Source organism: Pelophylax lessonae (genome assembly GCF_965119305.1).
Source record: "Pelophylax lessonae genome assembly, chromosome: 11".
Classification (NCBI taxonomy): Eukaryota; Metazoa; Chordata; class Amphibia; order Anura; family Ranidae; genus Pelophylax; species Pelophylax lessonae.
In genome coordinates this window covers 173,718,502-173,862,680 of record NC_138778.1, presented here as the reverse complement: position 1 = coordinate 173,862,680, position 144,179 = coordinate 173,718,502, and the positions used below count along the sequence as shown (strand labels likewise).

The window sequence follows — 144,179 nt, the reverse complement described above, 5'->3', positions numbered from 1 at the left end:
AATACACTTATTGCGATTTTTTTTTTTTTTTTTTTTTTTACCAAAAATATGTAGCAGAAAACAAATTGGCCTAAAAATGTGAAAAAATTTTGATTTTCTTAAATTTTTTTTTGGAATGTTATATAGCAGAATGTGAAAAATATAGTTTTTTTTTTTCACAATTGTCGATTTTTTTGTTTATAGCGCAAAAATGAAAAATCGCACAGGTAATCAAATACCACCAAAAGAAAGCTCTATTTATGGGAAAAAAAGGACGTACATTTCGTTTGGGTACAGCGTCGCACGACCGCGCAATTGTCCGTTAAGGTAACGCAGTGCCGAATCGCAAAATAGGGCCTGGTCAGGAAGGGGGTAAAATCTTCTGGGGCTGAAGTGGTCAATGAGAGATCTGGGGTCAAAAAGACCTCAGATCTCTTGCATTTCAAAGCAAAAAAAAAAAATGTAATTTTACTTTTCTTATAAAAAAAAATTGGCCCTTTAAGGCCATTGGGCAGAAGTGACGATTGATGTCGCTCTGGTCCTTCATGGGCATAAAGTCGAGTGGGGGGACCCTCTTGCCCTAACTCGACTTCCTGCCCATCCCTTCACAAGGCCGGATCGTTCTCACCACTACTGACTGCTTTGGTAAGTGTGGAAAATGACCGGAAAGCAGCGGCACCTCTCCTGCTGCCCATAAAAGCAATCCCGTGGCGAATCTACAGCTGGGACCACTTTTATCAGATTCCGGATTGCCAAGTGTATAAAAAAATACCGGTGTTATGGCAGCTAGCTGCTGCCATAACCCCAGTATTTAACGTCAAAGTACCGATGTAAATACATGGTGGGTGGTCCGGAAGTGGTTAAAAGCTTTTACAGATTACCACATTAGATGGACAGAGGAGGTCTAGTACTAGAATTACTGCCCATGATCTGACATTCACGGTGACACCTTACATGTGTGGAATGATCGTGGTTTGCGTGCGTGCGTTCGGGACCAGCGCACACGTTCGCCTTTACGTGATGTCATGATCACTTCCAACTTACAATATACAAAACGCGATCAAAGTTGATTCCAGCTTTCTTTGGGTCTCTGGCCAGCTGGTCGCTTGGATCTCCCATGGGGCAGGAGAGTACAGGCGAGTGGTGGAAATCAGCGGGAAGGGGGGGGGGGGTCCCCCTCCTGCTGCTTGTAATAACAATCGAGTGGCTGCCTAGTCGCATTGGTTATTACAAGAGAGCTGACTGTCAGCTCTAAAAAATGGTACCAGGGTTATGCCTGCAGCTGCATATCACTCCGGTACAACCACTTGAAGCAGAAGGACATACAGGTATGTGATTTGGCGTCAAGTTGTCTATCATTATGGTGTACCCCAGTAGATGCATATGGCTTTATTTTGTTAGAATGGATTGAAATATGTGGGGGGGGGAGGGGGAGGGGGCAGTCTCTACCCTTGGAGAGAATAATTGACTCCCACTTTTGACAAGAAGCCACGTCACCACACTATCGAACCACTTACTGTCTGGAATATTTACCCCCCTTCATGACCACGCCCTTTTTTGCGATACGGTTACTTTAACTGACAATTGCGCGGTCATGCGACAATGTACCTAAATAAAATGTATGTCCTTTTTTTTCTCAAAAATAGAGATTTCTTTTGGTGGTATTTGATCCACTCTAGGAATGTTATTTTTTGTGCTATAAACAAAAAAAGATTGACAGTTATGAAAAACAGACAATATTTGTTACTTTCTGCTATAGAATATATCCAACAAAAAAATGTAAAATAATCTAATTTCTTCATCAATTTAGTCCAATATGTATTCTGCTACATATTTTTGGTAAAAAAATCCCAATAGGTGTATATTGATTGGTTTGCACAAAAGTTACAGCATCTACAAACTTTGGGATATTCTTATTTCTTTTCTACTTGTAATGGTGACGAACCTATAGCGGGACTGCAATAGTGCGGCGGACAAATCAGACACTAACTGTATTAGTGTCACTGGTTCCCCAAAAGTGTCAGTGATAAGTGCTAAAAAATAGGCACTGTCACTGTACTGACACTGGCTGGGAAGAGGTTAGCTACAGGGGCGATCAAAGGGTTGACTGGGTGCCTAGCTGGTGTTTTCTTACTGTGGGGGAGGTTCTTGTACTAGGGGAAGGCATGGATCCATGTCCCTGCTTTGCAGAGACAAGATCCATGCCTTCCCTACTGACAGAACAGCGACCTGCCTTGTTTACATGGGCAGACCGCTGTTCTCCCTCTGTAATGAAGAATCAGCGGGTGTGGGCGGAAATTGGGTCCAGGGTACCCGACGGTCAGCTCCCACTGTGCATAAATATAGCAGAAGTGGGCCGTTGGCAGCGCACATGCGTGCCCGAAACCGGGGAGTGCATCCGTGCCACTTTGCTGCCATATATCCCCTGGTCCTCTAAGGAATTTCTGATGCTGGGAGGCAGGGTTTATGGTTATGTGACGGCCATGATTGGCTGTCACATGATTGGAAAGCTCCTGGGTGCAAGGAGTGATAAGGAGCTCTTTCCGTTAGCCGCCGGTGACTGTGCCACGTGCAATTTCAGACTAATGTTCCTCAATGTAAAATTGCAAAGAATTAAAATTTTTCACTACCTACAGTATATAACATCAAAAGATCTGGAGAAATCTCTGTGGGGAGGGACAAGGCTAAAATGCAATATTGGATGCCCGTGATCTTAGGGCCCTCAGACAGTACTACACTAAAAGCAGGCATGAGTCTGTGATGGACATTGCTGCATGGACTCAGGAATACTTCCAAAATATCACTGCCTGTTCATGTGCCATCCAATAATGCAAGGTAGAGCTCTATAATGCAAAGAAGCCACCATATCTGAACACGATCCAAAAAATGCTGACTTCTTCTCTGGGACCAAGCTCATTTATTCACTTGCCTACTGGGCAATTTTTCCCCCTTCCTGCCCAGGCCAATTTTCAGCTTTCAGCGTGGTCGCACTTTGAACGAAAATTGTACAGTCATGCAACACTGTACCCAAATGAAATTTTAATAATCCTTTTTTCACACAAATAGAGCTTTCTTTTGGTGGCATTTAATTACTTCTGGATTTTTTATTTTTTTGCAAGAAAAATTTTCATTTCTCAGTAAATTTTGTAAATATACTGAACAAAATTATAAATGTAACACTTGTTTTTTCCCCCCATTTTTCATGAGTTGAACTGAAAGATCCAAGAAAACTGGGATTCATCCATGAAGAGAACAACTCTCCAAAGTGCCAGACGCCATCGAATGTGAGCATTTGCCCTCTCAAGTCGGTTACGACAAGGAACTGCAGTCGGGTTGAGGCCCCCGATGAGGACGACAAGCATGCAGATGAGCTTCCCTGAGACGGTTTCTGACAGTTTGTGCAGAAATTATTTGGTTATGCAAATCTATTGTTGCAGCAGCTGTCCGGGTGGCTGGTCTCAGAAGATCTTGGAGGTCAAGATGCTGGATGTGGAGGTTCTGGGCTGGTGTGGTTACACGTGGTCTGCGTTTGTGAGGCTGGTTCGATGTACTGCCAAATTCTCTGAAACGCCTTTGGAGACGGCTTATGTTAGAGAAATGAACATTCAATTCATGGGCAACAGCTCTGGTGGACATTCCTGCAGTCAGCATGCCAATTGCACGCTCCCTCAAAACTTGCGACATCTGTGGCATTGTGCTGTGTGATAAAACTGCACATTTTAGAGTGGCCTTTTATTGTGGCCAGCCTAAGACACACCTGTGCAATAATCATGCTGTCTAATCAGCATCTTGATATGCCACACCTGTGAGGTGGATGGATTATCTCGGCAAAGGAGAAGTGCTCACTAACACACATTTAGACTGATTTGTGAACAATATTTGAGAGAAAACTGGATTTTTGACTTACCGTAAAATTCTTTTCTCAAGTTCATTGACGGACGCAGTTCTCTCTGATTCATATCAGTAGGGTTATACTGCCCCCTACAGGAGTAGGACACTAGGCAGGAAAAAGTTCTGGCTACACCTATGGGCAGTCCCAAAGGGTACACCCTCTCTTCCTGCATAGGATATCAGTTTTATATCAAAGCAGTGTCAGAAAGTAACACCAACCCAACTCAAAATAGAGGGGCGGGTACTGCGTCCGTCCATGAACTTAAGAGAAAAGGATTTTATGGTAAGTCAAAAATCCATTTTTCAGCAGAAAAGAACAAGTCCCCAAAGCCAAACACAGCCAACCAGGCACCATAGGACCCATCAGAACAAAAGATGAGGCCCACCTGAAAACAAACAGTAAACACCCTCAAGGAAGGCCAAAAGCCCTCCAAACAGCAGCTAGCAAAAAACCTTGCGGCCAAAAGGAGGCATCTGCAGATGGCAGCACATCCACCTCAGAAAACGTAGCAAAGGTGTGAACAAACGACCAGGTAGTCATCTTATAACCTGAAGCACCGATGCCTGTATGGCAAAAAGCCCAGGAAGTACTAGGCACCCAAGTAGAAAGTGCAGAAACAGGAAAAGGTAGGACCTGACCCATAAATGAAGAAGCCTGCACCACCGACTGTCCGATTCACCTGGAAACAGTCGCAGCAGACACAGGCAGCCCTGTCCTTGGGCCATCCGTGAGCACAGAGAGCGAACCTGACTACGGGAAGACTCAGTGGTCGCCAAGTACCCCTCGAGTGCCCGAACTCCATCCAGAGTATGCAGTGCACATTCCGTAGGATGAGGGAGCTCAGGACACAAGATGGCAACATAAAGGCCCCGTGCAAGTGAACACTAGAAACCACCTTCGGAGGAAAGGATGGATCCGGACGAAGTACCACCTGGCCCCATGAACTAACGGATAGGAAGAATGACAGGACAATGTCGCCAGTGCCGACATCCCGTGTGCAGAGAAACAGCAACCAAGGCCACCTTCTGCAATAAGGTAAGCAGGGGATACCCATGATACTCGCAAAGGAGGGTCTGGAAGAACCGACTGCACCAACGAAGGTCCCCAGTTGGCGACGGAGGTCGCACCGGAAGAACCAAGTGTCGCACCCCCTGGAAAAGTTACGCACCAGGGAACGGGCGGCCAATGGCCTGTGGAATAAAAATGATCAAAGCCGAACCTGCCCCTTGACAGTACTCAAGGCCAACTGTTGATCAACCCCGCCGTTGAAGGAAGCCAAGATCCGGCCAGTGAGCCAGAGGGGGAGTCCAAGAAGACTCACACCATGCGACTTTCTCATATGATGAAAAAAATCATCTTAGAAGATGCTTCCCACGCTTTACGCAGGGTGGGAATCACTGAAGCAGACAACCCCCCGTCCTTTGACACCTGGCTTACAACAGCCAAGCCGTCAAACGTAAAGCCGGAGGGGAGATCGGCCCCGGAGAGAAGAAACCCAAGGAGCGTCAACGGCAAGCCTGACCAGGTCGGCGTACCAAGCTCGGCTCGGCGAGGCCAGAGCCACGAGAATGACCGAAGTCCCTGCCGCCTCGATCCTGCAAAGGATTCTTGGCAGCAACAGGAGAGGAGGAAAGGCAGACAGCAGCCGACACTGACCTCGGCCCATCCACGAGCACTCTCGCACAATCATGCCGGCGTCAGCCTTGCACAGGTGACCACGCCAAACATCTCAGCATCGAACATGTTGAACCTAGCGAATGCTCTTGCCCATGACAGAACCCATGAGGCCACAATTGCACCCACCAGAGGGTCCCGGGAGAGCGGGCCACGACCTCTGCACTATCCTGTAGATGCGATGCCAACAGGCCCATGTCCGGAGTGCCCTCAAACGAAGGCACAACTGCTGGAACGACTCCGGATAAAGGGACCATTGCCCTGCATCCAGGGCCTGTCGACTGAGGCAATCCGCCTACCAATCATGTTGTTTCTCCCCTGGAAAGGGAACAGCGGATAGAGCCGGAACAAGGCGCTCTGCCCAAGGAAGGAACATCACCTCAAGGCAGAAAGGACACTTCTCTGGGACCAAGCTCATTTATTCACTTGCCTACTGGGCAATTTTTCCCCCTTCCTGCCCAGGCCAATTTTCAGCTTTCAGCGTGGTCGCACTTTGAACGACAATTGTACAGTCATGCGACACTGTACCCAAATGAAATTTTAATAATCCTTTTTTCACACAAATAGAGCTTTCTTTTGGTGGCATTTAATTACTTCTGGATTTTTTATTTTTTTGCAAGAAAAATTTTCATTTCTCAGTAAATTTTGTAAATATACTGAACAAAATTATAAATGCAACACTTGTTTTTTCCCCCCATTTTTCATGAGTTGAACTGAAAGATCCAAGAAAACTGGGATTCATCCGTGAAGAGAACAACTCTCCAAAGTGCCAGACGCTATCGAATGTGAGCATTTGCCCTCTCAAGTCGGTTACGACAAGGAACTGCAGTCGGGTTGAGGCCCCCGATGAGGACGACAAGCATGCAGATGAGCTTCCCTGAGACGGTTTCTGACAGTTTGTGCAGAAATTATTTGGTTATGCAAATCTATTGTTGCAGCAGCTGTCCGGGTGGCTGGTCTCAGAAGATCTTGGAGGTCAAGATGCTGGATGTGGAGGTTCTGGGCTGGTGTGGTTACACGTGGTCTGCGTTTGTGAGGCTGGTTCGATGTACTGCCAAATTCTCTGAAACGCCTTTGGAGACGGCTTATGTTAGAGAAATGAACATTCAATTCATGGGCAACAGCTCTGGTGGACATTCCTGCAGTCAGCATGCCAATTGCACGCTCCCTCAAAACTTGCGACATCTGTGGCATTGTGCTGTGTGATAAAACTGCACATTTTAGAGTGGCCTTTTATTGTGGCCAGCCTAAGACACACCTGTGCAATAATCATGCTGTCTAATCAGCATCTTGATATGCCACACCTGTGAGGTGGATGGATTATCTCGGCAAAGGAGAAGTGCTCACTAACACACATTTAGACTGATTTGTGAACAATATTTGAGAGAAAACTGGATTTTTGACTTACCGTAAAATTCTTTTCTCAAGTTCATTGACGGACGCAGTTCTCTCTGATTCATATCAGTAGGGTTATACTGCCCCCTACAGGAGTAGGACACTAGGCAGGAAAAAGTTCTGGCTACACCTATGGGCAGTCCCAAAGGGTACACCCTCTCTTCCTGCATAGGATATCAGTTTTGTATCAAAGCAGTGTCAGAAAGTAACACCAACCCAACTCAAAATAGAGGGGCGGGTACTGCGTCCGTCCATGAACTTAAGAGAAAAGGATTTTATGGTAAGTCAAAAATCCATTTTTCAGCAGAAAAGAACAAGTCCCCAAAGCCAAACACAGCCAACCAGGCACCATAGGACCCATCAGAACAAAAGATGAGGCCCACCTGAAAACAAACAGTAAACACCCTCAAGGAAGGCCAAAAGCCCTCCAAACAGCAGCTAGCAAAAAACCTTGCGGCCAAAAGGAGGCATCTGCAGATGGCAGCACATCCACCTCAGAAAACGTAGCAAAGGTGTGAACAAACGACCAGGTAGTCATCTTATAACCTGAAGCACCGATGCCTGTATGGCAAAAAGCCCAGGAAGTACTAGGCACCCAAGTAGAAAGTGCAGAAACAGGAAAAGGTAGGACCTGACCCATAAATGAAGAAGCCTGCACCACCGACTGTCCGATTCACCTGGAAACAGTCGCAGCAGACACAGGCAGCCCTGTCCTTGGGCCATCCGTGAGCACAGAGAGCGAACCTGACTACGGGAAGACTCAGTGGTCGCCAAGTACCCCTCGAGTGCCCGAACTCCATCCAGAGTATGCAGTGCACATTCCGTAGGATGAGGGAGCTCAGGACACAAGATGGCAACAAAAAGGCCCCGTGCAAGTGAACACTAGAAACCACCTTCGGAGGAAAGGATGGATCCGGACGAAGTACCACCTGGCCCCATGAACCAACGGATAGGAAGAATGACAGGACAATGTCGCCAGTGCCGACATCCCGTGTGCAGAGAAACAGCAACCAAGGCCACCTTCTGCAATAAGGTAAGCAGGGGATACCCATGATACTCGCAAAGGAGGGTCTGGAAGAACCGACTGCACCAACCAAGGTCCCCAGTTGGCGACGGAGGTCGCACCGGAAGAACCAAGTGTCGCACCCCCTGGAAAAGTTACGCACCAGGGAACGGGCGGCCAATGGCCTGTGGAATAAAAATGATCAAAGCCGAACCTGCCCCTTGACAGTACTCAAGGCCAACTGTTGATCAACCCCGCCGTTGAAGGAAGCCAAGATCCGGCCAGTGAGTCAGAGGGGGAGTCCAAGAAGACTCACACCATGCGACTTTCTCATATGATGAAAACAATCATCATAGAAGATGCTTCCCACGCTTTACGCAGGGTGGGAATCACTGAAGCAGACAACCCCCCCGTCCTTTGACACCTGGCTTACAACAGCCAAGCCGTCGAACGTAAAGCCGGAGGGGAGATCGGCCCCGGAGAGAAGAAACCCAAGGAGCGTCAACAGCAAGCCTGACCAGGTCGGCGTACCAAGCTCGGCTCGGCGAGGCCAGAGCCACGAGAATGACCGAAGTCCCTGCCGCCTCGATCCTGCGAAGGATTCTTGGCAGCAACAGGAGAGGAGGAAAGGCAGACAGCAGCCGACACTGACCTCGGCCCATCCACGAGCACTCTCGCACAATCATGCCGGCGTCAGCCTTGCACAGGTGACCACGCCAAACATCTTAGCATCGAACATGTTGAACCTAGCGAATGCTCTTGCCCATGACAGAACCCATGAGGCCACAATTGCACCCACCAGAGGGTCCCGGGAGAGCGGGCCACAACCTCTGCACTATCCTGTAGATGCGATGCCAACAAGCCCATGTCCGGAGTGCCCCCAAACAAAGGCACAACTGCTGGAACGACTCCGGATAAAGGGACCATTGCCCTGCATCCAGGGCCTGTCGACTGAGGCAATCCGCCTACCAATCATGTTGTTTCTCCCCTGGAAAGGGAACAGCGGATAGAGCCGGGAACAAGGCGCTCTGCCCAAGGAAGAAACATCACTTCCAAGGCAGAAAGGACACTTTTGGTGCCCCCATGGTGAATGACACAAGCCACGGTCGCGGCGTAGTCAATTGAAAGTGCACCGTGCCCATAGAGTAGAGCGGGCTGTGTCCATGTCTGCTCTGCATATGCTGAGTGGACACGGATCTGTCACCTTCCCGCTCCACTCATTGTGGCTCGTGACTAGTTACCAAGTCGCTAAAGTGGCCCTCGCTCCTCAAAAGGTTGGGCGCCCCTGCTGTATGGGCATGAGCCTCGGATGGAGAGATGCACTGTGCTGTAGCGCATCAGGAGACACACGGGGAAATCATAAAGATCTCCCATGAACTTGATAATAGTGTTAGGTCTGCCGCCACTGTTGCGGCTAGCCTTAACACTTTTATCACTGTGTTCGGCAGGTCTCCCTATTCTTCCCTACCTCCTCCATGCTGAGAGCATGGCATCAATGCTAGCCTTTATTACTGCATAAACTGGCAACCATAATAGGCTTTATTACTGCATAAACTGGCACCAATACTAGGCTTTATTCTTGTGTAATCTGGCACCAATACTAGGCTTTATTACTGCTTAAACTGGCACCAATACTAGGCTTTATTACTACACAAACTGGCACCACTAATAGGGATTAATACTGCATAAACTTTCACCAATACTAGGGGTTTTTACTGTGTAAAACTGCACAAATACTAGGGGTTATTACTGTGTATTCTGGCACCAATACTAGGGGCTATCACTGCATAAACTGGCACCAATACTGCATAAACTGTTTGCTGAAACTCAGTGGCGGCTTGTGCTCAAAATCTTTGGGGGGGGGGGGGGTGGTGGGAGCAAACAGAAACATGTAATAGGTATTGCTTCGTGGCAAAAAACTAGGTAAAAAATTGCGTGACTTTGAGGTCACACAAGTGTGAAAGGGGCCTTCAGTAAACAAGGTACAGTGCCTTGAAAAAGTATTCATAGTCACCCCTATGTACGTAAATGTATTTTATGTATTCAATATTAGGTTGGTCCACCCTTTGTAGCTACACCAGCATCAACTCTTCTGGGAATGCTGTCCACAAGATTTAGGACAGTGTCTATGGGAATGTTTGACCATTCTTCCCGAAGTGTATCAGTGAGGTCAGGCACTTGATGTTGGACGAGAAGGCCTGGCTCGGAGTCTTCGCTCTAATTCATCCCAAAGGGGTTCTATCGGGATGAGGTCAGGACTCTCTGCAGGCCAGTCAAGTTCCTCTACCTCAAACTCGCTCATCCATGTCTTTATGGTCCTTGCTTTGTGCACTGGTCCAAATCATTTGGTGGAGGGGGAATTATAGTGTGGGGTGTTTTTCAGGGGTTGGGCTTGGCCCCTTAGTTCCAATGAAGGGAACTCTTAGGGAGTTTATGTCTTGTTTTCAGTTTGATGTGTGTTTTATGTGCAGTTACATATTACAGAGACAGGCATTGTGGTAATATTTAACTTTATTAAGATTTCCATACATTAGAGGGTTCCACCATTAGTGAGTTAGCGCTGCACATTTTTTTTGTTTTGTGGTGTGGGAACACCTAACAGTGCTTAGCAGAAAGCCTTTTACTGACACTTTTTATTTTACCAATAGTTTATTGTAAATAGTAGTGTGGTGATTACCTATTATACTAAAGATCAGCACGTGGCATTAATAAACATCAACAGATTTCAGTTGTGCCCAACCAGGCCAGCCCCCCATGGACAATGTGCCTGGTTACTAAGTTCATCTCCTCATCCCTGCACTCAGTGCACTCATGGGCATTGATAGGCAGCACTGTTGGGCACTGAGTGGCAGCACTGATAGGTGGCACTGATAGGGACTGATAGCCAGCACTGATGGGCACTGGTTGGCAGCACTGATTGGCATCACTGATAGGTGGCACTTATTGGCAGCACTGATGAGTACTGATAGGCGGCACCGATAGGCAGCACTGATTGGCAGCACCGCTGGGCACTGATTGGCAGCCCTCCTGGGCACTAGTAGGCAGCATTGTTGGGCACTGATTGGTGGCACTGATAGGCAGCACTGATAGGTGTCACTGATGGGCACTGATGAGGCGGCACTGGTGGGCACTGATAGGCGGCACTGGTGGGCACTGATGAGGTGGCACTGGTGGGCACTGATGAGGCACCACTGGTGGGCACTAATAGGTGGCACAGATGGGCACTGGTGGGCACTAATAGGTGGTACTGATGGGCACTCAAAAACAACTTTTTGTGCTCTAGCCTAAAGTGCTAGTGCAATTATTAAACAACTATTGTAACCAATCACTCTCATATAAACGTGATGAATCAGTGCCACAAGAATGCATGTAAAAAATACAGTCATGAAACTTCACATTCATAAAGTGCATAACAAACATATACAGTGAATCCAAAATCAATTATGATATTAAAGCAATCCAAAAAATCAAAAACCAAAAAATTGGTTAGATCGGTGGAAGGATTGCACAGGGTGTTTGCACAGATTTGATTTTGAAGATTTTTCACATTACTGCATGCACATAATTTTTTTACTCTTTTTCTGAAACTTTATGAAATATGGGGCAATATTTTGGTTTTTGGAAAAGTGTTGGGAAGGATCCGCAAAAGTCAAATTGGTCAAAAGTAGTCAGTGAAGCTTAGAAATGTCACACTCCAGCTCTCCAATCATATGACGTAAATGGTCTCTAGTATGCCGGCACGCTCCACCATATATAGACTAAACAGAAGCAATAAAATCACATGTAAATCCTCATAGTATAGAAAATGTTTCCAACAGAAAGTATGCATACCTCCCAACTGTCCCGGATTCTGCAGGACCGTCCCGAGATTTAAATTAAGTCCCGGCGTCCCGCAGATGTCTGCTGGTGTACCGGATTTTCGGCATTGGGCTTCACAAAGTGGAGGTATAGCCAATGGGCGCAATCTGTGCTCTCACACACTGCACCCAGTGACAATTGCTGTCAGCAGGACACCCCTGCTTCTACCTCCCCCTCAGACTTCTTTGAAGTCACTGGTTGCCAGGACCGCCCACGTCAGTGGCAACCGATGACGCGCTTTGCGGGTGCGCACTGTGGAACAAACAACCTCTGTGCACAGAGGCTCCACCTCCCAGCTCCGCCCCCCGACTCCTTGGTCCAAGTTGCTCCTTCAAAGTACGGTAAGTGCGAGCGGGAAAAGGGGTACAGATTTATCACAGGCCGTGGAGCTGGCTCCCCTCCCATCACTCAGCACTGTGGGTGGCGATCGGGTGATGGAGGTCCCTGCATGCAGCCCAGTGAGAAGATTCTGACAACTGTCCCCATTCCTGCTCCTGCCTTCTTTCACTTTGCAGCGCCTCTGTGATCCTCTCCTGTCTCTGTAAAGTCTAAACTACACTGCCTCTGTACCAACACTGCATACATGATAACTCCCCACGCCCGTTCCTTCTGTCCAGCTGCTCACTGTCTTCTCTCTCCCAACTGCTTGTTTGGTTCTCACTACACCCCCAGCAACCCCTCTCCCCCTTCATCCTCAGCATTTCCCAGTCCGCAATTGTTTTATCACTTTTTAACCCTGTATGCCAAGCAATCCTCTCACCAGTGGTCCATCCCATCTGCCAATCCTGACAGCATTCCATTCATACCTCATTGCTCCTTCATCCTGCCAGAACTTTTATTTTCCTCCACTTCAGGGGTGTAACTACAGGGGTCGCCATTGCGACCCGACCTGATGCTTCAAGGGGCCCATGTGGCTCCCTTTTAAACCAGGAGAGGAGGGGTAACATATAGACTATAGAGGGACCGATGCCCTCCATGTTCTTCCTGCAGCTGCTAAATGCTTGCAGGAGGGAGAGGAGGAAAAGTAGGCATTTAGTGACTGCAGGAAGAACATGGAGGGCATCGGTCCCTCTATATGTTGCCCCTCCTCTCCAGCTTCCTTCTGTTGCCCGCAGGCCCCTCAGTGATCTTACCTAGTAACTTCTCTGCTCTCTCCCACCCCACCCCCTTCTCCGACCCTCTGCTGTTCTCTGCCTCCCCGTGCTCTTCTCAGGTACTCGTGCTTTTCTCTAGTCCCTATGCTGTTCTCTGGTCCTCTGTTTTTCTCTGGTCCCCCCTGTGCTCTTCTCCAGTCCCTGTGCTCTTCTCTGTTCCCCCCTGTGCTCTTCTAAAGGTTCATGTGCTCTTCTCTGCCCCCCTGCTGTTCTCTGGTCCCCCCTGTTCTCTTCTCCAGTCCCTGTGCTCTTCTCTGGTCCCCCCTGTGCTCTTCTCCAGTCCCTGTGCTCTTCTCTGGTCCCCCCTGTGCTCTTCTCCAGTCCCTGTGCTCTTCTCCAGTCCCTGCTGTTCTCTGATTCCCCCCTGTGCTCTTCTCCAGTCCTTCTGCTGTTCAATCAGGTTCAATCAGCTGTGCTCTGCAATCCAGTTGGGTGCTCACCTCGGCTCACCACCGTGAAAGTATTTGTAGAAAAAGAAATAGGTCGCACTCCGCCATGGAATGAAGTTGCTTGAATTTATTGAAGTATCGTCATGCCAAACATCCAAACAGACAGGAACTATTAACGTATCACACGGGTCTCCGTGCTTGTTCACAACCGGAAATAGAAACAAAAACAAAAACACCATTAGAAAACCGGAAGGAGACCGACAGGAATGTATCGAAAGTGACGCGGCTGCGTTCCGGAAGGCGGACATGACACATCGCCTTACCAGAAATGATGCAGATGTGTTCAGGACAGAGAATACTAACAACATCAGGCAAACAACCAGATATCGTTAGGAGAGATAATAAATCTCACATCATCGAGTCTAAATAGTAAATAAGAAAAAAAATATATAAAGTGATTAAATACTACCATAAGAAAGCTCTTTTGGTGTAAAAAAATGATAAAAATGTAATATGGATAGTGTTGCAGAATTGCAGTGTCTCTTTCCAGGGATGTATGCATGAGGGCACTACTATGATTCCCCAAATGGTTAAAAGGCAACCCATACTGAGAGAAATATGTAGGCTGCCATTGCTCACGGCCTTCTGAAAATGCTAGATTGCTGGCTGTCTCTGGCTTCCATGCTTTCTGCATCACTGCATTCCATGCTTTCTGCATCACTGTTCATTTAGAACTTCTGTGCTGACTTGTTCCCAATTAGTGATGGAGAATGAACAGAAACCAATTGATGAGACTAACAGCCAGGCAACTAGTATATTCAGAAGGAGACGTCAGCAGTCACAGTGTCTGTATTCTCCCAGTACAGGTTTCCCATAATAAACAATCCAGGGACATTACAAGATCCCCCCACTACCCTCATAGCAAACAAACACTGCCATTTATTCACACTGCACATAAAAACAAAACCTCTGATTGGTTGCTATTGGAAACATGTATGTATACTTGTTCTAGAGAACATAGGGCCCTATACATGAGATGTCAGCTAAAAAGGTAAACAACCTTCATGCCATAGCAACCATTTTGTTTACTTGTTTACAAATGTAAGCTATAAAAAAGAGCCTCCGTGCCGGTTCACAATGGGGCAACTTGTCAGGGGACTAAAGGGCCATACACACTAAGATTTTCTGAAGAATTTTTCCTTTAGACTTACCAAAACCATATAATATGAGGTCAAACCTAAACACTTTCAATTTGTATGCAATCTAGCAGGCCCTTCCACTACATAGAAAAGGTAAATCTGTAGGAAATCTAACCACAAAAGTTGGATAGTGTGTATCCAGCTTTAGCCGTTTGACAAGTCACGCTCCATTCAGTGCAATGGAACCGTTCCAATTGGAGCAACTCAAGTCGCTCCGACTTAGAAAAAGGTTCCTGCACTACTTTGGGGGCGACCTGCATTGACTTCTATTAGAGAAAAGGTTTGCAAGCCACGCTGAGGTCGCGCTGCACGGGGCGGCTTCAGAGTCGGGTGACTTTGAAGTCGCCCAGTGAACCCAGCCTCCCGCTGTTAATTTTACCGTTCAGGTTTGTAAACAAGTAAACAAGCTGGTTGCTGTAGCAACCAGGTTGTTTACCTTTTTAGCAGATATCTCATACAGTATATAGGGCTATGGTCGCTATGGGCAACAGGAAATTTTTAAAATTGTATTTTCTTTACCAAGAAAACACTTCATTAAACAAGCCTATGAAGTAAAATAATTCAAAGCGCTTTAAACCCTGCATGCTAGTAAAATGACCCTCTGGTTGCTATTGGCAACATGTTTGTACATTTGTCCTTTACACTTGGAAGGTAATATAGGGTCTAATAACATGAAATGTCTGATAATGATAAACGGCCCTGTTTACTATGGAAACCAATCAGCTTCCTTATGTATTTTCAATCCCGGCTGTAAAATAGACAGCTGGAGGATCAGTCGTTGCTCTGGGCAACTAAAAATTGTGCCATCAACACGATTTAGGTGACAAGCCCATTAAGTGGAATGCATTGATCAGACTTCAGATTAGTGATAGAGCAGAACAGAGCTTTGAGGGAAGAGGTTGAAGTACTTCCATGTAACCAGCAAGTCAAGCAGCTTCCTAGAAAACATAATACCCCCCCCCCCCCAAACCCCACCAGCACCAAATATGTAAAGCAGAACTCCAAAATAATAAAAAGCCCATTGAAATATATTTGTCAGAACTATCTTGCCTGTCAAAAGATTTGGAATTCGGTTCAGCCAGTTTTCTGATCCAGACACCACCACAGATGGCACGACAAGCTCCTGGATGTCCATGGCAGTTGTATGACACAGCCAGGGGAGGGCACATGTCCAGCCTGTGCTGATGAGGTCATTCCTGTGTTCTCCCCTCCTGTAAGAATATTCAGTGTTAGGAAGAAAGTTCTGTGCAAGTTAACAGAGCCAACTCTTTGCAGTGATTACAGAAAGATGACATAATGTTACAAGGCTTAAATAACTAAGACTATTTTTTCTCATATTAAAAAAGGAGAAAAAAAACAAACAAAAAAACTGTTATTTTAGTCATGTGACTTTAATCATGTTTTAAAGTAGCGCAGTGCTGAACATCAAAAAATATCCTGGTCATGAAGGGGTTTAAAAAAAAAACAGAATTTTAGTCATTTGATTACAAGATAAAGTTACAAGGCTCAAATCATAAGGTTATACTTTTTTTTTTTTTTTAAATTAAAGTCAACCCTAAAAAAAACAGTTTTCTAGTCATGTGACTTCAAACCTTTTTGAAATTGAAAACAAAAAAAAAAATAACTGTCACTTTGGTCATGTGACTTCAAAACTCAAACCTCATTGGACACTGGAAACTTTGACATGACAGGTCAGATGCTGTAAGTAGCCAAATAACTGTCACTGTGGTCATGTGACCTTAAAACTCAAATCTCATTGGACACTGGGAATGTTGACATGACAGGTCACAGACTTAGAGCCAATAAATAGCCAAGAGCGGAGCGGGAAAACTCACTCAAGCTGTGAGAGGTGTAGAGGAAGGTTCTCCTTTTTTTTGCTCCTTCTTTCGCTTGAGTATCTGCTATTTTCCACAATGGGGAATTGCTTCACACATTGTGTACGCAGAAATGATGATGATGATGATGACTATTACCACCAGTCATCTCCAAAATCTTCAGGGCGTCATAGCTCTCCCTGTCCCACCTTGGCTAAGGCTGGGACTATCATCACCTCCAACCTGATGGAGGTTTCTTCATCATCTTTAGGGCATTCCAGCCCTTCACATCCAGCGGATGCTGGAACCAATGACACCAACCTAAACATCAGTGTCATTTCAGGGCCTCGTAGCCCTTCCTGTATCACCTCGGCTGAGGTGACTGTCACCACCAATTCAATGTCTGGAGATGAGGACCACTACCAGTCATCTCCAGATTCCTCAGGGCATCGTAGCCCTGCCTGTCCCACCTTGGCTAAGGCTGGGACTATCATCACCTCCAACCTGATGGAGGTTTCCTCAACATTTTTAGGGCATTCCAGCCCTTCACATCCAGCGGATGCTGGAACCAATGACACCAACCTAAACATCAGTGTCATTTCAGGGCCTCGTAGCCCTTCCTGTATCACCTCGGCTGAGGTGACTGTCACCACCAATTCAATGTCTGGAGATGAGGACCACTACCAGTCATCTCCAGAATCCTCAGGGCATCGTAGCCCTGCCTGTCCCACCTTGGCTAAGGCTGGGACTATCATCACCTCCAACCTGATGGAGGTTTCCGCAACATCTTTAGGGCATTCCAGCCCTGTACATCCAGCGGATGCTGGAACCAATGACACCAACCTAAACACCAGTGTCATTTCAGGACCTCACAGCCCTGCACATCCTGCCTTGGCTGAAACTCCTGACACCAACCTAAGCATGGTGAGTGTCCTTCCAGAACCTTCAGGATGTTTAAACTCAGAGACTGAAACCACTGGATATGACTCCGCCTCACCCAGCGATGACATGATAATAATGCTGTCAAGCTTCACATTGCACTATGTGCTCGGAGAAGGAAGCTATGGAAGGGTAAGTATTCATTTACTCCCCTGTTACTAAAAATACTGGCTCCACCCACACAACACATCCCTCTTTGGTAATCAGACATTATGTACAAACCACCAAAAATGGCTTCAGCTGTGGATAGACCAAATTTTGTCCCACTGCCTTCCTCTGAAATCCACCTCCATGAGTTCTGCTGCCATAATGTGGTCTCACTTTTTCTGCTGCATTCTTTATCACACTGAGGAATAGAAGAAAACACCAAAAACAACATTGGAAGGAGATGTGAACATTAAAAGCAGATAGGTCTAACTACCAGAGACAGAAGACAATCTGTCATAGAACCAAACAGCCTTCACCTAAAACTAATTCTGATTCATAATCAATACTAGATACCCCCTTGCCCCAGTCCTTTCAATACCGACGACCCCACTCATTTTTATATTCTCTCTCATTCAGGTTGTTCTGGCTACCCACCGAAAGAGCCAGCAGAAGGTGGCCATTAAGTCTGTCATTAAGACTAGAAATACAGAAGACCTTGATATAGAACGCTATGCCCTAGAAAAGTCGGAAGGGTGTCCCTTTCTAATTCAGCTATATGCCGCCTTTCAAACCCCCCTCACCGCCTGTTTTGTGATGGAATATGTCTGCGGAGGGAGTTTAGGTGACTTCATCTGGAACTATTCTACAATCGACAGTGACACCATCAAGTAAGTATCATCACTAAGTTTACAATAGAAAAGAAAGCAAGCTTTATAAGATATTTAATTCTAAAGTCCAACTAAAGCCTTTGTATTTATTACTATAATGCAGTCAGGTTGTACATAAGAGTAATATATATGTTATTCTTTCTATTTTATTTTTACATACTAAGTGCTGCGGCAATAGTTTAAATACCCCATGCTGGCAGCATACTGGAAAGCCTGACCACTGCTCTCAAACGCAGTTTTTCCCATAGCGGGCAGTGATTGCACATGTGAAAGGTGATGGAGACTGTACATATAGTTACCTAGTAATGAGTCGCAGTGCACATGTGCTTTGAGACACAAGATTAACGGGGAGTGTTGGAGGTGCCTATTCTTTACAATGGGGCAGATTGGATCCTATAGGTGGGATCTCCCAGTAGACTTTAGAATTTTGGATTTTGGTAAGAACTGCACCAAAAATTGCACCTGTCTCAGGTGGCCCTGTTAATCAGATATGACCAGCACCTTCCTGCCCCTGCCTTCCTCTGCCCATGGGTTATGCTTTTATTTGAATTTCATTTCATTTATATGTCATTTTGTTTTAATCTAAATTTTTTTTCTCTTTCCTAGGTTCATTGTGGCGGAAATATCATGTGGACTGGAGTTCCTTCACAGTAATGGCATCCTCCATAGGTAACTAATTCTTTCCTATTCAATTGTATACCATATACCTGTGTAAAATGTGTGCTGAGGTGAGATTGAGGAGAGGCACATATATATACATGGGTACCTAATGTCTTCTCACTTTTCCAATCAACTGATATAAGAAGCTAATAGAAAACTTTTGTCACTAGCAGCCACCTATAATTAAAATATCAGTTGGTGGTAAAGTGTTTTAGATGACCCGAACCAGAAGATGACACTTACAGTCTTTCTCTTTACAGGGACCTCAAGCCTGATAACATTCTAATGGATGAAAAAGGACATGTCCGCATTGCCGATTATGGACTGGCAGTAGGCGGTCTATGGGACGATAAAAGAACCACTGGCGTGGCTGGAACCAGAGGATTCATGGCTCCAGAGGTATGTATTTTTCTCCAGACTCATAATTTATCTGTTCAGTATTTCAGAATTCATCAAATACCACTCTGATTTTTCTTACACCCATTCATTTTATTATTGCTCGAAGCCCTGAGAAGCCAATGTAGTGCCATGCACCTTTGTAAAGCACACCACTCTGCTTTAGAATGGTTTATTTTTGTAAAGCAGCAGTATGCTCTTTTAAAGGACACACCACAGCTTTATAAATACTTCCCTTAACATATGTGTTTGATGAATATACATTATAAAAGGGATTATATATAAAAGACTATAAGTTAGGGGGGTTTGTGCCTCCTTTAGGATATTGGGGTCAGCCTATGTGGCCCCTTCATGGGCTTCTTTGATGTATTCTGGTTTTCTGTACTGACCAATATACTAATTGATGTATTTTTCCATTAATATACAAAGGACAAAACCAGAAACATAAACAAAACATAACAATCAGCACATCTAACTAACCAAAAAAAAAAAAAAAAAAAAGTTAGATGTGCTGATTGTTATGTTTTGTTTATGTTTCTGGTTTTGTCATTTGTGTATCAATGGAAAAATCAATAAAAAGTTATTAAACAAAAAAACTAATTGATGTCTTTTCTTTGGATTGGCAGGTTGTCAACAATGACTTTTACCAGTTCGAACCTGACTGGTTTTCTCTAGGAGTTATTACTTACATCTTGGCCACAAAGCGTATGCCATTTGGGAGCAGGACCTTTGATCAATACAGGAGAGAGGTGAACTTCTGCCATCCCTATTACCCCCGTGACATGGACCCGGACCTGGCGGACTTCATAAAAGGAGTAAGTAGAAGACATTTTTTAACTCTAAATAGCAACGGGAAAGGCTTCTGGGCCTACTGCTGCTCTAGGGGTATAATGTAGATTTGTTAACAAGTCTGGTCATTGGCTTGACTGTTGGGTAGTTTGGCTTCTTTGTCCCATGGTAAAGTCTCAGTTACACAACTATGGTAACACTTTATCATGGGACTGAGGGGGCCGAAGATACCACATGGGGTAAATCGCTGATATGCACATTTTATAATTTTATCAACACAGAACTCAAACTCATTTATTTTTGCATCCAGCACCTGTACTAGGCTTTGTGTGTGTTTTCACAATAGGGATCGACCGATTATCGGCAAAGCCGATGAATCGAGGGTTGATCTGCACTTTCCCCGATATAGGTGACCGATATTTTGGGAAAGTGCTTGTACCGGAGTGATGCCTGCAGCTAGAGCCATCACCCTCATACCGGCATCCATAGCCTACGGTCGGCTGTTTTGAAATGACAACCGATGCAGCTATCATTATAAGGAGCGGACATTTCCCCCCCTCCATGGCTCGCCCAGGTCTCCCGTCCCACAGGGAGACCCGGGCAACCAGCCTGCACGGCCGCCGAAGGCCCGATTAAAGCCACATTCGGCTCTGAATCGGATCGCCATACAAAAACCCGGAAGTGATGTCATGACATTTCTTCCGGGTACTGGCGCCAGATTAAAAAAATGACAGCATTCAAAACAGCCAAACTTGGTGTTTTGAACGCTTTTAAATGCAGAGGAGGGGTTTGGGGTCTTTTAGACCCCCAGGTCCCACCACAAGAGTACCTGTCAAAGAAAAAAAATATATATATATATATATTTTTTTTTTTAAATGTATGAAAATATCTGCCGATGCCGATATGCATTGACCAATATATCGGTATCGGCAACAAAAAAACGATATCGGTCCACCACTACTTCACACACTTAGATGCTCTATTGGGAGGAGATGCAAAGTAGTCAGAGTTCTTTCCTAATCTATACAGAGCCAAGTGATGTAACTTTTATTACTCATGTATACAAGTCCTCATTGATAACTGTTCATTATTTTATAGCTGCTTTGCAAATATCCGGAGGAGAGACTGGGTATCAGTGAAGACATCAGAACCCACATCTTCATGGAATCCATCGACTGGGAAGAACTAGAGGAAGGGAAAGCATCGCCCCCTTTCCAAGTGGACATGGTAAGTACCCAAACCCTAATGGGATGATATTACTACGTATCTAAAAGATTGGAGCAATGCTGTGTCCTTACAGATAATGTAGGGAACATAAACATATTCCAGCCTGCAGGAAAACCTCACAGGCTAACCAGTCAATTGTTCCTTTTTCCATGAGAGGAGAAGATAAGAATGTAACTTTCTAGGCACCAGACACAATGGTGCACAGTGGAAGTGAGATGGTACAATGGTACATGATACAATCTCTATGGGGTCTATGAGATGTGACATCAGCCATCACCATGTGATGGAAGTGATGGCCATAGACACATTTGTGTCCTATCTGTTCTCCCACTACATGGAAATGAGGAAGAAGAGATCGGATCTAATTTGTATCGAGAGAGCTGGTAATTAACCCCTTGCCGACCGCCCTATGCAGATTTACTGCGACAGGGTGGCTCGGGTGTGCATAATCACATAAATCTACGTGATTATGTGCACGCTGTATCAACGGCGCTTGGAAGGAGCGGGCTCCATCGCCAACACACTCCCATGATTTTCGGGGAAACTGACAGGAGAGACTTCTGCCTATGTACACAAAGCAGGTGGCTCTCCTGTCAGACAGGCACAGTGAGATTGTGTGTTTCAGCTAAGTTTAAACACCGATCTCTGTGTGCCTTTCACAGAGCCCCCACAGTTAGCGTGCCTTCTACAGAGCCCCCCCCCCCACAATTAGCAAGCACATTTAGGCTTACATTTAACCCCTTGATCACCCCCAGTATGAACCCCTTACCTGCCAGTGTAATTTATACAGTAACAGTGCATATTATTTAGCACTGATTACTGTAATAATCTCACTGGTCCCCAAAAAGTGTCAGAAATGTCAGTTAGGGGCCTGATCTGTCCGTCGCAGTCCCGCTAAAAATCGCTGATTGCTGCCATAACTAAAACAAAACAAAAAAAAAGTCCAAAAATCTATCCCATAGTTTGTAAACGCTATAACGCAAACCAATAAAATACGCTTTTTGGGTTTTTTTTTTTTTTACCAAAAATATATAGCATAATACAAATTGGCCTAAACTGATAAAAAATTTAACGCAGTGCCGAATCGCAAAAAAATGGCCTGGTGATTAAGGGGGTAAAACCTTCCAGAGCTGAAGTGGTTAATAAACAATAAGACCAGAGATCTATAAACATTGAAAATGACGCATGTGTTTTCTTTTTACAGCCCATGGACGTGGAAATGGACAGCCGACTTTCTCCATCGGATATAATGCCAAAACCATCAAAGAATCCAGGAGTGGAGATAGACTTACCCATGTTCACATACATCAACAGAATGTGGGCACCCATGCAAGTCTGCATTAGACAATGATATCATCCTGCGAAGATTCAGAAAAAAACGATTTTATGGATATTTGACAATTTGTTAACATCACAGAAATTTTACCACCATTGTTTACACCACAGATGGTTGATCCAGGGAGTAATCCGATCGCCTTCGGGGGTCAGGGAGGAATTTTTTTGCCTGTTGGAGCGAATTATACAATGCTTCACAAGGGTTTTTTTGCCTTCCTCTGGATCAACAGGTGAGTTCCATACTGTACCATCACCTGTGAAGGATCAAATCCTGTACATACAGAAGATTGCACATTGTACATCTTCAGCTGTACTTACCTCCCAGGTAGCTGAACTGTCAGTGCCCATGGAGCCTGTGTAGTAGTTCCGGGGATTTGAAATCCTTGCTCTTCTCTGTCTTCTATATTCAGGGCTTGATGTTCTGTGTCAGAATATCACAGATCTGTCCTGCAAGTGCCCTAGAGAGTAGAAGAGTGGGGATTTCAAAGCTACTGCACAGGCCACATGCCCACTGACAGCTCACCAGTTATGGAATTCACCTGTTAAACATACCATCATCATTTCCTATACATACAGAAGAAACCGCCAAGAACTTGTGTGCTGCACCTACAGCGTTTCTCTTTTGATAGAAACCGTCAAGCTTTGTACCCTGTGTCAAAAGACACAGTGAAACCTCCAGGAATTTCTTCCCTGTAGGTGCAGTGATTTTATACTGAAACCACCAAGCTATGCTCTGTATATATAGGAAACAAAAAAAAAAAAAAAAAAACTGGCCAGGGAGGGATTACTTTGACGCAGTTGGCCAGCTTAAACATGTATTGCGATACATGTGGACCAAAAATCCCTCTTTTTATGCAAAGTTAGTTAGAAATGGAAAGGGTGTATAGTAATGTCCACAGTATTGATTTATAGATTATTTTCTCCCAAAACAGCGCACGGCAACGCAAAGTCACTTGTTGTGGTGCATTGTACATTCTGCTGTGCAGATTTGGGGAAAATTCTGGAACAAGATGGATCAAGCTTGTGTCAGAAGAGGGGAGAAGGTGATCTTTGTTTATATTGGTCACATTGTTTCCTAGGAGCAATGCCATTTTATTCAGATTTAACGTGAGTCTCTCAATAAAGATATATCCTTTAGTACACTTTCAAACAATTGGAAAAAAATAAAAATTAAGAGGGTCCCCTCAAAGGGCTTGAGAAGAAAAATGAGGTGTGTGAAGCGTGCTGCCAAGAAGGCATAGGGGTACATCATTGGGGTCAGTGAGAAGAAAATAAATCCCATCATTCGTGTCAGTAGAAGAAAATAAGTCCTATCATTGGTGTCAATGGGCACAAAACAAAGCCCATCATTGGTGTCAATTAGAATAAAGTAAATTCCGTCATTGGTGTAGTGAGAATATAAATCCCATCATTGGTGTTAATGATAATAAAATAAGTCTCATCATTGATGTCAGTGGGATAAAGTACACGTCATCATTGATATCAATGGGATAAAGTACACGCCATCATTGATGTCAATGGGATAAAGTGCACGCCATCATTGATGTCAATGGGATAAAGTGCACGCCATCATTGATGTCAAAGGCAAAATCATAAATCCCACCATTAGTGTCAGTTGAAATTAAATAATTCCCATCATTGGTGTCACCGGGATAAGTCCCATTGTTGTGTTACAGGGAATAAAACAAGTCCCATCATTGGAGAGAGAGCAGGGGGGGAGGTCCCCAGAAGACGACAAGCTATAATTGGGGTAGGAATGTAAAGATCAGCCCACACATACCCTCTAATGCCATGACTTCTGGGATGGGGACTATTGATCCAACTGTTCAAATGCAAAAAGCACCGTGTGCTAGTCACAGACGCATTGTTTTGCTGGTGTCAAGCTCACCTCCTCCTGCATGATATAGAGCGGCGGCAGGCAACTGGGTCCCTTGGCTCTTCCGCTTCATCCAACGTGACAGTTTGGGAAGAGGGGCCGTTTCCAGGGCAACTTGCAGCATGTTATTGGCTGAGGAAGGAGGTGGAGCAGATGCAGTAGCTCCTCCTCTGTGCTTGAACACAGGTATAGGCTGCACTGCACTGTGAATGTATTGGTGTTTGGATACCCAGGCAGATATCCGATGGATGGGGGTGCCTAAAGACATTTTTGAAGGCGATATAGAACCCCCCTCATCCTGGTGCCTCCACTGAATAGAACACAAGTGTGGGACGTCACCACACCCATAGTCCATTGATCACTTTCTCCAGCCCTGTGACTGAATGTCTGTATATCTGTATAGTCCTGCAGCTGGAAGAATAGTCTGCAGGAGCCTGAGCATTGCACCCTCCATTCACTGATCGTGCCTGCAATGCTTTTCAGGCTCAAATGCAAAAAATAAATAAATGCACATTTCTTTTATCTGTGTTGGTGTGTTTAATCATTTTTTTCAAAAGGTAGAATTAACAAACTGTTGGTGTAAGTGGGCTAATAAAGATACGAACAAATACATTTTGGGGGGGGGTACAACAATATAGTATAATCCGAGTATAAGTAGATTCTCTTAAAGTCACCACTACAATGGCACAGCTGATAGGATCGTATTGTAGATAATCATAACATTCATTGCCTTATCATGTTCTTCCACTTCCACATCTACTACCGCCATTTGTACAGATTCTCTGACATCCATATTCAGTAAGAAGTGAAGATTGTACAGAGAGAAATATGGAGGCTGCCATTGCTGAGATCTCCTTCTGGATATACTAATGTCCTGGCTATCGTGATGACCCAAAGCTTACAGTATTTTCCGAGTCACTGACATGGAACAAGTGCAAGTATTAGAGGATCTGACTTTTCCCTGACTTCACTAGCTACATGCTTGTTACAGGTCTGTGATTAAGAAAGCATTAAAGCCACAGACAGCCAAGCACCTGGCATTTTTAAGAGGAGGAGGTTAGCAATGGCAGTCCTGTGTTTTTGTCAGAACAGGCCTTCTTTAACCACTTGCCGACCACCCGCCGTAATATTACTACAGATCGCAGAGGTGAAAGCCAAACCAAAAAAACACCTTCTGGGACAGCAAAAGCTCCCGAATATTTTCAAAGGGAGGCTTCTGTAGAGCTGAAAGCACCAAATTCGGATCCTAGGGCGGCAACCAAGCCTGCACTGAAGAAACCAAATGTCGGACAGCCTGAAGAAAAAAGGTATGCACCAAGGAGTGTGTAGCCACGGGTTGTTGGGAAAAAAAAAAAAAAAAACCCACCAAAACAGATTCCTGGCTCATGATGGTACTAAAGGCCTATTGCTGTTTAACCCCGTTGACGGAATATTAAAGAAATAATCCACTGAGAAATGAGAAGGAGCTAGGATGAACCCCAAGAGGCTCACACCATGCAATGTACGTCTTCCACATACAACAGTAGATCTTCCTAGAAGTAGATTTCCTAGCTTTCAACAGCATGGGAATCACTGACTTTGACAAATCTCTATCCTTCAGCACCTTGCACTCAGCCAAGCTGTCAAAGCCAGTGACTAAAGCAGGATGAAAGATTGGTCCTTGGGATAGCAGATCCTCCCTGAGAGGAAGTCCTCAAGGAGCATCAGCGACCAGCCGCACCAGATCGGCGAGGCTAGTCTGGAGCCACTAGAATGACCGGAATCCTTGCTGCCTCAATCCTGCACAGGAGTCGTGGCAGAAGTTCAAGAGGACTGGAACGAATCGGTAGCCCACCTTAGAATGTTCGCTTACAGAGCCACCAGGACACTTCTTGTGCCCCCTTGGTGATTGACCAAGACCACAGCTGTGGCCTTGAGTGAATGAATTTGTACCAGAGACCCCTGAAGACAAATTGTCCAATAAGCCAGACAAGCCTGATCGCTGAGTTCCAGTACATTAATCATCAGTCTGGACTCTGCCAGAGTCCAGACCCCCTGAGCACATCTGTGCTGAGGACGCCTCCCCACCCAGACAGCCTGGTATCAGTGGGGACAACCGTCCAGTACAGGGAGAAGGATTTTCCCTATTGATGCGCCGGAGAACAAAGCCACCTCTAGAGACCGTGGATCCTTATTCCATTTCACCAGAATCTCTTTTGCAGAGATCTTCTGTGGAAAAGTGCAAACAGACCACCTCAAAAAAAAGGTATACACCATCAGGCCCAGCACCGGCATGCAAGCTCAGAGGGATGACCGTCTGCTGAACAGAAGCGGAATAGTCTCCAGCAATGTCTGGAGTTCTTCTAGACTAGAGGAAGAAACACTCTGGCTGACGCCGAGCCCAGAGTCAGACCCAGATAGCCCAGTTTGAGGACAGAACCAAAAGCAGACTTCTGATGGTTCAGAATTCAACCAAACTCCCTCAGAGTTAGCAGAGTAATCTCCAGCTATCCATCAGAGCAGTCGGAGACTCCACTCGTAGATCGTCCAGGTACCCCAGTACCGCAATCCCCCACTGACTCAAACAAACAATGTCAGCACCAGGGCCAACACTTTTGTGAAGAACTGAGGAGCGAGACCAAAAAGGTCAACACCACAAACTGATACTGCTCCTCGCCCATGGCAAAACAGAGGAAGCGCTGGTGACCAGCACATATTAGAATGTGCGGGTAGACGCCCTTGATGTCAATTCAAAGTGAGAAGAAAACCCCCTGATGTAGGGACACCACTACCATGTGAATGGACTTCATGCCGAACTTCTGTACCCACACAAAGCAGTTTAGCGCCATGAGGTCCAGAATTGGACGTGCCTTCCCTTCCTTCTTGGAAACTGTAAAGAGGTTTGAGTAAGGAAAAAGTTCCAACATAGGGACCAGAACAATCACCCTTTAAAGTAACAAGTCTTTCACTGCCTCAAGGAGACCCTGCAAGCGTTCTGGGGACAAGCGCAGGTTGGAAGGGAAGAACCTTTTTGGAGGATAAGACTGAACTCGATCTTGTAGCTTGACCAAATAACTTAGTGGGCGCACTCGTCCTGTACTAGGGAGGTCCATGGATCCGGAAACAAGCAGTGAGCCATCCCAACTCAGTTTGGTAGCATAGCAGTAAGTGTACAAGAACCCCAAAAGAGGGGCGGGGCGGCAACTGTCGGAGGACTCAGAGAAAGGAATTTTACAAGATTTTACAAAAATTCAGTTTTCGCTTATGACCTCCGACAGTCGCCGCCCACTCATACAGTCTTCACCAATGGGATGTCCCAAAGCAGTTTAGACATGAGGGGTGGGAGACGCAACCGTATAAAAGGCAACGCAGTACCCACATTAGAGAAAGGAACCTTACACGAACAGTAAGAGAACCTTCTGGGCAACAGAAAAGGCTCAACAGGAGTAACAACCCAGGAAAGCAAATAACCCAGGGGATAAACAACCCCAACAGCCAGGGACCCACAAAAAAACCAGGGTCCCCTATGGCACTGCCGCACAGAGAACTTTGCGGCCAAAGGAGGCATCAGCGGATGCCAGAACATCAATCTTATAGAATTTGGAAAAGGTGTGCACCGACGACCAAGTCGCAGCCTTGCACACCTAGGCCACCAAAGCCTTATGTCGGTAGGCTCAGGACATACTCATCGATCTGGTAGAGTGTGCTTTAACAGGGAAGGGTGGAACCCGTTCCTTCAAAGCATAGGCCTGAACAATGGTCTGTCTGATCCATTTGGCAATGGTTGCTGCAGACGCAGCCATACCCTTCCGAGGTCCCTCAGGAAGGACAAAGAGAATCAGATCTTCAAAAGGATTCAGTGGACAACAACAGGTAAACCCTGATCGCCCTGACAACATCCAAGGAATACAAACGCAACCTCCTTTAGGATGCTTAGGCTTCGCACAGGGGAAAGGCAAAAGAATATCCTCATTAAGGTGAAAATCAGAAACCACCTTAGGAAAAAATGACGGGTTAGGTCGCAAGACCACCTTATCCTTGTGAATCACCAGGTAAGTAGAGTGGCAAGACAACGCCGCCAACTTCGACACTCTGCGAGCCGAAGTGATCGCCACCAGAAAGGCAACCTTCTTAGACAGCAGAGGCAACGATATCTCCCTAATGTTCTCAAAGGGAGGACGCTGCAACACGGACAGAACCAAGTTCAAGTCCCATGGAGGTAAAGGCACCCTCCGGGGAGGCGCCAAGTGACGCACACCTTGAATGAAAGTGCGAATTAAGGAATGAGACGCCACAGGGCGTTGAAAAAGGACCGCCAGTGTAGACACCTGTCCCTTAATCGTGGCCAGCGCAAGGCGCTGGTCCACACCAGACTGGAGGAAAGCCAACACTCTCGCCACCGAGTATGAACGAGGAGAGAAGCCCCTGGACTCACCAGGCAAAATAAGCTTTCCATGTACGGTAATAAATCTTACCAGACGAGGCTTTCCTAGCCTTGATTAAAGTAGGAATGACCTTTGAAGAGAGACCCCTGTCTCTCAGGACCTGACTTTCAACAGCCACGCTGTTAAAGCCAGCGACTGTAAAGCAGGATGGAAGATCAGTCCCTGAGACAGAAGATCTTCCCGCATTGGAAGCCGCCAGGGGGCCTCAACAGCTAGGTGAACGATGTCCGCGTACCAGGACTGGCGTGGCCATTCCGGCACCACCAGAATCACCAACGACGGTTCCGAAGCCAATCTGCGAAGGAATCTGGATAACAACTGAATCGGAGGAAAGGCATACATCAGACGATACTGATGCCAAGGGGCCACCAGCGCATCCGAGGCGTCCGCCAGAGGATCGCGTGTTCTTGCCACAAACCTTTCCACCTTGTTGTTTAGCCGAGACACGAACAGATCCACATCCGGGGATCCCCACTTCGCACACAGCATTTGGAAGACCTCCGGGTGTAGGGACCATTCCCCCTGGTCCAGGGTCTGGCGGCTCAAATAAATCGGCCTGCCAATTCTCCACACCCGGAATGTGAACTGCCGAAATATCGCCGGGACATGAGTCTCGGCCCAAGACAGAATACTGGTCACTTCCTGGGCCGACCTGAGCACTCCTGGTGCCCCCTTGGTGGATGATGTAAGCCACCGCGGTAGCATTGTCCGTCTGTACCCATACAGGACGGCCCAGAAGTCGATCCGACCACTGGAAGAGACACAGTTTGATCGCTCTCAATTCCAATATGTTGATCGGAAGGGAGGACGACTCCTCCAACCAATTGCTCTGGGCAGACAGGTTGCCCAGGACGCCACCCCAGCCCGACAGGCTGGCATCCTTGGTAATTACTGTCCACAGTAACGGTCGGAAGGATTTCCCTGCCGACACAGCCGGGGACTGAAGCCACCACAGAAGATCCATTCTGGTCTGGCGACTCAACAAGACACTCAGATCCAAGGACTGAGGCAGTCTGTCCCACCTTGCCAGGTTCTCCGCTTGGAGAGATCGCGTGTGAAACTGAGCAAATAGTATCGCCTCGAAGGGCGACACCATCAACCCCAGGGACCGCATGCAGGTCCTGAGTGATGAGACTTCGTTGTCCCTGAGGGACCGGATCTCGTACTGTAGGGTCCGGAGTTGGTCCTCCGGCAGAAAAACCTTTGCTTGAGCAGAGTCCAGAACCATTCCCAAACAGGGAAGACGAACCGAAGGAGACAAAGTCGACTTCTGAACGTTGATGGTCCAACCGAACTCCTGGAGCGCCTGTACCGTAGTTGAGAGATCGCACAACAGGCTCTGACTGGCACTCGATCTTAGCAGGAGATCATCCAGATATCCCAAGACCGCAATGCCCTGTGCCCACAACAGGCGCCAGCACTTTGGTAAAGACCCTTGGAGCCGAAGCGAGACCGAAAGGTAACGCTACAAACTGATAGTGGTCCTCCGCTATGGCGAACCGGAGGTACCTCTGATGACCCTCGAAAATGGGATGTGCAGGTACGCATCCTTCAGGTCGATAAAGGCCAGGAATTCTCCTGGACTTAGGGAGGCCACCACCGAACTGAGAGATTCCATGCGGAACTCGCACGAAGCGGTTCAGAGCTTTTAAGTCCAGAATCGGACGCACCTTGCCCTCCTTTCTGGGCACAGTGAACAGATTAGAGTAGAACCCCCGAAACCTGTCCCGATGAGGCACCGGGACAATCACCCCTTGGGCAAGGAGGTCCTGCACCGCTCGATGCAGGTCTCGTAAATACTCTGGGGTCAAATGAAGATTTGAGGGAAAGAATCTGTCCGCCGGCCGCAAAAGGAATTCGATCTTGTATCCTGATCGAATGATTTCCTGAACCCACCTGTCCGGAAATCGGAGCAGCCAAGGTTGGAGGAAACCCCTTCAGGCAGAGGCGGACTGAGCCGCCGCAACGGCATGGCCGTTTTTTTTGTTTGCCCGCCCAGGGCTTTCTCTGGCCACCTTGGCCCTTGAAAGGTTTGCCCTTGTTCTGAGCCTTGAAGGCATGAAAGGACCCCTGATTGGGTTTAAAAGCGGAACCCCGCTTACCGCGAAAAGACTTGTTCTTCGAATTCTGGGGCAACAAAGTGCTCTTGCCCCCAGTGACTCCTTTAACCAAAGTATCCAGGGTCTCACCAAAAAGGCGAGACCCCGCATAAGGAAAATCAGCCACCGTTTTCCAGTGATGTCTGGTCAGCCGACCAGCTCTTCAACCAGATCAGTCGACGGTTAAGCACCGTGACACTGGACAGGCGTGCAGCCAAAAGGGGCCTCATTTAAGGCCGCATCGCACAAACACATGACCCCTTGATGAATTTGGTCCACCATCTCCAGCGTAGCAGGGGGGGCAGAATCAGTCACGAGAGTGCGTCTAAGCACCTTAGTCCAATCTGCCACCGCCTGAGCCACCATGACAGAGGCGAAAATAGGTTTTAGCATGGAACCTGCCACCATGTAAGCATGGCGGGCAAGAGACTCCAACCTCCTGTCCGTAGGATCCGGAACACCGGGGTATCTTCAGTGGGAACCAGGGTAGCCTTGTTGAACACGGCCACAGTGTGATCCACCTGGGGAGCCACAAACCAGCGCAAATCCGTAGAAGACGCAAAAGGGGTAAAGAAGAAGAAATTGTTTTGGCACCGTGAAGGGGCGTTTCAAGCTGCGCCATTGTTCATTCACCGTGTGATGAAACTCAGCGGGGCAGGGAAAAACCTGCGCCGACTTGCAGGTCCTATGTGTACCAAAAGAGGACAAAATGCCAGTAGGATTGGGCTCATCCTCCAAAGTAGTGCTTATTTTACAGAAGAAATTAACGCATCGATAGCTGCGCGTTCTTCAGGCGACCCAGGGGGGAGAATCATCTACCCCCTCCGCCTCAGACCCTAGCTGGTCCTGAGAAGAGCGAGACCCTGAAAGGGGTACGCCACCCACAGCAACTACATCACCTTCTGAATCAGACGAGAAAGAGATCCTAGGCCTTTTCCTAGCAGCACATTCAGTCATCAGCACCTCCATGTTGCCATCACAGCAGCCAAATTAGTCAGGGCGGGGGATTCAGCAGAACTGGGGTCCCCCACCAAGGCTGGGGGGAATTTAATGTCCTGAGATTCCATTGCAGAAAAACAATTTTTCCAAGGTACTGGCCCTTTAAGAGCGCCGCGGACCCCGCAGCACACCGCTAAATAGAGAAGCCAGACACGCTGCCCACACCTAAAATGGCGGACCACACGGTTTTTACCCCGCAGCGGCCGCCGCACACAGTCTGCACCTCCAAACACCGAAGTGACCCAGGAGAGGGGCCCCCAAACACACACAGCGCCAGCAGTGCAAATAAAAAAGACCCCCGCAGGGATCGCATCAGGGAGCCCCACGAACTCACAGACATGAGGGGAGACCACAGCACACAGGACTGCCAGCCCCAGACAGAGGCCCCACACAGAGTACTTACCTGTACCGGATGGCGTGGGGTGCCTCTCATCAAACGGAAAGCTGCTGCCCTCAGATGGCAGGGAATGCCGTCAGCCAAAACGCAGTACACTACGGCATACGATATAAACCGCAGACGTGTCCAGTGAGGTAGCCACCTCACAGGCTGCATCCCTGCGAACAGGGACGGGTCATTCATAATGCCAGGGCAAACACATGGCTCAACGCTCGATGGCGGGCTGGGGATCCATCTGACCCTCGTCCCTGGAGAACCAGGGCGACCAGACCAATTCCCAGCTCCGCAAAATCCATTTTCGTCCGAAGATCCGACTAAACTAAAGCCGACAAAATAAACAGCTAGTAAAGCAAAGAAAAAATGACATTCTTGCAAATACAAATAATAAAAAAAAAAGATTAGAAGGCTGAGACTGTAGCCCCAGCACAGGGAAGACTATCTATTCCTAACGCTAAGCAGAAGACAAACTGAGTTGGGATGGCTTACTGCAGGGGGGTATTGAGCAGTGGGACAGCCCCCATGGGTGTGTCTATGTTAAATGTTTTTAACAAGTCTTATGCCGAGCTACTCCTGTGGAGAGGAAGTCAATACCCATTGGTGAAGACTATAAGTGGGCGGCGACTGTCGGAGGACATAAGAGAAAAACCTTATGACCAGTGAAGAATGGCCCACGTCTACAATGGGGCTCCTTGCCCATGGTAGCCAGTGGAAGGAGTACTCTTCCCCCCCTGTGAGAACCTTAACAATGTCATCCAAGGAAGCTCCAAACAGGCAATCCCCTACAAGGAGAAGATCAGAAAAGGCCTTCTTTCTTAGAAGTCTGGTCCGCAGACCAGCATTTCAGCCAGATAATACGCCGAAGGACCATTGCTGATACAGACAGCCTAGAAATCAAAGGAGATGCATCCAAAGAGGCATCACAGATAAACTGTAGCCCCTGGATCAACGGATGCGCCAGCTCCGCAAGACAGGGGGGAGCGGTTTCTCCTCCAGGTCCGGGCGTAAAAGTTTAGCCCACTCGGTCAGTTTGCGACACCAGGGCAATAGTAAATACCAGCCTAGGTGCCAAACTAGCCACAGCGAATATATGACGGGCCCGAGCCTCCGCCCCCCTATCAGCTGAATCTGTAAAGGCCGGGTACTCCTCAACCGGAATGAAGGTAGCTTTATTTAACCTGGAAACCGAGTCCGCTACAGGTGAGACCGTCCACCTTTTAAGTAGTTAATCCTCAGAAGGAGGCAGCAATGGTAAATAGCCCCCCCTCTACTCTTGGAGGGTTTTGGGGTGGACATGGGCCCCTCCCTGGGACAGTGGGATGCTACGTTGGAGGCGCCGGTCCTTTTTCGCCACTCACAGGCCCTCAAATGGCGAGGGTGTTCTTTCCACTTAGTTTGACAACATTGTCACAAAACAGTGGGGTTTTCCAAAAACGCAGTGGTTCCCAAGCGTGTCCCTGTCCCAGGGAGGGGCCCATGTCCACCCCAAAACCCTTCAAGAGTAGAGGTGGGACAGCTATTTACCATAGCTGGAAAAGAGTGGGCACCGCTCCGGTCAGAGCACTGCTCCTTCGGAATGTGGGTGGCTGTCGGCCAGAAGGAATGCTGTGACTCAGGCCGAGGCTAGGCCATATGCGCCCTCGCGAGCCGTTTAACTTGCCCTGTACAGTGGGGCTAGGTCGAGGCCGACCTAGCGCACAGCTGAGGCCTCCGCGTGCTCCCTGGCCAGACTGGGGGGACCCTCTGGATCTAGATTATCCAGTCCGGCAATTGATTGTAGATTCTCACAAGAACAAAAAGACAGAAAAAAAATAAATAAATTGAATGTATGTATGTATGTATGTATGTATGTATGTATGTATGTATGTATGGGACAGCCCATAGGCATAGTCAAGCTTTTTCCTGCCTAAGTGTCCTACTCCGGTAGGGGGCAGTATAGACCAATGGTTAAGAAGAATCAGGAGCTGTGTCAGTCAGTGAATGAGAGAAAATGCACTGTCACTGTAGGGAAGGTGTTAACATCAGGGGCGATCAAAGGGTTTAATGTGCTCCTAGGGAGTGCTTTCTAACAGTGTAGGATCCGTGTTCCTGCTTATCCCTTTACCTTGATTCAAAGGAAACCGCAATCACAGAGCACAGCCGATGTGCTTCCCGGGGCTCTGAGAGGACATCAGTGGACGCCTGCGCTGTAGCAGTCTTTCTGCTATAGCGTGGTCGGAAAGTGGTTAACATGCAAAACGGTGCCCGGTGAACACCATTCCAAAACAGCCTCCATCCTGATGGTGTGTGGGGGATTACCTTCCCCCTGCAGCAGTCAGGATTTGATATTGGCAAGGCTGTGAGTAGATCTGCCCGCAAAGCTGTATCAATCATGCACAGAAATCTGCAAACTACTTCCACCTAGGTAGACAAACTTTCAGTTCTCAAATGGAACACAAGTACAGTGATCACCCCACTTTTAGTCCAGTGACACTTCCTCCAGCTCTCCAATTGAACTCCATACCACTTTTACAGACAGAGCTGGAGAAAAAAAAAAAATCTGCAAGAGCCTGGTGTGACACTTGTAATCAATCATGATCACGGTTGTAATGCTTTGCAGGCTCCTCTGCAAAAATTAAAAGGCACATTTTATTTATTTTTTTACCCACCTTACTGCTTTTAGTCCCAAACAGAAAAAAAAAAAAAAAATATGAACATCATCACATTCTTTTTAAGAGAATTGCATTCACATAATAGGGAAGTCCACAAACCATTCCATTGAAAGAAGAGTACATGCTTTATTGAGTAGGCAAGATACTGTTCTGATATTAACATAAAGTGAGTCACATAACAGCCTACAGCAGAAAACATAAATAAAATATGTTTATCCAGTGCAAATAATCTGCAAAGCTGCACATGTAAGATCTTTGCTCTAAGTAACAGGACTGTTCCCGCTTGTGGCAGATAAGGGATGAAGGGTGCAGTCTCCTGGCCACGTTGTAAACCACAGGGGCACTTTGAGAAGTTCTTGCCTGGGGAGTCATTTACTTTTGAAGTGTGAACAGTTCGTTGCGGCACAATCCTAATACCGGCATCACAAATATATTGATTTGAACTAAAGGGTTTGTGTTTGCTGGCTGGAATGCAAGGCAAAGTACAGCATGGGTAACAGCAGTAATTTACCACACCAACACAATATGGATGAAAGAGCTACATAAAATACATTGATATTGTAAAGGCATCCTGTCAGGTTAAAAAAATAAGGGCCACCAACATTAAAAATACAAGTTTACTCCTTTAAACTGTTGTCAAAAATTCATAGAAATAATTCATGTTATGTACTTTCACTGTGTCCTTACTATACACGAGTAAACTGCCTGCCAAAAGAGTACCCTGTCCCCACAAATTAAAACCTTATATACAGCAAACTGTTCCTGTAATTCACACAGGAAACTTTTGTATAAATTACCTGTCTTTTCGGGATCCTTTAATAAAAGGATATAGTGTTCCTCTGTACATTATAAATATTGAGGTTATGGAGATCAGCAGGGATTCTAGAAGGCGCTGATAATCCTTTACTGAGATACACTACCTCCCAATTTTTACTAGATGGAGCTGCTGTACTTTAAAATTCATGAAGTTGATCAGCCTGAAAAATATTCGGTAACATTAGTCACAAATGTATTTGTTATATTACACACCCCCTAGTGTAAACCGATGGTACTGGCGCTCAACTAAGCTGTATACATAGATGAGGGGGGTAAGGGCTTTCTAACACAGATGATGGAACATTGGAAACTTCTATAATATCTCCAGTGAGTGGAGATTTGCAACAGAACACATTGCATATATACAGCTATAAAAAAAAAAAAAAAAAAAAAAAAAAGGAACGTAGCGCTATTTTTCAATATTTACTATAAAAAGTGTTTTCCACTTGTATATGGAGAAATTCATGTGAGACTACAAAAGGTCATTGTGTAAAAACTATAGAATGAGAAATCATCTGACTCTACACAAAGTCACTGTGCAAAAACAATATAAATGAGAAATTCATCTGAGACTACAAAAAGTCAATGTGCAAAAAACGTCATGATACCGACATGTATGAAGGAACGGTGTTTGCTGGCAATAGCAATCGGGCAGGCTCGTACTGTACTAGGAGCCACCAAAGGGAGAATCAGATTGGAGGCTATGGGCAACACAAACAGTTCTTCTGTGATTACAAAGCTCACTGCTGCCCGTCCAGTACAAAAGAAAATATAGTACTTGTCACAATCCATCTTGCATTTACAGTATTTATGCACTGAACCTTTACAATACAGCGAGTTATAAAGCATGCTGAAACCAATGTGTAGAGAAAAAAAAAAAAAAAAAGTTTGTTGAACTCCAGGGGAAAACAAGAATCCTCGCTAATACAGCAAGAGATAATATATGCTCACTTATGTCTAGGGTGCCTGAAAAAGCACTTCTTACCCGATCCTTGGCAGGCTACCTCAAAGCTACTAGATCAACGCCTGAAGTCTCATGATCCATATGACCCTTGTATAGGGTCGAATGCCCTATCCAAACTTGGGCCCATAGCCCTGTACTGTACACATGAGGGCCCTGAGGGACAGTACACAAGAGGAGAGCGCTGCCTGATGGTAGAGCAGTAATCGGGTATGCAAGAATGCTTTTTCTGGTACCCCAAACATAAACCTGCATTTACCCTTTGCAAGTGCACTGCAAGAGAGATTTTTTGTTTTCCTGATGAGAGGCTTTACATGGAGGTACTACCCAATGTAAATAGAATGTGTAATGGTCAGCAACCTATACCAGCAAATCATATATTGCTTTTACAAAAGCCAGACTTAGTAAGGTTCCGATTACTAAACAGGGCACAGTCAGCCACAAATAAAGAAGATGGAATTCATCTGTAAACTCTAATTAGAGCTTACAAAGGGCCGAGAAATCTCTACTAGGGCCAATCACCAGTGCTGTACATGAAAGAATGAGGGGTGAGCTACATACTCCTCTATGCTAGTAAGACTAGCAAGGTTCCTCTATACCAGAAGACTAGAAAGGTTCTGATTACTACACAGCACACGGTCAGCCATCGGTAAGGATGATGGAATTCCTCTGTAAAGCTTAGCTTACACAGGGCCAAGAAATCTCTACTATGTCCAATCACCAGTGCTGTACATAAGAATGAGGAGTGAGCAAAATACTTCTTTATAGGTGATGTTTTTTTTCTTGGCTGAGTGGAGCAGTGTGGTAGTATATTAAAAAGCATCTTCTACTGCAGAGAGGGGCATTAAAGCAAAACTGGTTACTTTCCCCTGCAAGGACAAAGCACAGAATTGCTTTAATGAACAAGACTGCTCATGTTTATCAGAAGACACTTTATAAAACTATAACCAGGTGCAGCAATACAAATGGGAAGTTGTGTAGCTTAAAAAAGGATAAAAAGTAAAATAAAAACAAGATTAAAATGGGATGGATCAGTAACAGTTGACTAAAAGGAAACTAATTAAAAACCATAATCTTGTTAACAAAACATTGTGCTGGTACACCGGGGAGGCAAGAGATTAAATTGCCTTGACATTTACTCGGCTTGAAGCTCATGTATTTTTAATGCACTGGTTGCTATCAATGCTAACAACTTTATTGTTTTTCCAGTGCAATGCATGGATTACTGTAAATAAAAGGGACTCAGGGAGGTCTACGGACACACACAGCTAACCATATGGAAATCAGACGGTGTTATCTACAAGATATAAAGCCTGTCCTATATGCAGATTAAGGAGCAATTTACATCTGGGCACTGTAGCTCACACAGAGAAAGGTCTATATATAGACAATAGAACTGCAAGCCATACACAACGCTTTACCGGATCTTATTAAGCAAGACTAACCTAGACTCGACACGAGCAATGGTAAAATATTCTAATAGCTTGTTTGGAACGCTGTCTACAAAATCTACAGTTTCCATAGGATTGCACTACGTCCTTGAAAGGTTGCATACTGATGAGTCTATTCAATGTGTGGCAGTGGGAGCTGCTGTCATGAAGCTTTCAATGCCCTTCTCAAGGCTGTAATAGAAAGAGTAACCTGTTTAATGGGTTTTTAGTGGGCGTAGAGTTGAAATCAACAGAAATCTGAAATATGTTACTCTACCAGCAGTGCATCAGAAGAGGTAAATGAAAGAAAACCTGTTCTTAAAAAAAAAAAAAAACACCCCAAAAAGACGGTAACCTTACCAGTTTGAATAAAAGACGGACCATGTTCTCCAAATAGTGGCACAACACCCTTCCCCACCAGGCAACAGTGGAATTCTTCTTCTGATCTCCACACACTACAGATGGGTAGGTAGACAGGACATTGCACAACAATGTACAAAAGATCATCCCCATTTCTAGGTTAGGGCACACATGAATATGTCTATCACTAAAAAGGGAACCTGTAGCAAGAGAAACAAATCTCACTGCTGACCTATTCAGAAAATTCTAGCTTCCTGCTGCTTCAATACTTCGAGTCACTGAACTGGAGAAAGCATGCAGTAAAGTCACGATAAACGTCTACTCTGCATTCCGGTTTGATTACGGAATTAAACGTGCTGAATCAGCATAACAGCTAGGGGTCTCTCCCCCCGCCGAAGAGGTCAGCAATGATTGCCCCCATGCTAAGTACATGCTTGCTTTAAAGTGGCCCCAAAAAAAATTTCAGATGAAAGTTTCCTGCGATAGAGTTCCTCTACTCTCCAGTTCTATTTTCCCACTGTTGCACCACTGCAGCTGGTGGGGGTTAGGGGGCCAGGGATCCTAGATGCCTGAAAGTGTTGAATGCTAAAGAGTCTGCAGCTCTAGAACATGGGGGAGGTAAAAGACCTGGGATTCCAGCAGGGAAAAAGGGGGGGTCTGATGTAAAACCAAGTGTTTGCTTCAGGGGACTTCAGACAGAAGGTATGGATTCCGTTATGAAGATTGTTCTGCAAATTGATTGATGCTGAAAACCCCAACACACTTATACAGTCCTAAAAACACAATTGGGAGGAGAGCATGTCTTCCTAACAGGCAGTTTTTTTTTTGTAATAAGTGGAGGATATGGGGATCCCTCTTAAGTACATCTTATACATGGAGAGCAGAATGGCCAACCTGCAAAATAAAAAAGTATGCTTTTGCTGGCAGGTAGAAGAGACTTCTAATTTAGCAAGATCTGCTTCCTATCACAAGAGACAGTGGACCTAACTAGAGCCACAATAGCAGCAGTGGTAACTCTTTATGCCATTTAAAGTACCTCTAAGAAAATATATCACCTTTGGAATAAGTTCATTAATCAGTTTGAAGCGAATTACATTTTCTTTTTTGGCTTTTCTTTAAGCTACCCAGTCTTGAAGATACAATTATACAAGCCCTCATCGGAGAGATGTAGTCTCAGCATTAAACGATACCGCTCAGATATCAGTCTAACTTGGAAGCGACTACCAGCAATAACATCCTCACCATACCTCCCCTGACCGCAAAACGGAGCATGGACTGAAAGTGTACCTGTACTCATGGGGACACAAATCTACAAGTTTACCTTAGCATAATAGGACACCTTTCTTCTGAATTGCTGTTTGCTGGAGGATAAGCTCTCAGAAAATGGACGGGACATTTGAAACTGAGCAGATTTAAGGTTCTCAGATGAGAACGGTGGCCTCTCACTCCATTCTCAGTTGCTGGGGATCACATGGAAGTTTCTTGTGCTAATTAAAAGCTCCAGCAGTACAAACAAAGCAAATGTAAGAGGTCTCCATACTTTGAAACCCTTCCCCTCCAGAGTCGCAACCAGAAATTAAAATGACGGCATTTATCCTGTGTTCACAGGCAGCCAAGTCATTACTTACAATGCCAATTAGGACACAACTGGACAAAAAAGGAAAGTAATACAGATATTCTGTTACCAGGTTGTCATTAAAATGTGTAGCAGGGAGGTGGTGGCTTTGCTAGAAAGAAGGAGGTAAATTAAAAAGGAAGACTACATATGTAAGAAGGTATGTCCTAAAATGGACACCGTAGAACATTACAGTAGTTTTTAAAGCAAATAGTCCTGTAGACAGATACCATACTAAATAGTTTCATGTCTTGCATCAAACCAACTGGATGGCCAAAACTAGGATGGACACGCCCTCCTAAACTCTAGAAAATGCACCATGTATAAGAACTAAGGGATGAAAAAAATCATTACACCCAGGATATTGAACTCTGGATCAATTCATGAAAATAAAAAGCACTTTAAATAGGAAAAATAAAAATAAAAACTGAACTCCAAATGTCTGTGAGCTACAAACCCAGCATGCCTCGCTGTGGTTGGCAGAGAATGGAGCATGTCGTATGAAAGCTTATGTCACATTGCAGGAGGGAACTTCTATGAAGATGTGGCTATGGCTGAACAGATGGTAGATTCACAGGACATCCAAAAGAAATAAAGCTTCATTAGTTAGATGTGTTGGTCCATGCCAGAAATACACAGACGTGACAGGAGACTGCAGAGGTTATGGGTGGGACAGATCATGCTGTTCATGTTCCTTTAGGTGGTGTCCATTTTAGGCAGCTAGGATCCATTATCTTATTGCTGTTACTTCTCTTTGCTTCTTTTGCTGCCCATTCATCAATTAGATCCTGCAAGGGACATAAAAAAAAACAATAGAACCTTGGATTTTTTTTTATATGCTAAATATTATACAAAAGATCTGTTTGATAAACAATCCAATAAAGAATAACATGGAAGAAAGAACCCAAAAAACCATAATGACTAAATGCCAACCATAATTCCAGTCCATGCATAGTCACAAAGGACCTACAGAGATGGACAATTCCAATGTTTTATTGACTGGAAAACGTTTCATTGTTCATTGCATGAGGGGGTGTACAGATAATGTATGAGCAGGAGCACTGAAGTTAACCACTTCTGGCATTTCTCTCCTACATGTAAAAATCAACTCTCAGATTCAAGGGAAAAAAAAAAAAAAGGAAAAGGAAAAATTTTTGCTAGAAAAGAACTCCGAACCCCCAAATAACTAGATTTTTGTCTTACCATAAAATCCTTTTCTCTGATGTTCATTGATGGACACAGCTCTTGATTCTTCTTAACCAGTGGGCTATACTGCCTCCTACAGGAGTAGGACATTAAGCAGAAAAAAGCTTGACTACGCCTATGGGCGGTCCCAGGGGTTATACACCCACTCTCAGCTATAGGCACTCCGTTTTGTTACAGTGTCAGAAGAAAGCCAACTCCACAGAGGGATGAGTGCTGTGTCCGTCAATGATCATCAGAGAAATTGATTTTACAGTTAATCAAAAATCCCATTTTCTCTTTTGTTCATTGACTGACACAGCTCCTGATTCTTCTTAACCATTGGGACGTCCCAAAGCAGTGTCAAACATGAGGGGTGGTAAACAGCAGAAAAAAATTCCCAAGGCTAACCATAGCCAACCAGGTAACATGGAGCTCAAACCATAAACAACTGGAGCTTATATATATATATATATATATATATATATATATATATATATATATATATATATATATATATATATATATATATATATATATATATATATACACACACATACACACACCCTCAATGAGGACCAGGTTCTCTAAGCAGCAGCCTGCAAAACCTTGCGGCCAAAAGAAGCATCCACAGATGCCAACACATCCACTTTATAAAAAATTTTTAAAAGTGTGCACAGACGACCAGGTGGCAGCCTTGCAAACCTGCATAACCGACACTTGATGACGGAAGCCCAGGAGTCACTAAGCACACTAGAGTGCTCCTTGACAGGGAAAGGAGGAACCTGACCACTGATGCAATAGGCCTGAACCACCGTCTGTCTGATCCATCTGGAAATGGTTGCAGAAGAAATGGACAACCCTTTGTGAGGTCCGTCCATGAGCACATATAGAGAGTCTGACTTCCTAAAAAAGACTCTGTAGCTGCCAAGTACACCCCAATTGCCTGGACCACATCCAAGGCATGCAAGGCAATTTCCTTCAGATGTTTTGCCTGGGACACAGGGAAGGCAACACAATGTCTTCATTCAAATAACAGGCAGAGACCAACTTAGGAAGGAATGATGGTCCGGGGCGAAACACCATCTTATCCTTGTGAATGACCAATAAGGTGGACAGGATAATGCCGCCAGTTCTGACACCCTGCACGCAAAGGTGATAGCCACCAAAAAAGGCCACCTTCTGAGGCAGCGCAAGCAGGGAAACCTCACAAATATTTTCAAAGGGAGGCTTCTGTAGAGCTGAAAGCACCCCATTAAGATCCCAGAGCGGCAATGTAGCACGCACTGAAGGAACGTCAGACACTCGGAAAAAAGATACGCAGGGAGTGTGAGGCCAAAGGTCGTTGGAAAAAGAACGGCAAAGCTGATACCTGGCCCTTGATGGTTACTCAAGGCCAATTTCTGTGCAACCGCCCGTTGAATTAAGGTAAAGATCCAATCAACAGAGAAGGAGCGAGGATGAACCCCAAGGAGACTCACACCACGCAATGCAAGTCTTCCACATACAATGTTAGATATTCCCAGAAGTAGTAGATTTCCTAGCTTTCGACATTGTAGGAATCACCGACTTAGACAAACCTCCATTCTTCAGCACCTGGTGTTCAACAGCCAAGCTGTCAAAGCCAGAGACTATAAAGCAGGATTGAAGATTGGTCCTAGGACAGCAGATCCTCCCTGAGAGGAAGTCCCCAGGAGCATCGGTGGCCAGCCGTACACGATTGGCGTACCAAGACATACAAGCTCAGTCTGGACACAATCCCTTCTGCTTTGATCCTATACAGGAGTCGTGGCAGAGATTTAAGGGGGCTAGAACGAATCAGTCAGCCCACCTTAGAATGCTGGCTACTTTCCGAGCCGCCAAGACACTACTTGTGCCCCCTTGGTAATTGACCTAGGACCACTGCCGTGGCATTGTCCAATTGAATTTGTACCGGACACCCCTGAAAACAAATTGTCCAATGAGCCAGGCAAAGGCTGATCGCTCGGATTTCCAGTACATGAATAAGCAGTCTGGACTCTGGCAGAGTACCCCCCGAGCACATCTTTACTGAGGACGCCTCCCCACCCAAGCAGGCTGGCATCCGTGGGTGACAACTGTCCAGTACAGAGGGAGAAAGGAATTTCCCTGTCGAAGTCCCAGAGAATGAAGCCACCTCTAGAGACCCCTGGATCCTTGTCCCATTACACCAGAATGTCTTTAGCAGAGATCTTGTGTGGAATTGTGCAAACGGGCCGCCTTGAGGGTGGATACCATCAGGCCCAGCACCCGCCTGCAAGCCTCGAGGGATTACAGTCTGCTGAACAGAAGCTTGTCTCCTGCAATGTCTGGAGTTCTTCCAGAGGAAGAAACACGCTGGCAGAGGCCGAGTCCAGAGTCAGAGTCAAACCCAGATAGTCCAGTTTTGGTGGACGGAACCAAAGCCGACTCCTGAAGGTTCAGAATCCAACCGAACTCCCTCAAGAGTTTGCAGCGCAATCTCCAGTTGTTCATCAGAGCAGTCGGAGACTGCGCTCACAAAAGATGATTGCCCAGATACCCCAGTACCGCGATCCCCCGCTGACTCGAAACAATGCCAGCACCGGGCCCAACACATTTTATGAAGACCAGAGAAGCAGAGGCTAGACCAAAAGGTCCACGCCACAAACAGATAATGCTCCTTGCCCTCGAAAATGTGTAGGTAGGCGTCCTTGATGTCAATAGAAGCAAGAAGAAATCCCCCTGATGTAGGGATGCCACTATAGTGTGAATGTACTTCATGTGGAAATTCTATACTCGCACAAAGCAGTTTACCGCCTTGAGTTCCAGAATTGGACATACTTGCACTACCCCAAAGAGACCCGCAAGTGACCTGGGGACAAGTGCAGGTTGGAAAGGAAGAACCTTTCCAGAGGATAAGACCAAACTCGATCTCGTAGCCTGACCGAATAACTGCATGGACCCAGGTGTCCTATACCAGGGAGGTCCATGGATCCGGAAACCAGCAAAAGACATTCTCCCCCCCCCCCCCCTTCAAGCAGAGGCAGCCTTGTCTGCGGGTCTGAAAGAGCCTTCTCGTGGCTTGCCAGACCAGGTCCTCTTGGAACCTCCGGTGGAGGCCCTGACTTTTGATCCCTTGTCTTGAGACCCTGAGGGACGAAAAAACCTCTGAGCCAAGGAGAATAGCCCACGTCTACAACAGGGCTTCTTGCCCTTGGTAGCCAGCGGAAAAAGGAGTACTCTTCCCCGTGTGAGACCCTGAACAATGTCATCCAAGGTAGCTCCAAACAGGCAATCCCATAAAAAGCGGGAGAATAGAGAAGGCCTTCTTAGAAGTCTGGTCCACAGGCCAGTATTTCAGGCAGATAATACGCCAAAGGACCACTGCCGATACAGACAGCGTAGAAATCAAAGATAAACTGTAACCCCTGGGTCAACTGATGCGCCAGCTCTGCAAGACAGGGTGAAGCGGTTTCTCCTCCAGGTCCTGGTGTAAAAGTTTAGCCCAATCGGTCAGCTTGCGACCACCAGGGGAATAGCAAATACCAGCCTAAGTGCAGAACCAGCCACAGCCAAAATATGGTGGGCCAGAGTCTCCGCCCTGCTATCAGCTGGATATTTAAAGGCCGAGGAATCCCTTACCAGGATAAAGGTAGCTTTATTTAACCTGGAAATTTAACCTGTCCATCACACGGCAGTTAATCCTCATAAGGAAAACGCAAGCAAAAAGCGCTTCGAAACCACTGCGTTTTGGACAACCCCACTGTTTTGTGACAATGTTGTCAAAGTAAACGGAAAAAGGAACACCCTCGCTGCTTTGGAGGGCCTGTGGATGCCAAAGGGGACCGGCGCCTGCGACGCAACCTCTATTTTTAAAGTGTCACACACTGACACAAACGGTGCATCCACCAGCGCCTTTTCATGCCCGCGCATGAAAATGGATAGTGCGGAACAGAGGAATCATCTGCACTATCTGAGCACTCCGGGTGTGTGGACACAGACCCAGTAGGGTCGCTATAGGCTAAGCTCACTCGGAAAACAATCAGGGGAGGCCGCCAACTGCGATCCCACAAAGGGGACGCCAACCAAGGGTCCATAAACGGACCTCCTACTGAACCCAGAAAAAAATGGGGGGGGGCAGAATAGGAACAACCCAGCGTGACGCAGACCTGACCCTGATGGTCCCGCAGTGCTAAAAGGGGTATGAGCACCACACAAAAATGGTGGCAAGGCTGTCATTAAAAAATGAAGCGCCCCCACTTCCAAGAGAGTCACCAAGTTGACCACATGGCCTAGCAGGCCGCTGCGTACATTTTTTGGAGGCCAAGCTACAAGTGCACGTATCCCAGCCTGGCAGATGCCCAAAGGAAGAGGGAGGAAGGATGCCCAAAGAAAGATTCGGCCGCTTGGCCTAGTAGGCTGCAGCCTACATTTGTGGGTGCCCAGCCGCATGGACACAAGCCCCAGCGGAGCCAACACCCAGGGGCAGCGGAGGGGAGCGCGGATGCCCAAACCGGAGGCAGTGGCTTTAGCCACCCTCACAGGGGCCCCCTAACCTAGTTTCCGCCTAATAGGCCGCAAAGCCGCCGCCTAAATTTTTTGGCCGGATGCGGCCACTTGAGGTGCATACCCGCTGAATGCTAAACTATCCACTCCCCCAGCCAAACAATCACGGCAGGGAACACAGAGGACATCCCTGCACCAGTCACCAACCCCCAGGGTGGCAGGGAACCCTGCTCAACACCCCGTTGCGCAGCAGGAAAAACCCGGTCAGCAGCAACTCCAACCAGCCCCCCTTAATGTGGAGAAACGCTGCGACTCAGGCCAAGACCAGGTCGTATGCATCCTCGCAAGATGTTTAACTCGCAGGCCAGCCCCTGTCCAGTGGGGCTATGTCGCGGTTGACCTATTGCAGAGCTGCAGTCTGTACATGCTCACTGGCTAGACTGGGTGGACCCTCTGGATCTCAAATATCCAGTCCATCTCCCAGTCCGGCAATTGTAGATTCTCACAGAACAGGAAAAAAAAGAACAAAGATAGGAAAAAATTCCTTAAAAAAAAAAAAAAAAAAAAACGCCAGGACCAGAGATCCCAGCAAAGAACTGGGTCCTTACGCCTGACTAGGCAGAAAAAAAAAATGAGTGCCTATAGCTGAGAGTGGGTGTATACCCCCAGGGAATGCCCATAGGTGTAGTCAAGCTTTTTTTCTACCTAGTGTCCTACTCCTGTAGGGGGCAGCATAACCCAAATGATTAATAAGAATCAGGAGCTGTGTCAGTCAATGAACGAAAGATATAGATATATATAAAATTATATTTTGTAGCAGAGACCCTTAAGAATACCGTGTAGTTTTTTTTTTACTTTAATTTAAAAATCCCTTGCAATAGAAATAAGGCGTGACAGGTCCTTTTTATGGAGACACCTGGGGTCTATAGGACCCCAAATCTATCCTCTACCCTGGAAAGCAGGAGAAAAAACAAAAAAACAAAAACCACATTGATCTCCGCTTTCCAGGAAAAAAAAAAAATGTGAAAAAGTTATACATCTGTCAGAACCGGAACCAGGATCATAGAGAGATGACCAGGGACCATCTGGTCCACAGCTAGCTCTGATATCCTGCTGCCGCTGGATCACAGCCTGGCCTCTCCAATCACACGGGAGAGCCCAGATCAGCGTCAGCAGGCGGCTGGAGAGGAGACTTCCCCTCCAGCTGCCTGTAAAAACAATCCAGCAGTTGATCAGCAGCTAGGATGGCTTTTACATGTGAGGGAACTGTCAGCTGAAAACAGATATCGGGAGTATCTAATATGTAGCTGCAGGCATCTTCCTGGTATAACCACTTCAAGACCAGGCCACCTATGGCAGGAAGTGGAAAATGCAAAGTTTCATAGAAATTCGGGAGCCATTTAGGGTTTTCACAAGAGGTCCATAGGGGTTTAGCAAGATATTTTGATCTATTTGGGTGGGATAATGTCCCACCACATGGTTTCTGTATAGTTCAGGTCATTGGCCGTCGTCTGTCAAAAATCAGAGGGGGTGGGGCTGGGGTGCCTTCTCTCGCCTGTCAGTTATCGATCTGAGTAGGGGCCCAGACTTCCCCAAAAAAACATTTAAACAGTTCTTAAAATTTTCACGTTTTTTACTGGCAATAATTGTGCCACATACAAGAGTGCTGCTGAAAATGACCTGCACTAGGTATCAAATAAGACCTGTCACTGTGTGTTGAACATGATCTGCAAGGGGTACTAAACAACCAAAGTATGCCACTAGGTTCTTTGTTCTTTGATAGCTGAAAATCACTTCAAGGGTGCCTCCAGAATTCAGGTTGAGTGAGGCTGTGCTAGAGGGATGGTGTTGAAGACTGAACATCTGCTGAACATAGTACTCACCTGCCTCTTTAGTACAAGGTGCTTTCCCTTCCAATATTTGAGCATCTGTAAGGCCTGCAAAGTGCTTACAATGTCCACAGGATTAACTGCTGTTTCCTGGCTAATTTCTGCAACACACAACAGAGATTTTAGCACAGCAAAATTTGTTTCTCTAAAAGATAAATTAAAACACAAACTGGATAAAACTTATGCAAAAAAAAAAGATAACACAAAGGCCAGCTTTCCTAATTTATTAAAAGATGTGTGTACAGCCAGTTCATGATAGGATTTGGTGAGGCTGCCAATATAAAACCCACACTTCAGCGATCACTCCGATTGTCAATCCACTCAACAGGCTGGAGTAGATTTCTCAGAACTATAAAAATGGGAATTTTGACTTACCGTAAAAACCATTTTTGATGTTCATTGGCTGACACAGCTCCTGTCATTCTTGACCATTAGGTTATGCTGCCCACTACAGGAGTAGGACTAGACAGAAAAATCTTCTGGCTACACCCATGGGCAGTCCCAGGGGGTATACTCCCTCTTCCTGCTATAGTCAGTTTTGTTGCAAGCAGTGTCAGAATTATAACTCCACAGAGGGGTGGGTGCTGTGTCCATCAATGAACATCAGAGAAATGGATTTTACGGTAAGTCAAAAATCCCATTTTCTCTTTCGCTCATTGACGGACACAGCTCCTCTCATTTATGACCATTGGGACGTCCCCAAGGCAGTAACATGAGGTGTGGGAAACCAAAAAAAATTCCCAAAGCTAAACAGTAGTCAACCAGGCGACAGGGGCTCAATCAAAACTGAAGCCCATCTGGAAAAAGCAATACTACACCCTCAAAGAGGATCAGGTCCTCTTAACAGCAGCCTGCAAAAACCATACGGCCAAAAGGAAGCATCCGCAGATGCCAACACATCCACTTGAAAACTTTGTGAAAGTGTGCACCGACGACCAGGTGGCCACCTTGCAAACCTGTGTCCCTGAAGCTTGATGACAGAAGGCCCGGGAGGCACTTAGCAATGTCTTGAAAATGAAAGTCAGAGACCACCTTAGGAGGGAATAATGGACAGTGGCGAAGTATCACCGTATCCGTGTGAATGACCAGGGAGTGTGTGGCCAAAATGTTCTTGGAAGACCACCAAAGCCGATACCTGGCCGTTGATGGTACTCAAGGCCACATTCTGTTCAACCCCCCGCTGAAGGAAGGTTAAGATCCGAGCCACCGAGAAGGAGCGAGGATGAACCCCAAGAGACTCACACCACGCAATGTACGTCTTCCATATACGATGGTAGATCTTCCTAGGAGGTAGATTTTCTAGCTTTTAACAACGCAAGAATCACCGACTCAGACAAACCTCTATCCTTTTGCACCTGGAGTTCAACAGCCAGGCCGTAAAAGCCAGCGACTAAAGCAGGATGGAAGATCCATGGAACGTCTGTGACCAGCTGCACTAGATAGGCTTACCAGGCCAGGCGAGGCCAGTCCAGTGCCACTAGGATGACTGGAATCCCTTCTGCCTTGATTTTGCGTAGGAGTCTGGGCAGAAGCTTCAGAGAAGGGAAGCCGTATATCAGACGATACTGAACCCACGGGTCCACCAGCGCATCTGTGGAATCTGCCAGAGGATCACGTGACTGAGCCACAAACCTCTGCACCTTTCTGTTGAGCCGTGACGCCAAAAGATCCACCTCAGAAATGTCCCACCGGAGACTGATGAAACCCCTCCGGATGAAGGGACCACTCCCCTTGGTCCAACGCCTGCCGACTGAGGTAATCCGCCTGCCAGTTTTCCACCCCGGGAATGTGTAAGGCGGAGAGGGCTGGAACGAACGGTTCTGCCCACCTTAGAATGCCGGCTACCTCCAGAGCTGCCAGGAAACTTCTTGTGCCCCACTCGTGATTGCCATAAGCCACGCCCATGGCATTGTCTGATTGAATGTGCAATGGACATCCCTGAAGACGATCCTTCCAATGTTCCAGGCACAGTCTAATCGCTCGGAGTTCCAAGACATTGATCAGTAGTCTGGACTCGTCCAGTGTCTAGATCTCCTGAACAGAATTTTTGCAGAGGATGCCTCCCCAGTCGGACAGGCTGGCATATGTGGTGACCACTGTCAAATACAAGGGGAGGAAGGATTTGCCCAGCCGAAATGCTGGAGAACAAAGCCACCCTATTAGGGACTCTCGTTACCCGGCTCAGCCAGGTCGGATTTCCAGAGACGAGTCTTGTCCCATTTGGCCAGAATCTCCCTTTGCAGGGACCTCTTATGGAACTGTGCAAATGGAACCGCCTCAAAAAAAAGGTAGACACCATCAGGCCCAGCACCCACATGCAAGTCAGGAGGGATGACCATCTGCTGGACAGGAAACTAAGCGCAGCCTGCAGTTCCTGGAATTTGTCCAGAGGAAGGAGCACTCTGGCTAAGGCCCGAGTCCAGAGTCAGACCCAGATAGTCCAGCTTTGTGGACGGAACCAGAGCAGACTTCTGAAAAGACAGAATCCAGCTGAACTCCTTCAGAGTTCAGATTGCGATTTCCAGGTTTTCCACCAGGAGCAGTAGTAGACTCCGCTTGCAGAAGGAGGTTGTCAAAGTAGCCCAGTACAGCGATCCCCCGTTGGCGTAACAAGGCTAGCACCGGGAGAACACCGTTGTGAGGACCCGACAAGCACTAAATGGTAACGCAAGGCAAAACTAAATGGGAACGCCACAAACTGATAATGCTCCTCTCCCACAGCAAATCGGAGGAATTGCTGGTGACTGGCACATATAGGAATGTGAAGGTAAGTATCCTTGCTGTCGATAGAGGCAAGAAAATCCTCCGATGCAGGGATGCGATCACCGTGCGAATTGACTCCATTCTGAACTTCTTCACCCGCACAAAGCAGTTCAGAGCCTTGAGGTCCAGGATTGGACGCACCTTGCCTTCCTTCCTGGGAACCGAAAACAGGTTGGAGGAAAAACCCTGAAAACGTTCCGATGTCGGAACAATTACCCTTTGAACAGATCGTGTACCGCCCCCAAACAGACCCTGTAACCGATCCGGGGACAGATGCAAATTGAAAGGAAAGAGAAGGAAACAAAACTCGACCTTGTAGCTGGACCATATGATTTTGAGGATCTACTTGTCTTGTACCAGGGAAGTCCACGGGTCCAGGAACCAGTGACTTGCCAGACCAATTTCACTTGGATCCACCAGAGGCCCCGGAGGGACGAAAAACAACAACTTCTTATGAGCTGAGAAGGCTGGGCCAAGTCAAGTACTAAGGGTCCTTCCCCTTAGTAGCCTGCGGAAGAAAGGTACCCCCCCGTGAGACCCTTACTGATGTCCACAGACCACCATTTGAGCCAAAAAATACACCAATGACTACTGCTGAAACAGAGCCTAGCGACTAGGGGAGCCGCATCCAAAGAGGCATCACAGATCAACTGCAGCCCCTGGACCACCTGGTTGCCAGCTCAGCAAAGGCAGGGGGGAGCTGCTCCCCACTCCAGGTCACGGTGTAAAAGCTTAGCCCACTCGGTCAGAGTTTGCGACACCAGTGCAATGGTAAATACCGGCCTCAGTGCCGAACCAGCCAGGGTGTACATATTGTGGGCCACAGCCTCCTCCTTCCTGTCAGCCAGGCCCTCTTCAATCTGAATCATGTTTTGTTCAATCTGGAGACTGGAGGGTCCACCACCGGTTGAACAGTCCACTTTTTAAGAAGGGACTTCTCATTGGGGTAGTGCATAGCAAATCGCTTAGGGGCCACAAAGGGACGTTTTGACTGTTCCCACTTGTATCAGTTGTGGATATTTTTGAACTGATTCATGACAAATATCCCCATACGTGTGTAATACCATCTCTCACCCACAAGAGCTTTTGATGTTGTGTATTTTAAGATGGCTGCTGCATATCCAATTGACCATGTAGTTGTGGGAGGAAGTGCAACCATGTGTTGCTGACTTCACTCACAAAATTACCTGTGAGTGGTCAAGAGGAATGATTACATCCTGTGGGTGGTCTCTGGTATACAGGACTATAAAAAGCATCCACAGCATGAGGAATAGTCTTTTTTGGAGCTGTGGAAAGACCAAGCATGCAGCCAGGATTTCTTATTGTCCTGTTCCTCCAGCTATTCAGTGTAAGCTGTTGACATTTAACTACCAGAGCCAAGTATAACTTGATATTTCGGGATATATGGAATAGGAGTATATGTTTAAGTCGTGGTCTTTTGTGTAATGTTTATGGTAACTTATGTGTAAGAAGCTTTATATATTTTAAAGTCCAGTAAAAGTTGTGTTTTATGCTTTATATTAAAACTGCTCGATGTGTCTGTTCATTTTAAATATTCACTAGATATTTGCGTGGTTGTCCAGTATACCTGCAATTTCAGTATATTGTGCTGCAACAATTAAGAGCTAATTTGCGCAAGTGTATTAAGTCTTTCGCTTTTTCATAAATTTTGATGTTTCCCACCGTCTCAAGTCTGTGGCGGCTGAATCAAATTGAGGATCTGAGGAGGCAGGGGGCGCGCTTTTTGCTAGCCCGTCGCCCAAAAAACACCTCCACCTGGGTCACAAAAGGACTCCAGGACCGCCGTCAGTGCATTGATGGTTGGGACCCAGAGGGCCCCGCAGCCTCTGAGGGGATCAGGTGGTGAAATGTGCTCCAAAGACTCCATGAGTCAACAGGGGGACCCCACAAGAAAAGGTGTAAAAACACAGCTAAGGGACACCCCCGGACGATCCGGCAGCACCACACGGTCGCCAATAACAGGGCACCTAATCAATCCTCAGCGCAGAGAGAGGAACCCACCAAACACCCAGCAGAAACAGGCACCTGCAGTCATCAGGATAATCTGCACTCCACGTGCGCGATCAGACAAAAAGAGTCAGGAGTCAGCACCATGGGATGAGAAGGGGCTCCCACCGCCAAAATCGCCACCCACAGGGCTCCACTGTCATGGCCGCCACTATTTTCAATGGCAAACCACCACAAAATGGCCACCTAGCTATGCACACATGGCCGCTGTGCATTGGGCATAAAGGCTACAGCAAAATAGCGGGACCAGGAGGCTTTCAGGGACCCAGCAGGGATCCCTAGGCCTCAGAAAATGGGACAGGCAGGAAGGGGGGGGAGCTCCCGCCAGGTACAGTCACCCCCTCCAGCCGGTCACTGTACCCCAGGGGTGGACTAGGGCACCTCACAGCCCCAGCATCAGAGACGAGGGGGAGGGTGGTATGGCCCACAGGGACCACCAGACCGATGAAGGGGGTGCCTAACAGGAAGGAGGGGAACCCAGGGGTCCGACCATCCCATGGAGGGCACCACATCCACCCCAAAAACCTCCAGGGGGAGGGAGGGGGGGGGGGGGGGTTTGGGACAGTCACTTACCATACCAGGAACCAGCCAGGCACCACTCCAGACAGAACCCCTCTCCATCGAAATGGGGGGGGCTGTCGGCCAGGAGGAATGCTGCGACTCGGGAAGAGACCACGCCGTATGCAACCTCGCAAAGCATTTAACTGGATCTTGATTATCCAGCCCGTCACCCAGTCCGGCAGTTGATTGTAGCTCTCACAGGAAAAAAGCCAGGAGAAAAAAAATTCAATATAAAAAGAAAAAATTGCCAGGACCAGAGATCCCAGCAAGGAACTAGGTCCTTACTCCTGACAAGGCAGAAAAAAAAAAAAAAAAAAACTGGGCAGAAAAAGTACCCATAGCCGAGAGGGAGTATACCCCCCTGGGACTGCCCATAGGCGTAGCCATACTTTTCACACCTAGTGTCCTACTCCTGTAGGAGAATAACCCGATGGTTAAGAAGATCAGGAGCTGAGTCAGTCAATGAACGAAAGAGAAAAGAGCATTACAGACAAATTAAAAAAAGTGCATGTGGCCAGCAAAGTAGTTAACGCAAGTAAGTGGCCTCTGAAGATAAACGGATGTGCAGTCTTATCCATCATGATTTAACATACATATTTCATAAAGAAAATTAACAGAAAAAGTACAATGATCCCACATGATATGACAGCATTTGAACAAATTCCAGAAAATCATTACTACAGAAGCAAATAAATGTACTTTTAGTAGTAAAAACAACCCATGTCATGCAGTGTTGTGCAATCAAATATTACCTTTAATAGAAATCTCTTTGCCTTGGAAGGTGTGCAGATAGCGTAGCAGGACCTCTTTCCAATAACTGCGGTAGCTTATAAGGCCCAGGTCAGAGAGTGGACGCTCAGGGGAGCCCACCTTCTCCTCCACCTTGGAAAGCAGATAACCTGAGGGGATCGAAACAAAAAGGATGCATTGTAACTCTGATTAAAAGAGCAAGCAGCAGATTTGGCTAGTTATCTTTGTTCATAAAGGCAATTAATGTGCTTATGGCCGATGGTCAAAGGAGCCAATTCCTCCACCCCCACATGCAGCCAAAACTATAAAGTAGGACGTTGGCTATAGTTATCAAATTGTTTAGAACACAAAAATAAATCTTGTACTATATATGACCTTGAGAAGGCATACTGTAACCTATTAGAGAATAAAGCTACAAATTCCTTGCTATGTTTTGGTTTAGATTTTAGGACACTTTCAATAACTGATGAAAAAGAAACTCAAAAGCTCCCATTTATTGAAATAAATGTCGTGTTTTACTAAAGAGTTGGTGAAATCTATAAATGCACTAACAGTTGTACTACTTACTTCGCAGGAAGGATGCAAAACAAAGCATTGGTAGCATTGGTGCATGCAAAATGGCAGCCAAAAAGGACTTACTGAAATCTATTAGCATCTTCCCATAACCCTGTCTCATGTATTGTGGCATCGTCAGGATACAGGACACATTGTAGTTCAGAAATGAGTTTTTCTCCTGTAAACAAAAGAATATCTGGTAAAATTTCATTTTACCAGCAACTAAAACTAGGATTGTAATTATCAGAAGAAAAAGCATGCAAAAAAAGGGATGCACTGCACATCACTGTAGCTCATTTTACGAAACCTTGACTGTGGATCAACCCCAAATTCACTGGAATTTTGTATCAAACCATAAAGGATAAAGAGTGCAGCAAGTTTATTTTAGTGCCTGGAGCGTAGAGAGCACGCCTACGCATCCATCTGCAACGAAAACCATTTCATTGCAGATCGATGACCGTTCATTTTTAGCAAGACCGTTACAGAAGTAAAATCAGACACAATGTCTCAATCCATGCAGATTGAATTTGTTTCCTAAACTCTTTAGGTTAGCAAATCCTTAGGCAAATCTAAGACTTAGCAAATATTGGGTACACACTGCCATGGTGGCTTTAGGAAGTTAAAGGATAAGTTCACCTTTAACCACTATAGCTCTGGAGGATTTAGCCCGCTTCATAACCAGACCATTTTTTGCAATACGGACCTACGTTACTTTAACTGACAATTGCGCAGTCATGCGACACTGTACCCAAATAAAATGTATGTCCTTTTCCCCCCACAAATAGAACTTTCTTTTGGTTTTTATTTTATGCGCTACAAACAAAACGACCAACAATTTTGAAATTTTTGAAATATGTAGTCTATAAAAAAAAAAAAAATCCTAATAAGCGTATATTGATTTGTTTGTGCAAAAGTTATAGTATCTATAAACTATTGGATATATTTGTGGAATTTGTTTTTTTTTTGTACTAGTTTTGGTGGCGATCAGCAACTTTTAGTGGACAAATTGTCACTAAGTGAAATTTTGAGAACCAGGGAAACTAATACAGTGATCAGTGCTAAAAATATGCATGGTCACTGTACTAATCATGCTGAATATCTATACTGATATGGACTGAGTAATGAGTTAGGATAGAAAAGGATGCCACATCGTTTGATGGAAAAGGAAATCAACCTACAGAGGGCTGAATTCAAAGATAAAATCAAAAATCAAAGTGAAAAAATGATGCAGCAGGCTAGTCCATTTTGCTGAAATTTCATTGCAGCAACTCAAAATGGTACTCAGTACTTTGTATGGCCCCCAGGTGCTTGTATGCTGCCTGACAATGTTAAGGCATGCTCCTAATGAGACAACAGATGGTGTCCTGGGGTATTTCCTCCCCGATCTGGACCAGGGCATCGCTGAGCTCCTGAACAGACAGAGGTGCAACCTGGCAGTGTCAGATGGATCGAAAAAAAAATGTCCCAGAAGGGTTCTATTGGATTTAGGTCAGGCAAGCGTGGGGGCCATTCAATGGTATTAATTCCTTCATCCTCCAGGAACTGGCTGCATACTCTCGCCACATGAGGGCGGGCATTGTCGTGCTCCAGGAGGAACCCAGGACCCACTGCACAAGCGTAGGGTCTGACAATGGATTCAAGGATTTCTACCCCGAGGACCGAATGGCAGTCAGGGTTCCATTGTCTAGCCTGTAGAGGTCTGTGCGTCCCTCCAAAGATATGCCTCCCCAGATCAACACTGAACCACCACAAAAACGGCCATGCTGAACGATGTTACAGGCATCATAACGTTTACCACGGCTTCTCCAGATCCATTCACTTCTGTCACATGTGCTCAGGGTGAACCTGCTCTCATCTGTGAAAAGCACAGGGCGCCAGTGGCAGACCTGCCAATTCTGGTGTTCAATGGCAAATGCCAATTGAGCTCCATGGTGCCAGGCAGAGAGCACAGGGCCTTCTAGAGGATGTGAGGCCACCCTTGTGAAGTCTGTTTCTGATTGTTTGGTCAAAGATATTCACACCAGTGGCCTGATAAAGGTAATTGTGGGGCTCTGGCAGTGCTAATTCTGTTCCTCCTTGCACAAAAAAGAGCACATACCGGTCCTGCTGAAGGGTTAAGGACCTTCTACAGACCTGTCCAGCTCTCCTAGAATCTCCTCCATGCGCTTGTGCTGGGAGACACAGCAGACCTGTTGGCAATGGCACGTATTGATGGGCCATCCTGGAGGAGTTGTACTGTCTGTGCAAACTCTATAGGGTCCAGGTATCGCCTCATGCTACCAGTAGGGACACTGACCCTAGCCAAATGCAAAACTAGTGAAAACGAGTCAAAAAAAGAGTAGGGAAAAAATGTCAGTGGCCTTCAACTGCAAAACCATTTCTGTTTTGGAGTTTGTCTCATTGTTGCCCACCTACTGCACCTGTTAATCAGTTTACGCTGCCTTGGTGTTACTGAAATTAACACTTGATGCTAACTTGACTTTGCTATACTCTGATAAAAAAGTGTTCCTTTAATTTTTTTTTTTTTATAGGATATATACACACACAAAATTATATATTATATCAGGGCTTGACAAATTTGCCTGAAATCTAGGAGCCAGCTAAAAAAGTTAGGAGCCAGTTTTTTTTTTTAAACTAACAACCAAGCTTTATTTAATAAAACGGATACTAAATTTACACATAAATACGACTAGAACCCCACTCTCCTCTATAGCGCAATTGGATGGAAACAGACTGTCTGTCTTTTTCCATCTGATGCCATCTGATCCGATCCTCCGATTACCGCTCCATAGAGGAGAATGAGGGGTCCAATCAGGTCTGTCTGAAAAACTGACAGGCGGACCTGATCAGACAGCCCGTGTGAAAGGGGCCTTCGGCTGTATATATAATATAAACATTCTTTTTTTTTTTCAATTCTTATTAAAAAAAAATGATATATATATATATATATATATATATATATATATATATATATATATATATATATATATCATTTTTTTTTTATAAGAATTGAAAAAAAAAAAAAGAATTTTTTTTTTTTTTTAATAATTAAAAAAAAGAAAAAATGTATTATTATTTATTTATTTTTTAATTTAAAAAATAAATTAATAATAATAACCACACTCCCTGTCCACTTACCTTTAAGCAAAGGTAACTGGACAGAGAGATGAAGCCTGCAAAAACTTCCCATCTCCTTCCAAAGAGCAGATGAGAAGGAAGGCATTGAGAACATGCATTACTCCCGGCCACCACAAGAGGGCGCCAGTTCCCCTAGCCTCTCATCTAACAGAAGAAGGCCGAAAAGCCGGGGCCTCAATTTATGGACGGCGTGGAAGTCCGTGCACTCGGGAAAGAAGGTGGGGGCGCAAAAGGGACAGGACAGCTCCTGCAGGGCCCCCCAGGCGCCAGGTCGCTAATTCTAGTCGCAAATGCGACCTGGCGCCCGGGGTTTGTCGAGGCCTGTATTATATATACATACATACACACACACACACATATACATATATATATATACATACACACACAGACACACACTCCTTTCGCAGCGTGGCCGCCCTGTAGCAGTATAACAGCTATAGGGCGGACAGCAAGTGGTTAAAAAAATAAATTTCATTTTTTAGCAGGGAAAAAAAAACCTGCACTATAATTTTGTTTCTAGGAGCCTGAATTGCACCAGCAATCAGCAGATCGCTGATGTCATGTAGGTCTCCTGCAGAATGAGTGTAAGCCGTCTACCCACACATCGCATGGGCAGGCAGTTTCCCCACTGACAGGATCAATGAACTACCAGAGCGCTTTGGTAGTTCGAGAACTACAACCCGCCAGCTGCACAGGATGTCGGTACTTGTAGCTCATTCATTCACAGAACTCTATGAATGAATGACATGGCTGTGTAGGCAGAGCCCCGCACAGCCACACTCTTCAAAAAGTGACAGCTAGTACCAGGAACTTCTCCATGTACTGCCATCACAGGGAGGGAGGGGATCGGCTGCAGAAGTGGGAACAGGTTACACGTTCCACCCTAGAAAACAGGTGGCACATGTAACCTGTTCCCAAAGGTGAACTTAACAGTTAAATGCATGTGGACAAAAAACCACGAAGAGATCAGTGTCATTATAGTCAGAGATTGAGTCAGCTAAAACTGAACACAAATCTCCAGGCGGGAGGGGGGATATAGTCCTAAGAGCATGCCATTCTGCTTATTGCCCATCTTCCTAGGCTCAAGGGCACCAGTGATCTGCTGAGTTGCTTAACAAGAGAAAATTGGGAGACCCAAACCACTGCTAATGTGATAAGTGAACTGATTAGCAGATTTGTTGTGGTCCCAGAACACTATACACACTGAAATAGAATCACTAGCTTGATTCTAAAATAGAATAGTAACACGAGTGCTAGCTCATCTTCTGGTGCCGACAGTGGTAGTTGCAGCACAACCTAATTAAAATAAATAATTCACTCCCCTATTGCCTACATGACTGCACAGGTGCTTTTCAAACAATCAGCACTGTCACAGAGGCAGGGAGAACCCTCATCATTCTGTGTTTGGACTAGTTTTCCCAACTATACACCAGTAGTTTGCTGGATTCCACAACACTGAGCGAATCATCTACATATGATCAAAAGGAGGATCATACCTTTGAAAAGTAGCCTATAAGATGGCAGCCGGTATTGTCTGCTTCAGTCATGACATAGAAAAGGAATGGTTCCACATCATAGTACAGTGTTTTGTGGTCCAGGAAAAGCTTTGCAAGAAGGCACAGGTTTTGGCAATAAATCTGAAAGCAGAAATGTCACAGCAATGCATTTAATCATTCAGCGCTAATGAGCTTTTCTGTACAACACTCTGTTAATGACAGGGATTGCTTAGTGGGAGTTCTACAAAACAGAAAGCCTATGAGCTGTAATGCTAACCTTGTTCTTCTTTCCATCTACTTCAAAAACAGAGATGGATCCCTTCCGATAGATCTCGTCCCCAGGAGGGTGTTTCCACACACATTTCGCCTGAGGAGAAAAGCAGGCATTAGAAATTAGCTTTCATCTGACAGAATACCAGTAAGTTTCAGCACCAGCTACCGACATGGGGGGATTAGGCACTATACAGAATAAACCCGGATGTGGCTAAGGAAAAAATAAAAATCTGCCATCCCTGTACAAAAAAAATTAAAAAAAAAACGAACACACAACACTTAAGCAGATTCTTCCACCCCAAGGAAAGTCAAGTAAGCTAATCTTTCACAATAGTCTAAAAAATAAAACACTGTGCAAGCATACTAAGATGACTGTACATTGTTCTTCATAGTCGCAGTGTTAAAGAAAACCTGTACTGAAAAATGATATATGCTGCCAGTATGGAAAGCAACCTTGTCACCAGCCTAACCAAATAACCAGATAAACATACTAAATAAAGTTACTTACATACCCATAAGTCAGGCTTGCTTCATTTTTCAATTTTGCTCCTCCCAGATGATTGAAAACTTAAAAGTCCATTTTCAGCAATGTGGGGAGCCAAACTGAAAAATAAAGCCAGAATGGCATTTCATGGACAATCTTCGCAGATCATGCAAGGCATCCTTGGCTGCTGCCAGGACCTTGGCTGACATCAGGACCAGGATGGGGGTGCAGCTGGGTCTCTGGAGAGCACAACCTCCACAACTAATAAGGCTGCATCCAGCACAGCTAGGAGTTACACTGCTAAAAATAGAACCAGCCTTATTTTTATATGGTTAGGCAGGGGTGGTGACAAGGGATGAACTCAGGGTTTGGTCCACACTTGGGTATGGACCAACCTGGACTCCCACTCACACTGCAGCCAGGGCACTCTCCTCCCCAGGGCTACATGTGCACAAAGTGATGGGGATGCTCATGAAATCACTGACCAAATATGGCCCAGTACATGTAGCTGTGGAGTGGGGGAATGCCCTGGCCACAGTTGACTGGACGGCAGTGGGCTGAGTGACTGCTTTCCTACCAGGTTTGGTCCAAACCCAAGCTCATCTTTAGTGGCGACAGGGTCTCCAACTGTCTCTGATGGCATTAGGTGCATACTTATTTCAGGTCTGTCCCTCAAACTATCAAAGCCAGAGACCAGTGGGGAGAGCGTAATGCACCATCAGAGCTGGCTGCCTGCACCCAGAAAAGAACCAAGATAGTGGCAAGGAACTGATGTATGGCACCTGAACAGCGGATTGCAGCGGGACAAGGCTGGATTACCTGTGCAGGCAAGTATATTTTGAAGAGAATGCAGCACTACAGGTACATGGGTGACAGTGGGGGCAGTTGATTTGCGCAAGTAATCTACTAAGGCGCTAAGTAATCTACCAGACAAACTCCTGATGCATTAGACTAGAATTGTACGACTCCAAGCCTAAAGGTCCCCAGATCGTGATTCAAAGACCAATCACAGAAACGCCTAAAACTGAAAACAGTTGGACAATATTGCCTTACATAAAGGTGGGATCCAGCTGGACAGAAAAACAAGGGCTCATTCACACAAACTCACTTTACCAATTTATATAATAAGATAGAAAGCAACTTTAGGTGCGCTCTCGTGCGGTGTAAAAAGATTTAGGTCTTCTAAAAAAACAAAAAAAAACAAACACACACTTCTCCATCAAACCAACATTTAGTGCTGGTTCACATTTGTGCAATGCGGGAACGCTGCGAATATGCAGCGTGATCCCGCATCCGCACCTCTGGCAGTTCACACTGCCATATGCGATTCGCAGGGGGTGTCAATTAAAAGTTGACACCCCTCAGTTGCGATCGCATATCGTAGTGCGATCTGCACGTTCGCACAGAATCGGATCGCACTAGTGTGAACCACTATGCAATCCGATTCTGCTGCGGATAAAAAAAGCCTCATGTGCGAGTTTAGTGCGGATGTGGTGCGAGTTCAGCCATACAAACTGTATGGCTGAAATTTGCACCTCACATGAGATCGCATGTAATTTAGGAGCAGTGCGCTCTGAATTACATGCGAACTCTGATCGCACTAATGTGAACAAGGCTAATACTGACCCTACATTTGCCATTCATTCCTGTTCACAGCAATGTCTATTACAGAAAATACACATGCTATCAGATACCTTAGAACATTCAAGTACCAATAGATTTCAAAGAAAAGGAATTAGAAAATGGCACAATCAAACTGCCTTCCAACTCACTGAATCCCTGAGTAGCGAAGGCATACAAAGGATGATGGCTCACCATGTGTCTTCGGAGGATAGTCTGACTCTTCATGTACTTTAGACAGAATTCACACATGTAGAGCCGGCCTAGGCGTGCATACTCCTCTGGATATGGAGAGTGGTACCAGGTGTCCAGCTCATATCGACCAAAGACTATAGTCTTAATCATGTTGCTTCCTTCAGTGATCTGGCCTTGCAAACGCAGCTTCTCCTGAAAAGACAATGCAGAGTACTTACCAAAAAGTTCTAAAGGGAGGTATGTAAATAAAGTGGGCAACTGGCTTTGCAGCACTCGGGATATAATAATCACTACCAGAAACACCATCTGCGTGAAAATTGAATAGTCTTCAATGTTTCTTTAAAAGCTTGCTGGTAAGTGAACGCCAACATTTTGCTTGACCGCCCTTCCTCTACAATCATCATTTGCTTTATACATACCTTTTTACCATGACTCTCTGGTTTAGAGATGTCTTTTCCACTTCTTGTCCCTGGGTGGGTTCTAAATACTGCAGAGAACATGCACATGTAGTGGAGTTAGCGTTTTCTGCAGCATTCACCAAAGCTAGTTAGTTAATGATGCCTGCCAGAGGGCATGTTCTTAAAGTTATGTGCTCAAACACAGTAGGTTGAATGTGGCTGGGCTTAAGAGGACCAGCACTGGATCGCATACAAGAAAAGTCATCAGGGACAGCACTAAAGTAGTGAGTATTGCAGCAAAAACTGCAAAGTTTAAATGGAAAATAGCAAACAATTGATATTTAAAATAATTTTAAAAACAAATTGTGCTACTCATTTTCCTACTGGGGGGGGGGGGAGAGAGAGAGAAGAGGGACAGACACAAAGCACATCTAACTGCTTTGCATAGACTCTAAATGGTGTATGTAGTGTTAGCACACTGATGAATCTGTTGGCATTTTAATATAGTTATCAAGTCCCACTACTCCTGGCAATCTCACATTCATTCAGTACAACAGGAAGGTGGTTGTGGACTGCTTACCAAGTCTTCCGAGGCTCTTGCCTGGGCCCTTCGGAAAAGTTCCAGATCGTACTCACTGGTCAGGTTTTCCAAGAGTGGCTCTCTAGTATTACCATAGTTCTGCCTGTGCTCCTGTCAACAGAGAAGTCATATTGATAACAAATGGATATGGCCTAAACCCAAATCTTGTTCACATGTGAAGTCAATTGTAACTTCCCAAGTAAATTGTAACTGCCCAACTTTCAGAACCTCAAATGCAGGTAATAGATCACACTGTTAAAAAGCTAAAAACACAGTCCAAGCAAGTATTGCAGAGGCTCTGCAATGTAAATATAGAGCACAAGCAATATAGTTTATGTAGCGTAGGAAAAACAGTTTTCAGAATTCAGCATCTGTAATCCTACCATATACTTCTCTTTCTGTTCTTTGGTTAGGCCTGAGTTCCTCTTCTTTCTCAATTCTGTGACTTTCTCTTTGTACCGGAGTTGACGTTCCGTGGGAGCCTTAAAATGACAAGTATTAACGTCACTTCTGTCACCCTGGTTTCTTCAGAGTCCCCCAGAAAAACACTGGGGCTTGGCACATTTAAACACACGGTCATCCTTTTATGACCTATAGTGTAAACCTGATTACCTTTCATTTAAGTCAGCCTAAATTATTTCAGGAGTTAAAAATGTATTTTTCTTTCCAGTCTTTTGAGGGACACAGGAAGTCTTAAACCTTCAGGTTATATTGCCATCTACAGGAGGGAGGAAGGCTGGACAAAAAAAAAACACAACACTATAGGCCAGCCCAGGATAACCTCTTACTATCCCCATGATACAGTTCTTACTGGTGTCCAAAGAGGATTGATTACTTTTTTGGAGCCCTGCTACGCTTAAAGCATTTTTTTTTTGTTTTTTTGGGTAACAAACAGATCCTGTTCCCTTAAAGCATGTTACACAGCACAGTGCTTATGCTGTGTAATTTGACCCCCCCCTTTGTATCACCTAAAAAACCTGTCTGATTTTGCCAGTTTCTACCCTTCCCTCTGTACACACATTGACCACAGTATATCATTGCTGCTGAGCCCTGACACCGTGGTCAGTTTATGTGCCTCCATCATCTGCAGTCCTGCACTATCCTTCCCTCCCCCTCCTGCTCATGTCAGTGCCCCCCCCTCCCCTCCTGCTGCGCTTATATTCAATAATTATCCCATTCCCTCTGTAATGTAACAATAAGTGTTCCTGTGATCAGTACCTATATCAGATCATGTAAATGCTCGGCTCTTTCCCCTCCTCCCCGCCCGGAAGGGGAGGGGCTTGGCCCCCATCCGCTGGAGCTGTCAGCAGGGCAGAGGAGAGAGCCGAGGAGTCAGATGAGCGACAGGAGCTGCTCCGATTTAGGTACAGATCAGCATATTTTTTTCTATAATACAGAGACACTTATTGTTATATTACAGAGGGGGATGGGATGATTTTATACAAGTGGCTTAACAACCACCAAGTCTATTTTTTTTTTTTTTTTTTTAATTCTCTTCAAATCAAGACTTGACTATGACTGGACAGTTGCTGACTACAGTATAAGGCCACTTACTTGTTCCTGGATCCAGTGATGTCCTCACCTGAGGCGATTCTTTAAATCTGCTTTGGGTGCAGGCACCAGAATCTGAAGTAAGGGAAACAGGAAGGGATGCCGGTTTCCTACTGTGCATGCACAAGTTGCACCTGTGATGTGTCCCAGAATACTGTGGGGGAAGGAGGCGAACTTCAAGCTCCGTTTGCCATGGCGATCTCAACCAGGTATGCTCCACCCTCCCCCTAAAAGAGTGCCAAATATGGCATTGCAGGGAAGGTGGGGGGGGGGGGGGGGGTTGGGGTGTAAAAGAAACCCTTTCATTTTTTTTTTTTTTTTTTTTTTTTTTGAGACAAGGTGGTATTGCAGGCTCAGAAAATCCTTCTTGCCTAAGGTAGTTTCTTCCTTTCACCTCAACGAGGACATTGGTCTTCCATTAAGCTCCAATTCACCAAAGAAAATATCACTCAGTTGTTTGGGTGTAGTCAGGCTGAGGGAGTCCCTCAACCACAGCTTCATTAACCACTTTCTTCTATTCTGACACTTCGCTCCTACATGTAAAAATCTTTTTTTTTTAGAAAAATTTAGAAAAACTACCTGGAACCCCCAAACATATTTAATTTTTTGTAGCAGATACCCTATAGAATAAAAATGGTGTGTGTTATCAATTTATGTCACAAGGTATCCGCGCAGCTGTTTTTTTAAACGCAATTTTTTGGGGGAAAGAAAATTTCATGAATAAAAAAAAAAAAAAAAAAAAACAACCCCCCCCCCCCCCCCCCAAATGTTTTTGTATAATGTGAAAGATGATGTTACACTGAGTAAATAGATATTCAACATGTCACGCTTTAAAAATTTGTCTGCCCGTGGAATGGCGGCAAACCACGGTGTTTAAAATTCTCCATAGGGGATGCATTAAACGCCTTTACAGGTTACCAGTTTGGAGTTGCACAGGAGGTCTGGTGCTAGAATTATTGCTCTCGATCTGGCATTCACGACAATACCTCACATTTGGTCCGATTGCCTGAACCACATGCAGGGAATGCAGAGCAATTTCTTTAGGATATTTAGGCCTGGGACATAGGGAAAGCAACACAATGTCTTCATTCAAATGGAAAACAGACAACCTTTGGAAGGAACGGACAAGGACGAAGAACCACCTTAACTCTGTAAACCAACAGGTAAGGTAAACGACAAGACGGCGCCAGCTCCGACACCCTGCACGCAGAAGTAAAAGCCACCAAAAAAAGAAGACCACCTTCTGGGACAACATAAGCAGGGGAACCTGCCGATATTTTCAAAGGGAGATGCCTGGATAACTGACACCACCAATTTGAGGACCCACGGCGGTAGGAACCAAGTGTCGAGCTCCCTGGATAAAGGTATGCACCAAAGAAAGTGTGGCCAATGTACATTGAAAGGAAAACCGCCAAGGCCAGAACCTGGGCCTTGATGGTACTCAAGGCCAGGCGCTGCTCAACCCCCTGTTGGAGGAAAGCCAAGACTCGAGCCACCGCAAAGAAGGCGAGGGAGAACCCCAAAAGACTCACACCACGCAAAGTACATCTTCCAAATACAAGGTTTGTGAATACAAAAAATACACATAGTGACTTACTCTTAGGCAAGTAAAGGCTGGTACAGTAGGAGAATGGGATCATCCATCTTCTTGTCCTGGATACCGTTGCAGAAAGGAGGGGTGCCGGTGTAATGTTAAAAAACCCTACCTCGTCAAAATTCCCTTCCCTCGTCACTTCCTGTTAACATACGTCATGGAACAGCTGAGCAGCTTACCACTGCGCATGCTCCCAGCTCCGGAGGGTAGCACCTACGTCATTGAACAGCTGAGCAGCTTACCACTGCGCATGCTCACAGCTCACTAGGCTGGCGCTGCTTTCTTTCATTTATTCTCATCAGAGCCTTTCCTTGCTCCAGCTGGCAGACGCTTTTCGGGGGGGCCCCCCTCCCCCCTTTCAGCTCATCCTTTTTTACCCATTTTTTACTTTCTATATTTTTACCTCATGGTCTGCCACCCACCAACATCAGAGAGCACCATGTAATCATCGACTTCATCTTCCAAATAGAATGGTAGATTTTCTAACCTTTAACAGCGTAGGAATCACCCAGACAAACCTCTATCCTTCAGCACCTGGCTTTCAACATCCAAGCCATTAAAACCAGCAACTGCAAAGCAGAACGGAGGATTGGTCATTGGGACAGCAGATCTTCCCTGAGAGGAAGTCTCTAACAAGCAATGGCGACCAGCCGTACAAGATCGGCATACCAAGACCGGCGAGGCCAGTCTGGAGACACCAGAAAGACTGCAGACCCTTACTGCATCGATCCTGTTCAGGAGTCCTGGCAGAAGTTTGAGGGGGGGAAAAAAAAAACATAAATCAGATGATACTGACGCCAAGGAGCCACTAATGCGTCGGCCAGAGGATCCTGACACCATGCTACAAACCTCTGTACCTTCCATGGAATGTGTACAGCAGAGAGGGCTGGAACAATCGTTCCCACCTTAGAATGCCAGCTACTTCCCGACCTGCCAGGACACTACTCGTGCCCCCATGGTAATCTACATATGCCACGGCCGTGGCATTGTCCAACTGAATTTGTACCGGACACCCATGAAGACGAATTATCCAATGAGCTAGACAAAGTCTAAATGCTTGGAGTTCCAGTACATTGATCGGCAGTCTACTCTTCCCAAGTCCAGGCCCCCTGAGCACAAGCTGTGCCAAGGACACCTCCCCACTCGGACAGGCTGGCATCCGTGGTGGCAACAGCCCAGCACAGGGGTAGAAGGATTTTCCTGTCGAAGAACGAAGCCACCTCTAGAGACTGGATTCTTGTCCCATTTCACCAGAATCTTTTTTGCAGCAATCTCATGTGGAACTGTGCAAACGGAACTGCCTCGAAGGTAGACACCATCAGGCCCAGCACCCGCATGCAATGCCGGAGGGATGACCGTCTGCTGGACAACAAAAGTTGAATTGCCTCCTGCAATTTCTACAGTTTTACAATAGTCCAGTTTTGTGGACGGAACCAGAGCAGACTTCTGAAGGTTCAGAACCCAACCAAACTCCCTCAGAGATCGCAGAGTTCTCTCCAAGGTGTCCATCAGAGCAGTCAAAGACTCTGCTCGCAGAAGATCGTCCAGATACCCCAGTACCACAATCCCCTGCTGATGCAACAATGCTAGCACTGGGGACAACACTTTGTGAGGACCCGAGAACTCCATTCGGAACTTCTGCACCCGCACAAAGCAGATTAGCGCCTTGAGGTCCAGAATTGGACGTACCTTGCCTTACTTCCAGGGAACTGTAAACAGGTTTTAGTAAAACCCCTGAAAACATTCCGAAGGAGGAACCGGGACAATCAACCCATGAAGTAACAAGTCTTGCACTGCCCCAAAGTGACCCCGTAAGCGATCTGGGGACAAGTGCAGGTTGGAAGGGAAGAACCTTTCCCGAGGAAAAGACTGAAACTCGTTCTTGTAGCCGGACCGAATGACTGTGGATCCACTTGACCTGTATGGGTGAGGGCCCCCTTCATGCAGAGGAAGCCTTGTCTGCAGGTCTGGAAGAGCCCCTAGTGGCTTGCCAGACCAGGTCCTCTTTGAAACCCCCCCCACCCCCCCCGGGTGAGGCTCTGAAGGACTTTCATCCCTTGAGGGAAGAAAAAGGCCTCTTATGAGCCGAGAAAAAAGGCCCACGTCCACGACGGGGCTCCTTGCCCTCGGTAGCCTACGGAAGAAGAGTACTTTTCCCCTCTGAGAGACTAATGAGGTTATCCAAGGAAGCTCCAAACAGGCGTTCCCCCCCCACAATGGGGAGATCAGATAGATTAGACCAACATGGTCAGCCAGATAGGACGCCGAAGCACCACTGCTAATACAGACAGCCTAAAATCAAAGGAGCCGCATCCAAAGAGGCATCACAGAAACTGTAGCCCCTGAATCAACTGATCCGCCAGCTCCCCAAAGGGCAGGAGGAAGCGGTTACCCCTCCAGATCTCAGCATAAATGTTTAGCCTACTCGTCAGAGTTTGCGACACCAGGGCAATAGTAAATACCGGCCTAAGCCGAACCAGCCATAGTGTAACATATGGCGGGCGAGAGACTCCGTTCTCCTATTAACCGGATCCTTTGAAGGCCAAGGACTCCTCAACTGGAATTAAGGTAACTTTATTTAACCTGGAAACCAGTGAGTCCGCTACAGTTGGGACCGTCCACTTTTTAAAGCAGAGAATCCTTTTAAGGATACCGCATAGTTATACGCTTAGGGACCACAAAAGTGCGATTTGGACAACCCCACTGTTATGTGACAATGTTGTCAAAGTAAGCAGGAAAGGGGAACACCCCCGCCACAGTGGAGGACCTGTGATGCCAAAAAGGGACCGGCGCCATTTGATGCAGCAACTCCGCCATGATTAAAATGTCACGCTCCGACACAATCAGTGCATCCACCAGCAGTGGGGGCAGTGGGGTGACTCACGTCCGCAGCGGGCAAAACAGATTAAGGATCTGATGGACAGATGAGGCAGGGGAGGGCCGTAACCGGAAAAACAATCAGGGGAGGGCCGCCCAAATGCAATCCTGCAAGGGGGACGCCAACCCAGGGTCCACGAATGGACCACCTACTGGACCCCACAAAAAATCAAGGGGGGGGGGGTCGCACAACAGGAAACAGCTCCCTGTTGTAATGCAGACATGGTATCCTGATGGTCCCACTTTGCTAATAGGGGTAGAAGCCCTCAATAATAGCGGCATGGTTGACATCAAAATTTAAGTCCCACCGTCCCAGGTAGGGGCCCATGTCCACCCCAAAAACCCTTCAGGGGTAGTGGGGGGCAGCTACTTACCATACCAGGAACAGGGTGGGCACCACTCCTGACAGACCACCGCTTCATAGGGATGTGGGTGGCTGTCTGCCAGGAGGATCGCTGCAACTCAGGCCGAGGCTAGGGGGGGGGGGGGGGGGGACCCTCTGGATCTAGATTATTCAGTCCAGCAGTTGATAGTAGATTCTCACAAGAACAAAATAAAGATAGGAAAAAATCAATTTAAAAAAGGATTAAAATTGCCAGGACCAAAGATCCCAGCAAGGAACTAGGTCCATACTCATGGCTGGGCAGAAAAAAAAAAAACTGAAAAAATATAGCTGAGAGAGGGAGTATACCCCCTGGGACTGCCCCATAGGCGTAGTCAATCTTTTTCTTGCCTAGTGTGCCACTCCTGTAGGGGGCAGTAAAACCTAATGGTTGGAGAAGAATCGGGAGCTGTCAATGAACGAAAGAATTTTACACACTAATTTTTTTTTGTAATACCTTTATTGCCTTCACAAGCGATGAACATCAGCCCTTGTGACAACATGGGCCGTTATAGGTCCTCTTTATAGAGAGACTCCAAATCTCTCCTTTGCCCTCCCACGCAGCCGATCAGACTGAGCTTGGTCCGATCAGCTGCTTCTCTGGCCGCTGGTGGCCAGGTAAACAAAGGGGCAGAACTGGAAATTATGAATATGCGTTACTCCCTGTTTCCAGGGTTAGAGAGAGGGGGGGGGGGGGGGAACGTCGTCAGTTCCTCTCTATCTTTGTAACAGGCAGCCATCGCCGCATTGCTCCCGGCCTCCGCGATGGGACCAGAGAGCCGGCGGCAGAAGGGGGGTGGGACCCGCTTCCGCCCCCCCCCCCCCCCCCACGGAACTGTCAAAAAGAATCGCTAGCTGCAAAAAAATTATAGCAGGATGATGCCTGGATGGTGCAGGAATAATTCTGGTATTATCACTGAACCCCCAAGGGCATACGGGTTCGTCCATTTGGGATGGGGGTGGTGGTTAAGATGATCATTTCCCTTTTTATCATGACTCCATAAGAGTGCACCAACTCCTCGTTCCACCCTCTCTAGGTGGCTAATGCAGACCATTATCCAAGCTCATATCAAGATTGGTTACAACCTTTCCTGTCGAGGAGATCAGAGTTTTACTAGGTGGCTGTTTTGATATAATTTGATGCCAGGTACAAGTACAAGGTACTTCAGACTGTTCTAAACTATAGGAAATTTCCAGACCTCTATAATCTCTTGGGCCCATAAGCCTGTTTGCGGTGTTGCCCACCTCTCATTTGGACTTGATTTTGGATGTCCCGAAGGTTTAAAGAATGCCTGTGTCTTTAAATGGACAAGAAAGAAAGTAGGATTTTTGTATTTCCTGTAAAATCCCTTACCTGTCCATTGAGGGGCACCAGTCAGTCCCAACCCTCTTAATGATCATGCCCTCAGTAGTGCTTTGCTACAAAACGGAGACAGGCTGGCAGTAGGAGGGGTTGTCCTAGGCTTGCCTACAGTATTCTTTTTTTTGCCAGTGTCCAATTCTCCTGTAGGCAGCATAACCCAATCGTATCTTAGTTTGTGTCCCTCAAGGGACTCCGCAAAACGGATTTTACACAGGGTGTACAAAAGAAATAAATCATATGTTATCGCCAGCATAGCCATAGCCATACCCCAATGAGATTTTCCAGCTGTAGTTTTTTCCTTTCTGTAATGTGTCCCTCACAGCTAAATTTCAAGTTTTCTTTTTCCTGTATGTATTGCAAATCCATCTGGTTAATGCAACACCTTTGTTGAAATTAGTAATAGCTGCAATTGTTAAGTGTTACTAAACCCAGGGCCCTGCATTTACTATATCCAAGCTCACAGTACTCAGAAAATGCTAATGCAATTATTTTAGAAAATAAAAACTGCTAACTTGCCTTTCTCATCAGCAGCATATAGCAGTCTTGTGACTTCTATCAGTGTCCGACCGAACACTGGTTACAGCTGGTGTTTTTCTTCTACTTTGACTGTTCTGTAAAGGCTGCAGGACCGCCTGACCCTCCGGCTGGACAGTGCTGATCATATGCACCCTCCCAAGAAAAAAAAAAAAACCCACCACTTTTTAGCAAGATACACCAAACTGAACATGTGCAGAGCGCCCCCAAGACTCTGTACTATCAGGAGTTGGTTTGGGGACTGTGGAAGGGGAGGATCAAAGACGACAGGATTAGACAGCCTTTTTACACAATGCGCAGGATAAGGTTCCTTAGGTTCCATGGCAAGTATAGCAAGCATGCTTTACTGCATATACAGACTGATTTTTATGGTTGTGACTCTAGAAACACTAAGCCAAAATAGAAGTTTGTTGTTAATTCCACAAGAAAAATTGGATTTTTGACTTACCGTAAAATCCATTTCTCTGATGTTCACTGACGGACACAGCTTCAGATCTTCATAACAGTTGGGTTGTACTGCTCCCTACAGTAGGACACTAGGCAGAAAAAGTCTGGCTACGCCCATTGGCAGTCCCAGGGAGTATACTCCCTCACTCTGCTATAGGCACTCAGTTTAGTTGCAAGCAGTGTCAGAAGAATTACAACTCCTCAGAGGAGTGGGTGCTGTGTCAGTCAATGATCAGAGAAATGGATTTTACGGTAAGCCAAAAATCCCATTTTCTCTTTCGCTCAATGACGGACACAGCTTCAGATCTTGATAACTGTTCAGACGTCCGCAAGCAGTGTTAAACGTGAGGGGTGGAAACAGCAAAAAAATTCCCAAGGCTAAAACGGTAGCTCAACCAACAAAATTGGAGCCCATCTGAAAAAAACAAACAAATGCACCCTCGAAGAGGATCAGATCCTCTGAACAGCAGCCTGCGAAACCTTGCGACCAAAAGGAGCATCCGCAGATGCCAACACATCCACTTTATAAAACTTTGTGAAAGTGTGCACCAACGACCAAGTGGCCGCCTTGCAAACCTGCGTCACATATGCCTGATGACAGAAAGCCCAGGAGGCACTAAGCGCCTGAGTAGAGTGCGCCTTAACAGGGAAAGGAGGAACCTGACCCTTGATAGAATAGGCCTAAATAACTGTGTCTGATGCATCTGGAAATGGTCAAAGAGGAAGCGGACAACCCTTTACAAGGCCCATCCGTGAGCACAAAGTCTGACTTCCTGAAAGACTCTGTAGCTGCCCAGTGCACCCCAATTGCTCGGACCACATCCAAGGCATGTAAGGGAATTTCCTTCAGATGTTTAGGCCTGGGACACAGGGAAGGCAAAACAATGTCTTCATTCAAATATAAATCAGAGACAACCTTTGGAAGGGACGACGGACAGGTGCGAAGAATCACCTTATCTCGGTGAATCACCAGGTAAGGTGAACAACAGGATAACGCCAATTGCGAAAACCTGCACGCAGAGGCGATTGCCACCAAAAAGGCTGCCTTCTGTGACAGCGTAAGCAAGGGAATCTCCCAAAGATTCTCAAAGGGAGGCTTCTGGAGGATCGAAAAGCACCAAATTGAGGTCCCAAGACGGCAACGGAGCCCGCACTGGAGGAACCAAAGTTACACACCAGGGAGTGAGTGGCCAAAGGTCGTTAGAGGACGACCGCCAAAGGCGACACCTGGCCCTTGATGGTACTCAAGGCCAATTTCTGTTCATTCCCCCTGTTGAAGGAAGGTCAAGATCCAGGCCACCAAGAAGGAGCGAGGATGAACCCCAAGACTCCCAGCACGCAATGTAATCTTCTTCCACGTACGATGGTAGATACTCCTAGAAGTAGACTTCCTAGCTTTTAACAGTAAATCAGACCCTATTGGGCCACCAATGCATCTCTGGCATTTGCCAGAGGATCCCTTGACCGAGCCACACACCTCTACACCTTTCTGTTGAGCCGAGACGTGAAGGTAAGCATCCTTGATGTTCAAAGAGGCGAGGAAATCCTCCGATGCAGGAATGCCACCACCGTGAAAGGACTCCATTCTGAACTTCTGCACCTGCACAAAGCAGTTCAGCGCTTTGAGGTCCAGGATTGGACACACTTTGCCTTCCTTCCTGGGAACTGTAAGCAGGTTTGAGTAAAAACCCTGAAAATGTTTTGAAGTCGGAACCAGGACAATCACCCCTTGATGTAACAGATCTTTTACCGCCCCAAACAGACCTTTCAATTGGTTCGGGGACAGACGTTGGAAGGAAAAACCCTTGCAATGGGACAAGAGCCAAACCGAATGACATTGTGGACCCACTTGTCTTGCGTCCGAGAAGTCCACGGGTCCGGGAACCAGCGAAGACATCCCCCCCACCCCCGATACGGGTGAGAGCGCACCTTCATGCTAAAGGAGCCTTGTTCATTGAGCTAGAGAAGCCCGCTCTCGGCATGCCAGACAAGGATCATTTGCATCCTCCGAAGGAGGCCCTGAAAGTCTTTGAGCCCTTGTCAGTCGACCCTGAGGGACGAAAAAACTTCCTATCATCTGAAAAGGAAGGCCCACGTCTACAATGGAGGTTCTTTGCCCTTAGTAGCCTGCGGAAGAAATGTACTCTTCCCCCACTGTGAGACCTTTTATAATGTCATTCAGGGTATCTCCAAACAGGCGATCTCCTTGAAAGGGAAGATCAGTCAAGGCCTTTTTAGAAGTCTGGTCCGCAGACCAGCATTTGAGCCAAAAGACCCCCTGAAGGACCACTGCCAAAAAAGAGCCGAGCCACATCCTAAGAGGCATCACAGATAAACTGCAGCCCTTGGACCAGCTGCTCTGCCAGCTCAGCATAGGCAGGAGGGAGCTGCTTCCCCTTCAGGTCACGGTGTAAAAGCTTAGCCCACTCGGTCAGAGTTTGCGACACCAGGGCAATGGTGAATAACGGCCTCCATGTCAAACCAGCCAGAGTGTACATAGTGTGGGCGGGCCACTACCTCCGCCTTCTTGTCAGACAGACCCTTAAAGGCCGGGGACTCTTCAACCGGAATCATGGTTGCCTTGTTCAATATGGAAACCGGAGGGTCTTAAGAAGGGACTCCTCATAAGAGTAACGCCTAGTAAAAGGGCTTTAGAAAATAGGGCACCTGCAGACACCATGAAAATGTGCACTACACGTGCGGCGAGCAGGAAGTAAATTGATCCAGGAGTCAGCACCAGGGGAGGAGGAGGGGATCCCACTGCCAAAATCGCCGCACAGGGCTACACTGTCATGGCCACCGCTATTTCCAATGGCAAACCACAAGAAAAAGGCCCCCGGACTACACAAACATGGCCGCCATGTATAGAAACACAGGCTACAACAAAATGGCGGCACCACAAGGCTTACAGGGACTCAGGAGAGAGACCAGGCTTTAAAGACAGATCCAGGCAGGAGCCCCCCCTCCATACAATTATCCATTCGGTCACCGGTGGCAGACCACCCTGGCCCCCATTGCCAATTAGCGGGTGGGGGATAGGATAGAGGACGGGGGAGTGCCTGACAGGAAGGAGGGGAACCCGGGGGACGGACCATCCTAAGTAGGGGCCCACATCCACCCAATAACTCACCAGGGGGAGGGGGGGACAGCTACTCACCATACCAGGAACAAGGCAGGTACAGCTCCAAACAGAACCCCTCTCCATCGAAATGGGGGGGGGGGGGGCTGTAGGCCAGGAGGAACGCTGCGACTCGAGATGAGACCCCGGTCGTATGCGACCTCACGAAGAGTTTACCTCGCAGGTCAGCCCCCATCCAGTGGGGCTATATTGCGGCCACCAGTTAAGAGGGATTGGATCCCAATAGACGGTCCTTTTGGGAAGCAGTGCAGGCGTAGCTGTGACTCATGATACCATCCAACACAAGAACCAAACTAACTCTGTCACAGGAAGGACTCCCAAACTGAGGGAGTATCATGTACCATCAAGAGAAAGAGTTGTGGCCCAGATGGGGCAAAGCACTAGAGACCAAGTGGACACATTGTGGTTGATTTAATAAAAGTGGAGAGTGCAAAATCTGGTACAGCTCTGCACAAAAACCAATCAGTTTCCAGTTTTTTTTTTTTTTCGTCAAAGCTTAAAGTGATTGTATAGTCTTTTTTTTTTTTTTTTTTTTTTTTTTTAAGGGGGAAAAAAAAAACACATGTTATACTTACTAGCTCTGTAGCAGTGGATTTTCAGAGCGGTCCGGATCCCCCTCTCCTCTAGCAACTTGCTCTGGGAGCACTTGAGCCGAGTTACACCTCCCTGTGTCCAGACACTGAGCCCTGCCCTCTCTCTGATTGGCTAACTGACTTTGATTGACAGCAGCGGCCGCTGCCGTATATCAGCCAATTAGGAGGGAGAATCTTGGACCGTTGAAACACTCGTGGACATCACTGGACAGAGGGGGACCTCAGGTAAGTAATAAGGGGGGCTTCTGCACACAGAAGACAAAAAACCTGACATAAGCCCTTTAATTGAACAAGCTGAAGCAAATTGCCGATTGGCATACACAGCTGCACCATCTTTTGCACTCTCCGGTTTTAGTAAATCAACACCCCTTAGAGCAAGCAAACCTAGGGTGAGAGAAAATCAAAGCAACAAACAACCAGGGAAAGTGCATTATTCTGTGCAGTAGCAGAGGGAAGAATGACGGGTACGGTCCACTATGTAACAAATTCCTCTCAAAGCGGAACAGTTCTGTCACAATACCAGGTGGGGCTCAGTTTACTGCAAAAAAAGAACAAAGACAGTCTCTTCAGAGATAAGATTGTTGGGACTCTAAATCCAAGTCAGAGATGGTCAGAGTGACTGGTGACCCAGCCTGTTTCTAAGGCCAAGGGGAAGGTCAGAGCTAGACTCTGCACCTTGTGGTGGTGATGAAACTAGGCCAAATATAGGATAAAGGCCTAAAGGTACAAGACAGATTGTGTCGGGTGGGAGTCAGATGTGACCAAGTCACTGCAAGTAGCCAGTTGGAACACACCAGAGTATGGAGTTCTATATGGAGCTTTTGCAAAGCAGAAACAGCGGATGGCTGATGCTACCAATATACTGAACTACTAGTGATTGGCACCTTCAGTGTCCTTCTCCTAGTGAGTCTTTAGAAACCGTGCAAGCGCTAAGGTAATGCCGCAGCTCTGGACCTGAAAAGCACCACAAGCAGAATCCAGTGCCTGAAGGTCACTTTCCAGGCTAGCTCCAGTCCAGTCAGGTCATCAGCACATCTACGTCGGAGTAAGGAGGAGAGGCCAATATAAATAGTGGCCATTAGGGGACCAGCTCAAGCAGTGATGTAGTGAGGAATCTAAACTTAAGTCAATGCAAGAAATACAAAAATAAAAAACAGTAGCAAACCTGGATAGGCTTTTCCCAGTGCAGCTAACAAAGAGGTCCATCCTCCTAAAACACAATTAAAAGAAAGGAGGAATGCAGAACTAGTGGAGAGTGTTATCTTAGGCTGGCCTACAATTGGTTTGCCAGTATCAAATCCATATACAGGCAGCAGTTTAGCACAATAGTATCTGAATCCCTGTGTCCCTCAATGGACAAGAAAAAAAAAGTCTGATGCCAATTATTGCCCATTATCTCATTAGCAGAACATTGATTTGTGCAATTCAAACCCTCCTCTCCCCCTCTAGATCATACCCCAAAATTGCTTTTTACCTTGGTTATATAGCAATAAACCGTTTATTACTATAACCTCACCAAATTTTTGCAGGGGCCATGGCTCAGCTCCTATAGATGTAGAGAGACACCCCAGAACAACATCTCCCAAGAGCCCCTTCCCTACACAGTGTGGGCAGGTTATTGTGATTAAAGGCAACAGCGATGTTTTGCAATTCAGCACTTGGATTTCAGTGCAACAAAGGCACTGTGTTGTCAGTCAAAACATAAGGACACTGGATTTCTAGAAGATCAAAAGGGTATTTTTCTGTAATTGCAGTGTTTTTAAAAGGATGATAATATGCAGGAAAATGTGCATGTATTGCAACAATGTACTAGATTTTTTTTTTTTGCGCCCGACTTTTAAACGCTTTGCAAATAAGGATACTGCCAACAAGCACTTACATCACTCAGTATCAGAGATGTAATCACTCAGGAAGCACATGCCTATGTGCGACAAAATAAATCAAAATCTGTTGAAACCCGTTAAAATGAATGAAACTGTCAATTTCGGGTCAAGCTAGTCTTTACATGCCAATAAGCCTTAAAGATTTGTCAGACACACAGCACAACGAAGCAGTAACGGCAGATCTATTCCTGAAAGATTTGCAAGAGCTGCCCCCTGACGAAATTACGACTGCACTCACTTGGTGGCGTGTGGCATGCCTGTTATTGTCATCCTGCCTGTGGGACAGCATCCGCTCTTCCACCTGTTTGTCACGACTCTGTGCTCTCACCTGAAATTCATCACAATTCTGTAAATGTAAGCAATCACGGAAGGGTCAGGTCAGCCTTCTTGAGAAACGTGCACAAGTATAAGCAGACGAACCCCTTCACCTTGCACACAGTGCTGTGACTAATGGGGTGCTGAACAAGACAAGCAGATTACCTTGCATTCGTCCGCAGACAGGTTGTGGTATAATGGGCAGCCGGAGATCGAGAAATGCCTCTCATGTTTCCCAGTGAGGTGCCCTAAGGAAAATTGATAGTATTAAGAAGCAGACAAACTCTGTATCAAATAAGAAGGATAAAGGGGATCTGTTATGAAAGAGCATAGAAGCCACCATTGCTGTACACTCCTAAAAACACTTCCTTTTATTCTCCTATTGAAGCAGACTGCGAGGTTGTTTGAGACCCAACGTGCATATTTACAGAAGACATTAACTTAAAGCTCCCCTCTCTCACCACCCTCATGCCGCTGGAAGTAACAACTGAAAAATAACCAACAGGCTACCATACCTACCTAAAGTCCCATGAGACACTGGAGTTTTGAGCCTTCTCTTCCTACAGCAGAATGGCAAGATCCTTTTTGGGTGTCCACTTTGCTGCATGGGTGACAGACCATTTCCATTGGCTGTCCAGCAGCAGGGTCCTGACAAACTTCAGGACTACACATGTGACAGTGGACTCTCAAGGGTGGAGAGGGGGAAGGTTTTTGAAGAAAAAAATAAATAAATTAATAGTGGGGAGTTAATTAGGGTGCAGGAAGATGGGCAGGAGGCCTGTCATGAGAGACATTTGAGGCTACAATTGTGTACTTTTTTAGTCTGGAGTTCCTGATCTGCATTTTTTGCTGCTGGTCAAGGACTCAAAGTATTGCAGCCAGAAACTAGCTGTTACGGATGGTGGTCCACAATGGCAGCCTTCCTATTTTTTCCAGGATATGTTAAATTTAATGTGATAATTGCTTGCATTTAGGTGACTGCAAAAGGTTAAGATATTTAGCTTTCTTGCAGCACTTTCTGCTTTCCCCTTTGCTTCATTTGGCCTGGGGGGGGGGGGGGGGGGGGGTTTGGGGGTTTGAGATACCTCAGAATTTTAGGGCATGGGGAGGATGAAACTTGGTCCCATTCTTACTTTGTGACGGTATTGGTGTAGGACAATTAAAAAGTGCAATTAACATGTAAGAGGGAACTAATGAAGGCACGGTGAGAGTCCTTAGCTCTGTGAAGGCACCAAGTCACAACTGGGAGCTTACAAAAAGTTTTTCCTTGTTCTTGATGGTTGGCAAGGGAGCAAAAAGGATGCTGAGAGTTCATTAGGTCAGTTTCTTTGCCCTGTATGAGAAAAGCCCCAGGTACACTTAAAAAAAAAAAAAAAAAAAAAAAAAAAGGGGGGGGGTCAAAAACCAAAGTTTGTTTAAACCAGCCGAATTGCACTCTAGATGCATCTAAAAAACAAGAATGCAAAAAGTCTGCTCAGGCAGTAGCTGCTTTCTAAAGAAAAACTTTGCACACCCTTTGTCTTGATGCACCAGAAATTTATAGCGCTGCGTTGAAAGTTAAACTGGGCTATGATATGCAAAGCAGCTCAAACAACCTAGCAGTTAACTACAAAAAGGAGTACAGCTCCGTTATTCCTGTTCAAACTGTTTGCCATTGAGGTCACTACTTGTGTGTATAATATCTATATATTATTTTTTTAATACAGAACCCCAACAGAAATTCTGTAGACATCTACTATGATCAGTATTAGAGAAAATTCTATTATAAATGGTAGAAAAGGTGTTTGCGATTACCTTTGTAAGGCAGAAAGGTTACCTCAGGGCTTTATAACACATCCCACCCTCTTGTCCAATGAGAGACTTCTTAAGCCTCAGTCACACTGGCATAGCCGTGTTGGGGGCCATCTTTTCCTGCATGGGCTGTCTATTGGGATGCAGCTACTGATCTCAATTTGACAGCTGTATGGGTGTTCCCCTGAAAGAAAACTGTGTCCATGCAGCTGCTGCATCCCAAAAGACATGAATAGGGCTGCCTGCATGGAAAGTGCATTCCGTGTGAGCAAACATGGCCCTTCTAATGCAGTGGTCCTCAACTCCGGTCCTCGAGGCCCTTTAACAGGCCAGGTTTGCAAGATAACTAAATTACATCACAGGTGATCTCATTTGCTGCTCAGTGATTGCAGTATTCTAGTCTGCATCTCCCCAAGGTAATACTTAAAATCTAGCCTGTTAGTGGGCCCCGAAGACCAGAGTGGAGGACCACTGCTCTAATGGGTAGGCATGCCGGTAAGTACATCCATGTGAATGAGTGCTGAGTAGCACTGATGTGGACACTAGTGAAAATATGTGATTTCCCATGTCATGCAATCCTTTGTGACTCAAGTGGCATCTGAAATTGCAGTATTATGAACCAGGCCTTAGCCTGGGTTCACAAACATGCGATGTCAGACATTGCATGCGATTCACGCCGCATTGTTGTGCAGATCACGTGATGCCTGTGGATATGCACATTTAGCCACACAGTTGTATGGCGGAACTCGCATTGGATGTGCACAAAAAAAGTGCAGGAACCTTTTTTCTCCCCCCCCGCATTGGATTCGGATCGTGTGGGTGCTCACACCCACGCGATCCTATTCATGTCCGAATTCAAAGTTTGCACTGTGATCGACAATTGGGGGTGTCATTAACTTTGTACTGACACCGGCAGCGGTTTGCAGAGGGCAGTGTGAACTGCCAGCAGGGAAGATGTGCTGCGGGAACCCGCACGAGAATCGCGCTGGTTCCCGCATTCCATGTGTGTGATCCTAGGCTTAAAGTTTAAAGTTTAAAATGTGAGACAGATTCTTTATGCAACATTACACAATAATGAAGGAATGCAAAAAATTTGATTGACTTACCGTAAAATCCATTGCTCTGATGTTCATTGAAGGACACAGCTCCTGATATTCATAACCATTGGGTTATACTGCCCCTACAGGAGTAGGCAGAAAAGAATTCTGGCTGCACCCATGTGCAGTCCCAGGGGGTATACTCCCCCCCCCCTCTCTCTGCTATTGCCACTCAGTTTAGTTACAAGCAGTGTCAGAAGAATATTAATTCCAGAAAGGTGGGTGCTGTATCTATCAATGAACATCAGAGAAAATAATTTTACAGTAATTCAAAAATCCCATTTTCTCTTGTTCATGGATGGACACAGCTCCTGAAATTCATAACTATTAGGACATCCCAAAGCAGTGTTAAACATGAAGTGTGGGAACAACAAAAAGATTCTCAAGGCTAAACATTAGCCAACAGGAGCGCATCCAAACAACTGGAGCACACAAAAGAAGAAAAAAAAAAAAAACGCAAACACACACAACATACCCTCAGAGGAGGATCAGGTCCTCTTAAACAGCAGCCTACAAAACCTTGTGGCCAAAAGAAGCAGCCACAGATGCCAACACATCCACTTTATAAAACTGTAAAAGTGTGCACCGACGACCAGGTGGCCGCCTTGCAAACCTGATTCACTGACGCCCGATGACGAAATGCCAAAGAGACACTAAAGCTGCATACAAACTATACAATTTTATTTTGATTTTTTTCTTTAAAATTTACCAAAACATTTAGGTCAGACCTAAACACTTAATTTGTATGCAATCAGGCAGGCCCCTGCACTACATAGGTGAAATCTATTTGAAATCTACCAAAAGTTGTATAGTGTGTATCTAGCTTTAGCGCCCTAATAGAGTGCGCCTTGACAGAGAAAAGGAGGAACCCGACCCTTGATGGAATAGGCCCGAACCACCGTCTCTCTGATCGATCTGGAAATATTAGAAGAGGAAGAGGACAACTCTTTTCGAGGTCTATCCGTGAGCACAAAGACTGACTTTCTGAAAGACTCCGTAGCTCCCAGGTACACCCTAATTGTCCAGACCACATCCAAGGCATGCAAGGCAACTTCCTTTGGATGTTTAGGCCTGGGACACAAGGGAAGGCAACACAATGTCATCATTCAAATTAAATTCAGAGGCAACCTTTGGAAGGGATGACGGACAGGGGAGAAGAACCACATTAATCGCTGAATCACCAGGTAAGGTGAACGACAGGATAACGCGCCAGTTCCGACACCCTGCACGCAAAGGTGATAGCCACTAAAAAGGCCACCTTCTGGGACAGCTTAAGCAGGGGAATCCCCCAAATATTTTCAAAGGGATGCTTCTATAGAGCAGAAAGCACCAAATTAAGATCCCAAGGCAGCAACAGAGCCCGCACTGGTGGAACCAAATGTCAGACATCCTGAAGAAAGGTACGCACCAGGGAGTGTGTGGCCAAAGGTCAATGGAAGAAGAACAGCAAAGCGGACACCTGGCCCTTGATGGTACTCAAGGCTAATTTCTATTCAACCCCCCCCTTTTGAAGGAAGGTCAAGATCCGAGCCACCCAGAAGGAGCGAGGAAGAACCCCCCAAAAGACTCCCACCACGCAATGTACATCTTCCACGTACGATGGTAGATCTTCCTAGAGGTAGATTGCCTAGCATTCAACAGTGTAGGAATCCCCCACTCAGATAAACCCCTATCCTTCAGCATCTGGCATTCAACAGCCAAGCTGTCAAAGCCAGCGACTAAAGCAGGATGGAAGATCGGTCCTTAGGACATCAGATCCTCAGAGAGGAAGCTGCCAAGGAACGTCGGTGACCAGCCGCACTAGATCGGTGTACCAAGCCTGCCGAGACCAGTCCAAAGCCGCTATGACAACTGGAATCTCTTCTGCCTCAATCCTGCATAGAAGTCTGGGCAGAAGCTTGAGAGGAGGGAAGGCGTAAATCAGACGATACTGACCCCATTGGGCCACTAGCGCATCTGTGGCATTCCCCAGAGGATCCCTTGACCGAGCCACAAATCTCTGAACATTTCTGTTGAGCCAAGACACCAAGATCCACCTCGGGGGAAGGGACCACTCCCCATGGTCCAATGCCTACCGACTGAAGTAATCCACCTGCCAATTTTCCACCCCGGGAAAGTTTACGGCGGAGAGGGCTGGAAAAAAACTGTTCTGCCCACCTTAGAATGACAGCTACCTTCAGAGCCGAAAGGACACTTCTTGTGCACCCTTGGTAATAATATAAGCCACGGCCATTGCATTGTTCGGTTGGACGGATCATCTTCAGGGTTGTCCAGTGTGCATTCAATGATCCAGACACAGTCTGATCGCTCAGAGTTCCAAGACACTGATCGGGAGTCAGGACTTTTCCAGCGTACAGATCCCCTGAGCAGAATGCTTGCCGAGGATGCCTCCCCAGCTGGACAGGCTGGCATCCGTGGTGACCACTGTCCAATACAAGGGAAGGAAGGATTTGTAAAGCCGAAGCACCGGAAAATGAAGCCACCATATCAGGGACTCATTCGTGCCCCCGACTCTGCTGGATACCATTGTCTGCAGAGACTTGTCCCACTTGGTCAAAATTTCCCTTTGCAGGGATCTCGTATGGAACTGTGAAAACGGAACCGCCTCAAAAGGTAGAAACAATCAGGCCCAGCCCGCGCATGCAAGTCCGGAGGGATGGCGATTTGTTGGACAGCAGGAGGCGAACTGCAGCCTGCAACTTCTGGAGTTTGTCCAGAGAAAGGAGCACTCTGGCTAAGGCTGAGTCCAGAGTCAGGCCCAGATAGTCCAGCTTTGTGGACTATGCAGACTTATGAAAATTCAGAATTCAGCCTAACTCCCGCAGAGTTCGTATTGGGATTCTCCAGGTTCTCCACTAGAGCAGAGGGAGACTGTGCGCAAAAGGTGATCATCCAAAGCCCAGTACCACAATTCCCTGTTGGCGTAGCAAAGCTAGCACCGGGGCTAACACTTTTGTGAAGACACAAGGAGCAGATGTGAGACCAAAAGGTAAACAGAAAAGCGGAGAAAACGCCGGTGACTAGCACATATTGAAATGTGAAGGTAGGCATCCTTGATATCGACAGAGGCAAGGAAATCCCCGACGCAGGGATGCCACCACCATTAGAATGGACTCCATTCTGAACTTGCGTACCCACACAAAGCAGTTTAGCACCTTGAGGTCCAGGATTGGACGCACTTTGCCTTCTTTACTGGGAACTGAACAGTTTTGAGTAAAAACCCTGAAAACGTTCCGAGAACGGAACAGGGACAATCACCCCTTGAAGTAACAGGTCTTGTACCACCCCAAAAATAGGCCCTGTAAGCGGTCTGGGGACAGGCGCAAGTTAGATGGAAAAAACCTTGCCAGGGGAAAAGAGCAGAACTCGATCTTGTAGCCAGACCAAATGTTTTCGTAGACCCACTTGTCTTGCACCCGGGAAGTCTACAGGTCCAGAGACTAGCAAAGACGTCCCCCCACCACCGATATGGGTTGGGGGGGGCACCTTCATGCAGAAGGAGCCTTGTCCACGGGTCTGGAGAAGCCTGATCTTGGCTTGCCAGACGAGGTTCGTTTGGATCCTCCAGACGTGGCCCTGAAAGGCTTCGAGCCCTTGTCAGTCAACCCTGAGGGATGAGCTGAGAAGGAAGGCCCACGCCTACGACGGGGTTCCTTTCCCTTAGTAGCCTGTAGAAGAAATGTACTCTTCCCCCTGTGAGACCTTTACTGATGTCATTCAGGGTAGCTCCAAAGCAGGCGATCTCCTTGAAAAGGAAGATCAGTCAGGGTCTTTTTTGAAGTCTGATCCACAGACCAGCACTTGAGCCAAAAAACACGCTGAAGGACCACTGCCAAAACAGAGAGGCAAGCCATTAGGGGAGCCACATCCAAAGAGGCATCACAGATAAACTGTAGCCCCTGGACCAGCTGGTCTGCCAGCTCGGCAAAGGCAGGGGGGGAGCGGTTCCCCTTCCAGGTCACAGTGTAGGAGCTTAAGCCCCCTCGGTCAGAGTTTGCGACACTAGGGCAATGGTAAATACCGGCTTCATTGCCGAACCAGCCAGAGTGTACATAGTGCGGGCCACAGCCTCCGCCTTCTAGTCAGCCAGGTTCTTAAAGGCCGGGGGGCTCTTCAACTGGAATCTGGAAACCGGAGGGTCCACCCCCCTTGAAACAGTCCGCTTCTTAAGAAGGGACTCCTCATAGGGGGTAACGCCTAGTAAAGCGCTTAGGGACTCCATGGGGACGCTTTGGTCGTTCCCACTCCTTAGTGACAATTCTGTCAAAATAGGCAGGGAAAGGAAACCCCCTTACCGCTTTGGATGGCTTGTGAGCGCAAAAAAGGCACCTGCGCCTCCTTCGCCGCTTCAGCTGCGTCCTCCATCATCAAGGTCTCACGCACAGATACAATCAGTGCACCCACCAGCACCTTTTCGTATGCGGTTGCAGACGTGGAGGAATCTGGCTCACTATCACAGGATTCCAGGCGAGTGGTAGTAGACCCAAGCAGGGTGACTCACGTCCACGGCGGCTGAATCAGATTTAGGATCTGATGAGAAAGATGAGGCAGGTGGCGACCTCCACTCTGGACACAAGGGACTCCAGGACCGCCATCAGTGCATGGATGGATGACTGGGACCTAGAGGGCCCCCAGCCTCAGAGGGGATCAGGTGGGGAAATGTGCTCCAAAGACTCCATAAGTCACCAGGTGATCCCACAAAATGTGTAAAAAACACTGCTAAGGGACAACCCCCACCACACTGGCAGCACCACCCGGTCCCAGGCACAAAGCATCAAGCGATCCTCAGCAGAGGGGGGGGGGGGTTGGAAGGACCCATCCAGACTCACCACCCACCTACAGACACCAGGAGAAACTGCACTACACGTGCGGCGATCAGTAAGTAAATTGATGCAGGAGTCAGCACCAGGGGATGAGGAGGGGCTGCCACCGCCGAAATAGCCGTTCACGGGGCTCCACTGTCATGGACGTCGCGATTGCCAATGGTAAACCACAAGAAAATGGACACTGGACTACACAAACATGGCCGCCGTGTAAAAAAAAAAAAAAAAAAACACTGGCTACAACAAAATGGCAGCACCACGAGGGAGACCAGGCTTCAAGGACACACAACAGCTCCAGCATGGAGGGGAGGGGGTAGGATGGGGGACAGACAAGGGGGGTGTGCATGACAGGAAGGAGGGGAACCTGGAGGTCCAAACGTTCCAAGTAGGGGCCCATGTCCAACCCAAAACACTTCTGGGGGGGGGGCAGCTACTCACCATACGAGGAACTGCTTCAGACAGAAACCCTCTTGATCGCAATGGGGGGCTGTCGGCCAGGAGGAACGCTGTGACTCGGGCCAAGACCTGTTCATATGCATAGTTACATAGTAGGTGAGGTTGAATAAAGACAACAGTCCATCCAGTTCAACCCGTGTAGGTGTGTGTGGCTGTAATCATCTCGCATACCCCTGAATGTTCTGATCCTTGAGATGTACGTCTAGAAGTCTTTTGAAAGCCACCATATTACCTGCAGAAACCACCTCTTGTGGTAGAGAATTCCACAATCTTGTAGCCCTAACAGTAAAGAACCCCCCACGTTGCCTGAGGTTAAAACGCTTCTCCTCCAATCGCATTGTATGCCCCCGAGTCCTCATGCAATCCCTGCGACTGAATAGCTTTTCTTCTAAGCCTAGATCCCCATTGAGATATTTAAAAATTGCTATCATGTCCCCCCTCAGGCGTCTCTTCTCCAGGGAGAATAAATCAAGCGATTGCAGACGCTCCTCATAATCAAGGTCCTCCAATCCCCCAATTAGTTTAGTTGCCCTTCTCTGGACCCTCTCCAGCTCCAACACATCCCTTCTGAGGACTGGTGACCAGAACTGGACAGCATACTCCAGATGCGGTCGGACCAGAGTTTTATAAAGTGGAAGGATTATAGTCTTATCTCTGGAATACATCCCTTTCTTAATGCATGCTAATATTCTGCTGGCTTTGGCAGCTGCCGCTTGACATTGCATGCTGTTGCCTAGTCTATCATCCACCAATACTCCCAGATCCTTCTCCAACCTCGCAGGCACCTAGCGCAGAGCTGAGGTCTGCGCGTGCTCGCTGGCTAGGCTGTGGTGACCACTGGATACGGATTATCCAGCCAAGTCCAGCAGTTAATTGTAGATCTCCAGGAGAAAAAAAAAATACTATCTAAAGAGAAAAAAATTGCCAGGACAAAAAGATCCCAGCAAGGAACTTTACTTCCCAGCAGGTCCCCTTACTGCTGACTAAGCAGAAAAAAAAAAAAAAAAACTTAATGGCTATAGCGCAGAGAGGGAGTATACCCCCTGGGACTACCCTTGGGTTTAGCCAGAATTATTTTCTGCCTAGTGTCCTACTCCTGTAGGGGGTAGTTTAACCCAATGGTTATCAATGGTAATATCAGGAGCTGTGTCCATCCATGAACGAAAGAGAAATAATATTTATGAGCTGTAAACAATCCCACATAGAGCCTATTGATGTATATCAACCTCTCACAACAGTGCCCAATGTTCTAAAATACAAACCATTATATCCATGTGTTGAATTATATCGATCTATGAATATCCACAATAAGTGAAAGGATTACCTAAAGAGTTGCAGCCGGGGGTGGGACATTTCATATTAAAGTTGTAGCTCTCATGAAATCGCCTTCTCTTGGGTCTATGAGACAGGTCACTCCCAGAGTCCTTCATGGACAAATCCTTGGCAATGCTCTCATCATGAGAAGCGTTGGGGCTTGAAATGTCTATATCAGACTCGGACGACGGTGCATTTCCAGTAGGAGTGCGAGGTGGGGATTCGTCATGATCCCCGGCGTTTTTAGCATCTGCGACAGACAAAGAAGATGGTCAGCATTTGTCAGGATTCACACTGTGAAGATTAACACACAAAGAAAGCTACTCTACTGGGCCACAGCTATATAAAAAAAAAAAAAAAAAAAACAGACAGCCAGCGTGCATCTACTTTGACAAGAGCGAGAGAGAGCGCTTCCGGCAGTGCTTTCGGCCCGGCTGCACCCCCCGTACCTCTGTCACAAAAGTCCACCGCTTGCTCGGTTTCCGATCCCGATGAGCGGGTCTGTCGGAGTGGGTATTTTTTCGGAGTCATGGGGGTGGGCTGCTGCTGGCTGCGGGTCACCCTCCGGGTGGAGTAGGCCGGCTCCTCTGCACCAAACGATTGCAGATTGCTAACCGGACTGGAATCTGGTTTAATACAAACCACAATTTCACTTGCCAACACGGCCAACCTTATTGTGACCTGCTCTGTAAGCCACTGCTGCTTCCTGACCATAGCTAAGGGAAACAGCTGACTATAGCAGGCTAATAAAACAAGTGATGAGCGGGTTTAGCCCATGGACAGGCAAACTCTTCAGAGTTGATGGAACACCTTGAAAGATCTAGATTGTCCACAGTTAAAGGCAGAATGTTGCCTATACTTGGGCTAAACACCGCAAAAAAAAGCTCGTCAATTCCTACTGCCACACACACAGCAGACTTTCTGGATCATCCTGAAAAGATTACTCCACCTAAAAGCAACTGAAGGCACCGAGAATGTTTAAAAGCAGCATGGGTTTCTCTTTTTTTTTTCCCCAGTTACACTTACCTGGTTGGATGCAGCGTCGGTCCGATGCTGCATCTGTCCCTCTGCACTGAGAACCGAGCAAACACTGCGATTACTCAATTCTGACAGCTCCGCGAGCGGAGAGCTGCTACCTGTCAGTCCTGCTCTGCCCCCTCTTTGCTCACTGGAGGGGGGCTCAGCAGCTCCTTGAGAGCCTGAGCCGGGTGTCAGTCGAGGCACCTGGCGGATCCCGACTCCATGGTCATGACGACGCAGTGCCCGGACCGACATCTGGGACGTCAGCAGAGAATGGACTTCAGACCATGCTCTGCTGAAAACGGGTCACAGGCGTGCAGAACAAACTGCATTCCTGTGATCCATAGGAGATGTACAGCCAAACGAGCTTTGGCTGTACATCTCCTTTAATGTAAAACTAGCCATTAGAGGTGCACCGAATGGAAGTTTGGTGTCAAAACCAAAAATTCAGGATGCACCTGGCCTAAAACTAATTATATATATTTTTTTATATAATTGTATTATAAATCCACTTTTTAATATCATGAATTTTAATATGATTTTATTGGTCAGCCATTATTGGCACCTTTAGCACAAGAAAAGCTAAAAAAAATAAAAAAAATAAAAAAAAAAATAAAAAATGCATCTCTTTAAATTCTATGTATGCCTTCACACTGATCCATTGTGGTGTTAAAGAAATCCTGCTTGCTGCATTTTTTTTTTCTGACCAAAAATGGCACCTCCCTGCTGAAATGCATTGAAAACGCAGCAAGAAGGCATGAAAGCATACATGTTACGTTTTTGATGCAGTTTTTGTATCACGACAGCGTTTTCGGCGCCATTATCACCATCTTTTTCTTATAATGGCAAAATACCAGTAATACCATTTTTGGCCGATATGTTTTTCGGCGCATCTCTACTTGCCATGAGAAACATTTATGGACCTTCTAAAAATGTGAGTGGCTGTCATGCTGACACAATCGCTTTAATAATTGATTCACTAACCCAGAACAAGCGAGCAGATCAGGCGAGTCTGGACTATTTACCTGCTTGATTGATCTAGGTTGGGGGGGTTGGCGTGACCGAACACAGCAATGGTAGGATCCATGTTTCTCTTGACAGCTTTCTTAGAAAGATCACCTATAATTATTAAACATAATGGGGGGGGGGGGGGGGGGAATTAAAGAGTGGTGCAGTCTATATGCCTGCATCACTCTTCTAATCTGAGGAAATGGATCAGTTATATGCTCGTAATTAACAAAAGGCACGCAAAGGGTGAAACCAAAACAGACATAGCTGGCACAGATAAACTTGAAACAGGTCTGTATGTTAGGCTGCACTCGTTTCCTTTGCTGAAATGTTGTGAACTCTGAAAAGGTAGATGGGTTTGGCATTTGTTTTTCAGCGATGAAGGTTTTAGCTAAATGCTGGAACCTGGCAACATAGATCTGCCACCACTGAACTTTTTCAAGAGAGGTGCAGATAAGGGCTTCATTGCTTAAAGAGATCTGGAGTAAGGCCGGCCATAGACAGAGCCATTTTCTTTCCTGCAACCATGGGTTTCTGACTGTGTTGATGGGGTAATCCCTCCCTCTGAGCCATTGTGTTGTCCCGGCGGGGGAAGCTGTCCAGCAGGCTGGTTGTACCTAAGTTGATCGATCAATCTGGGTACATTCAGCCTCCACATACATGGCTTGAAACGTAGCCGGTTCCTGCTGAAACAGCCGAGAACTGTCTATTGCCGGGTTAAAGCGGAGTTCCACCCAAAAGTGGAAACTCCGCTTATCTGCTTCCTCCCCCCTCCGGTGTCACATTTAGCATCTTTTGGGGTACACAGGTACCCACTCCCACTTCCAACGTAAGGGCACCGCAGCGACCTACGTCATTTGCAACCCCTTCTCCTTCCCCCACCGCTGCCTTCTGGGAGATACACACACTCAGGTCCCAGAAGACAGTGGGACCATTCAGAAAGTGCAGCGCAACTCGTGCTTACACAGTAGGAAACAGGCTTCGGGTGCTGACATTGTGGGCTCCCTGGACAGGTAAGTGTACTTATATTAAAAAGGTCAGCAGCTACAATATTTGTAGTTGCTGAATTTTTTTTCTTAGTACAGGCTGGAACTCCGCTTTAAGCATGCAGCCAGCAAAAAGTTAGGACATGACGTGCGCATTTTAGTTCAGGTCTGTAACCTAGTAAAGACAGCAAGGTCATGGAGCCTGCTCCTAGAAGCACATCAGCAACTGCAGGTCCCTTTTACTGTACATAATTGGCCCCAGGTTTAGTTTTTGTGGCACACAAAATCCTCTCTACGCTGCTCCTTTCTTTTCAGATATCTTAAAGGAGGTGGCCGACAAAGTTGCATTTGCTGGCTCTGCTCAATAGCTGAAGTGATCAATGCCAAGTTCATCCATCTCCTTGTTCAAATGGAGGTCATCAGAACTCTGCATCTGTTGAGCAGTGGGTGAGAAGTTTTGGCAGCCAAGGTCTGACTTTCAAAAGGTTGTCTAAAATTTTGTTTTTACTTTTCTTTTAGGTGTTGCAACCATCTAAGCGGATGCGAAGGTCAGGGACTTTGAGCTGACAGGTTTGAAGCAGAAAGACTAAAATCTCAACTGTGTGTGGGCATCCAGGCAAAAAACGGAGCTAGTGAACTGCATACAACCTACTTTTACTATACACATCCTTACTGTACTAGGGCAGCAGAGGAAAGTAGATCAACCCAAGCAAAGCTAGAAGCATGCCATGCAGAGTATGAGGAATGAGTGTTAATCTACAAGCTAAAACAGAAAACAAATGATCCTGTATGCCAAGTTTTTAATAAAATGAGTAGCCTGTAGCTACATATTTCCAGACAATTAGCAAATGACACAATCTAGTATCCTAACAATGGTTAGCACTAATAGATTGGCTGGCAGGTTAATTACATTGGGAGTAAAATCTGGAAGAAGAGGGCCCACAATGCCCATGGCAGCCAAACTTCAGTTGGCAGCTGCTGTCTAAACTAAAAACCAGAAAAACTAACACCAGTGTTTATAGAACCTGTGTTAGATGATAAACCTATACAGAGGGCATCTGAATTAGTTTACGCACCCCAATACCTGAATTGGGGGGTATTCGGATTGTCTTTCAAAACGAGAGCTAATCTGTAGGTCAATGCAGTGACCACCACCACCATGTGTCACCGCATTAGTATCTCTGGAAACCCTACTTTAGTAGGACGGCATTTAGATTTAATGCAAACTAACCTGGCCTGGTCTAAAATGAAAATACAGATCTAATCTCCATTGGTCTTCAAATTGGTCGCTGCTTCCCTGCGAACTTCCTTTGGATCCTAGACCATGACTTCTGCTTAGGTCGAGCCTCACCCCCATTATTCATCCAGAAATCAGTGGTCAGTTTCACAGGTAAATGACACTGCAATGGATTTAAATGATGAATTCCAGATATGGATATTTTTATACATGATTACATTCAGGGCTTGACAAATTTGCTTGGCATCTATGAGGAAGCTAAACAAAGTTAGTGGCTTTTCTTTATAAATAACAAACCTTTATTTTTAATGACAATCTCTCCGCTGATCCCCGCATGACAGGTCCGTGTCCGCTCTGGTATGCAGAGCGAATGCAGACACAGTCCAGGTCCGCTATGCAGAGCAAACGCGGACAGTCCTCCACTCCTATGCCGGTTTTCATATGTTCAGGATGGTTGGAATATAGGACCACCACCCGTCTGTTTTTGGCAGATAGGATCGGATGGCGGCAGGTGTCAGCAGACTTGTGTCCACTGACATCTGCTGCTCCACAGAGGAGACTGGAGGGTCCAATCAGACCCGCCTGAAAAACTGACAGACAGACCTGATCAGACAGCCTGTGTGAATGGGGCCTTTGGCTGTGTCGCAGTGGCATGACAGAAAGAGAGAGTGCAAAACTGAAGAGAATTAAAGAAAAAATAAAATAAATAATAATAATAATAGAAAACAGTTTTCATCTTTGTGGGGGGTTTAAATGGAACGAAAGGCCGTTCCAACCAGCTGCCCCACACTCCCTGTCCACTGACCGTTCAGTAAAGGCTGCCAGATCAAGTCCGTAACACCTTCAAGCTCTTCCCTCTTGAGAAGGAGATGTTGGAGGTGGGCGGGCAGTGAGAGCAGGCAGGGGAAGCCCTCAGGTCCGTCAGTGACTGCTTGTCACCGCTCCGGCCACCATCTCACTCCAGCAGGCTGCAAAGTCGCGACCTCAATTACCAGCCAGCGCGGCATCTTAATCCGCGAACCCACATGGGACAAGCGACCTGCCGCAGTGTAGCCCAGGGGCCCAGCCACTAATTCTAGTTACCAATGCGACCTGGCGCTTGGGGTTTGTCAAGCCCTGGTTACATTGGTCCAATGTAACTGTGCATACAACATATCTGGTTAATCCCTCTGTAAGCTGGAAACCATTGAAACATATAGCGATACCCTAGTGATATCCAACTTCTGGGTCCTGTGCCGAGCGGCTTCCCTGATGCCTACTAGACACAAAAGGGTGGCCGCCTGACCTGGGTGCCCTTCAGGGAATGCTTTGCACTTTCTGAATGAATGCAAAGCATTTTGACTGGATGAGGTGGAGAACATGTCGTCACCACCCCACCTTTCATTAAAAATGCAAGGCATTCTCAGAATGGCATCAGTGTCTAGCGGCTGACCACCTGTGTTCTGAACGCAGCACGCAAGCCACATGGCACTGGACCTGGAAGCTAGTGGAGATCACTGGAACAGCGGTGTCTACTTCAGGGATTTCCAGCATCCAGAGGGATTAGCCAGGTACGGTATACGCATAGTTTCACTGGACCAAGCTGAATCGTATAACTACAATATAAATGTATAAAATATCTACACCTGCAATCTTCTTTAAAATATGATCCTACTTGCAGACAAAACACAATGCTGCATATTGGCATTTGAAATACCTTAGACACATTTTAAGAAATGCCAGGTGTCTACACAGCAGGTATATTGGTACGCTCAATGGATTTCATGTTCAGGCATGATGGAAAGTGCCAGCAAATCTCTGCTAAGGGAAACTGACCACAGATTTTTCTAAACTGAATTAGCAACCATGGGGTCAGCTCGTCATACTCCTCACATGACTACATGAGAATACTTTAGGTGCTGGCAATATTCATATACACAACAGATACCAGAGATATCATGTAGGTATTGCCATTTTTATACCAGGTCAGGAAGAAGTCTAATGTAGTATATAAAGGAAACCCCTCCCCAAAAAAAAAAAATTTCCATTCAGATATCCTGGTATTGGAGAATTGTTCCAAAGCCAGAAAGTCATTACAGAGCACAAAGTTCCTGCATTTCCTCACTCCAAAGCAAAAGAAGGATTGCGATGATCCAGCGAAAGGAAAGTAAAGAACAGCTAGAATTTCAGAAGTAAAGAGACAAGGTTGCTTTTTTTAATTAGGGTTAAAGAGCTGCTACTCTAAGCAGCCAACAGTATGAAGCACAGGCGCTAATTAAAATGAATTGCTTTGTCCATGCGCAGTTGTATGGCAAAGAAAGCTGCTTTGCTAATGAACGGCAGCTCAACGCTAAACTCCCCAGATGAGGGTAATACATATTCAGGCAAAAATAAAATATGAGCAAACATGAACTCGCTAAACTAAACTAAAGCAATTCATTTTAAGCAGACTATATTAAATGAAATTAAAAGCGTTCCTATCGGCTGCTATATCACTTGCTCCCCAAGAACCTTCTGTGAAAACTAAGCAATAACGTGCCTGCAGAACTACGTAGGCAGCCATCCTGAAAATATATTCCCCCATATTCCTTACACCTTTCTAGGCACAGTTACAGAACCAATGGAGGCTGACTCCCAGGCTACACAAATGTCACAAAGGCAAAAACACTAAGCCGAGATTGGAGGATCTGGGTGAGGTGAGTACTTTGTAAAGGTGACCCCACAAACTGCAGATTTTTATGGTGAATAGGCAAACATGGCCGACTATTTTGTTTAGTTAAAATAGCATCAGGTCAAAAACTTCCTAAGTTGAGTGTGTTTGTAGCGGTCTGATATTTGATGGAAGATTCAAGTCAGGAGGCTTCACGTATTACTAAAACTTTTTTTTTTTTTTTTTTTCCCCTATACCATGCCATTCCTATCTGCTCTGTGTAATAGTTTTGCATAGAGCAGCTCCGGACCTTCTCTTCTTGGGTCTCCCACTTGTGTTCTGCCAAAAACACCAACAACGTTATTTCCGGTGTGTACACAAGGAAAAAGTGGAGATTTTGACCACTTGCTGTTTTCACAGAATAGGGGCAGCCTTTACACTCTGGTAGATGCTAAAATTGGTAGAGATTGTTAGTCCGCCCGCTAGTAACCAAAAAACGGAATTTTTGTAAAATCTTACCTGTAAAATTCCTTTCTCTGAGTCCTCCGACAGTCGCCGCCTCTTCATATTCGTCACATATGGGGTATTAGACTTTGCTCCGAAGGAGTAGCTAGGCAACAGAATATGTTAACAATAAAGCTTTAACATATCCCACCCTCAAGGGGTGGTCCCCTCAGTCAATACCCTCCTACTTCCTGCAACCATATCTCAGTTTTAGTGGAATAGCAGTAGAGTATACATTCAAACCCCAAAAGAGGGGCGGGGGCGGCGACTGTCGGAGGACTCAGAGAAAGGAATTTTACAGGTAAGATTTTACAAAAATTCCGTTTTCTCTTACGTCCTCCGACAGTCGCCGCCTCTTCATATTCGTCACATATGGGGACGTCCCAAAGCAGTGCAAACATGAGGGGTGGGAAACGCATCCGCGCCGAAAGGCAACGCAGTCTCCACATCAAAGAAAGGAACCTTACCAAAGGAAGGAAACCAGCTGGGCAACAGCAAAAATAAGTGCTCAACAGGAGCAACAACCCAGGAAAAGACAAAAAAACCAGGGGATACAAAAGATATCCCAACAGCCAGGAGTCCCCAACAAGGGACCCTAGGGAACAGCCGCACTAAGAACCTTGCGGCCAAAGGAAGCATCCGCCGATGCCTGAACATCTACTTTGTAGAATTTTGTGAAAGTGTGCACGGTCGACCAAGTCGCCGCCTTACACACCTGGGCTACAGAAGCCCCATGACGGCAGGCCCAAGACGTACTCAGTGATCTAGTAGAGTGCGCCTTCACAGGCACAGGGGGAACCTTCCCCTGCAAGGCATAGGCCTGTTCAATGGTCTGCCTGATCCATTTGGCGATGGTAGAGGCCGAAGCCGCCATGCCCTTCCGAGGACCCTCTGGAAGAACAAACAAGGAGTCCGTCTTACGAAAAGACTCAGTCGATTTAAGGTAAACCCTAATCGCCCGAACAACATCCAGAGAGTGCAATCTCACCTCCTTTGGATGTTTAGGCTTCGTGCACAACGAAGGCAAAACAATATCCTCGTTAAGATGGAATTCCGAAACTCGTTTCGGCAGAAAAGAAGGATTAGGTCGCAAGACCACCTTATCCAAATGAACAACCAGGTACGGAGACTTGCAGGACAAAGCCGCCAGTTCCGACACTCTGCGAGCCGAAGTGATTGCCACCAAAAAGGCGACCTTTTTGGACAACAGAGACAACGAGATCTCCCTGATCTGTTCAAAAGGAGCACGTTGTAACACAGATAGAACTAGATTCAAGTCCCAGGGGGGCAAAGGATCCCTCCTAGGAGGAACCAGATGCCGCACACCCTGAATAAAAGTGCCAACCAAGGAGTTGGAAGCCACGGGACGTTGAAACAGAACGGCCAGCGCAGACACCTGACCCTTTATCGTGGCCAGCGCCAAACGCTGATCGACACCCGTCTGAAGGAAAGACAGCACACGGGAAACCGAGTACGTGCGGGGTGAAAACCCCCTGGACTCACACCAGGCAAAATAGGCCTTCCAAGTACGGTAATAAACCTTTCCCGAGGAAGACTTTCTCGCGTTGATCAAGGTATGAACGACCTCTGGAGAGAGACCCTTCACCTTCAGGACCTCGGTCTCAACAGCCAGGCCGTCAAAGCCAGCGACTTGAAAGCAGGATGGTAAATCGGTCCTTGAGACAGTAGATCGTCTCGAAGAGGCAGACGCCAGGGGGCGTCGACCGCCAGATTCACGAGGTCTGCGTACCAGGACCGGCGAGGCCAGTCCGGTGCCACAAGAATCACCGTGCTGCGTTCCGAGTGTAACCTGCGAAGGAACCTGGACAGCAACTGAATCGGTGGAAAAGCGTACATCAGCCTGTACTGATGCCACGGGGCCACTAACGCGTCCGACGCGTCTGCCCGAGGGTCGCGCGTCCTTGCCACGAACCTCTTCACCTTGTAGTTGAGGCGAGACGCGAACAGGTCCACATCTGGAAGACCCCACTTCGCGCACAACATCTGGAAGACAGCCGGATGGAGAGACCATTCCCCCTGATCCAGGGTCTGGCGACTCAGATAGTCCGCCTGCCAGTTCTCCACTCCCGGAATGTGAACCGCCGTTATCGCCGGGACATGAGTCTCGGCCCAAGACAGAATGTCGGCCACTTCTCGAGCCGCTCGGGCACTCCTGGTGCCCCCTTGGTGGTTGATGTGGGCCACCGCCGTGGCATTGTCCGTCTGCACCCGAACCGGGCAGCCCTGCAGCCGGTCCGTCCAGCGATGAAGACAGAGCCTTATTGCACGTAATTCCAGAATGTTGATCGGGAGGGAAGACTCCCCCTCCGACCAGGTCCCCTGGGCGGACAGAACGCCCAGAACACCACCCCAGCCCGACAGGCTGGCATCCGTAGTGATTATCGTCCACGAGATCGGACGAAACAACTTGCCCCCGGACACCAACGGGGACTGTAGCCACCACAGAAGGTTTTCCCTGGTGCGATGACTCAACGAGATCTGAAGATCCAGAGATTGAGGTCGCCCGTCCCACTTGGACAGGATCTCCGCCTGGAGACCCCGCGCGTGAAACTGAGCGAAAGGAATCGCCTCGAAGGCCGAGACCATCAATCCCAGACATCTCATACACGTCCGCAGAGACGAGTGTGGAACGTCCCTGAGGGACCTGACTTCCTCCTGAAGAGTCCTGAGTTTGTCTTCCGGCAGGAAGACCTTCGCCTGCACCGAGTCCAGTATCATTCCCAGATAGGGAAGACGAACCGACGGACTCAGTGTCGACTTTGGAACATTTATCGTCCAACCGAACTCCTGCAGAGTTTGCATTGTGACAGACAGGTCCTTCTCCAGACCCTGACTGGTCGCAGACCGAATCAGAATGTCGTCCAGATACCCCAGGACAGAAATGCCCTGGGCCCTCAATAATGCCAGAACCGGTGCAAGCACCTTGGTGAAGACCCGCGGAGCCGAGGCGAGCCCAAAGGGCAACGCCACGAACTGGTAGTGATCCTCCGCAATGGCAAATCGAAGGTATCTCTGATGCCCCTCGAATATGGGGATGTGAAGGTACGCATCCTTCAAATCGATGGAGGCCATGAATTCCCCCGGAACCAAGGCAGCCACCACCGAGCGCAGGGATTCCATGCGGAACTTGCGAACCCGCACAGAGCGGTTCAGAGCCTTCAAGTCCAGAATCGGACGAACCTTGCCCTCCTTCCTGGGCACGGTGAACAGATTGGAATAAAACCCCCGAAATCTGTCCCGATGAGACACCGGAACCACCACACCCTGAGCCCTCAGGTCCCGCACCGCCAGGTGCAGATCCCGCAGGCGCTCTGGAGACAGTTGTAGATTTGAGGGAAAAAATCTGCTCTCCGGCCGAGAGAGAAACTCGATCTTGTAACCAGATCGAACGATTTCCAGAACCCATCTGTCCCGCACACGGGCCAACCAGGGCTGAAGAAAACCGAGCAAGCGTCCCCCCACCCCAAAACTGGGTGAGGGCGCCCCTTCAGGCCGAACTGTTATGGGCCGCAGGTCCGGATTGGCCGGACTTCTGTTTCCCAGACCAGGGCTTCTTCTGAGAGCCTTGGCCTTTGAACGGTTTGCCCTTGTAGTGCGGCCGAAAGGCACGAAAGGACCCCTGAGGGGGCCGAAAATTCGCATGCTTCTTCCCAGAAGCCCCCTTAGCCTTGGGGAAATGGGGCAAGAGAGTGCTCTTACCCCCGGTGATCCCCTTAATCAATACATCCAGGGATTCCCCAAAAAGGCGAGACCCATCATAAGGCAGATTGGCTAAGGTTTTACGTGAAGATCGGTCCACCGACCAACATTTCAACCAAACCAGGCGGCGAGACAACACCGCCACGCTATGCACACGTGCAGCCAACGGAATCAGGTCCAGGTCCGCATCACACAGATACATGACACCCTGGTGGATCTGATTCACCATATCCAGGGTCGCCGCCGAGGCCGAATCGGCCACTAGGACGCGCCTAAGCATCTGCGTCCAACTTGCGATCGCCTGGGCCGCCATGAGAGAAGCAAACAGAGCCTTAAGCATAGAACCCGTAACAGAATAAGTATGACGGGCAAGAGACTCCAGTCTCCTATCCGTGGCATCACGGAAAACAGGGGAACCCTCTGCAGGAATCGCAGTGGCTTTGTTCAAAACCGCAATTGCATGATCCACTGGCGGAGGCACACACCACCGTTCATCAGTGGCAGGCGAGAAAGGATAACGCAGCTTGAATTTACTTGGTACCGCAAAAGGTTTGCGCAGATCGCGCCATTGATCCTTAACAGCGCGCTGAAAATCAGCATTGCAGGGAAAAACCTGCGGCGTCCTGCGTTTTCTCTGCGTCCCATAAGCCGCCAAGGCAGCGGGGGGACACACTTCGTCCTGCAAACGCAGCGTTTGCTTAATGGAAGCAATCAACTCATCCATGATTGCAAGCTCTTCAGGCGAGCCAGGGGGAGAATTATCGACCCCCTCAACTTCAGCCTCCACCTCAGACCCCACTAGATCAAGAGAGGAGCGGGACCCCGATAAGGGGGTCCCTGCCAGAACAGCCCCATCACCTTCACCCTCAGAATCAGAGGACAGAGCAACTCTGGGCCGTTTAGTAGATTGAGCAGCCACCAGCATTTGCACCTGGGCAGCAAGGCCAGCCACAATAGTGGCTAAATCCCCCCCTGGGGGGGAAACAGCGGTCCCCTGGCTTTCCACCAATACTGTGGGAAACTTGCCCTCCTGAGAATCCATTGCCCCTGTATGCCAGACAACCAAGGGTTAACTGCCCCCTTTCAGCAAGCGCGGCAAGCGCAGCCCACCGCACCACACTCAGGCACAATGAGACCCCCACAGGGAATATACAGACTGAATACAGGCAATGGAAAACAGGAATAGAAGGATAAAACCTGAGGAGACCCCGCTGCTGCTGCTGCCTCGATCGGTGTTCCAGGAAAGAGGAAGTGATGCTGCCAGGGCGCTCTATGTAAGCCTATGGAGGCTACAAGAAAATGGCCGCCGTGCATGTAAACCATGCGGCCGGAGCGGGCGCCGGTAAAATGGCGTCGTTTGGCGCCGAAATCGCCGCTCCAAAGTGCATAAAAACACACACAATTTTATCCCATTATATGGATACATGTTAGATCGCCGCAGCGATCGCTGTATATGCCCCAACATGCCATTAAAAACATGCCCCACAGCACACAGCTTCCCACACTGCCCAGCCTGACACACACAGTGTCACACAGCTCCCCCCCCCCCCCTTGCAGCCCACAGCATGCAGCCGAGAGATAGGGAGACAAGCAGTGTGAATAAAGGCAGGTTACACAGTCCCAGACTGAGACCCCCCCCAGACAGACAGGTCCCCACATAGATACACTTACCTCACATGGCGTGGGGAACCCGCACAGGCGAACAAGCCGCTGCACATGAGGCAGGGAGAGTCGCAATTCAAGACGCACACAATGGCGGTTAAGAAACCGCACAGCGTCCGGTGAGGTAGCCACCTCACCAATCATCCCTGCACCGAACAGGGATGGGTCGTTCACTGTGCCAGGAGCGTTACCTGGCTGAACGCTCGATGGCAGACTGGGAAGCCACTGACCCACGACCTGCGATCAGGGGGATCAGCCCGAGACCCAGTCCGCATGATCCTCTTCGTCCGAAGAACTAACTAATGCTGACAAAAATAACAGCTAAGTAAAGGTAGAGAGAAAACTCAAACAAAATATTAAAAAGAAGAAAGAGTCTGGGACAAAAAGTCCCAGCACAGAGAGAGCCAGCCACTCCTGACAAGCTAGACATTAAAACTGAGATATGGTTGCAGGAAGTAGGAGGGTATTGACTGAGGGGACCACCCCTTGAGGGTGGGATATGTTAAAGCTTTATTGTTAACATATTCTGTTGCCTAGCTACTCCTTCGGAGCAAAGTCTAATACCCCATATGTGACGAATATGAAGAGGCGGCGACTGTCGGAGGACGTAAGAGAAACATGACCGCCTCCAGGACGGCGACAACTAGTCCACCAGTTATAGCATCTACCAAAGTGTAAAGGCTGCCTGTGTTCTGTGAACACACCAAGCGGTCGAAATCTCCAATGATTCCTGGTGTACAGTCACCAGAAATAACATTGTTGCAGTTCTCGGCAGAACACTGACACTCCTGGCTCCACTTGCTATGGGGGCACTCTTGTGTGCTCGCTTCTGAGCCCTGCTGTGTATGTCCATAAAACACACTGATGGCTCAGCCCCATTCCCTGCTCACTGCCTGTGATTGACAATTGCTCCTGCTGCTGTGCCTGAGCTAATAAGAAGGGAGAGAGCAACTGCTCTTGTGAAAGTCACTGGATTAACATGGACCTCAAGTAAGTATGAGGGGGGGGGGGGGCTGCAAACAGGTGAATGAATAATGGTAAAAAATCTTCAGCCTTTAGAACTACTTTCATTCTAATGCCTCGTACACACGCAACGATTGTTGGCCGTGAATTTTCTGCCAACGTCCGTTCGGCCGATTGTCGGCTTGTTAGTATGATGCTTCTGACAACCGACCGACTTTTCGGCCGAATAAAATCTGGTGTGCATGCTATAAAATTTTTGTTGGTCGTCACCACAACGGCCGATTTTTCGTCAGTCAGTACAGATTTCGGCAGACAAAAATCTGATGAGCAAGACTGGGCATGCTCAGAGAAGAAAAAAAAACACACGGAAAGTAAACCAGCACATGACATCACTTCTGAAGTTGGTTTTTGTTGGCCGAGAAAATTCGTGTGCAGTCTAGAGCACATTTCAACCAACACAACACTGGACAAAAGACGGCCGATCGGTCGGCCGATAATCGTTGCGTGTGTATGAGGCATAAGCCCCTGCTCACACCAGTGCAACCCGTCTTGCGATTTGACAGTTTCAAAACACATGACAAGTCACACCCCATTGCCAGCAATGGAAGCATTCACATCGCAGCAATTAGGAAAAAAATGTTCCAGCACTACTTTTTACCAATTTCATAGCAATTTGCATGAAATCAGCAGTACAAATCACACTGATGTGTGACTTAAATCGTGCTGAAGTTGCACGATTTCAAAGCCACACCAGTGTGGATCAGGGCTAAATTCCAAAGCAGTGTCAGACCAGTTCAGAGTCACTACAAGTGAATGAAACTTGTAGCAGCCCGCTAGAACCCCTAGCTGTCACGGGTTGGGGAGCAGGAGGAGAGGAGACAGGAGCTGGAACACGTTCCATCCTAAATACAGGAGGAATATGCAACATTTTCCAAAGCTGAACTTGTCCTTTTATAGAAGGGGCTGACAGCATTGACAAATGTTATCCATGCAGAAACTCAGATCAGCAGGATGTGTTATTTACACAAACTTACCTCACCCACTCCACTGAATGGAATTGTGTTTTTATTGCCCCAGCCCCCTAGGCCTAACATGGCTGCCTACGCAGTAAGACTAATAAGTTCATACACTAGATACCTATCTGCTTCTCTTGGCTTGGCTCTACATATCCACATCAAACATTCAAACACAGAAATGACATCATGTAAATAAGATAACTAAATTATATTTGCACTACACACACCTAGCAGAGCAAACCATTGCTACCTTCCTGCACAATTAATAATGTAATGTAAAGAGGATGTTACCTTGTGAGCTCTGGCTGAGTCTTGCAGTGGATCGTGTAATGCGTGCAGGTCCCCGGGAATTTCCATCGCTTTCAGAACTGTCTGTGTGCTCCATGTCTGTGGAGAAATCGGAATCTTCTGTCCCGTCCGAACTGCTTCCAGCATTCCTCTATGGAACACGCTGAGATTAGGAATGCTACTGCTAGTCACATTACTTATAATGAACTGAATGTGACCCCATCCAGTTAATGAGTAGATAATCACAAAGCAATACAAACCCACCCCTTCATCAGGAGGACCACATTACAAAACATGGTTCTTGTACAGCAACTCCAAAAGCAAAAGGTTTGTGCATCTTTTTAAACAAGGAATTCAATCTTTTCTCTCGTGTAAGCTGTACCTCAGCAATGCTACAGAACATCTTGTAAACACTAGCCTGAGAAGCGGTGTACACAGCAAACATTTGAAAAAGTTTTAGCAAGTTTCAAGCCGCTAAATTAATGCTCGACTCCGTGAACTGATCAACTAGAGATGCACCGAAATATCGGCTGAAAATGGTGTTATTTGCATTTTGCAGATAAGAGAAAAGGGTGCCGATAATGGCACCGAAAACGCACGTGATTTTGCGCTGATTTTACTGTGCTTATGGTTTATTTTTCATAGGTCATATGGCTCAAAAACTGCATCAAAAACATAACGGGGTGTGTTATTGATGTTTTCAATGCATTCAACAGGGAGGTGCGTTTATTGAACAGACCAAAAATGCAGAAAGCAAGATTTTTAACACTATGACTGAAGCGCAACGGGCCAGTGTGAAGACATACATAACATTTAAAGGGATACATTATTCTTTAGCTTTTCTTGTGCTAAAAGGTGCTAATAATGTCAAACTCATTCATTTAAATTCATGATATTAGTTAAAAAGTCAAATAGAATACAATTATAAAAAAATAAAAAGTATTTTTAAAAACTGTCATATTTGGTATTTGGCCAAGTGCATCCTGCATTTTCGGTACCAAAATGCCCATTCGGTGCACCTCTATGATCAACTACCCAGTTCCCTCCACCCCCTTACTGCATGGGTAAAATGTTAAAGCTTAACTCTAGGTATAAGTTATACTGCATAGTTACAGTGTTCCATCTTGGATCAACGTAAAGCATGTATATGCCATACTCAATGGACCAATGTGGAAACTGTAGAGACTGTTACAGCGATGTCACGATTTTCAAGGTTCCATGCTGGGTGGCTGCCCTTCTGTGCTGCATGGCCAACACAGAGGGTCCCTAACTCAGCAAGGTCGCCATTCACAGAATGCCTCACATGCCGACTGGTCGCTCAGGCCTCCCGGTGGGACAGGAGACCTGGGTGGAGCGGCGGGCTCGTCTCTTCCCGCTGCTTGTAATAACAACCGAGCGGCTGCGCTGCCGCATCAGTTATTTCAAGAAAGCAGACTGTGGGCTATAAAAAACAATACTGGGGTGATGTCTGTAGCTGCAGGCATCACTCCGGTACAACCACTTGAAGCAATATTGGTCATATTGGCAAGTCTGTGGCCGATACTTTAAAAAAAAAAAATTAAAAAAAAAGTGAATATTGTTCTCTGATAATCAGCCCCACTGATAATCGGTCGATCCCTAGTACTTGCATTATTCCTCGCTCCTGCACTTACCTCTACTCCCTCTGCTTCACGTTGCGGAAGATACAATGTCATCTTGCAGTGTTTTTGAGGTCAATGTGCAACTGCCTGCCAGAACGTCCTATAGAAAAGGCTTTGCTGGACAAGAAGCAAACCCAGGTCACAGGACTTCACCACTAGATACTGCCATTCATCTGGGCTGAATGACAGCCAGAAACTATCAACTCATTTCCTGTGAGCCCAGAACCCAACCTTCCCATCATGGCTGCCCGGGCTCGCAATAGAAAGCAGCATTAAGGCCCTGTTCACAAGGAAAAGGTGTGACTTTTTTTTATTTTTTTAATACCTTTGTGACCAAAGGAAAAGTGTCTAAATGCCTAACCTAATAGCTATAACTGATTTGTTTATATACTTTTTCCTTTTGCAAGCCTTTATTAAAAATGTATTCATTCTTTTTGAGCTGTGTTTCATTTTAACAGGCAAAGCCAGCAGTCAATGTACCTCCCTCTGTCTAAAGTATGACAGCTGAGCCAGTGGGGTTAGCAAAAAATAAAGGCTGTTTCAGAACTAGGAGCCCACATGGCCACACCAGTGATTCACAGATCCCTGTAAAATGAATGAACTACAAGTACCGTCAGTCTTTGCGGCTGTTGGCTTGTAGTTCTCAATGAACTACCATGGCGCTGTTGAGAGCTTTTGTAGTTCATTGAGTCTTCCCATCTTTGGAAGTAAGATGTACAGACAGCTTACCCTGACAGTCTGAAGGAGTCCTGCATGGCACTCACGATGTGCTAATTGTGGGTGCAATGCTTCCAAGGCTACTACAAAAAAAAAAAAAAAAAGTAAATGCATATTTAAAAAAATTTGCATTTATCTTTTTTTTTCCCTTTTCCTTTAAAAATTGAACCAATCTTTTAAAGGAAAGCTGGCACTTCTATTGGGATCCATGTTCAATGCTGCCAGGATGTAGCTAAAGACTGCTACAGAGCCTCAAGAAAGCAGTTTAAAGTTTTAAAAGACTTGCTGTACACACCACTCTTTAGACAAGCAGTTACAAGATGAAGCCTTTGTTAACTTGGACTTAAGAAAAACATACAACGGGTCCTGTAAATACTTTGTCTTAACTTAGACCTTTTATAAGAAAACTTACCTCTCCTGTTAACTTCAACCTCATTGTAGAGCAACAAACGTCAGTTCACATCACTACAGCCAATGGTTACTTGTGTGGTCAGTAAATTTAAGAGAGGCCTGGCAGCAATGAAGGCACCAACAATACTGGATATATTTTAGAGCACAAACATCTTTTAAAGCAGAACTTCATGCAAACTGCTAAATTTGCATTTTAAATTCTGTAGCTTTGCACAGCTTGTGATTAAGGCCCTTTTCGAACGAGGCAGATTCTGTTCCGATCAGCAGGGGGATCAGCTCACAGATCCCCTGCTGATTGGAGCAGAGTGGGCAGGTGACACATCCGTGTCTGCTCAGTTTCTGCAGAGCAGACATTGACAGAGCCCGCTCTATGGGCAGCCAGGTGTAAGTTGACTCTGCTGTTTACACCCAACTTCCATTCGATCCAATCTGCCTAAATGGAAGAGAATGGATCCCCTTCCATTTTTTTTTTTTTTAACAGACCAGATTTGATCCAGAGGTAGGCAGTTGTTAATGGACACAAGACTATTTACACCCTCCTGTCCAGAAGGAAGCCTGGACCTTCTGTTCAGGAGCGCTCGGAAACCTGACCGGTGGTTGCGATCAGCTCTCCCGTGTAAAAAGGGGCTTACGGCTTCATTTGCACTGTCAAGCCCCACTCCCAGCAGCCTGTCAAGCTCTAGAACATTGACAGCTGTTGCAGCTGGGCAGTGAACCTAGCATTATGTACATTTAGGGCAGTATGCATCCAGGGGCGAGTGCACAGAACGTAAGCTGCCTGCATTTTGGGATTCCATTCCTGGATGCATACTGCCCTAAAAAGAAGTACGACTGAGCGCACCATCCAGCCATCAGACTCTTAGGCTGCATTCACACTGGCGATTAGGGCGAATGCAAACAGGGGCAGGAGGAATCCGATTCCTGCTGTGGCTCTCAGCCCCATTCACTATAAAGACAGGTCACTGGCTGCCAGAGCTATATGTGGCTCTCTGCACAGCCAGCGATTACCTGCGGGGCTTACTGCTGGATTCACTTTGAGAATTTCAGCCAATTCAGCAGGAATCAGCTGAAATTTGAACAGTCTATGGCCAGCATAAGAAAGTAGTTTGCCATCTGCCTGGCTATATAGAGCAGCTCATGTAAACCACAAAACTAGCTATGCAGAACTGTAACTAGCAAAAAGCATCCTCTACCTTTCACTTAACACGGGCTTCTTTTCCATTGTGATAAGCCATTTAACCCAGTTCTGCTTTAAGGCTCTGCTGCTCATAATGCAAGTCTGGTACCAATTTCTCAACAGTAAATTCCTATCACATGCTTCATTTCTTCTGACATCAAGCTGACCTTGTAACCTTACTATAGTATGCTAACAAAATGCCTGAAACTGTACATTATGCACTTCCACTTACATGAATCAGACCTGCAACATCTCTATCTCCTTGCAACACCTTCTGGCTCCTAAATATTTATGAGGAACAATAAAATAATTAGTAACCAGGTATGTACGGTGAGAAAATAAATAAATAAAATAAAAATACACACTGACTATACCTGAGCTAAATTTCATACATCTAGCCAATTACACAATCTGAAACGTAAACCTTAATGAACACAAAACCATAAGTGGACGCTGGTAGGCATTGCCCCGAAGGGTCCCCATGTTCTGATGACAATAGGTGGAATGCATTGGGGAGGTTTCCATTTACTTCCTGTCCTTTGGCTGACAACAAGAGGTGAGAGTATGATGGTACAGACAGTAATAAAATACCTGACGGTGGTTGTGAACTTTTCCCGCTATATCAAAAACAAAGTTTAGGTTGTATGTACATGTGTTTTGAAGTATAATTAGATAACTATAACTACACAATGTGCTAACTTTTTGGACATTGGTCAAATTACATGACAGATGGCATCCTATGGCAGTGGTCAAATTGATGCAATGCCAATTTTGCTGTGCCGCATCAATTTGAAAAAGTAGTTCCTGCACTACTTTTGGCAGTTTCGGGTGCAACTTCAATAGACATCGGTGCATGAAGCCGCACAGATGTCTTAAAAGTCGCACTGACATGCTGCTTTGAAATTGTACAAGCAGCACTCAATGTGAATGGGGGCTGAAGCTCATCAAGATGCGAACACGTCAGCTTTAAAAGCAAAAGCCTGTGCTGTAAACATTTAGGCTCCTTTCACACTATTCGTCCGTCGGACGGATGCCGTTTTTCTCAGCGGGGGATCGAGCAGCCGATCCCCCGCTGAGCAGGAGGATGACAGCTGTGTCTCCGCGCTGTGTGGGGAGACAGCTGTCAGTTCCCCATGCATCTCTATGGGGGAAATCGGATGGGAATGGACCGTCGGTCCGTTCTCATCCGATCCGCTGGACGGATGGAAAATAGGGTTTCCATCCGTCCAGATTTGACGGATCGGGTCGGATGTCAGCAGACATGTCTCCGCTGCCATCCGATGCCCCATAGGAATGCATGGGGGGGACCGTTCAGATCAGACAAAAAAAAAGGAACAGGCGGGAACGGTCTGCCTGTGTGAAAGGGGCCTTAGGGCAAAGAAACGGGTTTACTTTACATTCACTGCAGCAAATACTTACTTCCCCCAAAACACTCTGGTAAGCGTTTAGACCCAAAGTATATTCTCATGTATCAGACCTATGTAACAAAGATCTTAAGCCATAAACAACTACCTGAACCTTCTTAAACCCCAATTCCACTTTTTATTGAATCACTGCCCCATGCGTTTTAGAAATCAAGGAGCTTTGGCTGCAATACTCACCTCCTCTCTGACACCTGCTCTGTGGTCCAGCCTGGTCCTTTTCCAGGCCAGTGTTGATCAATCCACTCCCTGTGAGTGCATGGCTTCACTGCAGCACCCTGCACCCAAAGTACATTAATGCAGAGAAAAGCACCCAATGTCGATGACAAAAAATACCCTGGGCTTCACATGACCAGCCTGAACATTTCAGCAGTGAAGAGAATCCTCCTGCAAAACAATAAATTCCTGACATGCTGCTACATACAGTCTTAGGTTTATATATCTACAGTGTGAGATCTAAGGAGATTTGGGGAGGTCACTACTGTGCTGCTCACTCTTCACCTTGCTGGAGAAAAAGCTGTACCTGAGGAGATGGAGCGCAAGGATCGCCCCGTTTCATTCATTCTGTAGATCTGTGCCTCTCCTACCTCCCCGTCTGCTTTTTTAACATTACCCCACCAGTCATCGATGGGCAGCTCTGACATTAGGAAGCAAAGCCCCGATCCTCTACCAAGAAGGTCAATGCCACACCAAGCAGACGAAGACCTGGTACATCAGTAGTGAGAAAAGATTAGCTGCAGGGAGCCTACAAGCAACACTGACACCTGTGGGTATGGGCTTACAAAAAGGTCAGACCTGCTTGAAAGCAGACCCTCCTTCCAGCAATCTATTCCTACCAATCTTCTCTATCACAACTGCAATCTTTTTAATAGCATTTTTCTCTGCACTTCCTGGATTCCTACCCTTACTGCCTGCAGCCTCATTGGACTGTCTCCTCTTCCTGGTTCTTGCAGTCTGCCCCCAGATGATAAGCCATGGGGGTGCCGACTCCCCTATGATTGGCCACCTGCTTATCAGGAGGCTGTCTGAAAGGACAAAGAAAAACCAAGAAGAAATAGCTGGCTCCTGGTGACAGGTGACGTCACAGGTGTGCAGGAGATCACTACAGAACACTGCTGGATTTGCTGGGCTTGTGAATATGTGATCTGGCGAAAAATGTTGGGGAAAGGAGTGCTATACTACCTGCAGCCGTATAGAAAAATAAAGGCGGGTGGGATCCCCTCTCGCTCTGGGGCGACAACATATGACATCGCCCCTGTGTCACCATTATTGCACGCCCTCGATCTGGGTAAAGAGCCAATGACTCGGCTCTTAAACCATGTGATTGGCTGTGTCCACTGAGCCCAGCAGTGACATTAATCAATGCCCATTAGTGATGCCAGTCAGTGCTGCCTCATCAGTACACATCAGTGAAGGAGAAAAATTACTTATTTACAAAATTTACTGACAAACTAAGAAAAGCTTTCCTTCCTCCTCAAAATCTCTTTTTTTTTTGTTTTTTTAGCAAAAAAATAAAAAATCCAGCAGTGATTAAATACCACCAAATGAAAGCTCTATTTGTGGGAAGAAAATTATAAAAATTTTATTTGGATACAGTACTGCATGACTGCACAATTGTCATTCAAAGTGGGAGTTGAAAATTGGCCTGGACAGGAAGGGGGTGAAAGTGCCCAGTATTGAAGTGCTGAAAGTGTCACTAAAGGCCAGTCTCTTCTTAAGTTTTGGATAGAGTGAAGAAGGATAAGAACCCCTTCCAGTTTTTAAAGAGGAAGTAAACCCTCCTCTGTAACTTTTACCTATAGGTAAGCCTATAATAAGGCTTACCTATAGGTACTGTAAATATCTCCTAAACATGTACAGTTTAGGATATATTTACCTTACATGCAGCCAGTGACGTCACTGGCGCATGCGCTCTGAAGGAACGGCCGCTGGTCCCGTTCCTTCAGAGTCCCATGACCGTCGGCTCCCGCGCGTGGGAGTGACGTCACCGCGGCTCCGGCCAATCAGATGGCCAGATCCCGCGATCACCGGAAGACGGGCGACTGAACATGTCGTCCGTCATAGAGGTGAGCGGACGGCGCGGCGGGGGCTCGTTCTAAGGTAAGTATTGCATAATGAGCTAGTATACGATGCATACTAGCTCATTATGCGTTTCTCTTTCAGGGTGAAGACGAAAAAAAAAAAAATTTGAGTTTACAACCTCTTTAATGCTGCCTGTGCCCCTGTAAGCATAGGTTCACACTCAAATTTGGTGTGGGAAACCCATGGTTCGTCCATGCTTCCTGCGCTACATTTTAATCGCACTGCCCACGGGGCTCTGCAGCAGTTGTCAGTGCAATCTTAACACCGCAAACGCGGTGCGTTTGCCTGTACTGGATCGCATGGTACAAAAGGACCACAGGATCCAGTTGTAGTGAGGTTCCAAATTTAGTGCATGCACAACTTTGGTGCGATCTGAACCCATTTAAATCTTTAATCTGGTTACAACCCATCCCACTCAGCAAGTTTCTTCCTTTTTGGGGGCACTCATGTGTGCTTGCTCCTGAGCCAGCTCTTACCATCCATAAGACACAGAGAGAGTGGCTCAGCCCTGCCCCACTGGCTGTGATTGACAGCAGTGGGAGCCAATAGCATCTCAGCCAATAAGGAGGGAGAGACCCAGGTCTCATGCACATCACTGGATGGAGATTTAGGCTTAGGTAAGTATTAGGGGGGGGGGGAAGCTGCACACTGAAGGTTTTTTACCTTTATACATAGATAAAAAAAACTTTCAGCCTTTACAACCACTTTAAGCCCTGGTTCCCCCAGCGTGACTTTGAAATCATGCATTGCTACTACAGCACAGATCAGTGATCGATTTGCACCTGCGATTTCATTGTGGCTTGTGACTTCGTTTAACAGAAGTCTATGCAAGTTGCATTGAAATCAGAAAAAAAAAAAAAGTAATGCAGGAACCTTTCCTGAGTCGCTGTGACATGAGTTGTAGCAATTTGAATGGTTCCATTGGGTAGGACTTATGTGATATAGAACTGTCAAATTGCATGAGAATTTGCACCGATGTAAACGACGTCTAAAAGGAGAAATAGGGCCAAAGCTCTTTTGCTCCCACTTCTCCAGTAGATCAGAGGAGTGCACTTCGGTCTGCACTCCTGCGACTGGCATTCAGCTGGCAGTGGACATCACTCTGCTGGTCCAGACTATGGAGAGATCCCATCTTTAAAGCGGAGTTCCAGCCTGGGAAAAAAATAAAGTCAGCAGCTACAAATACTGTAGCTGCTGACTTTTAAAATAAGGACGCTTACCTGTCCAGGGAGGGGGTAAAGTCGGTGCCCCTAGCCGATCCATCCATTGACTTCAGGTGCAGGCATTGCTAGTAAGGGAAACCAGCAGTGAAGTCTTCACGGCCAGTTTCCTGCTGCGCATGCGCAAGTCGCTTTCTGACTAGTCCCAGAAGGCGGGGGAGGGGGGAGAAGGGCACGATCCGATCGCAGAAATGAGATGCGTCACCACGGCGGTGCTAAAGAGGAAGAAAACAGATTACCCCATGGAAACCAGGTAAATCAACCAAAAAGAAAAAAAAAAAAAGTCCGATGTAGTTTAACTTGCTTCTACAAAGCAGATGGTGCAAACATGGCAATGTGGGTGGAACTCAGCTTTAAAGCAGTTGTATCCCCGGTGTAAAAAAACAACTCTGCAGGACAATAGGCATTATGAAATACTTACCTTAGAACGTAGCCCAGACACCGCTGAAGGAACTGACATGTTCCCTCAGCTTCTCATCCGGGTTCGGTGGCTCCGGTGCTGTGAGTGACCTAAGCCGTGATGACACCACTCCCGTGCATGCGCAACAGGAGTTCACTTTCCAGCAAGGGGCTCTGAAGGCCCGGCAAGATACGCCGGACCTTCAGAGCGCATGTGCCGCTGCATGCAGGGTGAATACCTTATTATAGGCTTACCTGTAGGTAAAAAGCACAGTATACTACCGCTTTAATGTCAGGATCCACCCAAATGCCTGGACCGGCCCCTGCCTCAGCCTCTTAGGGATTCACTGAGAGCCTGAGCCAGCCGATCCCACCCCCACCCGAAAAGCCTGGTGCTCTGGCAAGCTCTGGAGGGGGGAAGAGCTGGCGACTGACAGTCCTGGATCTCTGCGCACCAAAGCCCTGAGAACTGCTGTTCGATCAGTTTTCAGCGTTGAGGCAGCAGGCGACAGACTAATGCTGCATCAACCTAAGTACAAAGGTTCAATTAGTATTAAAATTCTCACACTACCCATAACTATTGCTCAATACAACCCCAACTGTATCAATCCACATATTGATACTTTATATAAAACTAAACATGATTGCTTCAGAAGTGATCAATAGCCAATGATCAGCTGAACATGCCAGCCATGTCTCAATCCCAAAGAGCACCAATGATCAGAAGATAAAAGAAGACTGCTTCACTGAATGACCTGAGCATGGCATGCATCACACTGGAGCAGGTCTCAGGCCTGATATACAGGGACAGGAAGAGAATGAGCAGGCATGGAGCTGCCACACACAGAAGGGCTGGGGCAGGCACACGCCCCCTGTAGCCCTGTACACAGTGCAGCACTCTTTGTACACCAGCCCCATGTGATATCTGATACTTTTACAATCCGTTTGTTATTGCCACGCCTTTCTGGGATCTCATTGGTGCAATAATTACCAGGGGCAGCTCGCTGCCAATCAAATCCAGTCATCCAGCTAACGTACAGGGACACTGTCCAATAACATCCACTGAACTAACGAAGCCACCAATCCGGTGAAGCGAGGCGTGGCCAAGCCTCTTGTTGCCTATCAATGAGAGCGCGACCATACACAAGGCGCCAGCTGTGAATGACAACACGTGCAGCCTATCAGAGAGAGCACCGCCAGGCCAGGCACCAATGGCCGCGCAACCCTGCCAACCAGCGAACCAATAAGCATGTATCACGAGCTAACCGACACACAGGCCTGCTTTACGTTGCGTCCCTGCCGTCCAACCTGCTGCAGGATAATGTAGAAATAAGCCGCTCCTAGCTGCGGCAGCTCGCAGGCCCCGGACTGTGGTGGACGGTCACCGCTCCCTATCGGAAAGGGCCAGGCATACGCGCCTTCTGGCACCGCGACCCGCCATTAGCCGCCCCTGTTCCGTTCTTGGCTCCCCTCACTTACTTTCCTCCGGGGCATCGCTTTGCCCTCTTGCTTTCCGCCGAGCTCTGCTCCCCGGTCGCAGGGCTGACTCAGCACGGGAATCCGTCCGGCGCTGTCCCCGGGTAACGGGGGACTAGCGCGCATGAGCGGCCCCGCCCCTTCCTCCTCTTCGGCTTTGGCGGGAGGAGAACCTGTGACTGAAACAAGGGGGGAGGGGATGACCAATGACAGAAACACTCAGGAGGCGAGCAATGACCCTCCACACCAATGTCACCCATTATAACCAATAAGTAATGGGCGCAGACACTGGGCCAAGGCTGCCCACACACACATACCAATGACAGGAACCCTGAGGAGGCGAGCAATGACCCTCCACACCAATGTCACTTTATAACCAATAAGTAATGGCTGCAGACACCGGACCAAGGCTGCCCACACACATACCAATAACAGAAACCCTGAGGAGGCGAGCAATGACCCTCCACACCAATGTCACCCATTATAACCAATAAGTAATGGCCACAGACACCAAGCCAAGGCTGCCCACACACATACCAATAACAGAAACCCTGAGGAGGCGAGCAATGACCCTCCACACCAATGTCACCCATTATAACCAATAAGTAATGGCTGCAGACACCGGACCAAGGCTGCCCACACACATACCAATGACAGAAACCGAGGAGGCAAGCAATGACCCTCCACACCAATGTCACCCATTATAACCAATAAGTAATGGCTGCAGACACCGGACCAAGGCTGCCCACACACATACCAATGACAGAAACCGAGGAGGCAAGCAATGACCCTCCACACCAATGTCACCCATTATAACCAATAAGTAATGGCCGCAGACACCGGGCTAAGGCTGCCCACACACATACCAATAACAGAAACCCTGAGGAGGCGAGCAATGACCCTCCACACCAATGTCACTTTATAACCAATAAGTAATGGCTGCAGACACCGGACCAAGGCTGCCCACACGCATACCAATGACAGAAACCCTGAGGAGACAACGAGCAATGACCCTCCACACCAATGTCACCCATTATAACCAATAAGTAATCTCCGCAGACACCGAGCCAAGGCTGCCCACACACATACCAATGACAGGAACCCTGAGGAGGCGAGCAATGACCCTCCACACCAATGTCACCCATTATAACCAATAAGTAATGGCCACAGACACCAAGCCAAGGCTGCCCACACACATACCAATAACAGAAACCCTGAGGAGGCGAGCAATGACCCTCCACACCAATGTCACCCATTATAACCAATAAGTAATGGCTGCAGACACCGGACCAAGGCTGCCCACACACATACCAATGACAGAAACCCTGAGGAGGCAAGCAATGACCCTCCACACCAATGTCACCCATTATAACCAATAAGTAATGGCCGCAGACACCGGGCTAAGGCTGCCCACACACATACCAATAACAGAAACCCTGAGGAGGCGAGCAATGACCCTCCACACCAATGTCACTTTATAACCAATAAGTAATGGCTGCAGACACCGGACCAAGGCTGCCCACACGCATACCAATGACAGAAACCCTGAGGAGACAACGAGCAATGACCCTCCACACCAATGTCACCCATTATAACCAATAAGTAATCTCCGCAGACACCGAGCCAAGGCTGCCCACACACATACCAATGACAGGAACCCTGAGGAGGCGAGCAATGACCCTCCACACCAATGTCACCCATTATAACCAATAAGTAATGGCCACAGACACCAAGCCAAGGCTGCCCACACACATACCAATAACAGAAACCCTGAGGAGGCGAGCAATGACCCTCCACACCAATGTCACCCATTATAACCAATAAGTAATGGCTGCAGACACCGGACCAAGGCTGCCCACACACATACCAATGACAGAAACCCTGAGGAGGCAAGCAATGACCCTCCACACCAATGTCACCCATTATAACCAATAAGTAATGGCCGCAGACACCGGGCTAAGGCTGCCCACACACATACCAATAACAGAAACCCTGAGGAGGCGAGCAATGACCCTCCACACCAATGTCACTTTATAACCAATAAGTAATGGCTGCAGACACCGGACCAAGGCTGCCCACACGCATACCAATGACAGAAACTCTGAGGAGACAACGAGCAATGACCCTCCACACCAATGTCACCCATTATAACCAATAAGTAATCTCCGCAGACACCGAGCCAAGGCTGCCCACACACATACCAATGACAGGAACCCTGAGGAGGCGAGCAATGACCCTCCACACCAATGTCACCCATTATAACCAATAAGTAATGGCCACAGACACCAAGCCAAGGCTGCCCACACACATACCAATAACAGAAACCCTGAGGAGGCGAGCAATGACCCTCCACACCAATGTCACCCATTATAACCAATAAGTAATGGCTGCAGACACCGGACCAAGGCTGCCCACACACATACCAATGACAGAAACCGAGGAGGCAAGCAATGACCCTCCACACCAATGTCACCCATTATAACCAATAAGTAATGGCCGCAGACACCGGGCTAAGGCTGCCCACACACATACCAATAACAGAAACCCTGAGGAGGCGAGCAATGACCCTCCACACCAATGTCACTTTATAACCAATAAGTAATGGCTGCAGACACCGGACCAAGGCTGCCCACACGCATACCAATGACAGAAACCCTGAGGAGGCGAGCAATGACCCTCCACACCAATGGCACCCATTATAACCAATAAGTAATGGCCGCACACACCGGGCCAAGGCTGCCCACATACATACCAATGACAGAAAATCCTGAGGAGACAACGAGCAATGACCCTCCACACCAATGTCACCCATTATAACCAATAAGTAATGGCCGCAGACACCGAGCCAAGGCTGCCCACACACATACCAATGACAGGAACCCTGAGGAGGCGAGCAATGACCCTCCACACCAATGTCACCCATTATAACCAATAAGTAATGGCCACAGACACCGGACCAAGGCTGCCCACACATATACCAATAACAGAAACCCTGAGGAGGCGAGCAATGACCCTCCACACCAATGTCACTTTATAACCAATAAGTAATGGCTGCAGACACCGGACCAAGGCTGCCCACACGCATACCAATGACAGAAACCCTGAGGAGGCGAGCAATGACCCTCCACACCAATGGCACCCATTATAACTAATAAGTAATGGCCGCAGACACCGGGCCAAGGCTGCCCACACACATACCAATGACAGAAACTCTGTGGACAGTGTCAGTAGAGCAGTGTATGGTGTCAGTAGGGCATAGGTTGATGTCAGTAGGGCAGTGGTTGATGTCAGTAGAGCAGAGGACGGTGTCAGTAGGGCACTGTATGGTGTCAGTAAGGCATAGGTTGGTATCAGTAGGGCAGTGTATGGTGTCAGTAGGGCAGTGTATGGTGTCAGTAAGGCATAGGTTGGTATCAGTAGGGCAGTGTATGGTGTCAGTAGAGCAGAGGTTGGCGTCAGTAGGGCAGTGGTTGGTGTCAGTAGAGCAGTGGACGGTAGAGCTGCACAATTCTGGATAAAATGAGAATCACAATTTTTTTGCTTAGAATAAAGATCACAATTCTCAGGGTAACATCATCTTTTACATTATACAAAAAAAAATTGGGCTAACTTTACTGTTTTTTTTTTTAATTAGTTAAAGTGTGTTTTTTCCCCAAAAACTGCGTTCGAAAGACTTCTGCGAAAATACAGTGTGACATAAAAGATTGCAACGATCGCCGTTTTATTCTCTAGGGTCTCTGCATAAAAAATATATATAATGTAATTGATAAGAGACTGATAGATACTGATTTTAACTTGTAAGTAAGGAGTGTCAGAAAAATGCTTCGTCTTTATGAGGTTAAACTGCCCTCATTCCTTTGATCTGAAAGAAGGAAATGATACATTGTACAACATTGTGTTTATAGTTATAGCAGCCTTACCAATGTTGATAAACATTTGCTGGAGGCTCTTTTTTTCTTGGACAGCTGTGAGTGAGCAGAGAACACTCATGTAAGAATCGAGGACATGCCATTTTAAGATCGTGAGGAGGGGAGGGGGTGAATCGAGATCGTGATTTTTAACAATTAACTGTGTAGCTCTACACTAAAGCAGTGGACGGTGTCAGTAGGGCAGAGGATGGAGTCAGTAGGGCAGTGGACTGTGTCAGTAGGGCAGTGTATGGTGTCAGTAGGGCAGTGGATGGTGTCAGTAGGGCAGTGTATGGTGTCAGTAGGGCAGTGGATGGTGTCAGTAGGGCAGTGTATGGTGTCAGTAGGGCAGTGGCTAGTGTCAGTAGGGCAGTGTATGGTGTCAGTAGGGCAGAGATTGGTGTCAGTAGGGCAGTGGACAGTGTCAGTAGGGCAGTGTATGGTGTTAGTAGGGCAGTGTATGGTGTCAGTAGGGCAGTGGACAGTGTCAGTAGGGCAGTGTATGGTGTCAGTAGGGCAGTGGACAGTGTCAGTAGGGCAGTGTATGGTGTCAGTAGGGCAGTGGACAGTGTCAGTAGGGCAGTGTATGGTGTCAGTAGGGCAGTGGCTAGTGTCAGTAGGGCAGTGTATGGTGTCAGTAGGGCAGTGGACGGTGTCAGTAGGGCAGTGTATGGTGTCAGTAGGGCAGTGGACAGTGTCAGTAGGGCAGTGTATGGTGTCAGTAGGGCAGTGTATGGTGTCAGTAGGGCAGAGATTGGTGTCAGTAGGGCAGTGGACAGTGTCAGTAGGGCAGTGTATGGTGTCAGTAGGGGATAGGTTGGTGTCAGTAGGGCAGTGTAGGGTGTCAGTAAGGCATAGGTTGGTGTCAGTAGGGAAGTGTATGGTGTCAGTAAGGCATAGGTTGGTGTCAGTAGGGCAGTGGACGGAGCCAGTATGGCAGGGGATGGTGATCAGGAGCCCGCCCCACCCCTTTCACTGGGTCTTTACAGCCTGGGGGGGCAGGAAGGACTGCCCGATCACATGACCTCTGTGATTGTTCATCACTGTGGTCACATGATCTGGAGTGGGTCCTGCCCCTTTCACTGGGTCTTTACAGCCTGGGGGGGGGAGGGCAGGAAGGACTGCCCGATCACATGACTGCTGTGATTGTCTGTCATGGTGGTCACATGATCGGGAGCCCGCCCCGCCCCTTTCACAGGATCTTTATGGCCTTTGAGGTGCAGAAAGAACTGCCCGATCACATGACCACTGTAATTGCCTGTCATGGTGGTCAAATGATCGGGAGCCAGTCCCGTTCCTTTCACAGGTTCTTTTTGACCTTTGGGGGACAGGAAGAACTGCCGGATCACATGACCGCTGTGATTGTCTGTCACAGTGGTCACATGAATGGGAACTGGTCCCGCTGACTCCTGGTCATTACTAAAGACTCCGTACCTAAAGTTCAGCTGTCCATGGAAGTACATGAGCTATATGTGGGCAATGAGCCTCCGTTCACACCTGAGCGACTTGTCATACAATTTTACAGGTCAAATCGCATGACCGGTCACACCCTATTGTTAGCAATGGCATTGTTCAAATCAGTGCGACGCCGACTTTGTGGTGCCGCATGCATTTAATAAAGTCGTGTCAGCACTTCTTTTGGTGATTTCGGGTGCGACTTGCATAGACATCTGTGCATGAGGCTGCACAGATGTCTTCTAATTCGCAATTACATGCAGCTTTGAAATTGTGCAATTTCAGATGAAGTGTGGCCCTTCATGGGGGACAGATCACAACACCATGTGTGAATAAGGCCTAAAGCTCATGCTCTTTGCTGATTGGATTTACAGCTATGAAGTAGACATGGTGTTAGCAAGTCCTTATTAACTGGGGAGGGTAGCAGGTCAGACCTCTTCAGAGAAACCACTGCTTCCTCACAGACAGCAAGGATATTTCTGTTCTGTCCCCGCTACACCTTTCTCTGTGTGTAGCTCGGCATGCAGCTAAACCCTCCTATTCTGCAATAGCTTTATTAACAATGTAACACCCTCCTAGGTAGGTGCTAGGGAGAGAGTATAGTTTTGAGCTCTGTCTGCTTAGCGGAGGGGCTGCAGGTAAAACTATATTGCTTTATGCTTACCAGAGAGCAGGATCTGTTAGTGAGGTCTGCTCTTTGTGCTCAGCATGCGATTCATTCAGTCTGAAGAGTGTTTCACGCTGGTCCAATAGGGAGGCATGTTGGACAGTGGCAGGAAACCTGACGAATGGGTGCATAGTCTTTTGATACAGTACTGGTGATTGGCAGAGGGCAGGTCGCCTCGGTGCATTCTGGGATACTGTATAAAAGCCAGGAGCACATGTGCTGCAGGGTCTTTGGCTGGAGAGCAGAATCCCGGAGGGCGGCTGCCTCCTCCTCTGTAGAGGTCTTATTTGGTCGCAGGAGGTCATCCTGAGGACCAGAGGAATGGATGAGAGAAGCTGAACACAGAGGTCACAGAAAAAGCTGACTGAGAGGGGAGACACTGGAGACCACAGTATCGTGAGTACAGGGACTCGTGTCAAAGGGGCCTGACCTGAGGGGGGCCACCCCTGCTTGTAGGATAGTCAGTGGACAAGTGTCGGCGGATGAAGAGAAAGAGGATACTAAGGAGTGAGTATCCTGAAAATAATTGTTTGTTCACCAAGTCGTCTTAAGAAAAAGAGACTCAATCCAAATTCATCCAAAGTGGCAGAGTGAATCAACAGCCTGGCTGTATCAGATGATAGGAGTCCTCAACATTGTCTATAGTTAAACTGGAGTATCCCACTATTTCCTTCTCCTATCCCCATTTTACAATAAACCACAAAACAACCAAATACCCCTGGACTGATTATTGCAGTGAGCTGAAGAGAAGAAATAAATTGTATCCGTCATGTATGCTGGTAACTCAGGGGGACCGTACAGTGAATAACTGGCAGTCCTTACAAGGGCAGTGCTACAACAAAACAGGGTGGGTGAAACTATTGAGAAAAAAACAAATACAGATACATATAATCAATATATGAAATATACAGAAATAAAATAAATATGCTAGGCTGTAGATGACGATAAGTAATTCTCACCAGCGATGCTGCATTTAGGAGATGAAAGCGGATGCAAGTTTAAGTCCAACATGTGCTCTGATAACTGGTTCCTTCTTTAGGCTTAAAGATGGAGTCTGAGCTTCCATGATGCATCTGCTTTCTTTCCTTGGACTGAAGAATGATAGGAAGTTTTATTAAAGGTGAACAGTTTTGATTTCTGTAAAAACAGTAAATTTACTACCAGCTCCATCTTGTGGTCAAATATGATATTGCAAAACAACATAACCACATGCTGACCGCCCAAAGTATAAATGTCATTACTTTGACGATAAATACCGGTGTTATGATCCTACCACCCACAGTATATATACGTCATTACTTTGACATTTAATACTGGTGTTATGGCATCAGCTAGCTGCCATAGCCCTGGTATCGTTTTTTTACTGCTGGCGATTCGGCATCTGATAAAAGAGGTCCTGCAGGTGAACTTGGCACGGGATCTCTTTTATAGGCAGTGGGAGAGGTGCTACTCCTCTCACCCCTCCCCCTCCCCTCCCACCCGGGCTGACCCCAGATCTCTCACCAAAGAGGACCTGTCATGCTTATTTCTGTTACACTCCTTGTAACAGGAATTGAAGTGATTAAAAAAAATAAAAATAAATGGACAGTGTAAAAATTTAATGTAAAATAAATAAGAGAAATTTAAAGCGCCCTAACCCTCCCAGTTCGTGCGCAGAAGTGAAAGCATACGTAGGTCACACCCACATATGTAAACGGTGTTCAAACCACACATGTGAGGCCGTGATTGTTAGAGTGAGAGCAATCACTTTAGTGCAAGATTTCCTCTGTAACTCTAAAAAGGTAACCTGTAAAATGTTTTAAAGTGTCACCAATAGAGATTTTTAAGTACCGTCGTTTGTCGCCATTCCACGAGCGTGCAAAATTTTAAAGCATGACATTTTAGGTATCTATTTACTCGGTGTAACATCAGCTTTGACGTTATACAAAAAAATTGGGGTAACTGCAGTATTATGTTATATGAATAAAGCCGGCACACCAAAAGTCTTCTTCCAAGTAAAATACTTTGTTCCAACATGGATAGCGGTGACAACATGACAAAATCTGACGCGTTTCGGCTTTACGCCTTCGCGGTAAAAATCGCGGTAAAAATCGCCGGTAAAATCGCGGTAAAAAACGCGCGAAAAACGCTACGCTCAGGTGTGAATGTAGCCTTACTGTTTTAACTACAGTATTATGTTTCTTTTTTTAATTCATTAAAAAAATTTTTTTTTTTTTTTTAAATTGCATTTGAAAGGATCCTCATATAACTGGGCCATGGCCTTGAAGAATAAGGTCAGACTTGACAAACATGGGTTCTTCTGCTCAAGTAAACGATAGGCCCAGGACTGGGGTTCACTTTGCAGAAGGAAAATTACATACCACGGCTTGGTAGCTTCAAGTGAGAAGGTCTGTAAGACAAAGTACAGTTTGCAAGAATTACGGAAAGCCCTGAATTTGCTGCGATCGCCCGAGAATCTTTCTGGATTCCGTACTCGGGGTTCTGGTGGTAGCATCACAACAGCAGGGGCAGCAGAAGATTCCCCAGGTGCAGATGAGGCTGAACCTAATGTAGGTGAAGATAATGCTTGGACACGCTCCTCAAGCCGTTTGTAGCCCTCCTGCAGGTTCTTGACCAATTGTGTGAGTTCTGCAAGGTGATGACACAACTCGTCCATGGGAGAGGTTCCTCGTTCTGCTTTGTACTATCACATACCTGGTAGCAGAGCCTGAAATGATGAGGAAAGCCTCTCCTCCACCTCTGACTCGGGGCCCCTGGTAGTGTGAACAGAAGGCACAGGAGTGCATAGTGGCACGAGTGCCTGAAGGTCTTGCCAGAAGGAAAGCGGGTATCCGCACCAGACGGTAGAGGTCATCAGTAGACTTCAGCGCAGCAGACGGGTTGGTAGGCAGCTGAAGGATGGCAGACTGAAGCAGGCTGGTACTGGCAAAAGCAGGCAGATGAGGCATGCACTGGTAGCAGACTGTAGAGCAGCCAGCGCAGAAGAATGTGTCAGGAAGCAGGGTCAGGCAAGCCGGGTCGTATACTGGCAGGACAGATCAGGAACAGAGGAGCAAGCAATGGCGTGGTCTGAATACAACCTGGGTCAGCAACTGGAATCATGATACAGGATGACAGGAACACAGGATGCAGGGAAGGCTGAAAGACAAAGCTGCACTGATCCTGAGCACTGGCTGAGTTTAAATAGTCTGTTTGGTGCCAACATCTGTCACAGGTGCACGTGAATGCTCGATTGATCGTGTGAGCGTGTGAGTTCGCGCATGCGCATATCTTTTAGCCAGTGCACAATTCTTGCAAGCATGAAAAGGAACATGTGTATTAGCCAGTGCCCAATTGTTGCAAGCATTAACAGGAACATGTTTTAGCCTGTGCACAGAAGGCCTTTCCTTACAATGCTATTGGAAAGACATTGGCACGTTTTAACTGGATCTCCACTTCTGGCAGATAAAGTGGGACCACGAACCTCTAATGACTGCACGCAGGGCCTGTAACCTTAATAATACCCTGGTCCATTCTGAAGATCAAAGAACAACAACTAAAAACTGGCTAACTGAACTCACATCACTATGCACGCTTGTGGACACTACAACATATGTATATACGGCGAGAAAACTGATGTGTTCACTAATTTTGACAGAAGCATTTTCAAGATTCATCAATTTATCAAGTGTTCTTCAACCAGGCTAGTATATATGTTACAATTCCAATGTAACAAGTTTTACATGGGAAAAACTAAAAGAGAACTCTGAGTCAGAATTGGTGAACACATCAAAAGCATAAAGAAAAAGGATGACAAACGTCCCCTTGCAGTGCATTTTGCCCAATTCCATCAAAGGGTCTATGAGTAAAGGGTATCTATGTCCTAAACCTCCCAGCTAGAAGATGCGACTTTAACACCATTCTCCTACAGAAGGAAAAATGTGAATATTCAGACTGGGTACCTTAATTCCTAAAGGACTCAACAACCAATGTAGTCTACAGTCATTCCGAAAGATATGATATAAAACCATACTTGATTTGAAACTTCTGTAGGATTCCCTACACTAATAAGTAAATTATCTATTATTATACTTTAATCATGCATTTATACAGTATGTATGTATCTAATTATGGAAATTTGCAAAAGTGCATTAAAAGATATGTTTACTCTGCTTCCCCTCCTTTCTTCTCCGCCCCACCCACCGCCTCTGGGGACATCCTATAAGAAATGTACAAGAAAATAAAATATGCTTTCTGATTTAAATGGATTGTAAAGGCAGAAGATTTTTTTTTTTTATCTTAATGCGTTTTATGCATTAAGATAAAAATTCTGTGCAGCACCCCTCTTCAGCCCTCCTAATACTTACCTGAGCCCATCTTTATCCAGCAATGTTACAGGAGTGTCTAAGCTGCCTTGGTTTTCCTTCCTCACTGGCTCCCGCTGCTGTCAATCAAAATCATTCAGCCAATCAGGAGAGAGGGGGGCGGGGCCGGGTAACGGCTCCCTATCTGAATGGACACAAGGAGCTGTGACTAGGCTCAGGTACCCCCATAGCAAGCTGCTTGCTGTGGGGGCACTCAACAGGAGGGAGGGGCCAGGAGAGCCAAAGAGGGACCCCGAAGAAGAGGATCTGGGCTGCTCTGTGCAAAACCAACGGCACAGAGCAGGTAGGTATAACATGTTTGTAATTTTAAAAAAAAAACATCCTTACATTCACTTTAATTCATATGTAATCTATGTAGCCAAAATTGATACAATACTTAATACGAAGGCACTCGTATTGAAGGAGCAGTGCGCATGCATGACATCTTGTGGTGAAAATACAATATTACATTTGAACAGGATATTTAGGTCAACGCAGGCAAGCCCCTCCTTTCTCTGAGGAAGTTAGATGTGATTGGCTAACAAAAGGCGTCAGTGTGGCCTCATATCACCCGTGACGTCTTTCTGCAAGCTGGCTGCTGTGGATATGCGCAGGTGAACTGGTGGGTGCTGTGTTTACTGTGGATAGTATGATGCCAGCATTACGTGGGAGAACTGGAACCCAGATTAACTTAGTAGAGTGATCTGGAGATGGGGAAGATGCCAAGGTGGTGAGATATCCATCTATGCTACATACCTTCCCACCCAGAGCGGCAACTACACACTGCATAAACCAGCTTACTCCTACTATTTTTGCATCAAGACTCCTATCCATACACCAAGCAACATACACCCACCCAGCACCAATTATACAACGCTTGCCTCAGTGGGAAACTGAAACTGTCTAAATTGCATACCAAGACTGCACACTTACTTTTACGGAATGTACACAGGTACATCCTTATGCTCATCAATCAGCCACGCAGCAGCATCCCAACTTTTCAAACCTGCAACAGAGGAAAATTTACATCATATATGGCAGTGCTCCCCAACCTTTTTATCGCCGCGGACCGGTCAACGTTTGATAATTTTTCTGTGGCCCGCTGAGGGGGGGGGGGGGGTCAATGCAGAGTGCCACAGCGTGCCCCCATTAATGCAGAGTGCAACAGCATGCCCCCAATCAATGCAGAGTGCAATAGCATGCCCCCAATCAATGCAAAGTGCCACAGCATGCCCCCAATCAATGCAGAGTGCCATAGCATGCCCCCAATCAATGCAGAGTGCCACAGCATGCCCCCTTTCAATGCAGAGATGCCAGCGTTCCTCCTTTCAATGCAGAGATGCCAGCGCTCCCCACGCGAGACCCACGCACTTACCTCTCGGCAGCTTCTCTTCTTCAGTCCCCGCGTCTCCTCCAGTCCTCCCAACTCCTCCTCGGCCAATGGCGTGGGGTTTGCCATTCGGGCCAATCAGGAAGCGAGAGGACCCGCTCCCTGATTGTCACTCAATGGGCGGGCTCGGGGCGCACTGCTCTGCTCCCCGGCCGCCACAGTAAAATAATGTAAAGTTCCTCGGGCGGCCCGGTACCGTTTCATCCATGGACCGGTACCGGTCCGCGGCCCGGGGGTTGGGGAACACTGATATATGGGATATGTCCTACAATTGGCTAAATGCTAGCCCATAATACCCATATATCCCATTGTATTGGTAAGGACTACCTCCTTGGGTATTCCCTTATTACCAGTCAGGAAGCAATTCTATACATGGGAGAATGTCTGTCTGTATGAATGCACATTTGAGCAGCTGCCAGGCTTGTTTTTAGATGTTGTCTACTTTTAATTTTTGAATCGGTTGAGATAATGGTTTTTGTTTTTGTAATTTACTTTTTTTCAATAAAGCTGTGATTTTATTATTTTCAACCGCCTGATCCATTATGTGACTACCTTGTAGACCCTCTGTCTTCATTTTTGTTTAAATAATGGCTATATATTAGGCATGGAATAAAAGGGGTGTGGTTAAATAGAGTGTTTACATCCACCTGTCCATAGGGATGCATGGACCTTCCCATCAGGTCCACAAACAAAGTTCAAGCGCCAGTCCTACTTGCAATTTCCATGTTGTATCATGCCCCCAAAAGATATATAAACTGGTGAAGACTATACTCCAACTGCGCCACGGTCGCCTGATCCTTAACACAGGATGGTGTATGCAGACAGTTAAACAGAAGAGAAGGATGGCGCTCAGGTGTGCACTTGTGATGGGAAAAGTACAAATGTTGACCTCAGAGAATGGTCTTTGTAATGGGCCTCAAAAGTTTAATGAACACATACAATAAAAAATAATAAATCAATAAAAGTACTTTCAAACCGGACCCTGGAGCCTCTGGATCTCCATAGGGAGCTGTGGGAATCCCTGGTGATAATCGTGGGACTCGCAATGACATCAGGTGACTCAGATAAAAAAAAGGTGCTCCCTGATAGAAGACTGGAACTTCCGATGGTAGTGGCTCACACGGTTCTGTGTGCGGCCGTTACACTGAACCGGGGCCAATGCGTAGTTGGAAGCAGAGTCCTACGTGATAGGCAGACCTGATTGGACTGTTAGCTCAAATCTTGTCAGGAGGCAATCACGATGATATTACAGCCCTTCAGTTGCTAACCCCCCCTTTTCTAGATAGTGAATTCACCCCCGTCCGGCCTGGGAGTTATGACAACACATAGCACTCAAACGTAGTGCAGTCACAACAAATTTTATTGCATGTGAAGCTCATATTTAAGGCATGTTTTGAGCGGGAAAGACTGCTCCAAACCGGTTTATAATTCATCAGTCAATAGCACATATCAGACAGAATAGTACATAAAAGGGCCTTTGCTTTCGCCATGCATTTGTGTCAATATGAGGTGTTTTGTTGTAGTATCGGTCCGTCTTGTGTTCAGCTTGTCTGTGTTAATGTAAGCAATTGTCAATTGTTTATGGTGGTGTCAGTCTCTATGCAAAATGTCTTGTAATCTAAATGCTAAGCCTTAACTCGTTAAGTGTCTGAATGAATGAATGGAAAAGTGTTGAACATGTCAATGTCTTTTCATCTATATGCAAAATACAGCTGTCTGCTGTCCAAGGTTGTTATGAATGGTTGTCCGTCTAGCTCGTTACGATGTAAATGCAAGGGTCCACATTTCATCACAGGATGGGCATAAACTGAAATATATATCTGAAATATCATAAGGCATGTTAATACAATCTTTCAACCCAACCTTTGATCCCAGCTTATTCATAACGGTGGGATCACTTAGAGTCTCTGAATAGCACAAAACAGGTGACATTATTTTCCAAGGTGTATGTAGGCTGGTGACTTGGTTGTGTGCACATAGGGATATAACTTCTTAGAATTCTATCAAATCAAAACAGACATGTTCAATGGGGAGGGCCATAGCTTGCAAGAATCCATGGCCTGAAAAATCCAACTCCATTATTATGGCAATAAAGTCACTACAAAGTAGACCATGGCAGCACATACCACCTGTTGACGATGGCATGTGATTTTTCAACATGTCCTAAGGCCTTTTCCAGGAAAGGGCAAAAAATAAACCTCCCGTTTAATGAGAGGAAAAAAATTCCCTTTCAACCCTCGTTTCAGAGCGGTCAGACCAAGTCCCTGGTGGCTATAACGAAAAAACAATGTCCTTTGTGTCCAATCGGCTTGACTTCGACTGTAAAGTGGAGACATGAATGTCTCGTGTCTCTCTCTTTTCCTGGGGTGAGCAAGGGCAAAATGAGGAGAGGTTCTCGGGGGGGGGGGGGGGGTGAGCACATGTTGCAAGTAACCAAACAGTGGCTACTAGTGCTCAGCTTGCTGTAAACAGTACCACTGCTGCAAAAATGGGAAGTTTTCCAGGAGTAGGGGTGTCCGCTGGCATTGTACCAATGCGTCTGTCTAGATCCAGCTGGAATTCGTCTGGTGCTCGTCGTCACAATCTCCAGTCATTCGTCTGGTCCAGGGGTGGGGCTTCCGTCTGTCGCGATGCGTGGATCCAAACCGGGGAGTCGTCTGTCAATACCACTGTTCTGGTCACTGCTTGGGGGTCCGTAGGGTCGGTCTAGCGACGTCAGCTTATGGAGGGGCCTTCACCAGGACTCTGTCTCCAGGCTTGAATGGGTGGGTTGGTGCACCTGTTGGCAAAGGAAACGAGAGCGAGATATCACCATAATCACTGTTTAATTTTTCAATTACCACATATTCCTCTTGCCAAAATCTCTAGATATGAGAATAAATGGACTCATGGGGTTGAGACGGGTCTGAAGTCATTCTGACTTTAGCAAGAATAGCAGGTAAGTACAGAGACAAAAATACAAGTTTTGCAAGAATGGCAGGAGTATTTTGCGCCACTGGGCTTCTGGCCTATAGACAGGCAGCAAAAATAAATGCTAGTGAAACTACTCGCAGCACTGAGGTTTAGGGCCTACAGGAAGGCAGGTAACAGGAAGGATACTTAATGGCACTGATTTGGGAGAACACAGCATGTCTACACATGCAAAAATGGTGAGGGCCCTTGGAGGGGTATTCCTCCAAAGGTGGAGATGGGTTAAATTGCAGTCCTCTGACTCACCCAAGCAGGCAGCTACCTAGAACTGAGTATCCCTTGCATGGCTAAGATGCTGTGATCACTGAACAACAGGGAGTGAAATTCAAGCTGTCTTGTGTACATGGACACATAGAGACACACAAAACAGCTAGAAGTCAGTACTCATGCAAACATAAATTTATAAGAGATTGCACAGTTTGCTTGGTGACACCTGAACGGGAAATTGAAACCAAATAGCCTTGGAGACACAGGATCTGACTTCAAGGACCATTCATATGCAAAACCTGGGCAATGAGTCACTTTTAGGATGAAAAGAGATCAACTAATTGAATTCACCGCAGGAGGTTACCTTTACAATTTTATCAAAGTAGTAACGCTGGCATAAATTCATTATAATTCTTAGCACACTATCAACAAGCCAACCACTTCCATCCTATTTTTTTTTTTTTAAATGACAGCTTTCTATTTTATTGTTTAACAATACAGATTTCACATACTGCACATCTGATAACGTGCTGTGACATATAAATGACAATCAGCTCACTGGTTTCCAGAGTTACATATGGTATATGCACACAAATCTGTAAAATTTCATTTGTATCCAAGATTATAATATAAGAATAGTACTACATTATCTGCCTGAGCACATTATCCCATACCAATAATCTTGTCAAGAGAAAAGGTAGTAAAAGCATAAGTGCATAAATTAGATCATGGATAGTGTTGAGCGAACACGGACTGTATTATTCGTGTTCGTACCGAATAATTGGATTTTTTGTACCCGAACACGGACACGAACACTGTATGTTCGGGTAAAAATCCGTGTTCGGTCGTTTTATTTCCGGGTTTTGCATGCTTTGGCGCTCTTTTCATGGCGGGCTTTCAACAGCCAATCAACAATCGATTAACTGGTGTGCCTTAAGCCATCCCAGCCATGCCTGCAAATGTCTCAGTAGCTGTGATTGGCCATCTGAAGCATGTGACCAAGTCTTTATAAGTTCCAGGCAGCCGCAGCGTCTTCATTCTGCTGCTTAGATCAGGGACAGAGCACACATCAACGTGCTGGCTGCTGATTAGGGAAAGACAGGCAGGAAAAAACCATTTGTGTCCGGATAGAATTGAGGGACAGGTCGGAGTGTTTAGGCAGGGCGAGTTGTAGGCATTTTAGGGATAGAGTCTGCTGAATTATAGGGTCAGTGTCTTCTACAAAGTACAATCGATATTGCTGTGTGGGGGGTGGGGTGACTCTGCACTCAATCCTGATCTACGATCTCTTCTCAATCCTGTTAGGGAGAGGCTGCTGCTGCGGAATTTTAGGGAAACTGTGTTCTACAAACTACAATCGATATTGCTGTCTGGTGTGGGATAGGAGATAGGCAGGTGTCAGTGATCCACATCCATTTTTCTGTGTGTGAGCTGCAGTGAACACAATCTTTTTGGGCTGCAGTGAACACAATCTTTTTGGGGTGCAGTGAACAACGTCCTTTTTGGGGTGCAGTGAACAAAATCCTTTTTGGGGTGCAGTGAACAACATCCTTTTTGGGGTGCAGTGAACACAATCTTTTTGGGGTGCAGTGAACAAAATCCTTTGTGGGGTGCAGTGAACACAATCTTTGTGGGGTGCAGTGAACACAATCTTTTTGGGGTGCAGTGAACAACATCCTTTTTGGGGTGCAGTGAACAAAATCCTTTTTGGGGTGCAGTGAACACAATCTTTTTGGGGTGCAGTGAACAAAATCCTTTGTGGGGTGCAGTGAACACAATCTTTGTGGGGTGCAGTGAACACAATCTTTTTGGGGTGCAGTGAACATAATCCTTTTTGGGGTGCAGTGAACAACATCCTTTTTGGGGTGCAGTGAACAAAATCCTTTTTGGGGTGCAGTGAACAACATCCTTTTTGGGGTGCAGTGAACAAAATCCTTTTAGGGTGCAGTGAACACAATCTTTGTGGGGTACAGTGAACAGAATCTTTGTGGGGTGCAGTGAACACAATCTTTGGGGGGTACAGTGAACACAATCTTTTTGGGGTGCAGTGAACAAAATCCTTTGTGGGGTGCAGTGAACACAATCTTTGTGGGGTGCAGTGAACACAATCTTTTTGGGGTGCAGTGAACAAAATCCTTTGTGGGGTGCAGTGAACACAATCTTTGTGGGGTGCAGTGAACACAATCTTTTTAGGGTGCAGTGAACAAAATCCTTTTTGGGGTGCAGTGAACACAATCTTTGTGGGGTGCAGTGAACACAATCTTTTTGGGGTGGAGTGAACAAAATCCTTTTTGGGGTGCAGTGAACAACATCCTTTTTGGGGTGCAGTGAACAAAATCCTTTTTGGGGTGCAGTGAACACAATCTTTTTGGGGTGCAGTGAACAAAATCCATTGTGGGGTGCAGTGAACACAATCTTTGTGGGGTGCAGTGAACACAATCTTTTTGGGGTGCAGTGAACAAAATCCTTTTTGGGGTGCAGTGAACAACATCCTTTTTGGGGGTGCAGTGAACAAAATCCTTTTTGGGGTGCAGTGAACACAATCTTTTTGGGGTGCAGTGAACAAAATCCTTTGTGGGGTGCAGTGAACACAATCTTTGTGGGGTACAGTGAACAGAATCTTTGTGGGGTGCAGTGAACACAATCTTTGGGGGGTACAGTGAACACAATCTTTTTGGGGTGCAGTGAACAAAATCCTTTGTGGGGTGCAGTGAACACAATCTTTGGGGGGTACAGTGAACACAATATTTTTGGGGTGCAGTGAACAAAATCCTTTTTGGGGTGCAGTGAACAACATCCTTTTTGGGGTGCAGTGAACACAATCTTTTTGGGGTGCAGTGAACAAAATCCTTTGTGGGGTGCAGTGAACACAATCTTTGTGGGGTACAGTGAACAGAATCTTTGTGGGGTGCAGTGAACACAATCTTTGGGGGGTACAGTGAACACAATCTTTTTGGGGTGCAGTGAACAAAATCCTTTGTGGGGTGCAGTGAACACAATCTTTGGGGGGTACAGTGAACACAATCTTTTTGGGGTGCAGTGAACAAAATCCTTTGTGGGGTGCAGTGAACACAATCTTTGTGGGGTGCAGTGAACACAATCTTTTTGGGGTGCAGTGAACAACATCCTTTTTGGGGTGCAGTGAACACAATCTTTTTGGGGTGCAGTGAACAAAATCCTTTGTGGGGTGCAGTGAACACAATCTTTGTGGGGTACAGGGAACAGAATCTTTGTGGGGTGCAGTGAACACAATCTTTGGGGGGTACAGTGAACACAATCTTTTTGGGGTGCAGTGAACAAAATCCTTTTAGGGTGCAGTGAACACAATCTTTGTGGGGTGCAGTGAACAAAATCCTTTTTGAGGTGCAGTGAACACAATGTTTGTGGGGTGCAGTGAACACAATGTTTGTGGGGTACAGTGAACACAATCTCATACTTCTGAACATTTGAGGGTGCATACACTTTCTTTATGATCATATTTTCTATTCCGCTATTCAATTAAAACCTTTGGGGATCAATTAAATTGCGTGATAGTCTGTGTCGGTACGTGTGAGATCCACCTTTCCAAGTTTTTGGGGTTCATCTCATACTTCTGAAGATTTGAGGGTGCTGCCTGTTCCATACTCCTCCTCCTACTGCTCAACCATCCTTTTAGGGGTACAAACAATAGTAATTGGGGCCTAGTGTGGTGGTGTACGTGTGAGATACATACACTTTCTTTTTGATCATATTTTCTATTCCGCTATTCAATTAAATCCTTTGGGGATCAATTAAATTGCGTGATAGTCTGTGTCGGTACGTGTGAGATCCACCTTTCCAAGTTTTTGGGGTTCATCTCATACTTCTGAAGATTTGAGGGTGCTGCCTGTTCCATACTCCTCCTCCTACTGCTCAACCATCTTTTTAGGGGTACAAACAATAGTAATTGGGGCCTAGTGTGGTGGTGTACGTGTGAGATACATACACTTTCTTTTTGATCATATTTTCTATTCCGCTATTCAATTAAAACCTTTGGGGATCAATTAAATTGCGTGATAGTCTGTGTCGGTACATGTGAGATCCACCTTTCCAAGTTTTTGGGGTTCATCTCATACTTCTGAAGATTTGAGGGTGCTCCCTTTTCCATACTCCTACTACTGCTCAACCATCCTTTTAGGGGTACAAACAATAGTAATTGGGGCCTAGTGTGGTGGTGTACGTGTGAGATACATACACTTTCTTTTTGATCATATTTTCTATTCCGCTATTCAATTAAAACCTTTGGGGATCAATTAAATTGCGTGATAGTCTGTGTCGGTACGTGTGAGATCCACCTTTCCAAGTTTTTGGGGTTCATCTCATACTTCTGAAGATTTGAGGGTGCTGCCTGTTCCATACTCCTCCTCCTACTCCTCAACCATCCTTTTAGGGGTACAAACAATAGTAATTGGGGCCTAGTGTGGTGGTGTACGTGTCAGATACATACACTTTCTTTTTGATCATATTTTCTATTCCGCTATTCAATTAAAACCTTTGGGGATCAATTAAATTGCGTGATAGTCTGTGTCGGTACGTGTGAGATCCACCTTTCCAAGTTTTTGGGGTTCATCTCATACTTCTGAAGATTTGAGGGTGCTGCCTGTTCCATACTCCTCCTCCTACTCCTCAACCATCCTTTTAGGGGTACAAACAATAGTAATTGGGGCCTAGTGTGGTGGTGTACGTGTGAGATACATACACTTCCTTTTTGATCATATTTTCTATTCCGCTATTCAATTAAAACCTTTGGGGATCAATTAAATTGCGTGATAGTCTGTGTCGGTACGTGTGAGATCCACCTTTCCAAGTTTTTGGGGTTCATCTCATACTTCTGAAGATTTGAGGGTGCTGCCTGTTCCATACTCCTCCTCTTACTGCTCAACCATCCTTTTAGGGGTACAAACAATAGTAATTGGGGCCTAGTGTGGTGGTGTACGTGTGAGATACATACACTTTCTTTTTGATCATATTTTCTATTCCGCTATTCAATTAAAACCTTTGGGGATCAATTAAATTGCGTGATAGTCTGTGTCGGTACGTGTGAGATCCACCTTTCCAAGTTTTTGGGGTTCATCTCATACTTCTGAAGATTTGAGGGTGCTGCCTGTTCCATACTCCTCCTCCTACTCCTCAACCATCCTTTTAGGGGTACAAACAATAGTAATTGGGGCCTAGTGTGGTGGTGTACGTGTGAGATACATACACTTTCTTTTTGATCATATTTTCTATTCCGCTATTCAATTAAAACCTTTGGGGATCAATTAAATTGCGTGATAGTCTGTGTCGGTACGTGTGAGATCCACCTTTCCAAGTTTTTGAGGTTCATCTCATACTTCTGAAGATTTGAGGGTGCTGCCTGTTCCATACTCCTCCTCCTACTGCTCAACCATCCTTTTAGGGGTACAAACAATAGTAATTGGGGCCTAGTGTGGTGGTGTACGTGTGAGATACATACACTTTCTTTTTGATCATATTTTCTATTCCGCTATTCAATTAAAACCTTTGGGGATCAATTAAATTGCGTGATAGTCTGTGTCGGTACGTGTGAGATCCACCTTTCCAAGTTTTTGGGGTTCATCTCATACTTCTGAAGATTTGAGGGTGCTGCCTGTTCCATACTCCTCCTCCTACTGCTCAACCATCCTTTTAGGGGTACAAACAATAGTAATTGGGGCCTAGTGTGGTGGTGTACGTGTGAGATACATACACTTTCTTTTTGATCATATTTTCTATTCCGCTATTCAATTAAAACCTTTGGGGATCAATTAAATTGCGTGATAGTCTGTGTCGGTACGTGTGAGATCCACCTTTCCAAGTTTTTGGGGTTCATCTCATACTTCTGAAGATTTGAGGGTGCTGCCTGTTCCATACTCCTCCTCCTACTGCTCAACCATCCTTTTAGGGGTACAAACAATAGTAATTGGGGCCTAGTGTGGTGGTGTACGTGTGAGATACATACACTTTCTTTTTGATCATATTTTCTATTCCGCTATTCAATTAAATCCTTTGGGGATCAATTAAATTGCGTGATAGTCTGTGTCGGTACGTGTGAGATCCACCTTTCCAAGTTTTTGGGGTTCATCTCATACTTCTGAAGATTTGAGGGTGCTGCCTGTTCCATACTCCTCCTCCTACTGCTCAACCATCCTTTTAGGGGTACAAACAATAGTAATTGGGGCCTAGTGTGGTGGTGTACGTGTGAGATACATACACTTTCTTTTTGATCATATTTTCTATTCCGCTATTCAATTAAAACCTTTGGGGATCAATTAAATTGCGTGATAGTCTGTGTCAGTACGTGTGAGATCCACCTTTCCAAGTTTTTGGGGTTCATCTCATACTTCTGAAGATTTGAGGGTGCTGCCTGTTACATACTCCTCCTCCTACTGCTCAACCATCCTTTTAGGGGTACAAACAATAGTAATTGGGGCCTAGTGTGGTGGTGTACGTGTGAGATACATACACTTTCTTTTTGATCATATTTTCTATTCCGCTATTCAATTAAAACCTTTGGGGATCAATTAAATTGCGTGATAGTCTGTGTCGGTACGTGTGAGATCCACCTTTCCAAGTTTTTGGGGTTCATCTCATACTTCTGAAGATTTGAGGGTGCTGCCTGTTCCATACTCCTCCTCCTACTGCTCAACCATCCTTTTAGGGGTACAAACAATAGTAATTGGGGCCTAGTGTGGTGGTGTACGTGTGAGATACATACACTTTCTTTTTGATCATATTTTCTATTCCGCTATTCAATTAAAACCTTTGGGGATCAATTAAATTGCGTGATAGTCTGTGTCGGTACGTGTGAGATCCACCTTTCCAAGTTTTTGGGGTTCATCTCATACTTCTGAAGATTTGAGGGTGCTGCCTGTTCCATACTCCTCCTCCTACTGCTCAACCATCCTTTTAGGGGTACAAACAATAGTAATTGGGGCCTAGTGTGGTGGTGTACGTGTGAGATACATACACTTTCTTTTTGATCATATTTCCTATTCCGCTATTCAATAAAAACCTTTGAGGATCAATTGAATTGCGGGATAGTCTGTGTCGGTACGTGTGAGATCCACCTTTCCAAGTTTTTGAGGTTCATCTCATACTTCTGAAGATTTGAGGGTGCTGTCTGTTCCATACTCCTCCTACTCCTCATCCATCCTTTTAGGGGTAGAAACAATAGTAATTGGGGCCTAGTGTGGTTTTGTACGTGCGAGATACATACACTTTTTTGGATCATATTTCCTATTCCACTATTCAATAAAAACCTTTCTAGGGCAAGATCTTAAATTACAGAAATATGAGGAGACCGTCAAATAAGGGCCGTGGCCTGGGTCGTGGTGCTGCTGGTAGAGCTCCTGTTGCAAGGAGAGAACGTGGTCGATCTGTGCCAGCTACACGCACAAGTGAAACACCTTCCTCAAGTGTGAGTAGGCGACAGAACCTGCATCAGTATTTGGTAGGGCATCATACGCCCCTAGAAGTGATGAGGCCAGAACAAGTGGAGGCGATAGTAGATTGGTTTGCTGCTGACAGTGCCTCCAGTTCCTTCACATTGTCTCCCACCCAGTCTACTGCAGAAAGGTCACAGTTGGCACCTGCAGCCGATGTCCAACCGTCTTTCACCTCACCCCCTTGCAAATCAGGCAAGCAGTCTGAGCCCCAAGCCATACAGCAGTCTCTTCTTCTTTTTGATGACTCTGTCAGCAGGGTTTCCCAGGGCCATCCACCTAGCCCTGCCCCAGAAGTGGAAGAGATTGAGTGCAGCGATGCCCAACCACTTATTTCTCAAGATGAGTACATGCAAGGATCATCGCAGCACGTCTCCGATGATGACGAAACGCAGGTGCCAACTGCTGCGGCGTTCAGCATTGTGGAGACCGACAAGGAGGGCAGGGGTGAAGACTGGGTGGAAGATGATGTGGAGGACGATGAGGTCCTCGACCCTACATGGAATGAACGTCATGCAGGTGACCTGAGTAGTTTGGAGGAAGAGGCGGTGGTCGCACAGAGCCACCAGCACAGCAGAAGAGGGAGCAGGGTGCAGAAGCGGAGCGGCCGTGCCCTAGACACTACGCCCGCTACTGCCCAACGCAGCAAGGGAACGAGCGCACCAAAGTCAGCTCAAAGGAGTTCTCTAGCGTGGAAGTTCTTTAGAAAATGTGTTGATGACAGGACACGAATGGTTTGCACCCTGTGCAATCAGAGCTTGAAGCGAGGCATAAACCTTCTCAACCTGAGCACAACCTGCATGATCAGGCATCTAAGTGCAAAGCATGAGCTGCAGTGGAGTACACACCTTCAAAACCAAGAAACGTCTCTGGCTCATCCTGCTTCCTCTTCTGCTGCAGTCTCGGCCGCTCCAGCCACATCTGTAGTGATACCGGCACCTGCCACCCCGCAAACAGACGATCTGTCAGCAACACCCCCACCTGGGTCACCAACAACCATCTCCACAATGTCCCGTGGAAGCGTTCAGCTTTCCATCTCTCAAACACTTGAGAGGAAGAGGAAGTACCCCCTACCCACCCGCGATCCCTGGCCCTGAATGCCAGCATTTCAAAATTATTGGCCTTTGAAATGCTGTCATTCGGTCTGGTGGAGACGCACAGTTTTAAAAACCTTATGTCGGTGGCTGTCCCACAGTACGTCGTGCCCAGCCGCCACTACTTTTCCAGGCAAGCCATCCCTTCCCTGCACAACCAAGTGGGGGAAAAAATCAGGTGTGCACTGCGCAACGCCATCTGTGCCAAGGTCCACCTAACTACCGATACGTGGACCAGTAAGCACGGTCAGGGGCGTTATATCTCCCTAACGGCACACTGGGTAAATGCAGTGGCGGATGGGCCTGAGGCGGATAGCAATTTGGCGCATGTCCTTCCACCACCGAGGATTGCAGGGCGCTTCAGTTTGCCTCCTGTTCCTAACTCCTCCTACTCCGCTTCCTCATCCTCTACCGCCTCCTCATCCGGACAGCGTAACACCTTCACCACCAACTTCAGCACGGCCAGGGGTAAACAACAGCAGGCAGTTTTACAACTTGCCTGTTTGGGGGACAAACCACACACCGCGCAGGAGTTGTGGAGGAGCATGGAACAGCAGACAAATGAGTGGTTGCTGCCAGCGAGCCTCAAGCCCAGCCTGGGCGAAATCCCATAGCAGCTCTGGGCCTAGCCGGTTTGACGCACATCCCTTGCCTGGCGCATGTGCTGAATTTGGTGGTGCAGAGGTTCCTTAAAAACTACCCCGATATGTCAGAGCTGCTGCAGAAAGTGCGGGCCGTTTGTGCGCACTTTCGGCGTTCTCACCCTGCTGCTGCTCGCCTGGCAGCGCTGCAGCGTAACTTCGGCCTTCCCGCTCACCGCCTCATATGTGACGTGCCCACAAGGTGGAACTCCACCTTGCACATGCTGGAAAGACTGTGCGAGCAGCAGCAGGCCATAGTGGAGTTTCAGCTGCAGCACGCACGCGTGAGTCGCTCTGCGGAACAGCACCACTTCACCACCAATAACTGGGCCTCCATGCGAGACCTGTGTGCCTTGTTGCGCTGTTTTGAGTACTCCACCAACATGGCCAGTGGCAATGACGCCGTTCTCAGCTTAACTATCCCACTTCTATGCCTCCTTGAAAAAACAATTCGGGCGATGATGGAAGAGGATGTGGCACAGGATGAGGAGGAGGAGGAGGATGAAGAGGTAACATTTCCAAGGCTTTCAGGGCAGTCATTCGCAAGGGGCTCCGAGGGTGGGTTCCTGCACACACAAACGCCAGGGACACAATTGTCCAGCAGGGGCACAGTTCTGGAGGATGAGGAGGATGAGGAGGAGGAGGAGCTGGAGGAGGAGATGGAACCATGTTCACAGCAGGGTGGCACCCAGGCCAGCTCATGGCCATTACTGGTGCGTGGCTGGGGGGATACAGAGGACACGGACGATACACCTCCCACAGAGGACAGCCTTTCGTTGCCTCTGGGCAGCCTGGCACACATGAGCGATTACATGCTGCAGTGTCTCCACAACGACCGCCGAGTTGCCCACATTCTAACTTGTGCTGATTACTGGGTGGCCACGCTGCTGGATCTCCGTTACAAGGACAACGTACCGTCCTTAATTCACTCACTGGAGCGCGATCGCAAGATGCGCGAGTACAAGCGCACGCTGGTAGACGCCTGTCACGGAACCATGAACCAGACGTACAACAACAGATAAGTGAAAATAAGAAAGCTTTATTGAAAAACAAGCTATAAAGCAAAAGTCCAAACGGATGGCGAAACCGATGCAGAGTCTTTGCGAAGCCAGGGGTCAGGAACCAGCAGGGTAGTCAGACGAAGCCAGGATCAGGAACCAGCAGGGTAGTCAGACGAAGCCAGGAACAGGAAACAGAAGTAGCAGCAGTCTTAGTAGCATGTGAACACAGGAGGACCAAGCAGGGAACTGAAGCCACAGATCTCCTATATATATGAGCTAGGTATCCAGCTCCTCCCAGTGGGAAGGAGGAGCCGCAGGGTGGGAGGCTACAAGAAACCCAGAAACCAAGATGGCCGCCAGCACATGTCAAACGAAGGAGAACAGCAAGAAGGTAAGACCATGACAGTACCTCCCCCTCAAGGGCCCCTCCTCCGCGGAGTAAAGAACGGTTTCTGAGGGAAGCGTGCGTGGAAGGCTCGGAGCAAGGCAGGAGCATGGACATCTGCGGAGGGAACCCAGGAACGCTCCTCTGGACCATAACCACGCCAATGAACCAAAAACTGCACCCGACCGCGGACCAGGCGTGAGTCCAGGATATTGCTCACCTCATACTCCTCACGATTGCCCACTCGGACCGGACGAGGCCGAGGAACCGAGGAAGTGAAACGATTACACACCAGAGGCTTCAACAGGGAGACATGAAACACGTTGGAGATCCGCATGCCAGGGGGAAGCGCAAGGGCATAGGCTACCGGGTTTACCCTGCGAAGCACTTGGAAGGGACCAACAAAGCGAGGCGCCAGCTTGGGAGTGGGCACTCGAAGGTTGAGGTTGCGGGTGGACAACCATACACGGTCTCCGGCCTGGTAGGAAGGAGCAGGCGCTCGTCTGCGATCAGCCTGGAGTCTCTGGCGCTGCGCAGAGACCTCAAGGGACTTTTGGATCTGTACCCAAGAAGCACGTAGGACGGAAAGGTGATCCTCCACAGCCGGAATATCCTGGGGAGAGAATACCTCCGGTAACACGGCAGGTTGGAACCCATAGTTGGCCATGAAGGGAGACATCCCAGAGGAAGAGTTCACCGCCGTGTTCCTGGCAAACTCAGCCCAAGGCAGGAGGTCAACCCAATTGTCTTGGTGATCGGAGACATAGCAACGAAGGAATTGCTCCAAGGCCTGATTGGAACGTTCTGCGGCCCCATTGGACTGAGGGTGGTAGGCCGAGGAGAAGGAGAGATGAATCCCCAACTGGGAGCAAAAGGCGCGCCAGAACCTGGACACAAACTGACTCCCCCGATCCGACACAATCTCCTTGGGCAAACCGTGCAACCGGAAGACCTCCCTGGCAAAAATCGTGGCCAACTCCTGTGCAGAGGGTAACTTCTTGAGAGGAACACAGTGACACATTTTGGAAAACCGATCCACAATCATGAGAATGACCGTATGGCCTCGGGATGCAGGGAGGTCCACAATGAAATCCATCCCCAGGTGTGACCATGGGCGCTCCCCGGTGGCTAAGGGTTGCAGAAGGCCCAACGGAAGGTGCCGAGGGGACTTACTCTGGGCACAAACGGAGCATGCCGCTACATATGCGGCGATGTCGGAACGTAGGGAAGGCCACCAGAACAGACGTGAAACAGCCCAGGACAGCTGATTCTTTCCAGGATGCCCCGCGGTCTTGGAGTTATGGTAGGTTCGCAACAACCGAGTGCGCAACTCCTCAGGCACAAAACATCTGCCGTTGGGTCTCCCAGAGGGAGCACCAGATTGAGCCGCCAAAATCTGCTCACCCAGGGGAGAGGTCAGGCTGGTGCGGATGGCAGCCAGGATCTGATTCGGAGGTATGACCGAAGTCGGAATCGACTCCTCCCTGGACAGGTCGGAGTACTGCCGTGATAAGGCATCAGCCCTGATGTTCTTGGAACCGGGTAGGTAGGAGACCACGTAATTAAAACGTGACAAGAACAGAGCCCATCTGGCCTGACGTGGTGTCAATCTCTTGGCCTCAGAGAGGTAGGTCAGATTCTTGTGGTCCGTCAGGATGAGGACCGGAACCACCGAACCCTCGAGCAAGTGCCTCCATTCTTTAAGAGCCTGCACGATGGCCAATAACTCCCTGTCACCAATCTGGTAGTTGCACTCCGCGGAAGACAGTTTCCGGGAGTAAAACCCACAAGGAAGCAGAGGACCCTCTGGTGTTCTACGCTGAGACAGAAGGGCGCCTACTCCCGTCTCAGACGCGTCCACCTCGTGGACAAAGGGCAACCCAGGGTTGGGATGCGACAGAATCGGAGCCGACACAAAGGCGGACTTTAGAGCCTCAAAAGCTCGGATGGCCTCGGGCGGCCAGACCTGGGAATTACTGCCCTTCCTGGTCAGATCCGTGAGAGGCTTGGCTAGCATGGAAAAGTCCCTGATGAACTTCCGATAATAATTGGCGAAGCCCAAAAAGCGCTGCAGGGAGCGAAGACCACTGGGCTGGGGCCACTGTAAGACAGCCGAAACCTTCTCAGGATCCATGGAGAACCCCTCAGCGGAAATGATGTAACCTAAGAAGGTTACCTGGGATCGGTGAAATTCGCATTTCTCAAGCTTACCGAACAGCTTGTTCTCTCGTAACCGTTGCAACACTCGTTTGACATCCAGAATGTGGGTCTCCATGGACTCAGAATATACCAAGATGTCATCCAGGTAGACCACCACACACTGCTGCAACAGGTCACGGAAAACATCGTTGATGAATTCCTGAAAGACTGCGGGCGCATTGCACAGCCCAAAGGGCATAACCAAGGATTCATAATGACCGGTCCTGGTGTTAAACGCGGTCTTCCACTCATCGCCCGCCTTGATCCTTACGAGGTTATATGCCGCCCTCAGGTCGAGTTTGGTAAAGACCGTGGCCCCTTTAAGGCGATCGGACAGCTCGGAAATCAAGGGTATCGGGTAAGCGTTCTTGATCGTGATGCGATTGAGACCCCTGTAATCGATGCAAGGCCTCAACTCACCGCCCTTCTTTTTCACAAAGAAAAATCCAGCCCCTGCCGGGGACGAGGATTTGCGAATGTGTCCACGTGAAAGCGCCTCCCTCACGTACTCCTCCATGGCCTCATTCTCCGCTACCGACAGTGGATAGACTTTGCCACGAGGAGGAACGGCACCAGATTGTAACTCGATGGCACAATCGTATGGGCGGTGCGGAGGTAGGGCAACCGCGCGCACCTTATCGAATACATCCCGGTACTCCTCGTATTCAGGGGGCAACAGAGAGTCCGAGGAAGTACACAGCAACTTGACAGGCCCATGGATGCAACTAGCCCCACACTGCGGTGACCACAAGAGGATCTCGGCCGATCTCCAATCGAAAATCGGATTATGCTTCTGGAGCCAGGGGTACCCCAAGACCACCGAGTAGTGTGGAGACGAAATAACCTGGAAGCAGACCGACTCTCTGTGGACGGCACCAATGGCTAACCCCACTGGAAGGGTCTCATGAGTCACGTGAGGCGGCAGAAGGGGTCTGCCGTCTATCGCCTCAAGAGCCAGAGGAGAACCTCGAGCCTGCAGAGGAATGGAATTGGCGGCAGCGAACACACTATCAATGAACAAACCACCAGCACCAGAGTCCACCAACGCCTGGGTCGTCACCGAGCCCCCGACCCAGGAAAGGACAACAGTGATCAGTGGTTTGTCAACACGGGAAACCGGGGACGAGGAGACTCCACCCAAGATCTGCCCCCGACAGGATCTCAGGAGCGAGCGTTTCCCTGGACGGTTCGGACATGCCAACCGAAAATGCCCACCGAGACCACAGTACATGCATCGGCCCTCGCGTCTCCGGAGTACCCTCTCCCCCTCGGACAGGCGAGTAAACCCCAGCTGCATGGGTTCACCCCCAGACAAGTCATCCCCAGGAGGCGTGGGAGGAGAGGGAGGCACGGGTGGGACAACAAAGGTAGGCGCCAATCTGTTAGGAGGCCTCCGCAGACTCTCCTTAAAGGAAGGTCTCTCCCTGAGTCTGGTGTCAATCAAAATCAGGAAAGAAATAAGAGACTCGAGCTCCACTGGTAGGTCCTTAGCTGCAACCTCATCCTTCAAGGCATCCGAGAGACCATGAGAGAAAGCAGCGACCAGAGCCTCATTATTCCAGCCCACCTCTGCTGCCAGGGTACGAAACTCAATGGCGTATTCAGCTACGGATCGTGAACCCTGTCTGATGGACATAAGGAGCTTCGCAGCAGAGGCAGCACGAGCCGGCACATCGAATACCTTCCGAAGAGAAGCAACAAAACCGGAAAACTCGGCAACCACCGGATTGTTGTTCTCCCATAAAGGACTGGCCCAGGCCAAGGCCTTGTCCGAGAGCAGCGAGATTAAGAAGCCCACCTTTGATCTCTCAGTAGGAAAGGCATGTGGCAGCAACTCGAAATAAATGCCCACCTGGTTAAGGAAACCTCGGCACTGAGTTGGCTCTCCCCCAAAGCGCTGTGGAAGGGGGGCAGAACCGGACATACCCCGAAACACCGCAGGCGCAACAACAGGTGTCGGGGTAGACTCTGGCGCAACAACCGGAGCGGCAGTAGGAGCGGACCCAGGAGCGACAACCGACCCATCGGCAACGGGAGCGAAATGAACCGTGCGTTCAAGCAGGATTTGCAACGCCACGGCGAACTGACCCAACAGGTGATCCTGCTGATCAAGTCTGGCAACCAGCGTGGGTAGTGAGGATGGCCCTGCACCGTCAGAATTCGTGGCCTGGGGTACCGTGCGTTCAAGCAGGGTTTGCAACACCACGGCGAACCGACCCAACAGGTGATCCTGCTGATCAAGTCTGGCAACCAGCGTGGGTAGCGAGGATGGCCCTGTACCGTCAGAATTCATGGCTTGGTCCTAATGTCACGGAACCATGAACCAGACGTACAACAACAGATAAGTGAAAATAAGAAAGCTTTATTGAAAAACAAGCTATAAAGCAAAAGTCCAAACGGATGGCGAAACCGATGCAGAGTCTTTGCGAAGCCAGGGGTCAGGAACCAGCAGGGTAGTCAGACGAAGCCAGGATCAGGAACCAGCAGGGTAGTCAGACGAAGCCAGGAACAGGAACCAGAAGTAGCAGCAGTCTTAGTAGCATGTGAACACAGGAGGACCAAGCAGGGAACTGAAGCCACAGACCTCCTATATATATGAGCTAGGTATCCAGCTCCTCCCAGTGGGAAGGAGGAGCCGCAGGGTGGGAGGCTACAAGAAACCCAGAAACCAAGATGGCCGCCAGCACATGTCAAACGAAGGAGAACAGCAAGAAGGTAAGACCATGACAACGCCATGCTGCTGGCATTCCCATCTGACAGCGGGGCCGCAGTGGAAGCACAAGGCAGAGGAGGAGGAGGAGGAGGAGTTCTCCAACGCAACCAGGGCACCGCCAGCACCTCAGAAGGCAGGGTTAGCATGGCCGAAATGTGGAAAAGCTTTGTCAGCACGCCACAACAAACAGCAGCACCAGCAGCTCAGATGGAACGTCTTAGCAGGAGGCAGCATTTTACCAACATGGTGGAGCAGTATGTGTGCACACGCCTACATGTAGTGAATGAGGGGTCTGCCCCCTTCAACTTCTGGGTCTCCAAATTGGGCACATGGCCTGAGCTTGCCCTTTACGCCTTGGAGGTGCTGGCGTGCCCTGCAGCCAGTGTATTATCTGAACGGATATTTAGCACGGCTGGGGGCGTTATAACAGACAAGCGCAGCCGCCTGTCCAGAGACAATGTGGACAAGCTCACGTTCATTAAAATGAACCAGGCATGGATCCCACGGGACATTTCCGTACCTTATGCAGAATAGCAATGGATACCGACCTTACCCACCCATTGTTCCATTTTTGCTCTTTCTCACTCTTTTGGGGTGTACCCTCATTTAAAATTTGTGAAAAGAAGCAGTGTTGGCTACCTCGTCCTCCTCCTCAGGGCCAGATTAACGTAGGGGCTATTGGAGCTGCAGCTCCAGGCCCCTACCTTTTATATAGGCCCCGGGTTGGCCATATTCACTGTTACCGCTCTTCTGTCACTTGTAAACACAGAAGTCTGGCTTCTATGCTCGCTTCCCCAGGCAGCACCCTCAGAACCTCCCCACACAGCGCGAAGGCCGGACAAGGAGGGACAGTTGCCGATGCATGTGTAGCGGGGTCTTCCATTATACAAGTTCTAAAAGACTGCTGCTTGACATTTGAGAGGAACTCGGCTCCATCTAGTGGCCAAAAGGACACATTGCAGCGGCTATGGAATGTCTTTTGATGTTATTTTCCTTTCAGGAAGTTGAGCAGTCTTCATCGCCCATAGTGCTTTGAGAATACCAGGGTGCACTGCTGCACGGCACAGCCTTCTGGGGGAAGCTTTATAAAGGAAGGGAGGAGCCAGGCTCACTCTCTTGGGAAAGACACAGTGAGACAAGCAGGATGCCAGTGCTGTGGGCTGATGCTGTATGCTAGGCCGAAACTCCTGGGCCTTAAGTGACTAAGTTGCAGTGTTTCATCTCCAGTAGAGGATCCCTCCTGGAGGTCCCATCGATGTTCTACAGAGACCAGACTCATCCACCCCAAATACCTAGCGCGGCTGGTGACAGAGGCCGGAGACTGAGACAGCAGCGGAGGCTTCCTGGGAGACAGTCCTGTTGGTGAGAGGGCACCTGCCCAAAAACTGACTCTATCTATCAAAGAAGTAACTTTAGTCAGGATTAGCCTTAGAGTAGTAGAAGGCAATATACCAGGTGGCCCAGTACATCT

General features: G+C 47.1%; 1 protein-coding gene across 6 annotated transcripts; it reads right to left on the bottom strand.

The window, feature by feature from the left end:
• Positions 1-40,107: 40,107 nt before the first annotated feature.
• KAT7 (lysine acetyltransferase 7) lies at positions 40,108-112,414 on the bottom strand. Of its 6 annotated transcripts, XM_082271283.1 has the most exons (16): positions 112,279-112,414; positions 105,910-105,958; positions 101,736-101,883; positions 87,149-87,325; positions 86,710-86,949; positions 77,384-77,466; positions 77,142-77,249; positions 62,924-63,022; positions 62,541-62,651; positions 61,563-61,754; positions 59,268-59,357; positions 58,991-59,131; positions 54,441-54,534; positions 53,804-53,950; positions 47,694-47,800; positions 40,108-40,931 (listed from the first exon to the last, which is right to left on the bottom strand). In XM_082271283.1, the coding sequence occupies exons 3-16, from the start codon at positions 101,827-101,829 to the stop codon at positions 40,830-40,832; spliced, it is 1,785 nt and encodes a 594-aa protein (XP_082127409.1). In that variant the 5' UTR covers positions 101,830-101,883; positions 105,910-105,958; positions 112,279-112,414; the 3' UTR covers positions 40,108-40,829. The 6 variants fall into 6 exon arrangements, with proteins under 6 accessions (XP_082127409.1, XP_082127405.1, XP_082127406.1 ...); XM_082271279.1 differs by lacking the exon at positions 105,910-105,958 and having other exon boundaries at positions 112,279-112,406; XM_082271280.1 differs by lacking the exon at positions 105,910-105,958 and having other exon boundaries at positions 77,142-77,231; positions 112,279-112,406.
• Positions 112,415-144,179: the final 31,765 nt, after the last annotated feature.

Excerpts from the sequence above, each read along its gene's own strand:
- KAT7 (XM_082271279.1), bottom strand. The coding sequence starts at position 112,401 with ATGCGCGCTAGTCCCCCGTTACCCGGGGACAGCGCCGGACGGATTCCC. Across the intron at positions 86,950-87,148 it reads GGTGGACTTTTGTGACAGAG|ATGCTAAAAACGCCGGGGAT; the intron begins GTACGGGGGGTG and ends TGTCTGTCGCAG. Across the intron at positions 54,535-58,990 it reads TTATAGGCTACTTTTCAAAG|GAGAAAAACTCATTTCTGAA; the intron begins GTATGATCCTCC and ends TTTTGTTTACAG.